At 43.2% G+C, this 115,000-nt stretch overlaps 1 protein-coding gene across 1 annotated transcript; it reads right to left on the bottom strand.

Annotated features, from left to right (window-relative positions):
* Positions 1-6,308: 6,308 nt before the first annotated feature.
* LOC139572664 (mucin-2-like) lies at positions 6,309-50,353 on the bottom strand. The gene is made up of 2 exons (XM_071395342.1): positions 49,786-50,353; positions 6,309-8,731 (listed from the first exon to the last, which is right to left on the bottom strand). Exons 1-2 carry the CDS (start codon positions 50,351-50,353, stop codon positions 6,309-6,311), a joined length of 2,991 nt encoding a protein of 996 aa, XP_071251443.1.
* Between the last annotated feature and the right edge of the window lie 64,647 nt (positions 50,354-115,000).

Here is a 115,000-nt window from a genome sequence, read left to right as displayed (position 1 = left end):
GAGGGGGCAGCATCAGCTAAGGTGACCTGGGAGAAGAGTGAGAGTCTGATAGTCTTCCTGGAGGGTTACAGTGGGTCAGAGCAGGATCTCCTAGTCTTCCTGGGGGGGTTACAGTGGGTCAGAGCAGGATCTCCTAGTCTTCCTGGGGGGGTTACAGTGGGTCAGAGCAGGATCTCCTAGTCTTCCTGGGGGGTTACAGTGAGTCAGAGCAGGATCTCCTAGTCTTCCAGGGGGGGTTACAGTGAGTCAGAGCAGGATCTCCTAGTCTTCCTGGGGGGGTTACAGTGGGTCAGAGCAGGATCTCCTAGTCTTCCTGTGGGGTTACAGTGGGTCAGAGCAGGATCTCCTAGTCTTCCTGGGGGGTTACAGTGGCGCAGAGCAGGATCTCCTAGTCTTCCTGGGGGGGTTACAGTGGGCCAGAGCAGGATCTCCTAGTCTTCCTGGGGGGTTACAGTGGGCCAGAGCAGGATCTCCTAGTCTTCCTGGGGGGGTTACAGTGGGCCAGAGCAGGATCTCCTAGTCTTCCTGGGGGGGTTACAGTGGGCCAGAGCAGGATCTCCTAGTCTTCCTGGGGGGGTTACAGTGGGCCAGAGCAGGATCTCCTAGTCTTCCTGGGGGGTTACAGGACCCGTGTTCCATCCTGGTGATCACGTCTGGCTTTCCACCAAGAACCTCCTGCCCTGCCGGAAACTGAGCCCCTGGGTTTGTGGGGCCATTCAAAGTTCTCTGGAAGGTCAATGAGGTAACATACCGATTACAGGTCCTCACTAACTATCAGATCTTACCCTCTTTTCATGTTTCCCTCCTCAGGCAGGTTGGTTCCTGGTCCCCTGGTTGATGTTGTCCCCCACGCCACCCCCCTGCCTCCCTTGGATATCGAGGGGAGTCCTGCCTATGCCGTCAGATCACTCCTGGACTCCCAACATCGTGGGCTCCAGTACCTCAAAATCAAATCAAATCAAATCAAATTTTATTAGTCACATACACATGGTTAGCAGATGTTAATGCGAGTGTAGCGAAATGCTTGTGCTTCTAGTTCCGACAATGCAGTAATAACCAACAAGTAATCTAACCTAACAATTCCACAACTACTACCTTATACACACACAAGTGTAAAGGGATAAAGAATATGTACATAAAGATATATGAATGAGTGGTGGTACAGAACGGCATAGGCAAGATGCAGTAGATGGTATAGAGTACGGTATATACATATGAGATGAGTACTGTAGGGTATGTAAACATAAAGTGGCATAGTTTAAAGTGGCTAGTGGTACATGTATTACATAAAGATGGCAAGATGCAGTAGATGATATAGAGTACAGTATATACATATGAGATGGGTAATGTAGGGTATGTAAACATTATATTAAGTGGCATTGTTTAAAGTGGCTAGTGGTACATTTTTACATAATTTCCATCAATTCCCATTTTTAAAGTGGCTGGAGTTGAGTCAGTATGTTGGCAGCGGCCGCTAAATGTTAGTGGTGGCTGTTTAACAGTCTGATGGCCTTGAGATAGAAGCTGTTTTTCAGTCTCTCGGTCCCTGCTTTGATGCACCTGTACTGACCTCGCCTTCTGGATGATAGCGGGGTGAACAGGCAGTGGCTTGGGTGGTTGTTGTCCTTGATGATCTTTATGGCCTTCCTGTGACATCGGGTGGTGTAGGTGTCCTGGAGGGCAGGTAGTTTGCCCCCGGTGATGCGTTCTGCAGACCTCACTACCCTCCGGAGAGCCTTACGGTTGTGGGCGGAGCAGTTGCCGTACCAGGCGGTGATACAGCCCGACAGGATGCTCTCGATTGTGCATCTGTAGAAGTTTGTGAGTGCTTTTGGTGACAAGCCGAATTTCTTCAGCCTCCTGAGGTTGAAGAGGCGCTGCTGCGCCTTCTTCACGACGCTGTCTGTGTGGGTGGACCAATTCAGTTTGTCCGTGATGTGTACACCGAGGAACTTAAAACTTTCCACCTTCTCCACTACTGACCCGTCGATGTGGATAGGGGGGTGCTCCCTCTGCTGTTTCCTGAAGTCCACAATCATCTCCTTTGTTTTGTTGACGTTGAGTGTGAGGTTATTTTCCTGACACCACACTCCGAGGGCCCTCACCTCCTCCCTGTAGGCCGTCTCGTCGTTGTTGGTAATCAAGCCTACCACTGTAGTGTCATCCGCAAACTTGATGATTGAGTTGGAGGCGTGCATGGCCACGCAGTCGTGGGTGAACAGGGAGTACAGGAGAGGGCTCAGAACGCACCCTTGTGGGGCCCCAGTGTTGAGGATCAGCGGGGTGGAGATGTTGTTACCTACCCTCACCACCTGGGGGCGGCCCGTCAGGAAGTCCAGGACCCAGTTGCACAGGGCGGGGTCGAGACCCAGGGTCTCGAGCTTGATGACGAGTTTGGAGGGTACTATGGTGTTAAATGCTGAGCTGTAATCGATGAACAGCATTCTCACATGGGTATTCCTCTTGTCCAGATGGGTTAGGGCAGTGTGCAGTGTGGTTGCGATTGCGTCGTCTGTGGACCTATTGGGTCGGTAAGCAAATTGGAGTGGGTCTAGGGTGTCCGGTAGGGTGGAGGTGATATGGTCCTTGACTAGTCTCTCAAAGCACTTCATGATGACGGAAGTGAGTGCTACGGGGCGGTAGTCGTTTAGCTCAGTTACCTTAGCTTTCTTGGGAACAGGAACAATGGTGGCCCTCTTGAAGCATGTGGGAACAGCAGACTGGGATAAGGATTGATTGAATATGTCCGTAAACACACCAGCCAGCTGGTCTGCGCATGCTCTGAGGACGCGGCTGGGAATGCCGTCTGGGCCTGCAGCCTTGCGAGGGTTAACACGTTTAAATGTTTTACTCACCTCGGCTGCAGTGAAGGAGAGCCCGCAGGTTTTGGTAGGGGGCCGTGTCAGTGGCACTGTATTGTCCTCAAAGCGGGCAAAAAAGTTGTTTAGCCTGTCTGGGAGCAAGACATCCTGGTCCGCGACGGGGCTGGTTTTCTTTTTGTAATCCGTGATTGACTGTAGACCCTGCCACATACCTCTTGTGTCTGAGCTGTTGAATTGCGACTCGATTTTGTCTCTGTACTGGGACTTAGCCTGTTTGATTGCCTTGCGGAGAGAATAGCTACACTGTTTGTATTCGGTCATGCTTCCTGTCACCTTGCCCTGGTTAAAAGCAGTGGTTCGCGCTTTCAGTTTCACGCGAATGCTGCCGTCAATCCACGGTTTCTGGTTTGGGAATGTTTTAATCGTTGCTGTGGGTACGACATCGTCAATGCACTTCCTAATGAACTCGCTCACCGAATCAGCATATTCGTCAATATTGTTGTTGGACGCAATGCGGAACATATTCCAATCCGCGTGATCGAAGCAGTCTTGAAGCGTGGAATCAGATTGGTCGGACCAGCGTTGAACAGACCTGAGCGCGGGAGCTTGTTGTTTTAGTTTCTGTTTGTAGGCTGGAATCAACAAAATGGAGTCGTGGTCAGCTTTTCCGAAAGGGGGGCGGGGGAGGGCCTTATATGCGTCGCGGAAATTAGTATAACAATGATCTAGGGTTTTTCCAGCCCTGGTAGCACAATCGATATGCTGATAGAATTTAGGGAGTTTTGTTTTTAGATTAGCCTTGTTAAAATCCCCAGCTACGATGAATGCAGCCTCAGGGTGTGTGGTTTCCAGTTTACAAAGAGTCAGATAAAGTTCGTTCAGGGCCATCGATGTATCTGCTTGGGGGGGAATATATACGGCTGTGATTATGATCGAAGAGAATTCCCTTGGTAGATAATGCGGTCGACATTTGATTGTGAGGAGTTCTAGATCAGGTGAACAGAATGACTTGAGTTCCTGTGTGTTGTTATGATGATCCCACTACGTCTCGTTAATCATAAGGCATACCCCCCCGCCCCTCTTCTTACCAGAAAGATGTTTGTTTCTGTCGGCGCGATGCATGAAGAAACCAGCTGGCTGCACCGACTCCGTTAGCGTCTCTTGAGTTAGCCATGTTTCCGTGAAGCAGAGCACGTTGCAATCCCTGATGTCTCTCTGGAATGCTACCCGTGCTCGGATTTCATCAACCTTATTGTCAAGAGACTGGACATTGGCGAGTAGTATGCTAGGGAGTGGAGCGCGATGTGCCCGTCTCCGAAGCCTGACCAGGAGACCGCCTCGTTTGCCCCTTTTACGGCGTCGCACAGGGTCGCCGGCTGGGATCAGATCCATTGTATTGGGTGGAAGGCAAAACACTGGATCCGTTTCGGGAAAGTCATATTCCTGGTAGGAACGATGATGAGTTGACGTTAATCGTATATTCAGTAGTTCCTCCCGACTGTATGTAATGAAACCTAAGATTACCTGGGGTACCGATGTAAGAAATAACACATAAAAAAACAAAATACTGCATATTTTCCAAGGAACGCGAAGCGAGGCGGCCATCTCGTTTCGGCGCCGGACGTGAGGTGCCCTCCCAGTCCACCTGGTGGACTGGGAGGGATACGGTCCAGAGGAGAGGTGCTGGGTTCCGGTGGATGACATTCTAGATCTTATCATCATCCGAGAATTCCACCTTCCCCGTCTGGTCCGGCCCGCTCCACGCCCTTGGGGCCGACCTCCTGGCCAGTGTCGTCCTGCGGCTGGACCCGCATGTCCGAGGGGGGGGGGGGGTACTGTCATGTCTGCTCCCGCTCTCCCTCTCCGGTGCTCGACGTCGCCAGTCTGCTAACCAACCCATCATTACACACACCTGCACCTCATCAGACACACCTGGACTTCCTGACTTCCCTGATTACTCCCTCTTTATCTAGCACTCTGTTGTATTCACCCCCTCACTCAGTATGGGTTCTGTTTCCTTGTCAGACGTTTCTCTTGCTTTTGTATCGTGCTATGTTCGTTCATTTTTAAACTCACTAACTGCACGTGCTTTGTGACTCCCCGAGTCGACGTTACACTATGCCTGCACACAAACGCCATGATAATCCATGCCAACGCTTAATTGTCAAGGTAATTTTTTCCCCCCCCCCTCCCAGATTATCCCCCGTCTCGGCAAACTTTTTTCCCCAGCACCTTCCAATTTAGAAATTAAGCACTGGTGAAAAGGCGTAAGGACTGTATAGGGAATTACATGTCGGGGCTTGCAAAAATGAAAAGTGTGGAAGACTAGGAAGCGTCAGATGAGTGGGTTGGGGTATAGGGTCCCCAGAGCTGTGATGTTAGGGCTGGTACGGCCTCGTCTGACACAGGATGTGTGGAGTGGATGAGGAGGGGGGTTTGGTTTCAACGTTTTTGGTCCGGTAACAGAAAGTGGGGATTGGGGCTGTAAAGATGTGAATATTCGGCCAAAAAAATGTATTTTGTTATCAATATCTCTCTCTCTCCTTGGGAGATAATAGGGAACGAGTAGAAACACTCTGCTTCTATACGGAAACAGACGGAAACAGACGGAAACAGACAAAACAGACGGAAACAGACGAAACAGACAAAACAGACAAAACAGACGGAAACAGACGAAACAGACGGAAACAGACGAAACAGACGGAAACAGACGGAAACAGACGAAACAGACGAAACAGACGGAAACAGACGAAACAGACGGAAACAGACGGAAACAGAACGTGGTAGGACTGTGGTAGGGGTGTGGTAGGGCTGTGGTAGGGCTGTGGTAGGGCTGTGGTAGAGATGTGGTAGGGATGTGGTAGGACTGTGGTAGGGCTGTGGTAGAACTGTGGTAGGGCTGTAGTAGGGCTGTGGTAGAGATGTGGTAGGGCTGTGGTAGGGCTGTGGTAGGACTGTGGTAGGGCTGTGGTAGGGCTGTGGTAGGAATGTGGTAGGGCTGTGGTAGGGCTGTGGTAGGGCTGTGGTAGAGATGTGGTAGGGCTGTGGTAGGGCTGTGGTAGGGCTGTGGTAGTACTGTAGTAGGGCTGTGGTAGGGCTGTGGTATGACTGTGGTAGGACTGTAGTAGGACTGTGGTAGGACTGTGGTAGGGCTGTGGTAGGGATGTGGTAGGGCTGTTGATGGCTGTGGTAGGGCTGTGGTAGGGCTGTTGATGGCTGTGGTAGGGCTGTTGATGGCTGTGGTAAGGCTGTGGTAGAGATGTGGTAGGGCTGTTGATGGCTGTGGTAGGGCTGTTGATGGCTGTGGTAGGGCTGTGGTAGGGCTGTGGTAGGGCTGTGGTAGGGCTGTTGATGGCTGTGGTAGGGCTGTTGATGGCTGTGGTAAGGCTGTTGATGGCTGTGGTAAGGCTGTTGATGGCTGTGGTAAGGCTGTTGATGGCTGTGGTAGCGCTGTTGATGGCTGTGGTAAGGCTGTTGAGGGCTGTGTTAAGGCTGTTGAGGGCTGTGGTAGGGCTGTTGAGGGCTGTGGTAGGGCTGTTTAGGGCTGTTGAGGGCTGTGGTAAGGCTGTCGATGGCTGTGGTAGGGCTGTTGATGGCTGTGGTAAGGCTGTTGAGGGTTGTGGTAGGGCTGTTGATGGCTGTGGTAGGGCTGTTGAGGGCTGTGGTAGGGCTGTTGAAGTCTGTGGTAAGGTTGTTGATGGCTGTGGTAGGGCTGTTGAGGGATGTGGTAGGGCTGTTGAGGGATGTGGTAAGGCTGTTGATGGCTGTGGTAGGGCTGTTGATGTCTGTGGTAAGGCTGTTGATGGCTGTGGTAGGGCTGTTGAGGGATGTGGTAGGGCTGTTGATGTCTGTGGTAAGGCTGTTGATGTCTGTGGTAAGGCTGTTGATGGCTGTGGTAAGGCTGTTGAGGGCTGTGGTAGGGCTGTTGAGGGATGTGGTAAGGCTGTTGAGGGCTTTGGTAGGGCTGTTGAGGGCTGTGGTAGGGCTGTTGAGGGCTGTGGTAGGGCTGTTGATGTCTGTGGTAAGGCTGTTGATGGCTGTGGTAGGGCTGTCGATGGCTGTGGTAAGGCTGTTGAGGGCTGTGGTAGGGCTGTTGATGGCTGTGGTAGGGCTGTTGAGGGCTGTGGTAGGGCTGTTGATGTCTGTGGTAGGGCTGTTGAGGGATGTGGTAGGGCTGTTGAGGGCTGTGGTAGGGCTGTTGATGGCTGTGGTAGGACTGTTGAGGGATGTGGTAGGGCTGTTGAGGGATGTGGTAGGGCTGTTGATGGCTGTGGTAGAGCTGTTGATGGCTGTGGTAGGGCTGTTGATTTCTGTGGTAAGGCTGTTGATGGCTGTGGTAGGGCTGTTGAGGTCTGTGGTAGGGCTGTTGGGGGATGTGGTAGGGCTGTTGAGGGATGTGGTAAGGCTGTTGAGGGCTGTGGTAGGGCTGTTGATGGCTGTGGTAAGGCTGTTAATGGCTGTGGTAGGGCTGTTGAGGGATGTGGTAGGGCTGTTGATTGATGTGGTAGGGCTGTTGAGGTCTGTGGTAGGGCTGTTGATGGCAGTGGTAGGGCTGTGGTAGGGCTGTGGTAGGGCTGTTGATGGCTGTGGTAGGGCTGTTGATGGCTGTGGTAAGGCTGTGGTAGAGATGTGGTAGGGCTGTTGATGGCTGTGGTAGGGCTGTTGATGGCTGTTGTAGGGCTGTGGTAGGGCTGTGGTAGGGCTGTGGTAGGGCTGTTGATGGCGGTGGTAAGGGTGTTGAGGGCTGTGGTAAGGCTGTCGATGGCTGTGGTAGGGCTGTCGATGGCTGTGGTAAGGCTGTTGAGGGCTGTGGTAGGGCTGTCGATGGCTGTGGTAGGGCTGTTGAGGGCTGTGGTAGTGCTGTTGAGGGCTGTGGTAGGGCTGTTGATGGCTGTGGTAGGGCTGTTTAGGGCTGTTGATGGATGTGATAGGGCTGTTGATGTCTGTGGTAAGGCTGTTGATGGCTGTGGTAGGGCTGTTGAGGGCTGTGGTAGGGCTGTTGAGGGATGTGGTAGGGCTGTTGAGGGATGTGGTAGGGCTGTTGATGGCTCTGGTAGGGGTGTTGACGGCTGTGGAAGGGCTGTTGAGGGATGTGGTAGGGCTGTTGAGGGATGTGGTAGGGCTGTTGATGGCTGTGGTAGGGCTGTTGATGGCTGTGGTAAGGCTGTTAATGGCTGTGGTAGGGCTGTTGGTGGCTGTGGTAGGGCTGTTGAGGGATGTGGTAGGGCTATTGAGGGATGTGGTAGGGCTGTTGATGGCTGTGGTAGTGCTGTTGATGGCTGTGGTAGGGCTGTTGATTGCTGTGGTAGGGCTGTTGAGGTCTGTGGTAGGGCTGTTGAGGGATGTGGTAGGGCTGTTGAGGGATGTAGTAGGGCTGTTGATGGCTGTGGTAGGGCTGTTGATGGCTGTGGTAGGGCTGTTGATGGCTGTGGTAGGGCTGTTGATGGCTGTGGTAGGGCTGTTGAGGTCTGTGGTAGGGCTGTTGAGGGATGTGGTAGGGCTGTTGAGGTCTGTGGTAGGGCTGTTGAGGGATGTTTTAGGGCTGTTGATGTCTGTGGTAGGGCTGTTGAGGTCTGTGGTAGGGCTGTTGAGGGATGTTTTAGGGCTGTTGATGTCTGTGGTAAGGCTGTTGAGGGATGTGGTAGGGCTGTTGAGGGATGTGGTAGGGCTGTTGAGGGCTGTGGTAGGGCTGTTGAGGTCTGTGGTAGGGCTGTTGAGGTCTGTGGTAGGGCTGTTGAGGTCTGTGGTAGGGCTGTTGAGGGATGTGGTAGGGCTGTTGAGGGATGTGGTAGGGCTGTTGAGGGCTGTGGTAGGGCTGTTGAGGGCTGTGGTAGGGCTGTTGAGGTCTGTGGTAGGGCTGTTGAGGGATGTGGTAGGGCTGTTGAGGTCTGTGGTAGGGCTGTTGAGGTCTGTGGTAGGGCTGTTGAGGGATGGCTCTGGAGGAAAGGAGATGTTGTTCTCTGCTGCTTCCTCTCCTCTCTGCCTGCCTTTTTCTCCTCCTCTCCTATTCTTCCTCCTCTCCTATTCTTCTTCTCTCCTCCTCTCCTCCTCCTCTCCTATTCTCCTGTTCTTCTTCTCTCCTCCTCTGCTTTTCTTCGTCTCTCCTCCTCTCCTCCTCTCCTCCTCTTCTCCTATTCTCCTGTTCTTCTTCTCTCCTCCTCTCCTATTCTTCGTCTCTCCTCCTCCCCTCCTCTCTTCCTCCTCTCCTATTCTCCTGTTCTTATTCTCTCCTCCTTTCCTCCTCCTCTCCTATTCTTCTTCTCTCCTCCTCCCCTCCTCTCTTCCTCCTCTCCTATTCTCCTGTTCTTATTCTCTCCTCCTTTCCTCCTCCTCTCCTATTCTTCTTCTCTCCTCCTCCACTCCTCTCTTCCTCCTCTCCTATTCTCCTATTCTCCTGTTCTTCTTCTCTCCTCCTCTCCTATTATTTTTCTCTCCTCCTCTTTTTCACCTCTCCTTTGTAAGCAGTGCCAGGTGCACCGCAGTGAGATAATAGAAAGAAACATTTTGTGTGTGTGTGTGTGTGTGTGTGTGTGTGTGTGTGTGTGTGTGTGTGTGTGTGTGTGTGTGTGTGTGTGTGTGTGTGTGTGTGTGTGTGTGTGTGTGTGTGTGTGTGTGTGTGTGTGTGTGTGTGCGAATGATGTGTGTGTGTGTGTGCTTATCTCCGCGGACCACAGGACTTTGGTTTGATTGACTTTGCTTTATTCTCTTTTGGCCCCTGATGGTAGTGGAGGGAGGGGCTGTGCTGGGGGAGACAGGAACACAGTGGTAGTGGGGGGAGGGGCTGTGGGAGACAGGAACACAGTGGTAGTGGGGGGAGGGGCTGTGGGAGACAGGAACACAGTGGTAGTGGGGGGAGGGGCTGTGCTGGGGGAGACAGGAACACAGTGGTAGTGGAGGGAGGGGCTGGGGGAGACAGGAACACAGTGGTAGTGGGGGGAGGTGCTGGGGGAGACAGGAACACAGTGGTAGTGGAGGGAGGGGCTGGGGGAGACAGGAACACAGTGGTAGTGGAGGGAGGGGCTGGGGGAGACAGGAACACAGTGGTAGTGGAGGGAGGGGCTGGGGGAGACAGGAACACAGTGGTAGTGGAGGGAGGGGCTGGGGGAGACAGGAACACAGTGGTAGTGGAGGGAGGTGCTGGGGGAGACAGGAACACAGTGGTAGTGGAGGGAGGGGCTGGGGGAGACAGGAACACAGTGATAGTGGAGGGATGGGCTGGGGGAGGGGCTGGGGGAGACAGGAACACAGTGGTAGTGGAGGGAGGGGCTGGGGGAGACAGGGACACAGTGGTAGTGGAGGGAGGGGCTGGGGGAGACAGGGACACAGTGGTAGTGGAGGGGGGGCTGTGGGAGACAGGAACACAGTGGTAGTGGAGGGGGGGGGCTGGGGGAGGGGCTGGGGGAGACAGGAACACAGGACAGGATGTTTGTGGATCAAATGTTAGCCTCCTGGCACCTTAGTTCTTTTGTTATGTCTTTGTTTTAGTTGGTCAGGACGTGAGTTGGGTGGGTTATCTATGTTCGTGTTTCTATGTTGGTTTTTGGTTTGGCCTTGTATGGTTCTCAATCAGAGGCAGGTTAGTTGTCTCATACTTAGGTAGCCTGTTTTCCACCTGTGTTTCGTGGTTTATTTTCTGTGTCGGTGTGTTCCACACGGAACTGTTTCGGTTGGTTATTTCATGTGTCGTTTATTGTTTTGTTTCAGTGTTCGATTGTTTTAATAAAGAGCAGGAACACGTACCACGCTGCGCATTGGTCCTCCGATCCTTACTACTCCTCCTCGTCTGAGGAAGACAGCCGCTACTCCTCCTCTCTCTATACTGCATTAAGTTTGGGCCCTCAGGCTCTCTGTAGGGAACAAGGTGTCATTTGGACTTAACACTATGTTTGTAGATTGTCCTGTTGCAGCATGTTGATAGTGAATAAAGTCTAGAGGTGAAATCAAGGTCAGATTGACTGATCATGTGATAAAGGAGACGGAACTGTGAGGTCAATGAAGACACGGCATCGATTCCTTTAAAAAAAGAGACGACGAGACAAGAGGCAGAAGTCACTCCAGACGTGAGATATGGAAACTGAATCGTCAGTCCACGTGGTAACAGTCTTGACACAGACGAACCTAGAGCAGAGATCAACTCTATTCTCTCTCTCTCTCTTCTCTCTTGCAGCGAGCGCTCTAGCCGGTCAATGAATCAAGCTCACAGAATGAAAGGATCAAGCTCACAGAATGAAAGGATTCTGTAGCCTATTATTGTGTCTGAGATGTTTGGAAAACGGCACTGAGTGATTAACCTACAGACAGAAACCATTAGTCACTGGGATAGCACACCATACAAAGTGTTGTTTTAGCCTAAACATCTATACATTATAACAAATTAACCTGAACATCTATACATTATAACGAATTAACCTAAACATCTATACATTTTAACAAATTAACCTAAACATCTGTACATTATAACAAATTATCCTAAACATCTATACATTGTTATTTTTTTAATCCTAAACATCTATACATTAAAACATGTTGTATTATCCTAATCATACGATAGGAGGAGGAGAGAAGGAGATGGGGAGGACACAGAGCACACACACACAGAGAGGACACACACACACACGGAGAGCACTAGTACATCTTTCTCTCATTAAAGGGATGACAGATCGTATCAGCAGCATATCTACACAACAACATCCTCAAATCATAACGCTTCAGGTCTCTCTCTCTCTCTCTCTCTCTCTCTCTCTCTCTCTCTCCGTCTCCATCTCTCTCTCTCTCTCTCTCTCTCTCTCTCTCTCTCTCTCTCTCTCTCTCTCTCTCTCTCTCTCTCTCCGTCTCCATCTCTCTCTCTCTGTCTCTCTCTCTCCGTCTCCATCTCTCTCTCCCTCTGTCTCTCTCTCTCCGTCTCTGTCTCTGTCTCTGTCTCTCTTTCCGTCTCCGTGTCTCTCTCCGTCTCTGTCTCTCTCCGTCTCTGTCAATTCAATTCAATTCAATTCAAGGGGCTTTATTGGCATGGGAAACATGTGTTAACATTGCCAAAGCAAGTGAGGTAGATAATACACAAAAGTGAAATAAACAATACAAATTAACAGTAAACATTACACATACAGAAGTTTCAAAACAAGAAAGACATTACAAATGTCATATTATATATATACAGTGTTGTAACAATGTACAAATGGTTAAAGCACACAAGTTAAAATAAATAAGCATAAATATGGGTTGTATTTACAACTGTCTCTCTCTGTCTCTCTCTCTCTGTCTCTCTCTCTCTGTCTCTCGTCTCTGTCTCTGTCTCTCTCTGTCTCTCTCTCTCTCTCTCTGTCTCTCTCTGTCTCTCTCTCTCTCTCTCTCTCTCTGTCTCTCTCTCTCTCTCTCTCTCTCTGTCTGTCTCTGTCTCTCTCTGTCTCTCTCTCTCTCTCTCTGTCTCTCTCTGTCTCTCTCTGTCTCTCTCTCTCTCTCTCTCTGTCTCTCTCTCTCTCACAATTCAATTCAATTCAAGGGGCTTTATTGGCATGGGAAACATGTGTTAACATTGCCAAAGCAAGTGAGGTAGGTAATATACAAAAGTCAAATAAACAATAAAAATGAACAGTAAACATTACACATACAGAAGTTTCAAAACAATAAAGACATTACAAATGTCATATTATATATATGCAGTGTTGTAACAATGTACAAATGGTTAAAGCACACAAGTTAAAATAAATAAACATAAATATGGGTTGTATTTACAGTGGTGTTTGTTCTTCACTGGTTGCCCTTTTCTTGTGGCAACAGGTCACAAATCTTGCTGCTGTGATGGCACACTGTGGAATTTCACCCAGTAGATATGGGAGTTTATCAAAATTGGATTTGTTTTCGAATTCTTTGTGGATCTGTGTAATCTGAGGGAAATATGTCTCTCTAATATGGTCATACATTGGGCAGGAGGTTAGGAAGTGCAGCTCAGTTTCCACCTCATTTTGTGGGCAGTGTGCACATAGCCTGTCTTCTCTTGAGAGCCATGTCTGCCTACGACGGCCTTTCTCAATAGCAAGGCTATGCTCACTGAGTCTGTACATAGTCAAAGCTTTCCTTAAGTTTGGGTCAGTCACAGTGGTCAGGTATTCTGCCACTGTGTACTCTCTGTTTAGGGCCAAATAGCATTCTAGTTTGCTCTGTTTTTTTGTTAATTCTTTCCAATGTGTCAAGTAATTATCTTTTTGTTTTCTCATGATTTGGTTGGGTCTAATTGTGCTGTTGTCCTGGGGCTCTGTGGGGTGTGTTTGTGTTTGTGAACAGAGCCCTAGGACCAGCTTGCTTAGGGGACTCTTCTCCAGGTTCATCTCTCTGTAGGTGATGGCTTTGTTATGGAAGGTTTGGGAATCGCTTCCTTTTAGGTGGTTGTAGAATTTAACGGCTCTTTTCTGGATTTTGATAATTAGTGGGTATCGGCCTAATTCTGCTCTGCATGCATTATTTGGTGTTCTACGTTGTACACGGAGGATATTTTTGCAGAATTCTGCATGCAGAGTCTCAATTTGGTGTTTGTCCCATTTTGTGAAATCTTGGTTGGTGAGCGGACCCCAGACCTCACAACCATAAAGGGCAATGGGCTCTATGACTGATTCAAGTATTTTTAGCCAGATCCTAATTGGTATGTTGAAATTTATGTTCCTTTTGATGGCATAGAAGGCCCTTCTTGCCTTGTCTCTCAGATCGTTCACAGCTTTGTGGAAGTTACCTGTGGTGCTGATGTTTAGGCCGAGGTATGTATAGTTTTTTGTGTGCTCTAGGGCAACGGTGTCTAGATGGAATTTGTGGTCCTGGTGACTGGACCTTTTTTGGAACACCATTATTTTGGTCTTACTGAGATTTACTGTCAGGGCCCAGGTCTGACAGAATCTGTGCAGAAGATCTAGGTGCTGCTGTAGGCCCTCCTTGGTTGGTGACAGAAGCACCAGATCATCAGCAAACAGTAGACATTTGACTTCGGATTCTAGTAGGGTGAGACCGGGTGCTGCAGACTGTTCTAGTGCCCGCGCCAATTCGTTGATATATATGTTGAAGAGGGTGGGGCTTAAGCTGCATCCCTGTCTCACCCCACGACCCTGTGTGAAGAAATGTGTGTGTTTTTTGCCAATTTTAACCGCACACTTGTTGTTTGTGTACATGGATTTTATAATGTCGTATGTTTTACCCCCAACACCACTTTCCATCAATTTGTATAGCAGACCCTCATGCCAAATTGAGTCGAAGGCTTTTTTGAAATCTCTCTCTGTCTCTCTCTCTCTGTCTCTCTCTCTCTCTCTGTCTCTGTCTCTCTCTCTCTGTCTCTCTCTCTCTCTCTGTCTCTGTCTCTGTCTCTGTCTCTCTCTGTCTCTCTCTCTCTCTCTCTGTCTCTCTCTGTCTCTCTCTCTCTCTCTCTCTCTCTCTGTCTCTCTCTCTCTCTCTCTCTCTCTCTCTCTCTCTCTGTCTCTGTCTCTGTCTCTCTCTGTCTCTCTCTCTCTCTCTCTGTCTCTCTCTGTCTCTCTCTCTCTCTCTCTCTCTCTCTCTGTCTCTCTCTCTCTCTCTCTGTCTCTCTCTCTCTCTCTCTGTCTCTCTCTGTCTCTCTCTGTCTCTCTCTCTCTCTCTGTCTCTCTCTCTGTCTCTCTCTCTACATTTCGAAATCCATGTATTTTCTCTCCACATCGCCTCAACTGGATGGCTTCTTTTTAATTGAAATGAAACCAAAAGTGTGTTAGAGTCTGAGACCGGCATAACTTGCTCAGAACACCACACCATCACAATTGATCTGTCACTTTATTAAACAAGACAAACTGTGAAAAGATGCAGTCATCGCCAACATCGCCATGGTTCCTCTTAGAGAACATCAAAGCCTCTGTTTCCCTCAGGACATGATAGCGTGTGGCACACCTGTTTTCATCTCAGAACTGCTGCCCTGATGCTTTCTGAGGCACGTCTCCCGCTGACACACACACACTTCAAATTATTATATTTCAATGCTTCCCCCTTCCTCCCCTCCCCCTCTCACTGCCTCCCCTTCTGTCCACACACACACACACAGAGCACACACATACAAACACTCAGAGCACACACACACACTCTGCTCTCTGTGTGTGTGTGTGCTGTGTGTGTGTGTGTGTGTGTGTGTGTGTGTGTGCTCTGTGTGTGTGCTCTGTGTGTATGTGTGTGTGTGTGTGTGTTCTGTGTGTTCTGTGTGTGTGTGTGTGTGTGTGTGTGTGTGCTCTGTGTGTATGTGTGTGTGTGTGTGTGTGTGCTCTGTGTGTATGTGTGTGTGTGTGTGTGTGTGTGTGCTCTGTGTGTATGTGTGTGTATGTGCTCTGTGTGTGTATATGTGTGTGTGTGTGTGGTCTGTGTGTATGTGTGTGTGTGTGTGTGCTCTGTGTGTATGTGTGTGTGTGTGTGCTCTGTGTGTATGTGTGTGTGTGTGTGCTCTGTGTGTGTGTGTGTGTGTGTGTGTGTTGTGTGTGTGTGTGTGTGTGTGTGTGTGTGTGTGTGTGTGTGTGTGTGTGTGTGTGTGTGTGTGTGTGTGTGTGTGTGTGTGTGTGTGTGTGTGTGTGTGTGTGTGTGTGTGTGCTCTGTGTGTGTGTGTGCTCTGTGTGTGTGTACGTGTGCTCTGTGTGTGTGTGTGTGTGTGTGTGTGTGTGTGTGTGCTCTGTGTGTATGTGTGTGTGTGTATGTGCTCTGTATGTATGTGTGTGTGTGTATGTGCTCTGTGTGTATGTGTGTGTGTGTGTGTGCTCTGTGTGTAATGTGTGTATGTGTGTGTGTGTGCTCTGTGTGTTTGTGTGTGTGTCTGTGTGTGTGTGTGTGTGTGTGTGTGTGTGTTCTGTGTGTGTGTGTGTGTGTGTGTGTGTGTGTGTGTGTGTGTGTGTTTGCTCTGTGTGTGTGTGTGTGTGTGTTTGCTCTGTGTGTGTGTGTGTGTGTGTGTGTGGGTGTGTGTGTGTGTGTGCTCTGTGTGTGTATGTGTGTGTGTGTGTTTGCTCTGTGTGTGTGTGTGTGTGTGTGTGCGAGCTGAATTCTGTCAAACTGTCAGGAGGTATGGACTCTCATTTTATTCTCCAGAGATACAATTTATTCCCCAGCGCCAGTCCTCATCTTCTCATCCTCATCATCCTCACATAACAGCTTTCAACTTCCACTCCCCCAGCAGAAATAAATAGCCACACACACACATGCAGACATCAGTAACCTGTTCAGTCCAGATATCAGTAACCTGTTCAGTCCAGACATCAGTAACCTGTTCAGTCCAGACATCAGTAACCTGTTCAGTCCAGACATCAGTAACCTGTTCAGTCCAGACATCAGTAACCTGTCCAGTCCAGACATCAGTAACCTGTACAGTCCAGATATCAGTAACCTGTTCAGTCCAGACCTCAGTAACCTGTACAGTCCAGACATCAGTCCAGACATCAGTAACCTGTTCAGTCCAGACATCAGTAACCTGTTCAGTCCAGACATCAGTAACCTGTTCAGTCCAGACATCAGTAACCTGTACAGTCCAGACATCAGTAACCTGTACAGTCCAGACATCAGTAACCTGTACAGTCCAGACATCAGTAACCTGTTCAGTCCAGACATCAGTAACCTGTTCAGTCCAGATATCAGTAACCTGTTCAGTCCAGACATCAGTAACCTGTACAGTCCAGACATCAGTAACCTGTACAGTCCAGACATCAGTAACCTGTTCAGTCCAGACATCAGTAACCTGTTCAGTCCAGACATCAGTAACCTGTTCAGTCCAGACATCAGTAACCTGTTCAGTCCAGACATCAGTAACCTGTTCAGTCCAGACATCAGTAACCTGTACAGTCCAGACATCAGTAACCTGTACAGTCCAGACATCAGTAACCTGTACAGTCCAGACATCAGTCCAGACATCAGTAACCTGTCCAGTCCAGACATCAGTAACCTGTACAGTCCAGACATCAGTAACCTGTACAGTCCAGACATCAGTCCAGACATCAGTAACCTGTACAGTCCAGACATCAGTAACCTGTTCAGTCCAGACATCAGTAACCTGTTCAGTCCAGACATCAGTAACCTGTTCAGTCCAGACATCAGTAACCTGTTCAGTCCAGAGCTCAGTAACCTGTACAGTCCAGACCTCAGTAACCTGTACAGTCCAGACCTCAGTAACCTGTACAGTCCAGACATCAGTAACCTGTACAGTCCAGACCTCAGTAACCTGTACAGTCCAGACCTCAGTAACCTGTACAGTCCAGACATCAGTAACCTGTACAGTCCAGACCTCAGTAACCTGTACAGTCCAGACCTCAGTAACCTGTACAGTCCAGACCTCAGTAACCTGTACAGTCCAGACCTCAGTAACCTGTACAGTCCAGACCTCAGTAACCTGTACAGTCCAGACCTCAGTAACCTGTTCAGTCCAGACATCAGTAACCTGTACAGTCCAGACATCAGAAACCTGTCCAGTCCAGACATCAGTAACCTGTTCAGTCCAGACATCAGTAACCTGTTCAGTCCAGACATCAGTAACCTGTTCAGTGCAGACATCAGTAACCTGTTCAGTCCAGACATCAGTAACCTGTACAGTCCAGACATCAGTAACCTGTTCAGTCCAGACATCAGTAACCTGTACAGTCCAGACATCAGTAACCTGTCCAGTCCAGACATCAGTAACCTGTTCAGTCCAGACATCAGTAACCTGTTCAGTCCAGACCTCAGTAACCTGTACAGTCCAGACATCAGTAACCTGTTCAGTCCAGACATCAGTAACCTGTTCAGTCCAGACATCAGTAACCTGTACAGTCCAGACATCAGTAACCTGTCCTGTCCAGACATCAGTAACCTGTTCAGTCCAGACATCAGTAATCTGTTCAGTCCAGACATCAGAAACCTGTTCAGTCCAGACATCAGTAACCTGTTCAGTCCAGACATCAGTAACCTGTTCAGTCCAGACATCAGTAACCTGTTCAGTCCAGACATCAGTAACCTGTTCAGTCCAGACATCAGTAACCTGTTCAGTCCAGACATCAGTAACCTGTCCAGTCCAGACATCAGTAACCTGTACAGTCCAGATATCAGTAACCTGTTCAGTCCAGACCTCAGTAACCTGTACAGTCCAGACATCAGTCCAGACATCAGTAACCTGTTCAGTCCAGACATCAGTAACCTGTTCAGTCCAGACATCAGTAACCTGTTCAGTCCAGACATCAGTAACCTGTTCAGTCCAGACATCAGTAACCTGTACAGTCCAGACATCAGTAACCTGTACAGTCCAGACATCAGTAACCTGTTCAGTCCAGACATCAGTAACCTGTTCAGTCCAGATATCAGTAACCTGTTCAGTCCAGACATCAGTAACCTGTACAGTCCAGACATCAGTAACCTGTACAGTCCAGACATCAGTAACCTGTTCAGTCCAGACATCAGTAACCTGTTCAGTCCAGACATCAGTAACCTGTTCAGTCCAGACATCAGTAACCTGTTCAGTCCAGACATCAGTAACCTGTTCAGTCCAGACATCAGTAACCTGTACAGTCCAGACATCAGTAACCTGTACAGTCCAGACATCAGTAACCTGTACAGTCCAGACATCAGTCCAGACATCAGTAACCTGTCCAGTCCAGACATCAGTAACCTGTACAGTCCAGACATCAGTAACCTGTACAGTCCAGACATCAGTCCAGACATCAGTAACCTGTACAGTCCAGACATCAGTAACCTGTTCAGTCCAGACATCAGTAACCTGTTCAGTCCAGACATCAGTAACCTGTTCAGTCCAGACATCAGTAACCTGTTCAGTCCAGAGCTCAGTAACCTGTACAGTCCAGACCTCAGTAACCTGTACAGTCCAGACCTCAGTAACCTGTACAGTCCAGACATCAGTAACCTGTACAGTCCAGACCTCAGTAACCTGTACAGTCCAGACCTCAGTAACCTGTACAGTCCAGACATCAGTAACCTGTACAGTCCAGACCTCAGTAACCTGTACAGTCCAGACCTCAGTAACCTGTACAGTCCAGACCTCAGTAACCTGTACAGTCCAGACCTCAGTAACCTGTACAGTCCAGACCTCAGTAACCTGTACAGTCCAGACCTCAGTAACCTGTTCAGTCCAGACATCAGTAACCTGTACAGTCCAGACATCAGAAACCTGTCCAGTCCAGACATCAGTAACCTGTTCAGTCCAGACATCAGTAACCTGTTCAGTCCAGACATCAGTAACCTGTTCAGTCCAGACATCAGTAACCTGTTCAGTCCAGAGCTCAGTAACCTGTACAGTCCAGACCTCAGTAACCTGTACAGTCCAGACATCAGTAACCTGTACAGTCCAGACCTCAGTAACCTGTACAGTCCAGACCTCAGTAACCTGTACAGTCCAGACATCAGTAACCTGTACAGTCCAGACCTCAGTAACCTGTACAGTCCAGACCTCAGTAACCTGTACAGTCCAGACCTCAGTAACCTGTACAGTCCAGACCTCAGTAACCTGTACAGTCCAGACCTCAGTAACCTGTACAGTCCAGACCTCGGTAACCTGTTCAGTCCAGACATCAGTAACCTGTACAGTCCAGACATCAGAAACCTGTCCAGTCCAGACATCAGTAACCTGTTCAGTCCAGACATCAGTAACCTGTTCAGTCCAGACATCAGTAACCTGTTCAGTGCAGACATCAGTAACCTGTTCAGTCCAGACATCAGTAACCTGTACAGTCCAGACATCAGTAACCTGTTCAGTCCAGACATCAGTAACCTGTACAGTCCAGACATCAGTAACCTGTCCAGTCCAGACATCAGTAACCTGTTCAGTCCAGACATCAGTAACCTGTTCAGTCCAGACCTCAGTAACCTGTACAGTCCAGACATCAGTAACCTGTTCAGTCCAGACATCAGTAACCTGTTCAGTCCAGACATCAGTAACCTGTACAGTCCAGACATCAGTAACCTGTCCTGTCCAGACATCAGTAACCTGTTCAGTCTAGACATCAGTAATCTGTTCAGTCCAGACATCAGAAACCTGTTCAGTCCAGACATCAGTAACCTGTTCAGTCCAGACATCAGTAACCTGTTCAGTCCAGACATCAGTAACCTGTCAAGTGCAGACATCAGTAACCTGTTCAGTCCAGACATCAGTAACCTGTACAGTCCAGACATCAGTAACCTGTTCAGTCCAGACATCAGTAACCTGTACAGTCCAGACATCAGTAACCTGTCCAGTCCAGACATCAGTAACCTGTTCAGTCCAGACATCAGTAACCTGTTCAGTCCAGACCTCAGTAACCTGTACAGTCCAGACATCAGTAACCTGTTCAGTCCAGACATCAGTAACCTGTACAGTCCAGACATCAGTAACCTGTCCAGTCCAGACATCAGTAACCTGTTCAGTCCAGACATCAGTAACCTGTTCAGTCCAGACATCAGAAACCTGTTCAGTCCAGACATCAGTAACCTGTTCAGTCCAGACCTCAGTAACCTGTTCAGTCCAGACATCAGTAACCTGTTCAGTCCAGACATCAGTAACCTGTTCAGTCCAGACATCAGTAACCTGTTCAGTCCAGACATCAGTAACCTGTTCAGTCCAGACATCAGTAACCTGTCCAGTCCAGACATCAGTAACCTGTACAGTCCAGATATCAGTAACCTGTTCAGTCCAGACCTCAGTAACCTGTACAGTCCAGACATCAGTCCAGACATCAGTAACCTGTTCAGTCCAGACATCAGTAACCTGTTCAGTCCAGACATCAGTAACCTGTTCAGTCCAGACATCAGTAACCTGTTCAGTCCAGACATCAGTAACCTGTACAGTCCAGACATCAGTAACCTGTACAGTCCAGACATCAGTAACCTGTTCAGTCCAGACATCAGTAACCTGTTCAGTCCAGATATCAGTAACCTGTTCAGTCCAGACATCAGTAACCTGTACAGTCCAGACATCAGTAACCTGTACAGTCCAGACATCAGTAACCTGTTCAGTCCAGACATCAGTAACCTGTTCAGTCCAGACATCAGTAACCTGTTCAGTCCAGACATCAGTAACCTGTTCAGTCCAGACATCAGTAACCTGTTCAGTCCAGACATCAGTAACCTGTACAGTCCAGACATCAGTAACCTGTACAGTCCAGACATCAGTAACCTGTACAGTCCAGACATCAGTCCAGACATCAGTAACCTGTCCAGTCCAGACATCAGTAACCTGTACAGTCCAGACATCAGTAACCTGTACAGTCCAGACATCAGTCCAGACATCAGTAACCTGTACAGTCCAGACATCAGTAACCTGTTCAGTCCAGACATCAGTAACCTGTTCAGTCCAGACATCAGTAACCTGTTCAGTCCAGACATCAGTAACCTGTTCAGTCCAGAGCTCAGTAACCTGTACAGTCCAGACCTCAGTAACCTGTACAGTCCAGACCTCAGTAACCTGTACAGTCCAGACATCAGTAACCTGTACAGTCCAGACCTCAGTAACCTGTACAGTCCAGACCTCAGTAACCTGTACAGTCCAGACATCAGTAACCTGTACAGTCCAGACCTCAGTAACCTGTACAGTCCAGACCTCAGTAACCTGTACAGTCCAGACCTCAGTAACCTGTACAGTCCAGACCTCAGTAACCTGTACAGTCCAGACCTCAGTAACCTGTACAGTCCAGACCTCAGTAACCTGTTCAGTCCAGACATCAGTAACCTGTACAGTCCAGACATCAGAAACCTGTCCAGTCCAGACATCAGTAACCTGTTCAGTCCAGACATCAGTAACCTGTTCAGTCCAGACATCAGTAACCTGTTCAGTGCAGACATCAGTAACCTGTTCAGTCCAGACATCAGTAACCTGTTCAGTCCAGACATCAGTAACCTGTTCAGTCCAGACATCAGTAACCTGTTCAGTCCAGAGCTCAGTAACCTGTACAGTCCAGACCTCAGTAACCTGTACAGTCCAGACATCAGTAACCTGTACAGTCCAGACCTCAGTAACCTGTACAGTCCAGACCTCAGTAACCTGTACAGTCCAGACATCAGTAACCTGTACAGTCCAGACCTCAGTAACCTGTACAGTCCAGACCTCAGTAACCTGTACAGTCCAGACCTCAGTAACCTGTACAGTCCAGACCTCAGTAACCTGTACAGTCCAGACCTCAGTAACCTGTACAGTCCAGACCTCAGTAACCTGTTCAGTCCAGACATCAGTAACCTGTACAGTCCAGACATCAGAAACCTGTCCAGTCCAGACATCAGTAACCTGTTCAGTCCAGACATCAGTAACCTGTTCAGTCCAGACATCAGTAACCTGTTCAGTGCAGACATCAGTAACCTGTTCAGTCCAGACATCAGTAACCTGTACAGTCCAGACATCAGTAACCTGTTCAGTCCAGACATCAGTAACCTGTACAGTCCAGACATCAGTAACCTGTCCAGTCCAGACATCAGTAACCTGTTCAGTCCAGACATCAGTAACCTGTTCAGTCCAGACCTCAGTAACCTGTACAGTCCAGACATCAGTAACCTGTTCAGTCCAGACATCAGTAACCTGTTCAGTCCAGACATCAGTAACCTGTACAGTCCAGACATCAGTAACCTGTCCTGTCCAGACATCAGTAACCTGTTCAGTCCAGACATCAGTAATCTGTTCAGTCCAGACATCAGAAACCTGTTCAGTCCAGACATCGGTAACCTGTTCAGTCCAGACATCAGTAACCTGTTCAGTCCAGACATCAGTAACCTGTCAAGTGCAGACATCAGTAACCTGTTCAGTCCAGACATCAGTAACCTGTACAGTCCAGACATCAGTAACCTGTTCAGTCCAGACATCAGTAACCTGTACAGTCCAGACATCAGTAACCTGTCCAGTCCAGACATCAGTAACCTGTTCAGTCCAGACATCAGTAACCTGTTCAGTCCAGACATCAGTAACCTGTTCAGTGCAGACATCAGTAACCTGTTCAGTCCAGACATCAGTAACCTGTACAGTCCAGACATCAGTAACCTGTTCAGTCCAGACATCAGTAACCTGTACAGTCCAGACATCAGTAACCTGTCCAGTCCAGACATCAGTAACCTGTTCAGTCCAGACATCAGTAACCTGTTCAGTCCAGACCTCAGTAACCTGTACAGTCCAGACATCAGTAACCTGTTCAGTCCAGACATCAGTAACCTGTTCAGTCCAGACATCAGTAACCTGTACAGTCCAGACATCAGTAACCTGTCCTGTCCAGACATCAGTAACCTGTTCAGTCCAGACATCAGTAATCTGTTCAGTCCAGACATCAGAAACCTGTTCAGTCCAGACATCAGTAACCTGTTCAGTCCAGACATCAGTAACCTGTTCAGTCCAGACATCAGTAACCTGTCAAGTGCAGACATCAGTAACCTGTTCAGTCCAGACATCAGTAACCTGTACAGTCCAGACATCAGTAACCTGTTCAGTCCAGACATCAGTAACCTGTACAGTCCAGACATCAGTAACCTGTCCAGTCCAGACATCAGTAACCTGTTCAGTCCAGACATCAGTAACCTGTTCAGTCCAGACCTCAGTAACCTGTACAGTCCAGACATCAGTAACCTGTTCAGTCCAGACATCAGTAACCTGTACAGTCCAGACATCAGTAACCTGTCCAGTCCAGACATCAGTAACCTGTTCAGTCCAGACATCAGTAACCTGTTCAGTCCAGACATCAGAAACCTGTTCAGTCCAGACATCAGTAACCTGTTCAGTCCAGACCTCAGTAACCTGTTCAGTCCAGACATCAGTAACCTGTTCAGTCCAGACATCAGTAACCTGTTCAGTCCAGACATCAGTAACCTGTTCAGTCCAGACATCAGTAACCTGTTCAGTCCAGACATCAGTAACCTGTCCAGTCCAGACATCAGTAACCTGTACAGTCCAGATATCAGTAACCTGTTCAGTCCAGACCTCAGTAACCTGTACAGTCCAGACATCAGTCCAGACATCAGTAACCTGTTCAGTCCAGACATCAGTAACCTGTTCAGTCCAGACATCAGTAACCTGTTCAGTCCAGACATCAGTAACCTGTTCAGTCCAGACATCAGTAACCTGTACAGTCCAGACATCAGTAACCTGTACAGTCCAGACATCAGTAACCTGTTCAGTCCAGACATCAGTAACCTGTTCATTCCAGATATCAGTAACCTGTTCAGTCCAGACATCAGTAACCTGTACAGTCCAGACATCAGTAACCTGTACAGTCCAGACATCAGTAACCTGTTCAGTCCAGACATCAGTAACCTGTTCAGTCCAGACATCAGTAACCTGTTCAGTCCAGACATCAGTAACCTGTTCAGTCCAGACATCAGTAACCTGTTCAGTCCAGACATCAGTAACCTGTACAGTCCAGACATCAGTAACCTGTACAGTCCAGACATCAGTAACCTGTACAGTCCAGACATCAGTCCAGACATCAGTAACCTGTCCAGTCCAGACATCAGTAACCTGTACAGTCCAGACATCAGTAACCTGTACAGTCCAGACATCAGTCCAGACATCAGTAACCTCTACAGTCCAGACATCAGTAACCTGTTCAGTCCAGACATCAGTAACCTGTTCAGTCCAGACATCAGTAACCTGTTCAGTCCAGACATCAGTAACCTGTTCAGTCCAGAGCTCAGTAACCTGTACAGTCCAGACCTCAGTAACCTGTACAGTCCAGACCTCAGTAACCTGTACAGTCCAGACATCAGTAACCTGTACAGTCCAGACCTCAGTAACCTGTACAGTCCAGACCTCAGTAACCTGTACAGTCCAGACATCAGTAACCTGTACAGTCCAGACCTCAGTAACCTGTACAGTCCAGACCTCAGTAACCTGTACAGTCCAGACCTCAGTAACCTGTACAGTCCAGACCTCAGTAACCTGTACAGTCCAGACCTCAGTAACCTGTACAGTCCAGACCTCAGTAACCTGTTCAGTCCAGACATCAGTAACCTGTACAGTCCAGACATCAGAAACCTGTCCAGTCCAGACATCAGTAACCTGTTCAGTCCAGACATCAGTAACCTGTTCAGTCCAGACATCAGTAACCTGTTCAGTGCAGACATCAGTAACCTGTTCAGTCCAGACATCAGTAACCTGTTCAGTCCAGACATCAGTAACCTGTTCAGTCCAGACATCAGTAACCTGTTCAGTCCAGACATCAGTAACCTGTTCAGTCCAGAGCTCAGTAACCTGTACAGTCCAGACCTCAGTAACCTGTACAGTCCAGACATCAGTAACCTGTACAGTCCAGACCTCAGTAACCTGTACAGTCCAGACCTCAGTAACCTGTACAGTCCAGACATCAGTAACCTGTACAGTCCAGACCTCAGTAACCTGTACAGTCCAGACCTCAGTAACCTGTACAGTCCAGACCTCAGTAACCTGTACAGTCCAGACCTCAGTAACCTGTACAGTCCAGACCTCAGTAACCTGTACAGTCCAGACCTCAGTAACCTGTTCAGTCCAGACATCAGTAACCTGTACAGTCCAGACATCAGAAACCTGTCCAGTCCAGACATCAGTAACCTGTTCAGTCCAGACATCAGTAACCTGTTCAGTCCAGACATCAGTAACCTGTTCAGTGCAGACATCAGTAACCTGTTCAGTCCAGACATCAGTAACCTGTACAGTCCAGACATCAGTAACCTGTTCAGTCCAGACATCAGTAACCTGTACAGTCCAGACATCAGTAACCTGTCCAGTCCAGACATCAGTAACCTGTTCAGTCCAGACATCAGTAACCTGTTCAGTCCAGACCTCAGTAACCTGTACAGTCCAGACATCAGTAACCTGTTCAGTCCAGACATCAGTAACCTGTTCAGTCCAGACATCAGTAACCTGTACAGTCCAGACATCAGTAACCTGTCCTGTCCAGACATCAGTAACCTGTTCAGTCCAGACATCAGTAATCTGTTCAGTCCAGACATCAGAAACCTGTTCAGTCCAGACATCAGTAACCTGTTCAGTCCAGACATCAGTAACCTGTTCAGTCCAGACATCAGTAACCTGTCAAGTGCAGACATCAGTAACCTGTTCAGTCCAGACATCAGTAACCTGTACAGTCCAGACATCAGTAACCTGTTCAGTCCAGACATCAGTAACCTGTACAGTCCAGACATCAGTAACCTGTCCAGTCCAGACATCAGTAACCTGTTCAGTCCAGACATCAGTAACCTGTTCAGTCCAGACCTCAGTAACCTGTACAGTCCAGACATCAGTAACCTGTTCAGTCCAGACATCAGTAACCTGTACAGTCCAGACATCAGTAACCTGTCCAGTCCAGACATCAGTAACCTGTTCAGTCCAGACATCAGTAACCTGTTCAGTCCAGACATCAGAAACCTGTTCAGTCCAGACATCAGTAACCTGTTCAGTCCAGACCTCAGTAACCTGTTCAGTCCAGACATCAGTAACCTGTTCAGTCCAGACATCAGTAACCTGTTCAGTCCAGACATCAGTAACCTGTACAGTCCAGACATCAGTAACCTGTACAGTCCAGACATCAGTAACCTGTACAGTCCAGACATCAGTCCAGACATCAGTAACCTGTCCAGTCCAGACATCAGTAACCTGTACAGTCCAGACATCAGTAACCTGTACAGTCCAGACATCAGTCCAGACATCAGTAACCTGTACAGTCCAGACATCAGTAACCTGTTCAGTCCAGACATCAGTAACCTGTTCAGTCCAGACATCAGTAACCTGTTCAGTCCAGACATCAGTAACCTGTTCAGTCCAGAGCTCAGTAACCTGTACAGTCCAGACCTCAGTAACCTGTACAGTCCAGACCTCAGTAACCTGTACAGTCCAGACCTCAGTAACCTGTACAGTCCAGACCTCAGTAACCTGTATAGTCCAGACCTCAGTAACCTGTACAGTCCAGACCTCAGTAACCTGTACAGTCCAGACCTCAGTAACCTGTTCAGTCCAGACATCAGTAACCTGTACAGTCCAGACATCAGAAACCTGTCCAGTCCAGACATCAGTAACCTGTCCAGTCCAGACATCAGTAACCTGTTCAGTCCAGACATCAGTAACCTGTACAGTCCAGACATCAGTAACCTGTCCAGTCCAGACATCAGTAACCTGTCCAGTCCAGACATCAGTAACCTGTTCAGTCCAGACATCAGTAACCTGTTCAGTCCAGACATCAGTAACCTGTTCAGTCCAGACCTCAGTAACCTGTACAGTCCAGACATCAGTAACCTGTTCAGTCCAGACATCAGTAACCAGTTCAGTCCAGACATCAGTAACCTGTTCAGTCCAGACATCAGTAACCTTTCCAGTCCAGACATCAGTAACCAGTTCAGTCCAGACATCAGTAACCTGTACAGTCCAGACATCAGTAACCTGTCCAGTCCAGACATCAGTAACCTGTTCAGTCCAGACATCAGTAACCTGTTCAGTCCAGACATCAGAAACCTGTTCAGTCCAGACATCAGTAACCTGTACAGTCCAGACATCAGTAACCTGTTCAGTCCAGACATCAGTAACCTGTTCAGTCCAGACATCAGTAACCTGTACAGTCCAGACATCAGTAACCTGTCCAGTCCAGACATCAGTAACCTGTTCAGTCCAGACATCAGTAACCTGTTCAGTCCAGACATCAGAAACCTGTTCAGTCCAGACATCAGTAACCTGTTCAGTCCAGACATCAGTTACCTGTTCAGTCCAGACATCAGTTACCTGTTCAGTCCAGACATCAGTAACCTGTTCAGTCCAGACATCAGTAACCTGTTCAGTCCAGACATCAGTAACCTGTACAGTCCAGACATCAGTAACCTGTTCAGTCCAGACATCAGTAACCTGTACAGTCCAGACATCAGTAACCTGTTCAGTCCAGACATCAGTAACCTGTCCAGTCCAGACATCAGTAACCTGTCCAGTCCAGACATCAGTAACCTGTTCAGTCCAGACATCAGTCCAGACATCAGTAACCTGTACAGTCCAGACATCAGTAACCTGTTCAGTCCAGACATCAGTAACCTGTTCAGTCCAGACATCAGTAACCTGTACAGTCCAGACATCAGTAACCTGTTCAGTCCAGACATCAGTAACCTGTCCAGTCCAGACATCAGTAACCTGTCCAGTCCAGACATCAGTAACCTGTACAGTCCAGACATCAGTAACCTGTTCAGTCCAGACATCAGTAACCTGTACAGTCCAGACATCAGTAACCTGTTCAGTCCAGACATCAGTCCAGACATCAGTAACCTGTACAGTCCAGACATCAGTAACCTGTTCAGTCCAGACATCAGTAACCTGTTCAGTCCAGACATCAGTAACCTGTTCAGTCCAGACATCAGTAACCTGTCCAGTCCAGACATCAGTAACCTGTCCAGTCCAGACATCAGTAACCTGTCCAGTCCAGACATCAGTAACCTGTACAGTCCAGACATCAGTAACCTGTTCAGTCCAGACATCAGTAACCTGTACAGTCCAGACATCAGTTACCTGTTCAGTCCAGACATCAGTTACCTGTTCAGTCCAGACATCAGTAACCTGTTCAGTCCAGACATCAGTAACCTGTTCAGTCCAGACATCAGTAACCTGTACAGTCCAGACATCAGTAACCTGTTCAGTCCAGATATCAGTAACCTGTCCAGTCCAGACATCAGTAACCTGTCCAGTCCAGACATCAGTAACCTGTACAGTCCAGACATCAGTAACCTGTTCAGTCCAGACATCAGTAACCTGTTCAGTCCAGACATCAGTAACCTGTTCAGTCCAGACATCAGTAACCTGTCCAGTCCAGACATCAGTAACCTGTCCAGTCCAGACATCAGTAACCTGTACAGTCCAGACATCAGTAACCTGTTCAGTCCAGACATCAGTAACCTGTACAGTCCAGACATCAGTAACCTGTTCAGTCCAGACATCAGTCCAGACATCAGTAACCTCTTCAGTCCAGACATCAGTAACCTGTCCAGTCCAGACATCAGTAACCTGTTCAGTCCAGACATCAGTAACCTGTCCAGTCCAGACATCAGTAACCTGTACAGTCCAGACATCAGTAACCTGTTCAGTCCAGACATCAGTAACCTGTTCAGTCCAGACATCAGTAACCTGTTCAGTCCAGACATCAGTAACCTTTCCAGTCCAGACATCAGTAACCTGTCCAGTCCAGACATCAGTAACCTGTACAGTCCAGACATCAGTAACCTGTTCAGTCCAGACATCAGTAACCTGTACAGTCCAGACATCAGTAACCTGTTCAGTCCAGACATCAGTCCAGACATCAGTAACCTGTTCAGTCCAGACATCAGTAACCTGTCCAGTCCAGACATCAGTAACCTGTTCAGTCCAGACATCAGTAACCTGTCCAGTTCAGACATCAGTAACCTGTCCAGTCCAGACATCAGTAACCTGTTCAGTCCAGACATCAGTAACCTGTCCAGTCCAGACATCAGTAACCTGTTCAGTCCAGACATCAGTAACCTGTTCAGTCCAGACATCAGTAACCTGTACAGTCCAGACCTCAGTAACCTGTTCAGTCCAGACATCAGTAACCTGTACAGTCCAGACCTCAGTAACCTGTACAGTCCAGACCTCAGTAACCTGTACAGTCCAGACCTCAGTAACCTGTACAGTCCAGACCTCAGTAACCTGTACAGTCCAGACCTCAGTAACCTGTACAGTCCAGACATCAGTAACCTGTACAGTCCAGACATCAGTAACCTGTCCAGTCCAGACATCAGTAACCTGTTCAGTCCAGACATCAGTAACCTGTTCAGTCCAGACATCAGTAACCTGTTCAGTCCAGACATCAGTAACCTGTTCAGTCCAGACATCAGTAACCTGTCCAGTCCAGACATCAGTAACCTGTCCAGTCCAGACATCAGTAACCTGTACAGTCCAGACATCAGTAACCTGTTCAGTCCAGACATCAGTAACCTGTACAGTCCAGACATCAGTAACCTGTTCAGTCCAGACATCAGTCCAGACATCAGTAACCTGTTCAGTCCAGACATCAGTAACCTGTCCAGTCCAGACATCAGTAACCTGTTCAGTCCAGACATCAGTAACCTGTCCAGTCCAGACATCAGTAACCTGTCCAGTCCAGACATCAGTAACCTGTTCAGTCCAGACATCAGTAACCTGTTCAGTCCAGACATCAGTAACCTGTTCAGTCCAGACATCAGTAACCTGTCCAGTCCAGACATCAGTAACCTGTCCAGTCCAGACATCAGTAACCTGTCCAATCCAGACATCAGTAACCTGTTCAGTCCAGACATCAGTAACCTGTACAGTCCAGAGATCAGTAACCTGTTCAGTCCAGACATCAGTAACCTGTTCAGTCCAGACATCAGTAACCTGTACAGTCCAGACATCAGTAACCTGTTCAGTCCAGATATCAGTAACCTGTCCAGTCCAGACATCAGTAACCTGTCCAGTCCAGACATCAGTAACCTGTACAGTCCAGACATCAGTAACCTGTTCAGTCCAGACATCAGTAACCTGTTCAGTCCAGACATCAGTAACCTGTTCAGTCCAGACATCAGTAACCTGTCCAGTCCAGACATCAGTAACCTGTCCAGTCCAGACATCAGTAACCTGTACAGTCCAGACATCAGTAACCTGTTCAGTCCAGACATCAGTAACCTGTACAGTCCAGACATCAGTAACCTGTTCAGTCCAGACATCAGTCCAGACATCAGTAACCTCTTCAGTCCAGACATCAGTAACCTGTCCAGTCCAGACATCAGTAACCTGTTCAGTCCAGACATCAGTAACCTGTCCAGTCCAGACATCAGTAACCTGTACAGTCCAGACATCAGTAACCTGTTCAGTCCAGACATCAGTAACCTGTTCAGTCCAGACATCAGTAACCTGTTCAGTCCAGACATCAGTAACCTTTCCAGTCCAGACATCAGTAACCTGTCCAGTCCAGACATCAGTAACCTGTACAGTCCAGACATCAGTAACCTGTTCAGTCCAGACATCAGTAACCTGTACAGTCCAGACATCAGTAACCTGTTCAGTCCAGACATCAGTCCAGACATCAGTAACCTGTTCAGTCCAGACATCAGTAACCTGTCCAGTCCAGACATCAGTAACCTGTTCAGTCCAGACATCAGTAACCTGTCCAGTTCAGACATCAGTAACCTGTCCAGTCCAGACATCAGTAACCTGTTCAGTCCAGACATCAGTAACCTGTCCAGTCCAGACATCAGTAACCTGTTCAGTCCAGACATCAGTAACCTGTTCAGTCCAGACATCAGTAACCTGTACAGTCCAGACCTCAGTAACCTGTTCAGTCCAGACATCAGTAACCTGTACAGTCCAGACCTCAGTAACCTGTACAGTCCAGACCTCAGTAACCTGTACAGTCCAGACCTCAGTAACCTGTACAGTCCAGACCTCAGTAACCTGTACAGTCCAGACCTCAGTAACCTGTACAGTCCAGACATCAGTAACCTGTACAGTCCAGACATCAGTAACCTGTCCAGTCCAGACATCAGTAACCTGTTCAGTCCAGACATCAGTAACCTGTTCAGTCCAGACATCAGTAACCTGTTCAGTCCAGACATCAGTAACCTGTTCAGTCCAGACATCAGTAACCTGTCCAGTCCAGACATCAGTAACCTGTCCAGTCCAGACATCAGTAACCTGTACAGTCCAGACATCAGTAACCTGTTCAGTCCAGACATCAGTAACCTGTACAGTCCAGACATCAGTAACCTGTTCAGTCCAGACATCAGTCCAGACATCAGTAACCTGTTCAGTCCAGACATCAGTAACCTGTCCAGTCCAGACATCAGTAACCTGTTCAGTCCAGACATCAGTAACCTGTCCAGTCCAGACATCAGTAACCTGTCCAGTCCAGACATCAGTAACCTGTTCAGTCCAGACATCAGTAACCTGTTCAGTCCAGACATCAGTAACCTGTTCAGTCCAGACATCAGTAACCTGTCCAGTCCAGACATCAGTAACCTGTCCAGTCCAGACATCAGTAACCTGTCCAATCCAGACATCAGTAACCTGTTCAGTCCAGACATCAGTAACCTGTACAGTCCAGAGATCAGTAACCTGTTCAGTCCAGACATCAGTAACCTGTTCAGTCCAGACATCAGTAACCTGTTCAGTCCAGACATCAGTAACCTGTCCAGTCCAGACATCAGTAACCTGTTCAGTCCAGACATCAGTAACCTGTCCAGTCCAGACATCAGTAACCTGTTCAGTCCACACATCAGTAACCTGTTCAGTCCAGACATCAGTAACCTGTCCAGTCCAGACATCAGTTACCTGTTCAGTCCAGACATCAGTTACCTGTTCAGTCCAGACATCAGTAACCTGTTCAGTCCAGACATCAGTAACCTGTTCAGTCCAGACATCAGTAACCTGTTCAGTGCAGACATCAGTAACCTGTTCAGTCCAGACATCAGTAACCTGTACAGTCCAGACATCAGTAACCTGTACAGTCCAGACATCAGTAACCTGTCCAGTCCAGACATCAGTAACCTGTCCAGTCCAGACATCAGTAACCTGTTCAGTCCAGACATCAGTAACCTGTTCAGTCCAGACCTCAGTAACCTGTACAGTCCAGACATCAGTAACCTGTTCAGTCCAGACATCAGTAACCTGTTCAGTCCAGACATCAGTAACCTGTACAGTCCAGACATCAGTAACCTGTCCTGTCCAGACATCAGTAACCTGTTCAGTCCAGACATCAGTAATCTGTTCAGTCCAGACATCAGAAACCTGTTCAGTCCAGACATCAGTAACCTGTTCAGTCCAGACATCAGTAACCTGTTCAGTCCAGACATCAGTAACCTGTCAAGTGCAGACATCAGTAACCTGTTCAGTCCAGACATCAGTAACCTGTTCAGTCCAGACATCAGTAACCTGTACAGTCCAGACATCAGTAACCTGTCCAGTCCAGACATCAGTAACCTGTTCAGTCCAGACATCAGTAACCTGTTCAGTCCAGACCTCAGTAACCTGTACAGTCCAGACATCAGTAACCTGTTCAGTCCAGACATCAGTAACCTGTACAGTCCAGACATCAGTAACCTGTCCAGTCCAGACATCAGTAACCTGTTCAGTCCAGACATCAGTAACCTGTTCAGTCCAGACATCAGAAACCTGTTCAGTCCAGACATCAGTAACCTGTTCAGTCCAGACATCAGTAACCTGTTCAGTCCAGACATCAGTTACCTGTTCAGTCCAGACATCAGTTACCTGTTCAGTCCAGACATCAGTAACCTGTTCAGTCCAGACATCAGTAACCTGTTCAGTCCAGACATCAGTAACCTGTACAGTCCAGACATCAGTAACCTGTTCAGTCCAGACATCAGTCCAGACATCAGTAACCTGTACAGTCCAGACATCAGTAACCTGTTCAGTCCAGACATCAGTAACCTGTTCAGTCCAGACATCAGTAACCTGTTCAGTGCAGACATCAGTAACCTGTTCAGTCCAGACATCAGTAACCTGTTCAGTCCAGACATCAGTAACCTGTTCAGTCCAGACATCAGTAACCTGTACAGTCCAGACAACAGTAACCTGTTCAGTCCAGACATCAGAAACCTGTTCAGTCCAGACATCAGTAACCTGTTCAGTCCAGACATCAGTAACCTGTTCAGTCCAGACATCAGTTACCTGTTCAGTCCAGACATCAGTTACCTGTTCAGTCCAGACATCAGTAACCTGTTCAGTCCAGACATCAGTAACCTGTTCAGTCCAGACATCAGTAACCTGTACAGTCCAGACATCAGTAACCTGTCCAGTCCAGACATCAGTAACCTGTCCAGTCCAGACATCAGTAACCTGTACAGTCCAGACATCAGTAACCTGTTCAGTCCAGACATCAGTAACCTGTTCAGTCCAGACATCAGTAACCTGTTCAGTCCAGACATCAGTAACCTGTCCAGTCCAGACATCAGTAACCTGTTCAGTCCAGACATCAGTAACCTGTCCAGTCCAGACATCAGTAACCTGTTCAGTCCAGACATCAGTAACCTGTACAGTCCAGACATCAGTAACCTGTCCAGTCCAGACATCAGTAACCTGTTCAGTCCAGACATCAGTAACCTGTTCAGTCCAGACATCAGTAACCTGTTCAGTCCAGACATCAGTAACCTGTTCAGTCCAGACCTCAGTAACCTGTACAGTCCAGACATCAGTAACCTGTTCAGTCCAGACATCAGTAACCTGTTCAGTCCAGACATCAGTAACCTGTACAGTCCAGACATCAGTAACCTGTACAGTCCAGACCTCAGTAACCTGTCCAGTCCAGACATCAGTAACCTGTTCAGTCCAGACATCAGTGTCCTGTACAGTCCAGACAACAGTAACCTGTTCAGTCCAGACATCAGAAACCTGTTCAGTCCAGACATCAGTAACCTGTTCAGTCCAGACATCAGTAACCTGTTCAGTCCAGACATCAGTTACCTGTTCAGTCCAGACATCAGTTACCTGTTCAGTCCAGACATCAGTAACCTGTTCAGTCCAGACATCAGTAACCTGTTCAGTCCAGACATCAGTAACCTGTACAGTCCAGACATCAGTAACCTGTCCAGTCCAGACATCAGTAACCTGTCCAGTCCAGACATCAGTAACCTGTACAGTCCAGACATCAGTAACCTGTTCAGTCCAGACATCAGTAACCTGTTCAGTCCAGACATCAGTAACCTGTTCAGTCCAGACATCAGTAACCTGTCCAGTCCAGACATCAGTAACCTGTTCAGTCCAGACATCAGTAACCTGTCCAGTCCAGACATCAGTAACCTGTTCAGTCCAGACATCAGTAACCTGTACAGTCCAGACATCAGTAACCTGTCCAGTCCAGACATCAGTAACCTGTCCAGTCCAGACATCAGTAACCTGTTCAGTCCAGACATCAGTAACCTGTTCAGTCCAGACATCAGTAACCTGTTCAGTCCAGACCTCAGTAACCTGTACAGTCCAGACATCAGTAACCTGTTCAGTCCAGATCAGAAACCTGTTCAGTCCAGACATCAGTAACCTGTACAGTCCAGACATCAGTAACCTGTTCAGTCCAGACATCAGTAACCTGTTCAGTCCAGATATCAGTAACCTGTCCAGTCCAGACATCAGTAACCTGTACAGTCCAGACATCAGTAACCTGTTCAGTCCAGACATCAGTAACCTGTTCAGTCCAGACATCAGTAACCTGTTCAGTCCAGACATCAGTAACCTGTCCAGTCCAGACATCAGTAACCTGTTCAGTCCAGACATCAGTAACCTGTACAGTCCAGACATCAGTAACCTGTCCAGTCCAGACATCAGTAACCTGTCCAGTCCAGACATCAGTAACCTGTTCAGTCCAGACATCAGTAACCTGTTCAGTCCAGACATCAGTAACCTGTTCAGTCCAGACCTCAGTAACCTGTACAGTCCAGACATCAGTAACCTGTTCAGTCCAGACATCAGTAACCTGTTCAGTCCAGACATCAGTAACCTGTACAGTCCAGACATCAGTAACCTGTACAGTCCAGACCTCAGTAACCTGTCCAGTCCAGACATCAGTAACCTGTTCAGTCCAGACATCAGTAACCTGTTCAGTCCAGATCAGAAACCTGTTCAGTCCAGACATCAGTAACCTGTACAGTCCAGACATCAGTAACCTGTTCAGTCCAGACATCAGTAACCTGTTCAGTCCAGATATCAGTAACCTGTCCAGTCCAGACATCAGTAACCTGTTCAGTCCAGACATCAGTAACCTGTTCAGTCCAGACATCAGAAACCTGTTCAGTCCAGACATCAGTAACCTGTACAGTCCAGACATCAGTAACCTGTTCAGTCCAGACATCAGTAACCTGTTCAGTCCAGACATCAGTAACCTGTACAGTCCAGACATCAGTAACCTGTCCAGTCCAGACATCAGTAACCTGTTCAGTCCAGACATCAGTAACCTGTTCAGTCCAGACATCAGTAACCTGTTCAGTCCAGACATCAGAAACCTGTTCAGTCCAGACATCAGTAACCTGTTCAGTCCAGACATCAGTAACCTGTTCAGTCCAGACATCAGTAACCTGTCCAGTCCAGACATCAGTAACCTGTCCAGTCCAGACATCAGTAACCTGTACAGTCCAGACATCAGTAACCTGTTCAGTCCAGACATCAGTAACCTGTACAGTCCAGACATCAGTAACCTGTTCAGTCCAGACATCAGTCCAGACATCAGTAACCTCTTCAGTCCAGACATCAGTAACCTGTCCAGTCCAGACATCAGTAACCTGTTCAGTCCAGACATCAGTAACCTGTCCAGTCCAGACATCAGTAACCTGTACAGTCCAGACATCAGTAACCTGTTCAGTCCAGACATCAGTAACCTGTTCAGTCCAGACATCAGTAACCTGTTCAGTCCAGACATCAGTAACCTTTCCAGTCCAGACATCAGTAACCTGTCCAGTCCAGACATCAGTAACCTGTACAGTCCAGACATCAGTAACCTGTTCAGTCCAGACATCAGTAACCTGTACAGTCCAGACATCAGTAACCTGTTCAGTCCAGACATCAGTCCAGACATCAGTAACCTGTTCAGTCCAGACATCAGTAACCTGTCCAGTCCAGACATCAGTAACCTGTTCAGTCCAGACATCAGTAACCTGTCCAGTTCAGACATCAGTAACCTGTCCAGTCCAGACATCAGTAACCTGTTCAGTCCAGACATCAGTAACCTGTCCAGTCCAGACATCAGTAACCTGTTCAGTCCAGACATCAGTAACCTGTTCAGTCCAGACATCAGTAACCTGTACAGTCCAGACCTCAGTAACCTGTTCAGTCCAGACATCAGTAACCTGTACAGTCCAGACCTCAGTAACCTGTACAGTCCAGACCTCAGTAACCTGTACAGTCCAGACCTCAGTAACCTGTACAGTCCAGACCTCAGTAACCTGTACAGTCCAGACCTCAGTAACCTGTACAGTCCAGACATCAGTAACCTGTACAGTCCAGACATCAGTAACCTGTCCAGTCCAGACATCAGTAACCTGTTCAGTCCAGACATCAGTAACCTGTTCAGTCCAGACATCAGTAACCTGTTCAGTCCAGACATCAGTAACCTGTTCAGTCCAGACATCAGTAACCTGTCCAGTCCAGACATCAGTAACCTGTCCAGTCCAGACATCAGTAACCTGTACAGTCCAGACATCAGTAACCTGTTCAGTCCAGACATCAGTAACCTGTACAGTCCAGACATCAGTAACCTGTTCAGTCCAGACATCAGTCCAGACATCAGTAACCTGTTCAGTCCAGACATCAGTAACCTGTCCAGTCCAGACATCAGTAACCTGTTCAGTCCAGACATCAGTAACCTGTCCAGTCCAGACATCAGTAACCTGTCCAGTCCAGACATCAGTAACCTGTTCAGTCCAGACATCAGTAACCTGTTCAGTCCAGACATCAGTAACCTGTTCAGTCCAGACATCAGTAACCTGTCCAGTCCAGACATCAGTAACCTGTCCAGTCCAGACATCAGTAACCTGTCCAATCCAGACATCAGTAACCTGTTCAGTCCAGACATCAGTAACCTGTACAGTCCAGAGATCAGTAACCTGTTCAGTCCAGACATCAGTAACCTGTTCAGTCCAGACATCAGTAACCTGTTCAGTCCAGACATCAGTAACCTGTCCAGTCCAGACATCAGTAACCTGTTCAGTCCAGACATCAGTAACCTGTCCAGTCCAGACATCAGTAACCTGTTCAGTCCACACATCAGTAACCTGTTCAGTCCAGACATCAGTAACCTGTCCAGTCCAGACATCAGTTACCTGTTCAGTCCAGACATCAGTTACCTGTTCAGTCCAGACATCAGTAACCTGTTCAGTCCAGACATCAGTAACCTGTTCAGTCCAGACATCAGTAACCTGTTCAGTGCAGACATCAGTAACCTGTTCAGTCCAGACATCAGTAACCTGTACAGTCCAGACATCAGTAACCTGTACAGTCCAGACATCAGTAACCTGTCCAGTCCAGACATCAGTAACCTGTCCAGTCCAGACATCAGTAACCTGTTCAGTCCAGACATCAGTAACCTGTTCAGTCCAGACCTCAGTAACCTGTACAGTCCAGACATCAGTAACCTGTTCAGTCCAGACATCAGTAACCTGTTCAGTCCAGACATCAGTAACCTGTACAGTCCAGACATCAGTAACCTGTCCTGTCCAGACATCAGTAACCTGTTCAGTCCAGACATCAGTAATCTGTTCAGTCCAGACATCAGAAACCTGTTCAGTCCAGACATCAGTAACCTGTTCAGTCCAGACATCAGTAACCTGTTCAGTCCAGACATCAGTAACCTGTCAAGTGCAGACATCAGTAACCTGTTCAGTCCAGACATCAGTAACCTGTACAGTCCAGACATCAGTAACCTGTTCAGTCCAGACATCAGTAACCTGTACAGTCCAGACATCAGTAACCTGTCCAGTCCAGACATCAGTAACCTGTTCAGTCCAGACATCAGTAACCTGTTCAGTCCAGACCTCAGTAACCTGTACAGTCCAGACATCAGTAACCTGTTCAGTCCAGACATCAGTAACCTGTACAGTCCAGACATCAGTAACCTGTCCAGTCCAGACATCAGTAACCTGTTCAGTCCAGACATCAGTAACCTGTTCAGTCCAGACATCAGAAACCTGTTCAGTCCAGACATCAGTAACCTGTTCAGTCCAGACATCAGTAACCTGTTCAGTCCAGACATCAGTTACCTGTTCAGTCCAGACATCAGTTACCTGTTCAGTCCAGACATCAGTAACCTGTTCAGTCCAGACATCAGTAACCTGTTCAGTCCAGACATCAGTAACCTGTACAGTCCAGACATCAGTAACCTGTTCAGTCCAGACATCAGTCCAGACATCAGTAACCTGTACAGTCCAGACATCAGTAACCTGTTCAGTCCAGACATCAGTAACCTGTTCAGTCCAGACATCAGTAACCTGTTCAGTGCAGACATCAGTAACCTGTTCAGTCCAGACATCAGTAACCTGTTCAGTCCAGACATCAGTAACCTGTTCAGTCCAGACATCAGTAACCTGTACAGTCCAGACAACAGTAACCTGTTCAGTCCAGACATCAGAAACCTGTTCAGTCCAGACATCAGTAACCTGTTCAGTCCAGACATCAGTAACCTGTTCAGTCCAGACATCAGTTACCTGTTCAGTCCAGACATCAGTTACCTGTTCAGTCCAGACATCAGTAACCTGTTCAGTCCAGACATCAGTAACCTGTTCAGTCCAGACATCAGTAACCTGTACAGTCCAGACATCAGTAACCTGTCCAGTCCAGACATCAGTAACCTGTCCAGTCCAGACATCAGTAACCTGTACAGTCCAGACATCAGTAACCTGTTCAGTCCAGACATCAGTAACCTGTTCAGTCCAGACATCAGTAACCTGTTCAGTCCAGACATCAGTAACCTGTCCAGTCCAGACATCAGTAACCTGTTCAGTCCAGACATCAGTAACCTGTCCAGTCCAGACATCAGTAACCTGTTCAGTCCAGACATCAGTAACCTGTACAGTCCAGACATCAGTAACCTGTCCAGTCCAGACATCAGTAACCTGTTCAGTCCAGACATCAGTAACCTGTTCAGTCCAGACATCAGTAACCTGTTCAGTCCAGACATCAGTAACCTGTTCAGTCCAGACCTCAGTAACCTGTACAGTCCAGACATCAGTAACCTGTTCAGTCCAGACATCAGTAACCTGTTCAGTCCAGACATCAGTAACCTGTACAGTCCAGACATCAGTAACCTGTACAGTCCAGACCTCAGTAACCTGTCCAGTCCAGACATCAGTAACCTGTTCAGTCCAGACATCAGTGTCCTGTACAGTCCAGACAACAGTAACCTGTTCAGTCCAGACATCAGAAACCTGTTCAGTCCAGACATCAGTAACCTGTTCAGTCCAGACATCAGTAACCTGTTCAGTCCAGACATCAGTTACCTGTTCAGTCCAGACATCAGTTACCTGTTCAGTCCAGACATCAGTAACCTGTTCAGTCCAGACATCAGTAACCTGTTCAGTCCAGACATCAGTAACCTGTACAGTCCAGACATCAGTAACCTGTCCAGTCCAGACATCAGTAACCTGTCCAGTCCAGACATCAGTAACCTGTACAGTCCAGACATCAGTAACCTGTTCAGTCCAGACATCAGTAACCTGTTCAGTCCAGACATCAGTAACCTGTTCAGTCCAGACATCAGTAACCTGTCCAGTCCAGACATCAGTAACCTGTTCAGTCCAGACATCAGTAACCTGTCCAGTCCAGACATCAGTAACCTGTTCAGTCCAGACATCAGTAACCTGTACAGTCCAGACATCAGTAACCTGTCCAGTCCAGACATCAGTAACCTGTCCAGTCCAGACATCAGTAACCTGTTCAGTCCAGACATCAGTAACCTGTTCAGTCCAGACATCAGTAACCTGTTCAGTCCAGACCTCAGTAACCTGTACAGTCCAGACATCAGTAACCTGTTCAGTCCAGATCAGAAACCTGTTCAGTCCAGACATCAGTAACCTGTTCAGTCCAGACATCAGTAACCTGTTCAGTCCAGACATCAGTAACCTGTTCAGTCCAGATATCAGTAACCTGTCCAGTCCAGACATCAGTAACCTGTACAGTCCAGACATCAGTAACCTGTTCAGTCCAGACATCAGTAACCTGTTCAGTCCAGACATCAGTAACCTGTTCAGTCCAGACATCAGTAACCTGTCCAGTCCAGACATCAGTAACCTGTTCAGTCCAGACATCAGTAACCTGTACAGTCCAGACATCAGTAACCTGTCCAGTCCAGACATCAGTAACCTGTCCAGTCCAGACATCAGTAACCTGTTCAGTCCAGACATCAGTAACCTGTTCAGTCCAGACATCAGTAACCTGTTCAGTCCAGACCTCAGTAACCTGTACAGTCCAGACATCAGTAACCTGTTCAGTCCAGACATCAGTAACCTGTTCAGTCCAGACATCAGTAACCTGTACAGTCCAGACATCAGTAACCTGTACAGTCCAGACCTCAGTAACCTGTCCAGTCCAGACATCAGTAACCTGTTCAGTCCAGACATCAGTAACCTGTTCAGTCCAGATCAGAAACCTGTTCAGTCCAGACATCAGTAACCTGTACAGTCCAGACATCAGTAACCTGTTCAGTCCAGACATCAGTAACCTGTTCAGTCCAGATATCAGTAACCTGTCCAGTCCAGACATCAGTAACCTGTTCAGTCCAGACATCAGTAACCTGTTCAGTCCAGACATCAGAAACCTGTTCAGTCCAGACATCAGTAACCTGTACAGTCCAGACATCAGTAACCTGTTCAGTCCAGACATCAGTAACCTGTTCAGTCCAGACATCAGTAACCTGTACAGTCCAGACATCAGTAACCTGTCCAGTCCAGACATCAGTAACCTGTTCAGTCCAGACATCAGTAACCTGTTCAGTCCAGACATCAGTAACCTGTTCAGTCCAGACATCAGAAACCTGTTCAGTCCAGACATCAGTAACCTGTTCAGTCCAGACATCAGTAACCTGTTCAGTCCAGACATCAGTTACCTGTACAGTCCAGACATCAGTTACCTGTTCAGTCCAGACATCAGTAACCTGTTCAGTCCAGACATCAGTAACCTGTTCAGTCCAGACATCAGTAACCTGTACAGTCCAGACATCAGTAACATGTTCAGTCCAGACATCAGTAACCTGTTCAGTCCAGACATCAGTAACCTGTTCAGTCCAGACATCAGTAACCTGTCCAGTCCAGACATCAGTAACCTGTCCAGTCCAGACATCAGTAACCTGTTCAGTCCAGACATCAGTAACCTGTCCAGTCCAGACATCAGTAACCTGTTCAGTCCAGACATCAGTAACCTGTACAGTCCAGACATCAGTAACCTGTTCGGTCCAGACATCAGTAACCTGTACAGTCCAGACATCAGTAACCTGTACAGTCCAGACATCAGTAACCTGTACAGTCCAGACATCAGTAACCTGTACAGTCCAGACATCAGTAACCTGTACAGTCCAGACATCAGTAACCTGTTCGGTCCAGACATCAGTAACCTGTACAGTCCAGACATCAGTAACCTGTCCAGTCCAGACATCAGTAACCTGTCCGGTCCAGACATCAGTAACCTGTCCAGTCCAGACATCAGTAACCTGTCCAGTCCAGACATCAGTAACCTGTCCAGTCCAGACATCAGTAACCTGTCCAGTCCAGACATCAGTAACCTGTCCAGTCCAGACATCAGTAACCTGTTCGGTCCAGACATCAGTAACCTGTACAGTCCAGACATCAGTAACCTGTTCAGTCCAGACATCAGTCCAGACATCAGTAACCTGTACAGTCCAGACATCAGTAACCTGTTCAGTCCAGACATCAGTAACCTGTCCAGTCCAGACATCAGTAACCTGTCCAGTCCAGACATCAGTAACCTGTACAGTCCAGACATCAGTAACCTGTACAGTCCAGACCTCAGTAACCTGTACAGTCCAGTACTCAGTAACCTGTACAGTCCAGACCTCAGTAACCTGTACAGTCCAGACCTCAGTAACCTGTACAGTCCAGACCTCAGTAACCTGTACAGTCCAGACATCAGTAACCTGTCCAGTCCAGACATCAGTAACCTGTCCAGTCCAGACATCAGTAACCTGTTCAGTCCAGACATCAGTAACCTGTTCAGTCCAGACATCAGTAACCTGTTCAGTCCAGACATCAGTTACCTGTTCAGTCCAGACATCAGTTACCTGTTCAGTCCAGACATCAGTAACCTGTACAGTCCAGACATCAGTAACCTGTACAATCCAGACATCAGTAACCTGTTCAGTCCAGACATCAGTAACCTGTCCAGTCCAGACATCAGTAACCTTTCCAGTCCAGACATCAGTAACCTGTAAAGTCCAGACATCAGTAACCTGTTCAGTCCAGACATCAGTAACCTGTACAGTCCAGACATCAGTAACCTGTTCAGTCCAGACATCAGTCCAGACATCAGTAACCTGTTCAGTCCAGACATCAGTAACCTGTTCAGTCCAGACATCAGTAACCTGTTCAGTCCAGACATCAGTAACCTGTCCAGTCCAGACATCAGTAACCTGTCCAGTCCAGACATCAGTAACCTGTACAGTCCAGACATCAGTTACCTGTACAGTCCAGACATCAGTAACCAATACAGTCCAGACCTCAGTAACCTGTACAGTCCAGACCTCAGTAACCTGTACAGTCCAGACCTCAGTAACCTGTACAGTCCAGACCTCAGTAACCTGTACAGTCCAGACATCAGTAACCTGTCCAGTCCAGACATCAGTAACCTGTCCAGTCCAGACATCAGTAACCTGTACAGTCCAGACATCAGTTACCTGTACAGTCCAGACATCAGTAACCAATACAGTCCAGACCTCAGTAACCTGTACAGTCCAGACCTCAGTAACCTGTACAGTCCAGACCTCAGTAACCTGTACAGTCCAGACCTCAGTAACCTGTACAGTCCAGACATCAGTAACCTGTCCAGTCCAGACATCAGTAACCTGTCCAGTCCAGACATCAGTAACCTGTTCAGTCCAGACATCAGTAACCTGTTCAGTCCAGACATCAGTAACCTGTTCAGTGCAGACATCAGTAACCTGTTCAGTCCAGACATCAGTAACCTGTACAGTCCAGACATCAGTAACCTGTTCAGTCCAGACATCAGTAACCTGTACAGTCCAGACATCAGTAACCTGTCCAGTCCAGACATCAGTAACCTGTTCAGTCCAGACATCAGTAACCTGTTCAGTCCAGACATCAGTAACCTGTTCAGTCCAGACATCAGTTACCTGTTCAGTCCAGACATCAGTTACCTGTTCAGTCCAGACATCAGTAACCTGTACAGTCCAGACATCAGTAACCTGTTCAGTCCAGACATCAGTAACCTGTACAGTCCAGACATCAGTAACCTGTCCAGTCCAGACATCAGTAACCTGTCCAGTCCAGACATCAGTAACCTGTACAGTCCAGACATCAGTAACCTGTTCAGTCCAGACATCAGTAACCTGTACAGTCCAGACATCAGTAACCTGTTCAGTCCAGACATCAGTCCAGACATCAGTAACCTGTTCAGTCCAGACATCAGTAACCTGTTCAGTCCAGACATCAGTAACCTGTTCAGTCCAGACATCAGTAACCTGTTCAGTCCAGACATCAGTAACCTGTCCAGTCCAGACATCAGTAACCTGTTCAGTCCAGACATCAGTAACCTGTACAGTCCAGACATCAGTAACCTGTCCAGTCCAGACATCAGTAACCTGTCCAGTCCAGACATCAGTAACCTGTCCAGTCCAGACATCAGTAACCTGTTCAGTCCAGACATCAGTAACCTGTACAGTCCAGACATCAGTAACCTGTACAGTCCAGACCTCAGTAACCTGTCCAGTCCAGACATCAGTAACCTGTTCAGTCCAGACATCAGTAACCTGTTCAGTCCAGACATCAGTAACCTGTACAGTCCAGACATCAGTAACCTGTCCAGTCCAGACATCAGTAACCTGTCCAGTCCAGACATCAGTAACCTGTTCAGTCCAGACATCAGTAACCTGTTCAGTCCAGACATCAGTAACCTGTACAGTCCAGACATCAGTAACCTGTACAGTCCAGACATCAGTAACCTGTCCAGTCCAGACATCAGTAACCTGTCCAGTCCAGACATCAGTAACCTGTACAGTCCAGACATCAGTTACCTGTACAGTCCAGACATCAGTAACCAATACAGTCCAGACCTCAGTAACCTGTACAGTCCAGACCTCAGTAACCTGTACAGTCCAGACATCAGTAACCTGTACAGTCCAGACATCAGTAACCTGTACAGTCCAGACATCAGTAACCTGTACAGTCCAGACATCAGTAACCTGTCCAGTCCAGACATCAGTAACCTGTACAGTCCAGACATCAGTAACCAATACAGTCCAGACCTCAGTAACCTGTCCAGTCCAGACATCAGTAACCTGTACAGTCCAGACATCAGTAACCTGTCCAGTCCAGACATCAGTCCAGACATCAGTAACCTGTTCAGTCCAGACATCAGTAACCTGTCCACTCCAGACATCAGTAACCTGTACAGTCCAGACATCAGTAACCTGTACAGTCCAGACATCAGTAACCTGTACAGTCCAGACATCAGTAACCTGTACAGTCCAGACATCAGTAACCTGTACAGTCCAGACATCAGTAACAGTAATGTCTGAGACCAGTAGAGCCCTACTCCTCCCGTTACGTTACAGTAACGTCTGAGACCACTAGAGTCCTACTCCTCTCGTTACGTTACAGTAACGTCTGAGACCACTAGAGCCCTACTCCTCCTGTTACGTTACAGTAACGTCTGAGACCACTAGAGCCCTACTCCTCCCGTTACGTTACAGTAACGTCTGAGACCAGTAGAGCCCTACTCCTCCCGTTACGTTACAGTAACGTCTGAGACCAGTAGAGCCCTACTCCTCCCGTTACGTTACAGTAACGTCTGAGACCAGTAGAGCCCTACTCCTCCTGTTACGTTACAGTAACGTCTGAGACCACTAGAGCCCTACTCCTCCCGTTACGTTACAGTAACGTCTGAGACCAGTAGATCCCTACTCCTCCTGTTACGTTACAGTAACGTCTGAGACCAGTAGAGCCCTACTCCTCCTGTACCGTTACAGTAACGTCTGAGACCAGTAGAGCCATACTCCTCCCGTTACGTTACAGTAACGTCTGAGACCAGTAGAGCCCTACTCCTCCTGTACCGTTACAGTAACGTCTGAGACCAGTAGATCCCTACTCCTCCTGTTACGTTACAGTAACGTCTGAGACCAGTAGATCCCTACTCCTCCCGTTACGTTACAGTAACGTCTGAGACCAGTAGAGCCCTACTCCTCCCGTTACGTTACAGTAACGTCTGAGACCAGTAGAGCCCTACTCCTCCCGTTACGTTACAGTAACGTCTGAGACCAGTCGAGCCCTACTCCTCCCGTTACGTTACAGTAACGTCTGAGACCAGTAGAGCCCTACTCCTCCCGTTACGTTACAGTAACGTCTGAGAACACTAGAGCCCTTCTCCTCCCGTTACGTTACGGTAACGTAGAACGAAACTCAGCAGTGTTGTCTTCTTTCTGTCTAGTCATGTAATTACAGGCATATATCCCTGGATGGTGATTTATTTTAGGCTCCTTTAATTCCCAAACGGCACCCTATTCTTTATAGTTCAGTACCTTTGATCAGGGCCCATACGGCTCTGGTAAAAAGTAGTGCACTGCATAGGTTAATGGGCTGTAATTTAGGCTGCACCCTAAAAAGTCTGGGTGTAGTGGACTCAAGGTTACCTTGCCAGGCTGCGTGTCAATGGAGGCAGTGTCCTGGTAGGACAAAAGCAATTCAGAATGTTATTACCATTCAAATTAGAACATATAGGAGGGCCCCGCCTCTCTGATTGGTGAAATAATGGTAGTCATTTGTCTAGCTCTCAGAGACCTTTCATATCCCATTCATGTCTTATTAGCCCCACATGCATCATCACACTGTCATTAAAAATATAAAAAAATCTAATTGATTCTGAGAAGAAAAAAGCAATGGCCCAGGTAGACGTAGTGATGAGTGGAGGGTGGTGGTGTAGGTTCACTACACAGGTAGGGTGCGTCTGAAATTGCACCTAATTCACTAGTTAGTGAACTACTTTTGACTAAAAGAAATGGGTAATATATATATAGGGAATGGGGAGCCATTTTGAACACATCCTAAACTCATTTACCAGAACTCTGAGTAGACCGGTCTTTTGTGATGTTGACTATTCTTTTGTTATTGGGGCTTACTGTGTAGACAGACATACGGAGGCCCGGGAGGGACACACATCCTTATCAGACACTTCAGCGCTAACAGCAGCTAACAGATGCTAACGGCTAGGACTTGCTGCATAACAATGACTAAAGCGTATTACAGCACCTTTGATTAATGCCCGGTGAGTCTGGGGGAGAAATGTTCTCTCTGTTTGATGGTTAATATTCAAAACACAGCCAGTGTTGCTAGTTGATTTTCAGGTGGTCCGAGGTGGAAGACAGATGACGATGGTAATTTATTATTATTTCTGTAGAAATGCTAACTTTGGCAATGTTGATCGATTATGTTTTTGCAACGTACTACTTTAAATTACATTTAGGATAATGATGGTTGCGAATCGAAATGGCGCTGGATGTAATTCTCAGAAGCTCTACTTTGATAAATGTGCTAGTCTTCCCCAGCAGCCTCAATGTCACGAATCCCACCGAAGGCGGTTCCTCTTCCTGTTCGGGCGGTGCTCGGCGGTCGTCGTCACCGGTCTACTAGATCCCTTTTTCCCTGTTCGGTTGGTTGAGTCTTATTGTTTTCACCTGTTCCTTATTTGGTGGTGATTAGGGCTATTTAAGCTGGCAATGTCCGCTTGCTGTTGTGCAGGCTTGTTCCTTCTGTTAGGTTGTGGTGGCTTGTTCCTTCTGTTAGGTTGTGGTGGCTTGTTCCTTCTGTTAGGTTGTGGTGGATTGTTCCTTCTGTTAGGTTGTGGTGCATTGTTCCTTCTGTTAGGTTGTGGTGGATTGTTCCTTCTGTTAGGTTGTGGTGGATTGTTCCTTCTGTTAGGTTGTGGTGGATTGTATTTTGTGGTATTTACGCCGTACTGTCGTGGGTCCTGGTTTGGGCCGATCTGGGTTTTTATGCGCCTAGTGTGTTGGCGTGACCGTGTCAGTACCAGTATTAAATACGTTTGTCCTAACCTTCTGCTCTCTGCACCTGATTCCTGCACCCACGCGTTACACTGACAGACAGACTCATCATTTATCAGTAACACAGGACCCAACATCTGTAAATGAACAACTCAATGTGCCATTGAAATCCAGTGTAATTCAATGTTACAAATCCCCAAACAACATTTAGTAGATGCCAAACCAGACAACCTCCCTTTGGCTCGCTTTTCCTCCTTGCAGCACTCTGAAGTCGGAACAATCCAGACTGTAAACCCCGAAACAGGTCCTGTAACTATTAAATATCCAGACTGTAAACCCCGAGACAGGTCCTGTAACTATTAAATATCCAGACTGTAAACCCCGAGACAGGTCCTGTAACTATTAAATATGCAGACTGTAAACCCCGAGACAGGTCCTGTAACTATTAAATATCCAGACTGTAAACCCGAGACAGGTCCTGTAACTATTAAATATCCAGCCATAGAAATGGAGAGGTACCACCGGTCCCTGTAATCTTAGTTGTTACAATCTAAAAGGCCAAACTGGTTCTAGATCAGCACTCCTATTATGAGAGGGTTCATGACTACGGGCCAAGGAGTCCAGTACAGTGGTGTCCAGTACAGTGGTGTCCAGTACAGTGGTGTCCAGTGTAGTGGTGTCCAGTACAGTAGTGTCCAGTACAGTGGTGTCCAGTACAGTGGTGTCCAGTACAGTGGTGTCCAGTACAGTGGTGTCCAGTACAGTAGTGTCCAGTACAGTAGTGTCCAGTACAGTGGTGTCCATTACAGCGGTGTCCAGTACAGTGGTGTCCAGTACAGTGGTGTCCAGTACAGTAGTGTCCAGTACAGTGGTGTCCAGTACAGTGGTGTCCAGTACAGTGGTGTCCAGTACAGTGGTGTCCAGTACAGTAGTGTCCAGTACAGTAGTGTCCATTACAGTGGTGTCCAGTACAGTAGTGTCCATTACAGTGGTGTCCAGTACAGTGGTGTCCAGTACAGTGGTGTCCAGTACAGTGGTGTCCAGTACAGTAGTGTCCATTACAGTGGTGTCCAGTACAGTGGTGTCCAGTACAGTGGTGTCCAGTACAGTGGTGTCCAGTACAGTAGTGTCCAGTACAGTAGTGTCCAGTACAGTGGTGTCCAGTACAGTAGTGTCCATTACAGTGGTGTCCAGTACAGTAGTGTCCAGTACAGTGGTGTCCAGTACAGTGGTGTCCAGTACAGTAGTGTCCAGTACAGTGGTGTCCAGTACAGTAGTGTCCATTACAGTGGTGTCCAGTACAGTGGTGTCCAGTACAGTGGTGTCCAGTACAGTAGTGTCCAGTACAGTAGTGTCCAGTACAGTGGTGTCCAGTACAGTAGTGTCCATTACAGTGGTGTCCAGTACAGTGGTGTCCAGTACAGTGGTGTCCAGTACAGTGGTGTCCAGTACAGTGGTGTCCAGTACAGTGGTGTCCAGTACAGCGGTGTCCATTACAGTAGTGTCCATTACAGTGGTGTCCAGTACAGTGGTGTCCAGTACAGTGGTGTCCAGTACAGCGGTGTCCATTACAGTGGTGTCCAGTACAGTGGTGTCCAGTACAGTGGTGTCCAGTACAGCGGTTGTCCAGTACAGTGGTGTCCAGTACAGTGGTGTCCAGTACAGTGGTGTCCAGTACAGTGGTGTCCAGTACAGCGGTTGTCCAGTACAGTGGTGTCCAGTACAGTAGTGTCCATTACAGTGGTGTCCAGTACAGTGGTGTCCAGTACAGTGGTGTCCATTACAGTGGTGTCCAGTACAGTGGTGTCCAGTACAGTGGTGTCCATTACAGTAGTGTCCAGTACAGTAGTGTCCAGTACAGTAGTGTCCATTACAGCGGTGTCCAGTACAGCGGTGTCCAGTACAGTGGTGTCCAGTACATTGGTGTCCATTACAGTGGTGTCCAGTACAGTGGTGTCCAGTACAGTGGTGTCCATTACAGTAGTGTCCAGTACAGTAGTGTCCAGTACAGTAGTGTCCATTACAGCGGTGTCCATTACAGCGGTGTCCATTACAGCGGTGTCCAGTACAGCGGTGTCCAGTACAGCGGTGTCCAGTACAGCGGTGTCCAGTACAGCGGTGTCCATTACAGCGGTGTCCAGTACAGCAGTGTCCAGTACAGCAGTGTCCAGTACAGCGGTGTCCAGTACAGCAGTGTCCAGTACAGCAGTGTCCAGTACAGTAGTGTCCATTACAGCGGTGTCCATTACAGCGGTGTCCAGTACAGCGGTGTCCAGTACAGTGGTGTCCAGTACAGTAGTGTCCAGTACAGTAGTGTCCAGTACAGTAGTGTCCAGTACAGTGGTGTCCAGTACAGCGGTTGTCCAGTACAGCGGTGTCCATTACAGCGGTGTCCAGTACAGTGGTGTCCAGTACAGTAGTGTCCAGTACAGTAGTGTCCAGTACAGTGGTGTCCAGTACAGCGGTGTCCATTACAGCGGTGTCCATTACAGCGGTGTCCAGTACAGCGGTGTCCAGTACAGCGGTGTCCATTACAGCAGTGTCCAGTACAGTGGTGTCCAGTACAGTAGTGTCCAGTACAGTAGTGTCCAGTACAGTAGTGTCCAGTACAGTGGTGTCCAGTACAGCTGTGTCCATTACAGCGGTGTCCATTACAGCGGTGTCCAGTACAGCGGTGTCCAGTACAGCGGTGTCCATTACAGCGGTGTCCATTACAGCGGTGTCCAGTACAGCAGTGTCCAGTACAGCGGTGTCCAGTACAGTGGTGTCCAGTACAGTGGTGTCCAGTACAGTGGTGTCCAGTACAGTGGTGTCCAGTACAGTGGTGTCCAGTACAGTAGTGTCCAGTACAGTGGTGTCCAGTACAGTGGTGTCCAGTACAGTAGTGTCCAGTACAGCGGTGTCCATTACAGTGGTGTCCATTACAGCGGTGTCCAGTACAGCAGTGTCCAGTACAGTGGTGTCCAGTACAGTGGTGTCCAGTACAGTAGTGTCCAGTACAGCGGTGTCCATTACAGTGGTGTCCAGTACAGTGGTGTCCAGTACAGTAGTGTCCAGTACAGTAGTGTCCAGTACAGCGGTTGTCCAGTACAGCAGTGTCCAGTACAGTAGTGTCCAGTACAGCAGTGTCCAGTACAGTGGTGTCCAGTACAGTAGTGTCCAGTACAGTGGTGTCCAGTACAGCGGTGTCCAGTACAGTAGTGTCCATTACAGTGGTGTCCAGTACAGTGGTGTCCAGTACAGTGGTGTCCAGTACAGTGGTGTCCAGTACAGCGGTGTCCAGTACAGTGGTGTCCAGTACAGCGGTGTCCAGTACAGCGGTGTCCAGTACAGCGGTGTCCAGTACAGCGGTGTCCAGTACAGTAGTGTCCAGTACAGTAGTGTCCAGTACAGTGGTGTCCAGTACAGTAGTGTCCAGTACAGTAGTGTCCAGTACAGCGGTGTCCAGTACAGTGGTGTCCAGTACAGTAGTGTCCAGTACAGTAGTGTCCAGTACAGTAGTGTCCAGTACAGTAGTGTCCAGTACAGTGGTGTCCAGTACAGTGGTGTCCAGTACAGCGGTGTCCAGTACAGCGGTGTCCAGTACAGTGGTGTCCAGTACAGCGGTGTCCATTACAGTGGTGTCCAGTACAGTGGTGTCCAGTACAGCGGTGTCCATTACAGTGGTGTCCAGTACAGTAGTGTCCAGTACAGTGGTGTCCATTACAGTGGTGTCCAGTACAGTAGTGTCCATTACAGTGGTGTCCAGTACAGTAGTGTCCAGTACAGTAGTGTCCAGTACAGCGGTGTCCAGTACAGTGGTGTCCAGTACAGTAGTGTCCAGTACAGTAGTGTCCAGTACAGTAGTGTCCAGTACAGTAGTGTCCAGTACAGTGGTGTCCAGTACAGTGGTGTCCAGTACAGCGGTGTCCAGTACAGCGGTGTCCAGTACAGTGGTGTCCAGTACAGCGGTGTCCAGTACAGCGGTGTCCAGTACAGCGGTGTCCAGTACAGCGGTGTCCAGTACAGTAGTGTCCAGTACAGCAGTGTCCAGTACAGTAGTGTCCATTACAGCGGTGTCCATTACAGCGGTGTCCAGTGTAGTGGTGTCCAGTACAGCGGTGTCCAGTACAGTGGTGTCCAGTACAGTGGTGTCCAGTACAGTAGTGTCCAGTACAGTAGTGTCCAGTACAGTAGTGTCCAGTACAGTGGTGTCCAGTACAGCGGTTGTCCAGTACAGCGGTGTCCATTACAGCGGTGTCCAGTACAGTGGTGTCCAGTACAGTAGTGTCCAGTACAGTAGTGTCCAGTACAGTAGTGTCCAGTACAGTGGTGTCCAGTACAGCGGTGTCCATTACAGCGGTGTCCATTACAGCGGTGTCCAGTACAGCGGTGTCCAGTACAGCGGTGTCCATTACAGCAGTGTCCAGTACAGTGGTGTCCAGTACAGTAGTGTCCAGTACAGTAGTGTCCAGTACAGTAGTGTCCAGTACAGTGGTGTCCAGTACAGTAGTGTCCAGTACAGTAGTGTCCAGTACAGTAGTGTCCAGTACAGTGGTGTCCAGTACAGCTGTGTCCAGTACAGCGGTGTCCAGTACAGCGGTGTCCAGTACAGCGGTGTCCAGTACAGTAGTGTCCAGTACAGCGGTGTCCAGTACAGTGGTGTCCAGTACAGCAGTGTCCAGTACAGTAGTGTCCAGTACAGTAGTGTCCAGTACAGTGGTGTCCAGTACAGTAGTGTCCAGTACAGTGGTGTCCAGTACAGTAGTGTCCAGTACAGTAGTGTCCAGTACAGTAGTGTCCAGTACAGTGGTGTCCAGTACAGTGGTGTCCAGTACAGTAGTGTCCAGTACAGTAGTGTCCAGTACAGTGGTGTCCAGTACAGTGGTGTCCAGTACAGTAGTGTCCAGTACAGCGGTGTCCAGTACAGTGGTGTCCAGTACAGTAGTGTCCAGTACAGTAGTGTCCAGTACAGTATTGTCCAGTACAGTAGTGTCCAGTACAGTGGTGTCCATTACAGTGGTGTCCAGTACAGCAGTGTCCAGTACAGTGGTGTCCAGTACAGTGGTGTCCAGTGTAGTGGTGTCCAGTACAGTGGTGTCCAGTACAGTGGTGTCCAGTACAGTGGTGTCCAGTACAGTAGTGTCCAGTACAGTGGTGTCCAGTGTAGTGGTGTCCAGTACAGTAGTGTCCAGTACAGTAGTGTCCAGTACAGTAGTGTCCAGTACAGTGGTGTCCAGTACAGTGGTGTCCAGTACAGTAGTGTCCAGTACAGTGGTGTCCAGTGTAGTGGTGTCCAGTACAGTAGTGTCCAGTACAGTGGTGTCCAGTACAGTAGTGTCCAGTACAGTGGTGTCCAGTACAGCGGTGTCCAGTACAGTAGTGTCCAGTACAGTGGTGTCCAGTACAGTGGTGTCCAGTACAGTAGTGTCCAGTACAGTAGTGTCCAGTACAGTGGTGTCCAGTACAGCGGTGTCCAGTACAGTGGTGTCCAGTACAGCGGTGTCCATTACAGCGGTGTCCAGTACAGTGGTGTCCAGTACAGCGGTGTCCATTACAGTGGTGTCCAGTACAGTGGTGTCCAGTACAGTGGTGTCCAGTACAGTGGTGTCCAGTACAGCGGTGTCCATTACAGTGGTGTCCAGTACAGTAGTGTCCAGTACAGTGGTGTCCATTACAGTGGTGTCCAGTACAGTAGTGTCCATTACAGTGGTGTCCAGTACAGTAGTGTCCAGTACAGTAGTGTCCAGTACAGTGGTGTCCATTACAGTGGTGTCCAGTACAGTGGTGTCCAGTACAGTAGTGTCCAGTACAGTGGTGTCCAGTACAGTAGTGTCCAGTACAGTAGTGTCCAGTATAGTAGTGTCCAGTAACGTGATCTGAGTGACCTGGTGCCTGAAACGCATTGAATCAGCGTTCTTCATCACGTGGTGAAAATGAATTCCCCCTGAAAGGGAACCCAGTCATACCTCAGTGACTGCCGCACTAATAAAAATCATGGATCACAGAGGGGCCGGAGACGATTGGAGACAATTGAATTCCAGCGACATTATGCAATTGAAACGGTGCTTGGAGAACACGAGTGTCCCTCCCTTCCTCCTCCTCCTCTTCTGTGCCTCCTCCTCCCCTTTCTTTGTCATCCGCTCTACTCTTCCTCTCTTCTCATCCTCTTCTTTTCTCTCCTCCTACCTGCCTCCTCTCTCCTCCTCCTCCTCTCTGACCATCAGTCCTGACAGGTATGGAACACCCACTGGTCTCCCCACCATCACGATCCGAAGGGGCTCCCCACCATCACGATCCGAAGGGGCTCCCCACCATCACGATCCGAAGGGGCTTCCTACCATCACAATCTGAAGGGGCTTCCCACCATCACGATCCGAAGGGGCTTCCTACCATCACAATCCGAAGGGGCTCCCCACCATCACGATCCGAAGGGGCTTCCCACCATCACGATCCGAAGGGGCTCCCCACCATCACGATCCGAAGGGGCTTCCCACCATCACGATCCGAAGGGGCTCCCCACCATCACGATCCGAAGGGGCTCCCCACCATCACGATCCGAAGGGGCTTCCTACCATCACGATCCGAAGGGGCTCCCCACCATCACGATCCGAAGGGGCTTCCCACCATCACGATCCGAAGGGGCTCCCCACCATCACGATCCGAAGGGGCTCCCCACCATCACGATCCGAAGGGGCTTCCCACCATCACGATCCGAAGGGGCTTCCCACCATCACGATCCGAAGGGGCTTCCCACCATTAATGGGTCTTCCAGGATGTCTTTCCTGTGTTGGATTCGAGCTTGAAATCTACTTATTTATGTTACCATACTATAACTTATTGATTACTTTACACGTATAAAGAATGTATACGTTGTTGTCAATGATGGGGTGGATAAGAACTAGGTGTTACTGAGTGAGACAAAGAGGGGAAGAAGGAAGTTTAGATACTGTTAAATCTCATGGATCCTATGGAGGGGAGGCAAAGAACAACAGTCTGGTTCCAGTCACTGATAAGGTAGGAACAGCCGTAGATTAGGTTGGAGTGAGGAATTCGGGCCGAGGTCAAGTCAGAGAAGGAAGATTCCTATTATACACACGTGTATTACACACCCACGGAGGTTCGAGCATGAGCCACCGCCTTGCCTACACCAGTGAGAGGAACCAATAAAGTTCCTGACTAGCAAAAGACATGCATTGGCTGTCTAGATGTGCAAGGAGTTGACTCCTCCTAGCAGGAGGTTATAAATATATGTGTTTGTGTAATCATGATTCGTCTTTGCAGCTGTTTGACCCAGTGAGTGAATAAACTTGGTTTGAGCTTTTCCTAGTTGTCCTCTTGAGTTTTTAACTTCTAATGGCTAGGATCCCGTCAACGGGATCGATATGACAACAGCCAGTGAAAGTGCAGGGCCACAAATTCAAAACAACAGAAATCTCAATTAAAATTCCTTAGACATACAAGTATTTTACACCATTTTAAAGATAAACTTGTGTTAATCCCACCACAGTGTCCGATTTCAAAAAGGCTTTACGATGAAAGCACACCAAACGATGATGTTAGGGCAGCACCTATTCACAGTAAAACACAGACATTTTTCCAGCCGAAGAGAGGAGTCACAAAAAGCAGAAATAGAGATAAAATGAATCACTAACCTTTGATGATCTTCATCAGATGACACTCATAGGACTTCATGTTACACAATACATGTATGTTTTGTTCGATAAGGTTCATATTTATATCCAAAAATCTCAGTTTACATTGGCGCATTACGTTCAGTAATGTTTTGCATCCAAAACATCCGGTAATTTTGCAGAGAGCCACATCAATTTACGGAAATACTCATAATAAACATTGATAAAAGATACAAGTATTATACATGGAACTTTAGATAAACCTCTCCATAATGCAACCGCTGTGTCAGATTTCAAAAAAACTTTACGGAAAAAGCACACCATGCAATAATCTGAGTACAGCGCTCAGAGCCCAAACAAGCCATGAGATATCCGTCATGTTGTGGAGTCAACAGATGTCAGAATAGCATTATACATATTCACTTACCTTTGTTGATCTTCAACAGAATGCACTCCCAGGAATCCCAGTTCCACAATAAATGTTTGATTTGTTCTATAAAGTCATAAAATCATTTATGTCCAAATACCTCCTTTTTGTTTGCGCGTTCGGTACACAATCCATACTCACGACGCGCGGGCAAGTCCATGCGAAAGTTCAGACGAAAAGTCAGTTCGTAGAAACATGTCAAACGAAGTATATAATCAATCTTTAGGATGTTTTTAACATGAATCTTGAATAATGTTCCAACCGGAGAATTCCTTTGTCTTCAGAAATGCAATGGAACGCAAGCTAACTCTCTCACGTGAACACGCCTGGTCAGCTCATGGCACTCTGCCAGACCCATGACTCAAAGAGCCCTCATTCCCCCCTCCTCGACAGTAGAAGCATCAAACAAGGTTCTAAAGACTGTTGAAGCCGAGTGGAAGCCTTAGGAAGTGCAATATGACCAATATCTTACTGTATATTCGATAGGCGATGACTTGAAAAACTACAAACCTCAGATTTCCCACTTCCTGGTTGGATTTTTTCTCCGGTTTTTGCCTGCCATATGAGTTCTGTTATACTCACAGACATCATTCAAACAGTTTTAGAAACTTCAGAGTGTTTTCTATCCAAATCTACTAATTATATGCAAATATTAGCAACTGGGCAGTTGAGTAGCAGGCAGTTTACTCTGGGCACCTTATTCATCCAAGCTACTCAATACTGCCCCCCAGCCATAAGAAGTTTTAAATCGGTTTGTTCATAAATTAACTATAGCAATTCTTTATTTATACTATTTATTATTTATTACTTTATTTATTCTTTACTTTAACTGGTGTATACAGAGAAAGTAGAATTTTAAAAGAACATTTTCATACATGAAAGGATGCCACCTGTCCAACAAGTCAGTTCGTCAAATGACTGCCCTGATAGAGCTACCCCGGTCAACTGTAAGTGCTGTTATTGATGTGGAAATGTCTAGGAGCAACAACGGCTCAGCTGCAAATTGGTAGGCCACACAAGCTCACAGATCGGGACTGCCGAGTGCTGAAGTGCGTAGCGGGTAAAACTCATATGTTCTCGGTTGCAACACTCACTACCAAGTTCCAAACTGCCTCTGGAATCAACGTCAGCACAAGAACTGTTAGTCGGGAAATGGTAATTCAAATGGTTTCCATGGCCAAGCAGCTGCACACAAACCTAGGATCACCATTCGCAACGCCAAGCGTTTTCTGGAGTGATGAATCATGCTTCACCATCTGGCAGTCCGACGAATCTGGGTTTGGAAAATGCAAAGTGAACGCAACCTACCCGTGAATGTAAAATGCATTTTTCCAGCTGTAAAGTTTGGTGGAGGAGGAATAATGGTCTGGGGCTGTTTTTCATGCTTTATGGCAACAGTTTGGGGAAAGCCCTTTCTTGTTTCAGCATGACAATGCCCCCGTGCACAAAGTGAGGTCCATACAGAAATTGTTTGTCGAGATCGGTGTGAAAGAACTTGACTGGCCGGCACAGAGCCCTGACCTCAACCCCATCAAACACCCTTGGGATGAATTGGAATGCCGACTGCGAGCCAGGCCTAATCGCCCAACATCAGGTGCCGAACTCAATAATGCTCTTGTGGCTTAATGGAAGCAAGTCCCCGCATTAATGTTTCAACATGTATTGGAAAGCCTTCCCAGAAGAGTGGAGGCTGTTATAGCAGCAAAGGGGGGGAACCAACTCCATATTAATGCCCATGATTTTGGAATGAGATGTTTGACGAATAGATGTCCACATACTTTTATCATGTAGTGTGTTTTACATAAATAAACTCTACATTACATAAACTATACTGCACAAAAATATAAACGCAACATATAAAGTGGTTGTCCCATGTTTCTAGAGCTGAAATAAAAATCTCAGCAATGTTCCATATACACAAAAAGTTTATTTCTTTCAAATGTTGTGCTCACATTTGTTTCCATCCCTGTTACTGAGCATTTCACCTTTTGCCTAGATAATCCATCCACCTGACAGGTGTGGCATATCAAAAAGCTGATTAAACATCACAATCATTACACAGGTGCACCTTGTGCTGGGGGACAATAAAAGGTCACTCTAAAATGTGCAGTTTTGTCACAAAACACAACGCCGCAGATTTACTCAGGTTTTTGAGAGAGCGTGCAATTGGCATGCTGACTGCAGGAATGTCCACTAGAGCTGTTTACAGAGAATTGAATGTTAATTTCTCTATCATAAACCGCCTGCAACGTCGTTTCAGAGAATTTGGCAGCACGTCCAACCTGCCTCACAACCCCAGACCACGTGTAACCACGCCAGTCCAGGACCTCCACATGCGGCTTCTTCACCTGCAGGATTGTCTGAGACCAGCCACCCAGACAGCTGATGAAACTTTGGGTTTGCACAACGGAAGACTTTCTGCACAAACTGTCTCAGGGAAGCTCATCTGCCCGCTTGTTGTCCTCACCAGGGTCTTGACCTGACTGCGGTTCGGCATTGTAACCGACCTTAGTGGGCAAATGCTCACCTTCGATGGCCACTGGAGAAGTGTGCTCTTCACAGATGAATCCCGATATCAACTGTACCGGGCAGATGGTAGACAGCGTGGATGGAGTCATGTGGACGAGTGGGACAACAGTACACAGGCCACAATGAAGAGCCTCATTACCTCTATGTGAAGGAGATGTGACATTTACTCCTGAGGTGCTGACTTGCTGCACCCTCGATAACTACTGTGATTATTATTATTTGACCATGCTGGTCATTTATGAACATTTGAACATCTTGGCCATGTTCTGTTCTAATCTCCACCCGGCAGAGCCAGAAGAGGACTGGCCACCCCTCATAGCCTGGTTCCTCTCTAGGTTTCTTCCTAGGTTTTGGCCTTTCTAGGGAGTTTTTCCTAGCCACCGTGCTTCTACACCTGCATTGCTTGCTGTTTGGGGTTTTAGGCTGGGTTTCTGTACAGCACTTTGAGATATCAGCTGATGTACGAAGGGCTATATAAATAAATTTGATTTGATTTGATTTGATTTGAGATACTGACTGGTTTTCTGATCCAGTGCACGACTTGTGACCAGTAGTGGTGTAGTGAAAAGTAGTGCACTGCTTGTAACCATTGGTACTGTCGTATATATTGAATTGGGTACCATTTGATGTGTAACCAATGCCTGTGTTGTAGTTAAGTACAGTTATAGCTCTGCTTTCTTCTACACTGTTCAAAGGACGGAGACCAAACATGACTAGCTACAGTATATAATCAGGCTATCAGTTAGGCCAACAGGTCTACAAGTGGTGATTAACATGTTATAACTCTGCTCTCTTTTATATTGTAAAAAAGGACGGAGACAATAGCAGCTATAATTAGGCTATAGAATCCATACATTTTAACGGTGTGTTTTCAGTGGCGTAGTTTAGTAGGTCTACGGTAGTGAGTGATATAGCTCTGCTCTCTTATGCCGTGGTAAAGTAACGAATTTAATCATTTACAGTGTTTATGATTACACAGTCCACACATGTCCACACATGCAGTCTTCAAATAAAATAATCATCCCTAATCAGCTTTCAGTTGTTTTGCCTTAACGACATCAAGGTGTATTGATTGAATAGCTTAGAGGAGTTTACAGGCAAGCCTCATAGCTTTGGACAACAGATTGGAATCACCAAAGCAAAGCCCCAAAAAACGTTCACTCAGTGAACGTATCGTGCTTTAGTTATTCAATGAACCCCAACGTCTGACCCCAGTAGGACTAGCTGTCTCCATTGGCGTCCGCTAATGGGGATCCTAATCAAATACAACACATTATACCACAGTATTGTTGAATGCGTGTTTCTGATTCGCTAGAAAGGCATTCTAGAATGCACATTAAAACCAGATAATGGGACAGTTGGAAAAAAAATATCTGACAGTTGGAAAAGATATATCTGACAGTTGGAAAAGATATATCTGACAGTTGGAAAATATATATCTGACAGTTGGAAAATATATATCTGACAGTTGGAAAATATATATCTGACATTTGGAAAAGATATATCTGACATTTGGAGAAAAAAATATCTGACATTTGGAAAAAAAATATCTGAGAGTTGAAAAATATATATCTGACAGTTGGAAAAAATGTATCTGACAGTTGAACAAATTTATCTGGCAGTTGGAAAAAATATATCTGACAGTTTGAAAAAATATTTCTGACAGTTGGAAAAAATATCTGAGAGTTGGAAAAAAAATATCTGACAGTTGGAAAAAAAATATCTGACAGTTGGAAAATATATATCTGACAGTTGGAAAAAGAATATCTGACAGTTGGAAAAAATATATCTGACAGTTGGAAAATATATATCTGACAGTTGGAAAAGATATATCTGACAGTTGGAAAAGATATATCTGACAGTTGGAAAATATATATCTGACAGTAGGAAAAGATATATCTGACAGTTGGAAAAAAAATATCTGACAGTTGGAAAAAATATATCTGACAGTTGGAAAAAATATATCTGACAGTTGGAAAAGATATATCTAACAGTTAGAAAAGATATATCTGACATTTGGAGAAAATAAATATCTGACATTTGGAAAAAAAATATCTGACAGTTGGAAAATATATATCTGACAGTTGGAAAATATATATCTGACAGTTGGAAAATATATATCTGACAGTTGGAAAATATATATCTGACAGTTGGAAAATATATATCTGACATTTGGGAAAAAAATATCTGACAGATGGAAAAAATATATCTGACAGATGGAAAAAATATATCTGACAGTTTGAAAATATATTTCTGACAGTTGGAAAAAATATCTGACAGTTGTAAAAAAAATATCTGACAGTTGGAAAAGATATATCTGACAGTTGGAAAATATATATCTGACAGTTGGAAAAGATGTATCTGACAGTTGGAAAAGATATATCTGACAGTTGGAAAAGATATATCTGACAGTTGGAAAAAAAATATCTGACAGTTGGAAAATATATATCTGACAGTTGGAAAAGATATATCTGACAGTTGGAAAAGATATATCTGACAGTTGGAAAATAAATATCTGACAGTTGGAAAATAAATATCTGACAGTTGGAAAAGATATATCTGACAGTTGGAAAAGATATATCTGACAGTTGGAAAAGATATATCTGACAGTTGGAAAATATATATCTGACAGTTGGAAAATATATATCTGACATTTGGAGAAAAAAATATCTGACATTTGGAAAAAAAATATCTGAGAGTTGAAAAATATATATCTGACAGTTGGAAAAAATGTATCTGACAGTTGAACAAATTTATCTGACAGTTGGAAAAAATATCTGACAGTTGGAAAAAAAATATCTGCCAGTTGGAAAATATATATCTGACAGTTGGAAAATATATATCTGACAGTTGGAAAATATATATCTGACAGTTGGAAAAAATATATCTGACAGTTGGAAAATATATATCTGACAGTTGGAAAAGATATATCTGACAGTTGGAAAATATATATCTGACAGTTGGAAAATATATATCTGACAGTTGGAAAATATATATCTGACAGTTGGAAAAAATATATCTGACAGTTGGAAAAGATATATCTGACAGTTGGAAAAGATATATCTGACAGTTGGAAAAAATATATCTGACAGTTGGAAAAAATATATCTGACAGTTGGAAAATATATATCTGACAGTTGGAAAAAATATATCTGACAGTTGGAAAAAATATATCTGACAGTTGGAAAAAATATATCTGAAAGTTGGAAAAAATATATCTGACAGTTGGAAAAAATATATCTGACAGTTGGAAAAAATATATCTGACAGTTGGAAAAGATATATCTAACAGTTGGAAAAGATATATCTGACATTTGGAGCAAAAAAATATCTGACATTTGGAAAAAAAATATCTGACAGTTGGAAAATATATATCTGACAGTTGGAAAATATATATCTGACAGTTGGAAAAAATATATCTGACAGTTGGAAAATATATACAGTGGGGAGAACAAGTATTTGATACACTGCCGATTTTGCAGGTTTTCCTACTTACAAAGCATGTAGAGGTCTGTCATTTTTATCATAGGTACACTTCAACTGTGAGAGACGGAATCTAAAACAAAAATCCAGAAAATCACATTGTATGATTTTTAAGTAATTAATTTGCATTTTATTGCATGACATAAGTATTTGATCACCTACCAACCAGTAAGAATTCCGGCTCTCACAGACCTGTTAGTTTTTCTTTAAGAAGCCCTCCTGTTCTCCACTCATTACCTGTATTAACTGCACCTGTTTGAACTCGTTACCTGTATAAAAGACACCTGTCCACACACTCAATCAAACAGACTCCAACCTCTCCACAATGGCCAAGACCAGAGAGCTGTGTAAGGACATCAGGGATAAATTGTAGACCTGTACAAGGCTGGGATGGGCTACAGGACAATAGCCAAGCAGCTTGGTGAGAAGGCAACAACTGTTGGCACAATTATTAGAAAATGGAAGAAGTTCAAGATGACGGTCAATCACCCTCGGTCTGGGGCTCCATGCAAGATCTCACCTCGTGGGGCATCAATGATCATGAGGAATGTGAGGGATCAGCCCAGAACTACACGGCAGGACCTGGTCAATGACCTGAAGAGAGCTGGGACCACAGTCTCAAAGAAAACCATTAGTAACACACTACGCCGTCATGGATTAAAATCCTGCAGCGCACGCAAGGTCCCCCTGCTCAAGCCAGCGCATGTCCAGGCCCGTCTGAAGTTTGCCAATGACCATCTGGATGATCCAGAGGAGGAATGGGAGAAGGTCATGTGGTCTGATGAGACAAAAATAGAGCTTTTTGCTCTAAACTCCACTCGCCGTGTTTGGAGGAATAGAAGGATGAGTACAACCCCAAGAACACCATCCCAACCGTGAAGCATGGAGGTGGAAACATCATTCTTTGGGGATGCTTTTCTGCAAAGGGGACAGGACGACTGCACCGTATTGAGGGGAGGATGGATGGGGCCATGTATCGCGAGATCTTGACCAACAACCTCCTTCCCTCAGTAAGAGCATTGAAGATGGGTCGTGGCTGGGTCTTCCAGCATGACAACGACCTGAAACACACAGCCAGGGCAACTAAGGAGTGGCTCCGTAAGAAGCATCTCAAGGTCCTGGAGTGGCCTAGCCAGTCTCCAGACCTGAACCCTATAGAAAATCTTTGGAGGGAGCCGAAAGTCCGTATTGCCCAGCGACAGCCCCGTAAACCTGAAGGATCTGGAGAAGGTCTGTATGGAGGAGTGGGCCAAAATCCCTGCTGCAGTGTGTGCAAACCTGGTCAAGAACTACAGGAAACGTATGATCTCTGTAATTGCAAACAAAGGTTTCTGTACCAAATATTCAGTTCTGCTTTTCTGATGTATCAAATACTTATGTCATGCAATAAAATGCAAATTAATTACTTAAAAATCATACAATGTGATTTTCTGGATTTTTGTTTTAGATTCCTTCTCTCACAGTTGAAGTGTACCTATGATAAAAATGACAGACCTCTACATGCTTTGTAAGTAGGAAAACCTGCAAAATTGTCAGTGTATCAAATACTTGTTCTCCCCACTGTATCTGACAGTTGGAAAAGATATATCTGACAGTTGGAAAATAAATATCTGACAGTTGGAAAAGATATATCTGACAGTTGGAAAAGATATATCTGACAGTTGGAAAAGATATATCTGACAGTTGGAAAAGATATATCTGACAGTTGGAAAAGATATATCTGACAGTTGGAAAATATATATCTGACAGTTGGAAAAGATATATCTGACATTTGGAGAAAAAAATATCTGACAGTTGGAAAAGATATATCTGACAGTTGGAAAAGATATATCTGACAGTTGGAAAAAATATCTGACAGTTGGAAAAAAAAATATCTGACAGTTGGAAAAGATATATCTAACATTTGGAAAAGATATATCTGACATTTGGAGAAAAAAAATATCTGACATTTGGAAAAAAAATATCTGACAGTTGGAAAATATATATCTGACAGTTGGAAAATATATATCTGACAGTTGGAAAATATATATCTGACAGTTGGAAAAAATATATCTGACAGTTGGAAAATATATATCTGACAGTTGGAAAATATATATCTGACAGTTGGAAAATATATATCTGACAGTTGGAAAATATATATCTGACAGTTGGAAAATATATATCTGACAGTTGGAAAAAATATATCTGACAGTTGGAAAAGATATATCTGACAGTTGGAAAATAAATATCTGACAGTTGGAAAAGATATATCTGACAGTTGGAAAAGATATATCTGACAGTTGGAAAATATATATCTGACAGTTGGAAAATATATATCTGACAGTTGGAAAAAATATATCTGACAGTTGGAAAAGATATATCTGACAGTTGGAAAAGATATATCTGACAGTTGGAAAAAATATATCTGACAGTTGGAAAAAATATATCTGACAGTTGGAAAAAATATATCTGACAGTTGGAAAAAATATATCTGACAGTTGGAAAAAATATATCTGACATTTGGAGAAAAAAAATATCTAACAGTTGGAAAAGATATATCTGACATTTGGAGAAAAAAAATATCTGACATTTGGAAAATATATATCTGACAGTTGGAAAATATATATCTGACAGTTGGAAAATAAATATCTGACAGTTGGAAAAGATATATCTGACAGTTGGAAAAAATATATCTGACAGTTGGAAAAAATATATCTGACAGTTGGAAAAAATATATCTGACATTTGGAGAAAAAAAATATCTAACAGTTGGAAAAGATATATCTGACATTTGGAGAAAAAAAATATCTGACATTTGGAAAATATATATCTGACAGTTGGAAAATATATATCTGACAGTTGGAAAATAAATATCTGACAGTTGGAAAAGATATATCTGACAGTTGGAAAATATATCTCTGACAGTTGGAAAAGATATATCTGACAGTTGGAAAAGATATATCTGACAGTTGGAAAAGATATATCTGACAGTTGGAAAATATATATCTGACAGTTGGAAAAGATATATATCTGACATTTGGAGAAAAAAATATCTGACATTTGGAAAAGATATATCTGACAGTTGGAAAAGATATATCTGACAGTTGGAAAAAATATCTGACAGTTGGAAAAAAAAATATCTGACAGTTGGAAAAGATATATCTAACATTTGGAAAAGATATATCTGACATTTGGAGAAAAAAAATATCTGACATTTGGAAAAAAAATATCTGACAGTTGGAAAATATATATCTGACAGTTGGAAAATATATATCTGACAGTTGGAAAATATATATCTGACAGTTGGAAAAAATATATCTGACAGTTGGAAAATATATATCTGACAGTTGGAAAATATATATCTGACAGTTGGAAAATATATATCTGACAGTTGGAAAATATATATCTGACAGTTGGAAAATATATATCTGACAGTTGGAAAATAAATATCTGACAGTTGGAAAAGATATATCTGACAGTTGGAAAAGATATATCTGACAGTTGGAAAATATATATCTGACAGTTGGAAAATATATATCTGACAGTTGGAAAAAATATATCTGACAGTTGGAAAAGATATATCTGACAGTTGGAAAAAATATATCTGACAGTTGGAAAAAATATATCTGACAGTTGGAAAAAATATATCTGACAGTTGGAAAAAATATATCTGACAGTTGGAAAAAATATATCTGACATTTGGAGAAAAAAAATATCTAACAGTTGGAAAAGATATATCTGACATTTGGAGAAAAAAAATATCTGACATTTGGAAAATATATATCTGACAGTTGGAAAATATATATCTGACAGTTGGAAAAGATGTATCTGACAGTTGGAAAAGATATATCTGACAGTTGGAAAAGATATATCTGACAGTTGGAAAAAAAATATCTGACAGTTGGAAAAAAAAAGTATCTGACAGTTGGAAAAAAAATATCTGACAGTTGGAAAAAATATATCTGACAGTTGGAAAAAATATATCTGACAGTTGGAAAAAATATATCTGACAGTTGGAAAAAATATATCTGACAGTTGGAAAAGATATATCTAACAGTTGGAAAAGATATATCTGACATTTGGAGAAAAAAAATATCTGACATTTGGAAAAAAAATATCTGACAGTTGGAAAATATATATCTGACAGTTGGAAAATATATATCTGACAGTTGGAAAATATATATCTGACAGTTGGAAAAAATATATCTGACAGTTGGAAAAGATATATCTGACAGTTGGAAAAGATATATCTGACAGTTGGAAAATAAATATCTGACAGTTGGAAAAGATATATCTGACAGTTGGAAAAGATATATCTGACAGTTGGAAAAGATATATCTGACAGTTGGAAAAGATATATCTGACAGTTGGAAAAGATATATCTGACAGTTGGAAAATATATATCTGACAGTTGGAAAAGATATATCTGACATTTGGAGAAAAAAATATCTGACATTTGGAAAAAAAATATCTGAGAGTTGAAAAATATATATCTGACAGTTGGAAAAAATGTATCTGACAGTTGAAAAAATGTATCTGACAGTTGGAAAAAATATCTGACATTTGGAAAAAAAATATCTGACAGTTGGAAAAGATATATCTGACAGTTGGAAAAGATATATCTGACAGTTGGAAAAAATATCTGACAGTTGGAAAAAAAAATATCTGACAGTTGGAAAAGATATATCTAACATTTGGAAAAGATATATCTGACAGTTGGAAAAAATATATCTGACAGTTGGAAAAGATATATCTGACAGTTGGAAAATAAATATCTGACAGTTGGAAAAGATATATCTGACAGTTGGAAAATATATATCTGACAGTTGGAAAAGATATATCTGACATTTGGAGAAAAAAATATCTGACATTTGGAAAAAAAATATCTGAGAGTTGAAAAATATATATCTGACAGTTGGAAAAAATGTATCTGACAGTTGAAAAAATGTATCTGACAGTTGGAAAAAAAATCTGACAGTTGGAAAAGATATATCTGACAGTTGGAAAAGATATATCTGACATTTGGAAAAAAAATCTGACATTTGGAAAAAAAATATCTGACAGTTGGAAAAGATATATCTGACAGTTGGAAAAAAAATATCTGACAGTTGGAAAAAAAATATCTGACAGTTGGAAAAAATATATCTGACAGTTGGAAAAAATATATCTGACAGTTGGAAAAGATATATCTAACAGTTGGAAAAGATATATCTGACATTTGGAAAAAAAAATCTGACATTTGGAAAAAAAATATCTGAGAGTTGGAAAATATATATCTGACAGTTGGAAAATATATATCTGACAGTTGGAAAAAATGTATCTGACAGTATAAAAAAATATATCTGACAGTTGGAAAATATATATCTGACAGTTGGAAAAAATATATCTGACAGTTGGAAAAGATATATCTGACAGTTGGAAAAAATATATCTGACAGTATAAAAAAATATATCTTACAGTTGGAAAATATATATCTGACAGTTGGAAAAAATATATCTGACAGTTGGAAAAAAAATATCTGACAGTTGGAAAAAAAATATCTGACAGTTGGAAAAAATATATCTGACAGTTGGAAAATATATATCTGACAGTTGGAAAAAATATATCTAACAGTTGGAAAAAAAATATCTGACAGTTGGAAAATATATATCTGACAGTTGGAAAAAATATATCTAACAGTTGGAAAAAAAATATCTGACAGTTGGAAAAGATATATCTGACATTTGGAGAAAAAAAATATCTGACATTTGGAAAAAAAATATCTGACAGTTGGAAAATATATATCTGACAGTTGGAAAAGATATATCTGACAGTTGGAAAAGATATATCTGACAGTTGGAAAAGATATATCTGACAGTTGGAAAAGATATATCTGACAGTTGGAAAAGATATATCTGACAGTTGGAAAATATATATCTGACATTTGGAGAAAAAAAATCTGACATTTGGAAAAAAAATATCTGACAGTTGGAAAATATATATCTGACAGTTGGAAAATATATATCTGACAGTTGGAAAAGATATATCTGACATTTGGAGAAAAAAAATATCTGACATTTGGAAAAAAAATATCTGACAGTTGGAAAAAATATATCTGACAGTTGGAAAAGATATATCTGACAGTATAAAAAAATATATCTTACAGTTGGAAAAAATATATCTGACAGTTGGAAAAAACATATCTGACAGTTGGAAAAAAAATATCTGACAGTTGGAAAAGATATATCTGACAGTTGGAAAAGATATATCTGACAGTTGGAAAAAATATATCTGACAGTTGGAAAAAAAATATCTGACAGTTGGAAAAAATATATCTGACAGTTGGAAAAAATATATCTGACAGTTGGAAAAGATATATCTAACAGTTGGAAAAGATATATCTGACATTTGGAGAAAAAAAATCTGACATTTGGAAAAAAAATATCTGACAGTTGGAAAATATATATCTGACAGTTGGAAAATATATATCTGACAGTTGGAAAAGATATATCTGACAGTTGGAAAAAAAATATCTGACAGTTGGAAAATATATATCTGACAGTTGGAAAAAATATATCTAACAGTTGGAAAAAAAATATCTGACAGTTGGAAAAGATATATCTGACATTTGGAGAAAAAAAATATCTGACATTTGGAAAAAAAATATCTGACAGTTGGAAAATATATATCTGACAGTTGGAAAAGATATATCTGACAGTTGGAAAATATATATCTGACAGTTGGAAAAAATGTATCTGACAGTATAAAAAAATATATCTGACAGTTGGAAAATATATATCTGACAGTTGGAAAAAATATATCTGACAGTTGGAAAAGATATATCTGACAGTTGGAAAAAATATATCTGACAGTATAAAAAAATATATCTTACAGTTGGAAAATATATATCTGACAGTTGGAAAAAATATATCTGACAGTTGGAAAAAAAATATCTGACAGTTGGAAAAAAAATATCTGACAGTTGGAAAAAATATATCTGACAGTTGGAAAATATATATCTGACAGTTGGAAAAAATATATCTAACAGTTGGAAAAAAAATATCTGACAGTTGGAAAATATATATCTGACAGTTGGAAAAAATATATCTAACAGTTGGAAAAAAAATATCTGACAGTTGGAAAAGATATATCTGACATTTGGAGAAAAAAAATATCTGACATTTGGAAAAAAAATATCTGACAGTTGGAAAATATATATCTGACAGTTGGAAAAGATATATCTGACAGTTGGAAAAGATATATCTGACAGTTGGAAAAGATATATCTGACAGTTGGAAAAGATATATCTGACAGTTGGAAAAGATATATCTGACAGTTGGAAAATATATATCTGACATTTGGAGAAAAAAAATCTGACATTTGGAAAAAAAATATCTGACAGTTGGAAAATATATATCTGACAGTTGGAAAATATATATCTGACAGTTGGAAAAGATATATCTGACATTTGGAGAAAAAAAATATCTGACATTTGGAAAAAAAATATCTGACAGTTGGAAAAAATATATCTGACAGTTGGAAAAGATATATCTGACAGTATAAAAAAATATATCTTACAGTTGGAAAAAATATATCTGACAGTTGGAAAAAACATATCTGACAGTTGGAAAAAAAATATCTGACAGTTGGAAAAGATATATCTGACAGTTGGAAAAGATATATCTGACAGTTGGAAAAAATATATCTGACAGTTGGAAAAAAAATATCTGACAGTTGGAAAAAATATATCTGACAGTTGGAAAAAATATATCTGACAGTTGGAAAAGATATATCTAACAGTTGGAAAAGATATATCTGACATTTGGAGAAAAAAAATCTGACATTTGGAAAAAAAATATCTGACAGTTGGAAAATATATATCTGACAGTTGGAAAATATATATCTGACAGTTGGAAAAGATATATCTGACATTTGGAGAAAAAAAATATCTGACATTTGGAAAAAGAATATCTGACAGTTGGAAAAAATATATCTGACAGTTGGAAAAGATATATCTGACAGTATAAAAAAATATATCTTACAGTTGGAAAAAATATATCTGACAGTTGGAAAAAACATATCTGACAGTTGGAAAATAAATATCTGACAGTTGGAAAAGATATATCTGACAGTTGGAAAAAAAATATCTGACAGTTGGAAAATATATCTGACAGTTGGAAAAAATATATCTGACAGTTGGAAAAAAAATATCTGACAGTTGGAAAAAATATATCTGACAGTTGGAAAAAATATATCTGACAGTTGGAAAAGATATATCTAACAGTTGGAAAAGATATATCTGACATTTGGAAAAAAAAATCTGACATTTGGAAAAAAAATATCTGAGAGTTGGAAAATATATATCTGACAGTTGGAAAAAATATATCTAACAGTTGGAAAAAAAATATCTGACAGTTGGAAAAAATATATCTGACAGTTGGAAAAGATATATCTGACAGTATAAAAAAATATATCTTACAGTTGGAAAAAATATATCTGACAGTTGGAAAAAACATATCTGACAGTATAAAAAAATATATCTTACAGTTGGAAAAAATATATCTGACAGTTGGAAAAAACATATCTGACAGTTGGAAAAAACATATCTGACAGTTGGAAAAAAAATATCTGACAGTTGGAAAAGATATATCTGACAGTTGGAAAAAAAATATCTGACAGTTGGAAAATATATCTGACAGTTGGAAAAAATATATCTGACAGTTGGAAAATATATATCTGACAGTTGGAAAAAATATATCTGACAGTTGGAAAAGATATATCTGACAGTTGGAAAAAATATATCTGACAGTATAAAAAAATATATCTTACAGTTGGAAAATATATATCTGACAGTTGGAAAAAATATATCTGACAGTTGGAAAAAAAATATCTGACAGTTGGAAAAAAAATATCTGACAGTTGGAAAAAATATATCTGACAGTTGGAAAATATATATCTGACAGTTGGAAAAAATATATCTAACAGTTGGAAAAAAAATATCTGACAGTTGGAAAATATATATCTGACAGTTGGAAAAAATATATCTAACAGTTGGAAAAAAAATATCTGACAGTTGGAAAAGATATATCTGACATTTGGAGAAAAAAAATATCTGACATTTGGAAAAAAAATATCTGACAGTTGGAAAATATATATCTGACAGTTGGAAAAGATATATCTGACAGTTGGAAAAGATATATCTGACAGTTGGAAAAGATATATCTGACAGTTGGAAAAGATATATCTGACAGTTGGAAAATATATATCTGACATTTGGAGAAAAAAAATCTGACATTTGGAAAAAAAATATCTGACAGTTGGAAAATATATATCTGACAGTTGGAAAATATATATCTGACAGTTGGAAAAGATATATCTGACATTTGGAGAAAAAAAATATCTGACATTTGGAAAAAAAATATCTGACAGTTGGAAAAAATATATCTGACAGTTGGAAAAGATATATCTGACAGTATAAAAAAATATATCTTACAGTTGGAAAAAATATATCTGACAGTTGGAAAAAACATATCTGACAGTTGGAAAAAAAATATCTGACAGTTGGAAAAGATATATCTGACAGTTGGAAAAGATATATCTGACAGTTGGAAAAAATATATCTGACAGTTGGAAAAAAAATATCTGACAGTTGGAAAAAAAATATCTGACAGTTGGAAAAAATATATCTGACAGTTGGAAAAGATATATCTAACAGTTGGAAAAGATATATCTGACATTTGGAGAAAAAAATTATCTGACATTTGGAAAAAAATATCTGACAGTTGGAAAATATATATCTGACAGTTGGAAAATATATATCTGACAGTTGGAAAATATATATCTGACAGTTGGAAAATATATATCTGACAGTTGGAAAATATATATCTGACAGTTGGAAAAAATATATCTGACAGTTGGAAAAAATATATCTGACAGTTGGAAAAGATATATCTGACAGTTGGAAAAGATATATCTGACATTTGGAAAAAAAATATCTGACAGTTGAAAAATATATATCTGACAGTTGGAAAAAATTATCTGACAGTTGAAAAAATGTATCTGACAGTTGGAAAAAAAATATCTGACAGTTGGAAAAGATATATCTGACAGTTGGAAAAAAAATATCTGACAGTTGGAAAATATATCTGACAGTTGGAAAAAATATATCTGACAGTTGGAAAAAAAATATCTGACAGTTGGAAAAAATATATCTGACAGTTGGAAAAAATATATCTGACAGTTGGAAAAGATATATCTGACAGTTGGAAAAGATATATCTGACAGTTGGAAAATTAATATCTGACAGTTGGAAAAGATATATCTGACAGTTGGAAAAGATATATCTGACAGTTGGAAAAGATATATCTGACATTTGGAAAAAAAATATCTGACATTTGGAAAAAAAATATCTGACAGTTGAAAAATATATATCTGACAGTTGGAAAAAAATTATCTGACAGTTGAAAAAATGTATCTGACAGTTGGAAAAAATATCTGACAGTTGGAAAAAAAATATCTGCCAGTTGGAAAATATATATCTGACTGTTGGAAAATATATATCTGACAGTTGGAAAATATATATCTCACAGTTGGAAAATATATATCTGACAGTTGGAAAATATATATCTGACAGTTGGAAAAGATATATCTGACAGTTGGAAAAAAAATATCTGACAGTTGGAAAAAATATATCTGACAGTTGGAAAAAATATATCTGACAGTTGGAAAAGATATATCTAACAGTTGGAAAAGATATATCTGACATTTGGAGAAAAAAATTATCTGACATTTGGAAAAAAAATATCTGACAGTTGGAAAATATATATCTGACAGTTGGAAAATATATATCTGACAGTTGGAAAATATATATCTGACAGTTGGAAAATATATATCTGACAGTTGGAAAATATATATCTGACAGTTGGAAAAAATATATCTGACAGTTGGAAAAAATATATCTGACAGTTGGAAAAGATATATCTGACAGTTGGAAAAGATATATCTGACATTTGGAAAAAAAATATCTGACATTTGGAAAAAAAATATCTGACAGTTGAAAAATATATATCTGACAGTTGGAAAAAATTATCTGACAGTTGAAAAAATGTATCTGACAGTTGGAAAAAAAATATCTGACAGTTGGAAAAGATATATCTGACAGTTGGAAAAAAAATATCTGACAGTTGGAAAATATATCTGACAGTTGGAAAAAATATATCTGACAGTTGGAAAAAATATATCTGACAGTTGGAAAAGATATATCTGACAGTTGAAAAAATGTATCTGACAGTTGGAAAAAAAATATCTGACAGTTGGAAAAGATATATCTGACAGTTGGAAAAAAAATATCTGACAGTTGGAAAATATATCTGACAGTTGGAAAAAATATATCTGACAGTTGGAAAAAAAATATCTGACAGTTGGAAAAAATATATCTGACAGTTGGAAAAAATATATCTGACAGTTGGAAAAGATATATCTGACAGTTGGAAAAGATATATCTGACAGTTGGAAAATTAATATCTGACAGTTGGAAAAGATATATCTGACAGTTGGAAAAGATATATCTGACAGTTGGAAAAGATATATCTGACATTTGGAAAAAAAATATCTGACATTTGGAAAAAAAATATCTGACAGTTGAAAAATATATATCTGACAGTTGGAAAAAAATTATCTGACAGTTGAAAAAATGTATCTGACAGTTGGAAAAAATATCTGACAGTTGGAAAAAAAATATCTGCCAGTTGGAAAATATATATCTGACTGTTGGAAAATATATATCTGACAGTTGGAAAATATATATCTCACAGTTGGAAAATATATATCTGACAGTTGGAAAATATATATCTGACAGTTGGAAAAGATATATCTGACAGTTGGAAAATATATATATGACATTTGGAAAAAAAAATCTGACATTTGGAAAAAAAATATCTGAGAGTTGGAAAATATATATCTGACAGTTGGAAAATATATATCTGACAGTTGGAAAAAATGTATCTGACAGTTGGAAAAAAAATATCTGACAGTTGGAAAAAAAATATCTGACAGTTGGAAAATATATATCCGACAGTTGGAAAATATATATCTGACAGTTGGAAAAAATATCTGATAGTTGGTAAAAAATATGTGATAGTTGGAAAATATATATCTGACAGTTGGAAAATACATATCTGACAGTTGGAAAAAAAATATCTGACAGTTGGAAAAGATATATCTGACAGTTGGAAAATATATATCCGACAGTTGGAAAATATATATCTGACAGTTGGAAAAAATATCTGATAGTTGGAAAAAAATATCTGATAGTTGGAAAATATATATATGACAGTTGGAAAATATATATCTGACAGTTGGAAAATATATATCTGACAGTTGGAAAAGATATATCTGACAGTTGGAAAAGATATATCTGACAGTTGGAAAAGATATATCTGACAGTTGGAAAATACATATCTGACAGTTGGAAAAAAAATATCTGACAGTTGGAAAAGATATCTGACAGTTGGAAAATATATATCCGACAGTTGGAAAATATATATCTGACAGTTGGAAAAAATATCTGATAGTTGGAAAAAAATATCTGCCAGTTGGAAAATATATATCTGACAGTTGGAAAATATATATCTGACAGTTGGAAAATATATATCTGACAGTTGGAAAAGATATATCTGACAGTTGGAAAAGATATATCTGACAGTTGAAAAAAAATATCTGACAGTTGGAAAATATATATCTGACAGTTGGAAAAGATATATCTGACAGTTGGAAAAGATATATCTGACAGTTGGAAAAGATATATCTGACAGTTGGAAAAGATATATCTGACAGTTGGAAAAGATATATCTGACATTTGGAAAAAAAATATCTGACATTTGGAAAAAAAATATCTGACAGTTGAAAAAGATATATCTGACAGTTGGAAAAAATGTATCTGACAGTTGAAAAAATTCATCTGACAATTGGAAAATAAATATCTGACAGTTGGAAAAAATATATCTGACAGTTGGAAAAGATATATCTGACAGTTGGAAAAACTATCTGACAGTTGGAAAAAAAATATCTACCAGTTGGAAAAGATATATCTGCCAGTTGGAAAAGATATATCTGACAGTTGGAAAAGATATATCTGACAGTTAGAAAAACTATCTGACAGTTGTAAAAAATATATCTGACAGTTGGAAATTATATATCTGACAGTTGGAAAAAATATATCTGACAGTTGGAAAAGATATCTGACAGTGTAACGGCTGTTGGAAGGAGAGGACCAAGGTGCAGCGTGGTACGTGTCCATATTTAATGAACACTGAAATAACAAATTTAACCTCTACTGCCTCAGAAACCCGGATCCGGGAGCACCCCCCACCCCCCACACACTGATTAGCATAGCTAGCATAGCTTCACAAGTAAATAGTAGCATCTAAATATCATTAAATCACAAGTCCAAGACACCAGATGAAAGATACAGATCTTGTGAATAAAGCCACCATTTCAGATTTTTAAAATGTTTTACAGGGAAGACAAAATATGTAAATCTATTAGCTAAACACGTTAGCAAAATACACCACTTTTCTAACTCCATCAGTTTCTTACTCCTTCAGGTGCTATCACCAATTCGGCTAAACTAAGATATTGATAGCCACTAACCAAGAAAAAAACTCATCAGATGACAGTCTGATAACATATTTATGGTATAGGATAGGTGTTGTTAGAAAAAAGTGCATATTTCAGGTAGAAATCACAGTTTACAATTGCACCGACCATCACAAATCGACTAGAATTACTAGATAGAGCAACGTGTATGACCAATTTACTCATCATAAAACATTTCATAAAAATAGACAAAGCATAGCAATGGAAAGCCTCAGTTCTTGTGATTTCAGACCATATTTCAGATTTTCTAAGCGTTTTTCAGCGAAAACACAATAAATCGATAAGTTAGCATACCACATGTGCAAACGTTACCAGAGCATCGATTCCAGCCAAAGAGCGCTATAACGTAATCACCGCCAAAATATATTAATTTTTTCACTAACCTTCTCAGAATTCTTCCGATGACACTCCTGTAACATCATTTTACAACATACATATACAGTTTGTTCGAAAAGGTGCATATTTAGCCATACAAAACCGTGGTTATACAATGGAAATAGTCACAACTCAAGCCTCAAAATGAGGAACGTCAGCTTTCAGAGTGATCTAGTTTAATCGAAAGCTAATCATATACTTGACTAAAAAATACAGGGTTGACAGGAATCGAAAGACAAATTAGTTCTTAACCTGTTGGGGATGGGGGCGCTGTTTAGACTATTTATGCTAACTTGGCTAATTTTTGAAACGGCTTCCCACAAAATCCTTGATCGTACAATATGCATATTATTATTATTATTGGATAGAAAACAGTCTATAGTTTCTATAGGAGTTGAAATTTTGTCTCTAAGTGGAACAGAGCCCATTCTACAGCAATTTCCCTGACATGGAGTCAGATTTGAGAAATGTTGGCCACTCTTCTGAACTCAGTTAAAAGGGCACTGTCGTTGCTATGACTATACGGACACTTCTTACGTCTTCCCCTGGATGCCTTTACGTGATGACGATTCCAACGGGGTCGATTGCACGTTCACAGGACCTACAAATGAAAAAACCCTGTAGCTAGCAAGTCTTTCCTTGCTGCGTAACGCGCGTGCTGGACACCGACCCGCTCCTGTTCCAAGCGTTAGTTTAGCCTGTTATATTTCTCCGGTCATCTTTTCACTCGTTATAGGAGTTAAAAACATCATAAGGTAGTTAATTTAAAGCGTTTTATAGCAATTTATATCCGTTTAGTGCGATTTTGGGACATTTATTTTTGCAACGATGTGAAAAGTTGGGCACGCTTTTCAGTTCATCCCGAACGCAGTTGACATTTCCACATGGCAAGAGGACAGCTTTCCACCAAAAGATGATTTCTCCCAAGAAAGGATCCTTTGCCCAAGATACTGATGGAAGAACAGCTCAAGGTAGGACATTTTTATTATGATAAATCGTGTTTCTGTCGAAACATTTTAGTGGCTTCGGACGCCATGTTTTTTGACGTAGCATCGCTTGGCGCAAGCTGTATTGAAAAGTAAGGATAATTTAAAAAATGTAATTCCGCGATTGTATTAAGAATTAAATTGTCTATCAATCCCTGTCCACCCTATATTTTTTAGTCACGTTTATGAGTATTTATGTATAAGAGTAGATCACTGTCTAAGTGGCGCACAGACTTTTTCTGACCAGCTGAGCTACATTCCACATTGTCTAACCATGATTTTGGTGGCTAAATATAAACATTTTCGATCAAACTCTATATGGATTGTGTAATATGATGTTACAGGAGTGTCATCTGAAGAATTCTGAGAAGGTTAGTGAAAAAATTAATATCTTTTGGCGATGTTGACTTTTATCGCTCACTTTGGCTAGAATCAATGCTGGGCTGCTAATTGCTATGTGCTAAGCTAATATAACGATTTATTGTGTTTTCGCTGTAAGACACTTAGAAAATCTGAAATATTGTCTGTATTCACAGGATCTGTGTCTTTCGATTCGTGTATGCTGTGTATTTTTACGAAATGTTTGATGATTAGTAGTTAGGTAAACACGTTGCTCATTGTAATTATTCTAGTCCATTTGTGACGGTGGGTGCAATTGTAAACTATGCCATCTACCTGAAATATGCACTTTTTTCTAACAAAACCTATCCCATACCATAAATATGTTATCAGACTGTCATCTAATGAGTTTTTTTGTTGGTTAGGGGCTATAAATATCTTAGTTTAGCCGAATTGGTGATGGCTACTGGTGTTGGTGGACAAATAAAAGATGGTGGATTATGCTAATGTGTTTTTAGGTAATAGATGTACATCTTTACATATTGTGTCTTCCCTGTAAAACATTTTAAAAATCGGAAATGTTGACTGGATTCACAAGATCTGTGTCTTTCATTAGCTGTATTGGACTTTAATGTGTGAAAGTTAAATATTTTAAAAAAATATTTTTTTTGAATTTCGCGGCACTGGTTTTTCAGTGGGGGGGGGGGAGGGGTGCCGCTAGCGCCACGCTGATCCTAGACAGGTTAATGCAACCGCTGATTTACATTTTTAAAATTATCCTTACTTTTCAATACAGGGTTCGCCAAGTGAAGCTATACCAAACAAAATGGCGAAATATGCGTTTAAAATATTTCGACAGAACAACGATTTATCATATTAAATATTGTTTACTTTGAGCTGTTCTTCCATCAGATTCTTGGGCAATGTATCCTTTCTATGTTATAAACGTCTTTTGGTCGATAGATGTCCTCTGTCCTTCGAAATGTCCACCACCAACGACCGACACCCCGAAACGTTTCCAAAGCTAAAAAGTGCACGACAAAGAAATTCCTCAAAATCGCACTAAACGGATATAAATTGCTATAAAACGGTTCAAATTAACTACATTATGATTTTTTTAACAACTATAACGACTGAAAACATGACCGGAGAAATATAACTAGTTAACTTCTTGCAACTATAGGGGGTGCTGTTCCGCATTAGCATATTTGGGTCTCCAAATTAAACTGCCTCGTGCTAAATTCTTGATCGTACAATATGCATATTATTGTTATTATTGGATAGAAAACAGTCTATAGTTTCTATAGGAGTTGAAATTTTGTCTCTGAGTGGTACAGAACAATTTTTACAGCACTTTTCATGACAGGGTTCAGATTTCAGAAATTTTTACCTCTGGTCTGGGGTCTGTTTATAAGGCCACAGTGAATGCTATGAAGAAACCGACACTGCCTACGTCTTCCTCTGGGTGTCTGTACGTCATCACGTTTTCAATGAAATCGATGGGACGTTCACAGCCATTATAAATGACCAAAATGTACAGAGACGGCCCTTTCTCAACGTGCGCCTCAAGCGTGAAGGCCATCGGACCTGCCTCGTTCCAAATCGTTTTCTAACCAGCTATATTTCTCCGGTCATGTTTTCAGTCGTTATAGTTGTTAAAAACATCATAATGTAGTTAATTTTAATCGTTTTATAGCAATTTATATCCGTTTAGTGCGATTCTGAGGAATTTATTTGTCGTGCACTTTCTAGCTTTGGGAACGTTTCGCGGTCTCGGTCGTTGTTAGTGGACATTTCGAAGGACAGAGGACATCTATCGACCAAAAGACGTTTATAACATAGAAAGGATACATTGCCCAAGAATATGATGGAAGATCAGCTCAAAGTAAGCAATATTTAATATGATAAACCGTGTTTCTGTCGAAATATTTTAAACGCATACATCGCCATTTTGTTTGGTGTAGCTTCACTTGGCCAACCCTGTATTGAAAAGTAAGGATAATTTTAAAAATGTAAATCAGCGGTTGCATTAAGAACTAATTTGTCTTTCGATTCCTGTCAACCCTGTATTTTTTAGTCAAGTATATGATTAGCTTTTAATTAAACTAGATCACTCTGATAGATGACGTCAGACATATTGAGGCTTGATTTCCTAGTATTTTTATTGTGTAACCACGGTTTTGTATGGCTAAATATGCACCTTTTCGAACAAACTGTATATGTATGTTGTAAAATGATGTTACAGGAGTGTCATCGGAAGAATTCTGAGAAGGTTAGTGAAAAAATTAATATCTTTTGGCGGTGATTACGTTATAGCGCTCTTTGGCTGGAATCGATGCTCTGGTAACGTTTTCACATGTAGTATGCTAACTTATCGATTTATTGTGTTTTCGCTGTAAAACGCTTAGAAAATCTGAAATATTGTCTGGAATCACAAGATCTGGGTCTTTCCATTGCTATGCTTTGTCTATTCTTATGAAATGTTTTATGATGAGTAAATTGGTCATACACGTTGCTCTATCTAGTAATTCTAGTGGATTTGTGATGGTCGGTGCAATTGTAAACTGTGATTTCTACCTGAAATATGCACTTTTTTCTAACAAAAACTATCCTATACCATGAATATGTTATCAGACTGTCATCTGATGGTTTTTTTTATAGGTTATTGGCTATCAATATCTTAGTTGAGCCGAATTGGTGATAGCACCTGAAGGAGTAAGAAACTGATGGAGTTAGAATAGTGGTGTATTTTGCTAACGTGTTTAGCTAATAGATTTACATATTTTGTCTTCCCTGTAAAACATTTTAAAAATCTGAAATGGTGGCTTTATTCACAAGATCTGTATCTTTCATCTGGTGTCTTGGACTTGTGATTTAATGATATTTAGATGCTACTATCTACTTCTGAAGCTATGCTATCTATGCTAATCAGTGTGTGGGGGGTGGGGGGTGATCCCGGATCCGGGGTTGAGGTTCTAGAAAGGTTAAACAACGATTTGGAATGAGGCAGGTCCGATGTCCATCTTGCTTGTGGCGCGCGGAGAAGAGAGAGAGGTCTTCCCACGTTTTGTGGTTTTATATGGGCTGGGATTGTGCAATAGACTCCATTCAAAACGTGATGACGTACAGACACCCAGAGGAAGACGTAGGCAGTGTCGGTTTCTTCATAGCATTCACTGTCGCCTTAAAAACAGACTCCAGATGTCGTGGAAAATCATTTTCAAATACAACGCTTACCAGAACTTTTAAAATCAAACATGCTCTTTATTACAACTGTACAGCCCACTGGCATGTCCCCGCGGAACACACCCCGCGGAACACACACCGCTTCCCAACCCCGGTTCCAACATTTATACATAAATAGCATATGGGTCCACCCCATATGCAAATAAGCATACTTCCCCTAATTCTTCCTGCCATCATTATCTTTTTAGTTCAGGCTTCCTGCTTGTTCACGCCTACTAACGCCCATTATCTGCTTTCAGTTAAATTATAATAGTGGCCAGACCCATGCTTGTCTTAAAAATAATATATGTCCCTCTATACTCTAGGCCTATGACTCAACCCTGTATTTAATTCAATGCCCCAGCATGTTCTCTGGTATGTCCTTATTGGAATTGGCAGACTCTATGTCTCTTCTTATCATTAGTGTCCAGTTGCCTTAGGCATATTTCTCTGGTATGTGTGCTTTTAGTGGAATGTGTAGACTATAAGTCTAGTGTGTCCAATTGTTTTAGGTGCCCATGTGTCTGGTCAGTCTGTCAGCACAATGGAGAAAATAAGAGGGCCAGAACGTCTCTTAGTATATCTCCATTACCACAGTCTCATGATCAACGTGAACATGTGGTTCTTTACTTTAATGTTCAGCTGTCTTATGTCTTTATATGTTATCCATGTGTCTTATGTTACTACTACAATCCCCCCTCTGGGGCTATTTAGCCACATAAATGATACAAATAAGACTTTGGGATAGTAAATGAAAATACCTATGATAAACAAGAAAATACAAAAAATAAAAACAAAGTGAAGCATATAAACCAACTAGACCAAACATCTCCAATGTGAAATAGGAGTAAAAGATCCAATCAGAAACATTAAAGAAAACCAACTAGACCAAACATCTCCAATATTCATAAGAGTAAAAGATCAAATTTGGTATAAAAATATAATTAATCCATTCTAAGTTCATATTTGGTGTTATCCACAAAAATATAGATTCAAATCCTGATTTAACCTCATCTCTGGCCTTGAAATCCCTAGGTAGACCTCTAAGCAGTCCAATTGCATTAAGGTATACCTCAGGATCCTTATCATAAGCCATTTTAACTCTAGGTTTAACATAGTCATCATGGAGTGATTCAATAATAGTAACCTAGTTAATTGCTCTAACTAAGGCACAAGGACCAATCCATCCATCAGGCAATACATTCAACAGTTAGTTTTTTTCCACACATCCAGAAACTATCAGCAATACCTCTGTCTTGATTTTTCAACATAGTAAGAGATGGCGCAACCTGAGTTATGTAACTACACAACCCTTTTCTATTCATAATCAATCCTTTATCATTACTTTTACGAACTCCCGCATTCTCTAGCACCCAAATAGTATCACATTCTACAGTGGTGTTTCCTACATCAATTCCTTCAGTGTGGTGTCTGTAAAAACATTCATATTTTCCTTTAACCACAGTACTTCTGTCTAACTGGGGTCCATTTAATTCAGTTCTAATTTCATAGGCAGCACAATCATTGTCTCCCAACTTAGTCTCGTTTAACATGGCTCTGCCTCTAGTGCTCCCTTGAGCAATCCTACATTCAATGTCACACAAGGAAATAGAATACTTTCTATTGGTACAATGGTCATTTTTCCAACTTACACAGTTTTTAAATGATGCTGGTTCAGAGACTATTAAAAGATCAGACAAAGGTGATTTTCTACACAAAATACAATTGTCCATTCTGTGTTTGTTTGCCATAGACTTAACCCATTTGTACCACTCGTTCTTCACTACTTCTTCTCGTGTGCTGTCCTTGAGTGGTTCTAATATATCTAATTCTGTCGCTTTTTCAATGTTCTTATCTTGAGGTAGATCATTAGAGTTTATCAGAAAGTTCCAAATGTCAGTAAAAAACTCTCCTGACTGATGTCTCAGGTTGCTTTGTTGGCACGGTGGTCTGCTTGGTAAGGGCAGTCGATGTCATCTAGTGGTAGCTACTGTGGTCGTCACAGCAGCCGCCACCCTTGTTGTTGTCACAGGTTCTTCCTGTTCAGGTGCAGGGGTAGGTCTTCACCTTCCACTGGTTCAATCTTGTTCATGATGAGCACCTACTCGTCTTTTTCTTTGATTCATGTCAGGTCACATCCTTTCGGGTCCCAAACGACTTCTCCCTTTGTTTGGTGATGTGTCCATCCACAGAGTGCAATCTCCGATAAGGGTTTGATCCTTATGATTGAGATAGACTTCAGTTCTCCTGCTTCTGTTATACATTGAGGTGGAACATAGATTCTAACCTTGTCAGTCTTTTTGGATTGTTCGGCTGATTCCATTCTTCTCTTCCTGCTCCCACCATACATCTTGATTGTGCATTAGTCTGTTGTTTCTATACTAGCATTCACTGTTGCTTCTGTTATGTCAATGTCATTATTCTTTTGTTGTTCTAACATCAATTGTCTGTAAAGGAGGCCATTCAAAAGTTTAAAAGTCAATTGTGGGGTAATCCCCATTTTCTTCAGCTTGCGGGACTTTTCCTCCTCTTTCTTCACCTGAAGCTCCCTCCTCAGGCCGGACTTAGCTTCCATCTGGAAGGGTTTCAATTTTAGGAAAGAAACGTTCTTATTCTGTTCCTTGTGAGGCCTCTCCTCCTCTTCTGGGTGCATTAGTCGGTGCACGTGTCATATTTTGGCTTTCACTTGATTTACTGTTTTCTTGGCTCCTCCCTGGCATCTCAATCGTTTCCGCTGCTCCTGCTCCCTCCAGGCTCCCTCCTGGTGAATCAGCATCCTCAGTGTCCTCATCTCTATGTGGTTGTATCCTTCTCTGTTGGGACTCAGCTGCAGTGGTTCAGATGGTACCACGTCTGGCTTCTTTTCACTTGGACGGCCGTTCTTGTTGCTTTGGCCACCTCATAGGGTCCATCTCTCCTCGGTTGATCCCACTTCCTCCGGATCCCTCCAACATGGACTAGATCTCCTGGTACCACTGAGAGAGGTCCTTCTGGTCCCCTTTGGATCATCAGACGCAGAACCTCTCATCCTGGTTCAGGTTTCTGCCTACTTTCTGTGAAGCATTCATACTTAGAGACTTATGGCCTCTGTTCTAAGATTGCACCATACATCCTCTTACTTCCATCACTCATCACACAACAAACAGACATTCCAGCTGAAGCTGGCGAACCCCTCTCCTTCTGGTTTCCTAAACATAAGACTTGGAAAACAACAGACAAAACATAACAGCATTGACAATGTTATGTGTTATGCATAAATATATTCATGCAAACTGAAATCTGAGACCATGACAATTCCCACTCTCTCTTTACCTGACTCTATGCCTCCAGGATACTTTTCTGCTGGACTCCACAAAAATAAAAGCCCTAAAAAGCTTCCTCATGCTTCCACCCAGTCTTCCCCTTTCGGCCACAGGTTCTGAGAGGTGTTCCCAAATCATGTCATTTTTACTTAGTTTCCCATCTACTCCATTTCAACTGATAATCATGTGCATAACCTACAATTAACATTCTCTCTTCTTGAATTAATTCAACACTGTATATGCTTTCATATCAATCCCTTTAACATGTTTGTTTAGAGTATAATATCCTATTATCCATTCTCTTTCACATGATGTATTAAAAATAAAACAAGTAGCCTCCAAACTCAACCCAGTATGTCTATAGTGGAATCTAATCTCTCTCTCTTTCTCTCTCTGATTCCACATCCTCTGTCATGGTGTTTTCAAGCTCACCCATTATTCAGCTGGACCTTACTTCTCGTGAGACTTATACACCCACCAAAGAGAGACATAAAGAACTTTACCACTGCAGTGTTGTAAGAAGTATACCACCAGCCTGGTGTATCTTGATGTACACTCAGTCTCCAGAATGCAGCCCAAGCCCTTCCATTTCTGGCTGTTTTTTCCTGAGGACATACACACTAACACATGGGTTATTTCCTGACAACATTAGCAAGATCACTAAATCTTAATTTTTAATAACAGCCCTATGTAACCATTCTGCCTCAAATACCTGGCCTCCTGCCACAGAAATATTCAATGATAGTCAAATGATGTTCCCTACATCAACTGCTGTACAATAACATGTAATCAGTCAAATGTCTTCCAGTTGGATTAATATCCAATCCTATCAAAACTAAGTAATAAGTTTCTTAAACTTTTGTTCTAGTGTTCAAAATGCCACCACTTATTCTTTTTACCATATCTTTAGATATGTGAATTGTTCTATTTACTTTTAGAATTGTCCCTATATTTTACACAGCCAGCTATCTTTCCTTTTCTGTGAATTATCTCTATTTTTATACATATTTCTAGAAATAACACCCCTTTACTACCATTACCTTCATTTATAAGTCCCCTAACCCATAACTGCCATTGTTTGATACATACTTAAAACATCCTTAAGTCAATTTATATATCATTTATATCAGTCCCTCCTCAGGAACATATGCACAACCTTATGTTCCTCAAAACAAAAATAAATTGACCAAACGAGAAAAAGAGAAATTAAAATAAAAATAAAAAAATAAAAATATAATAATAATAATAATTGCACATTTGCAATATTACCACTATTTGTAATGTAATGGAAAACGTCCATCCGTTTCATTCTATGCCAATGTTATTGTTGGTCTCTTTCTTCTTCATTCATGGGTATCTTCGCACAACAGACTACCTATTTATTCAATTGAACATTACATTTTATCATCCCAATTCCAATGACATTATAAAACGAAAGAAACAAAAAACCTTTAATCTAAAATTCTGTAAGTTCTGTCAACCTCCTTGTCTCAGGATTAGTTTCCAGAGCTTCCCTAAGCCTATTAACGTTAAACAGTTCTATATCCAAATAACTAAACAGTTATATTTTTTATTTTATATATTTTCCAACCCAATATTCATGATAACAATCCTTAGTGTTTACTTTAACTCAAATTTGACCTTATCTATTCAATACACAACATCCCTTTAATAATTAACATTTATACTAAACACTTTAAATACCAGTACTATCTATTTTCCCAATAGCCCTTTTGTCTCAGTTTCTCTCATGAGTGGCCTGATAATATTATACAGTTTGAATAGAGTCTAGTGTCTTAAACATTTTATAAGTATATCCCACCTGTTCCAACAATTTCTAGTAAAAGGTGATCAGTCTTTCACAAGAAATTCCTAGGATTCAGGGCATTTTGAGACCATTAATATGTTTCCACTCCCCCTTTCTTTAGGAGCAACTTAAATACATTTTTCAAAAACATGTTCATCCTTTTGCATACCCAATTTGAAACTGAATTGGAAAAAACCCTTCCAATATATCTACTAATGCATATTCATTCCCAGTACATGGTGTACTCACTAGTGAATCATAAGCCAATAATCGCAAAGGGACTGGACTCACTCATCCAGAACTCCATGTTTTAGCCTTATCCAGATATTTTTATTTTTAAAGCGGCTGACTTTAATTAACTGCTTTCCACAGTAATGCAGTCTCCAATGACATTGTTGACCAGAGAAGATTAAAAAACCCATTTTTTCCCTTATTCTTTCTGGAAAAGAAAGTGTACATATTGTTAATATTACATTTACGTTACATTTAAGTCATTTAGCAGATGCTCTTATCCAGAGCGACTTACAAATTGGAAAGTTCATACATATTCATCCTGGTCCCCCCGTGGGAATTGAACACTCAACCCAGGCGTTTGTAAGCACCATGCTCTACCAACTGAGCCACACAGGTCCACTGCCCGTTCCATTAAGATCTCTATCTAACGTCTTACTTTTACCTTTAGTTATTTATTTTGTCTATACTTTATTTTGATACCTTTTTAGTAATTTTACTATGGTCGCTTACTACTTTATCACATCAGTGTTTTTATCCTTGCTTATAACTTATTTTACTTCGATGTTTCTTAACTTCTTTCCCTCTGCCTAATAGCAGTTAACCTTTCACGGCTACTAACCCCGGATCCGGGAGCACCCCCCACCCCCCACACACTGATTAGCATAGATAGCATAGCTTCACAAGTAGATAGTAGCATCTAAATATCATTAAATCACAAGTCCAAGACACCAGATGAAAGATACAGATCTTGTGAATAAAGCCACCATTTCAGATTTTTAAAATGTTTTACAGGGAAGACAAAATATGTAAATCTATTAGCTAAACACGTTAGCAAAATACACCACTATTCTAACTCCATCAGTTTCTTACTCCTTCAGGTGCTATCACCAATTCGGCTCAACTAAGATATTGATAGCCAATAACCTATAAAAAAAACCATCAGATGACAGTCTGATAACATATTCATGGTATAGGATAGTTTTTGTTAGAAAAAAGTGCATATTTCAGGTAGAAATCACAGTTTACAATTGCACCGACCATCACAAATCCACTAGAATTACTAGATAGAGCAACGTGTATGACCAATTTACTCATCATAAAACATTTCATAAAAATAGACAAAGCATAGCAATGGAAAGACCCAGTTCTTGTGATTTCAGACCATATTTCAGATTTTCTAAGCGTTTTTCAGCGAAAACACAATAAATCGATAAGTTAGCATACTACATGTTCCAACGTTACCAGAGCATCGATTCCAGCCAAAGAGCGCTATAACGTAACCACCGCCAAAAGATATTAATTTTTTCACTAACCTTCTCAGAATTCTTCCGATGACACTCCTGTAACATCATTTTACAACATACATATACAGTTTGTTCGAAAAGGTGCATATTTAGCCATACAAAACCGTGGTTACACAATGAAAATACTAGGAAATCAAGCCTCAATATGTCTGACGTCATCTATCAGAGTGATCTAGTTTAATTAAAAGCTAATCATATACTTGACTAAAAAATACAGGGTTGACAGGAATCGAAAGACAAATTAGTTCTTAATGCAACCGCTGATTTACATTTTTAAAATTATCCTTACTTTTCAATACAGGGTTGGCCAAGTGAAGCTATACCAAACAAAATGGCGATATATGCGTTTAAAATATTTCGACAGAAACACGGTTTATCATATTAAATATTGCTTACTTTGAGCTGATCTTCCATCATATTCTTGGGCAATGTATCCTTTCTATGTTATAAACGTCTTTTGGTCGATAGATGTCCTCTGTCCTTCGAAATGTCCATCACCAACGACCGACACCCTAAAACGTGTCCAAACTTTCAGAGTGCACGACAAAGAAATTCCTCAAAATCGCACTAAACGGATATAAATTGATATAAAACGGTTAAAATTCACTACATTATGATGTTTTTAACAACTATAACGACTGAAAACATGACCGGAGAAATACTGCTGGTTAGAAAACGATTTGGAACGAGGCAGGTCCGATGGCCTTCACGCTTGAGGCGCACGTTGAGAAAGGGGGGTCTCTGTACATTTTTGTCATTTATAATGGCTGTGAACGTCCCATCGACTTCATTGAAAACGTGATGACGTACAGACACCCAGAGGAAGACGTAGGCAGTGTCGGTTTCTTCATAGCATTCACTGTGGCCTTATAAACAGACCCCAGATCAGAGGTAAAAATTTCTGAAATCTGAACCCTGTCATGAAAAGTGCTGTAGAAATTGTTCTGTACCACTCAGAGACAAAATTTCAACTCCTATAGAAACTATAGACTGTTTTCTATCCAATAATAACAATAATATGCATATTGTACGATCAAGAATTTAGCACGAGGCAGTTTAATTTGGAGACACAAATATGCTAATGCGGAACAGCACCCCCTATAGTTCCAAGAAGTTAACGACACCCTTCATCAACTCTACTCTGTCACAGGAGAGCTGCGCGCTCCCTCTCCTGGACGTTCTGCCTACATACACACACAACTTGTCTTTCCTTATTGACTTAATTCACTTCCACCTACATAAGCCTAGACTTCTACAATATGACGAGACTACTGTCTAATCGGATCAGCTTGTCTTCATATTCTATTCAACCCCCAATACTTATCTTTTCTTCTATTATTAGAGTAGTATTATGGCGTGACCTACTGAATTACCAAACCCTGGTAGCTAGACAGAGCGGTTTTTTATTCGCAGGATTTCTTTTGCATTTGAACGCCGCACAATCGGGCCAACGTTTTTCCTGCACCTACTACTTCACTCATACAGTCCTCCTTTCAGAGCGGAAACTATGAATATTTATTTAACTACTGATTTATGTTTTGACCGTATAAGTTACTTTTGCAGTTGAACGCCGCACAATCGGGCCAACGTTTTCCTACAACCTACTAATTTATGCTTTGACCGTATAAGTTACTTTTGCAGTTGAACGCCGCACAATCGGGCTAACGTTTTCCTACAACCTACTGTTTTATGCTTTGACTGTATAAGCTACTTTTGCAGTTGAACGCCGCACAATCGGGCTAACGTTTTCCTACAACCTACTGTTTTATGCTTTGACTGTATAAGCTACTTTTGCAGTTGAACGCCGCACAATCGGGCTAACGTTTTCCTACAACCTACTGTTTTATGCTTTGACTGTATAAGCTACTTTTGCAGTTGAACGCCGCACAATCGGGCTAACGTTCTTCCTGCCTTCTAAATATTTCATCCGTTCAGTCCTTCTTTCAAAGCGGTAACCATGAAATATTAATTTAACTACTAAATATTCACCAACAGACCCTTCTGCCGCGCTGTGAATATCCCACCCAAGCAGACCTTTTCAAAAATGTTAACCAGCCATCTCAGCCAGATGCGCAAACAACCGCATCATTTAAGCTACACATTCGAACGGTCTGATCTGAACGAGCGCATGCATGCTCACTCTACATCTAACACAAGCAAAGTTCACAGCACCTATTCACTCAGTCTCTATACATGCGCATACATTTACATTTAATACCATTCCCCAAATTACACATACATGCAAATTCATTGAATTTAAAAGTTCTTTTGTATTTACTGGTTTCATTTTAGGAAATTTGAAAGAGAGACTTACGTGGCGCTCCTCTCGCTGAGACAGTATCTCTGGAGCAATCTTACACAAACATTTCAACTATTGTAAGAACTTGCTTACCGTCTAGTTGGGCGGCCACCTCTGTTTGTTTAGATTGTCCAAAGAACCCATCATCAGCCAAGAACGTCCCAGTCCCTATCAGCTCCTGGCAAGCTCGCCAATTATGTCGTGGAAAATCATTTTCAAATACAACGCTTACCAGAACTTTTAAAATCAAACATGCTCTTTATTACAACTGTACAGCCCACTGGCATGTCCCCGCGGAACACACCCCGCGGAACACACACCGCTTCCCAACCCCGGTTCCAACATTTATACATAAATAGCATATGGGTCCACCCCATATGCAAATAAGCATACTTCCCCTAATTCTTCCTGCCATCATTATCTTTTTAGTTCAGGCTTCCTGCTTGTTCACGCCTACTAACGCCCATTATCTGCTTTCAGTTAAATTATAATAGTGGCCAGACCCATGCTTGTCTTAAAAATAATATATGTCCCTCTATACTCTAGGCCTATGACTCAACCCTGTATTTAATTCAATGCCCCAGCATGTTCTCTGGTATGTCCTTATTGGAATTGGCAGACTCTATGTCTCTTCTTATCATTAGTGTCCAGTTGCCTTAGGCATATTTCTCTGGTATGTGTGCTTTTAGTGGAATGTGTAGACTATAAGTCTAGTGTGTCCAATTGTTTTAGGTGCCCATGTGTCTGGTCAGTCTGTCAGCACAATGGAGAAAATAAGAGGGCCAGAACGTCTCTTAGTATATCTCCATTACCACAGTCTCATGATCAACGTGAACATGTGGTTCGTTACTTTAATGTTCAGCTGTCTTATGTCTTTATATGTTATCCATGTGTCTTATGTTACTACTACACAGATCAGGGGTAAAAATTTCTGAAATCTGACCCCTGTCATGAAAAGTGCTGTAGATATTGTTCTGTACCACTCAGAGACAAAATTCCAACTTCTATAGAAACTAGAAAGTGTTTTCTATCCAATAATAACAATAATATGCATATTGTACGATCAAGAATTTAGCACGAGGCAGTTTAATTTGGAGACCCAAATATGCTAATGCGGAACAGCACCCCCTATAGTCCCAAGAAGATAACAAAGAGAACGACCGAAACAGTTCTGGCTGGTGCAGACACACAACAGAAAACAACTACCCAGAATACACAGGTGGGAATGAGGCTACCTAAGTATGGTTCTCAATCAGAGACAACGATAGACAGCTGCCTCTGATTTAGAACCACACTCGGACAAACACATAGAAATATAAAACATAGAACAAAAACATAGAATGCTCACCCCAACTCACGCTCAACTCACGGAACTAAGGTCAGGGCGTGACAGACAGCTGGAAAAAATATCGGGACACCATGCAATCATGACAAGATATACGCCTACAAATGCAGACTGTACTTGCTACAAAGTTACAGAAAGCTAAACCAACAACCACACAAACTGAAATTGGATGCATTGTAAACGGAGGTCTAACGAGGAAAAAAAACGTAGCCTAGCTAGCTAGCATTGATTTGTTTTTGCAGAGACATATTTTATTTGAGTATCTGATGACCTAACTTGGTGAGTGTTGAACATTATATGTTTGAATTCGGTATTGACAGGTTTGATAGCAACACAATGTTTAGTTAGCTTGTAGCCGAGTGGTTGCTATGCAACTTATTATAAATGTTTTACCTTTATTTAACTAGGCAAGTCAGTTAAGAACAAATTTTTCATTTACAATGACGGCCTAACCCGGCCAAAGCTGGGCCAATTGTGCGTCGCCCTACGGGACTCACAATCACGGCCGGATGTGATACAGCCTGGATTCAAACCAGGGACTGTAGCGATGCCTTAGACCGCTGCACCGCTCGGGAGCCCCATACATCCATGCAATGTGATCTCGTTGTAATGAACAGTCAGTGTTGACGAGATTCCTGACGAGAAGGCACATATTTTCTGGCAAAATCTGGGCATTATGAGCTCCTTGTTATGGATGTATCCAAATGAATGGCAATAGAAAACAGCTACTTTGCTGTTATTCTGGCTGCAGAGGTCGTGACTGTGTTAGCCGTAGCTAGCTAGCAAGCAAGGGATAAGAACGTTGCCAACGAGCATGACAACGGAACACAAAGAATGAACTACTGGATCGCGTAACTATCGAACTAAACTCGTCTCCAGCCCACCCCTCCCCCCACAATTAAAACAAAAAATATTTTATATATACAGTATATTAAAATATCAACACATTTTTATTTTACATTTCTACCATTAAATGTAATGCTTTCATATTGTTTACTTTGGCAACTGTGTTATAAGCGAGAACCTCCTCCGTTCTATACATAACCTTGGAAAAAATGAACTGCTCACTGTCTGCCAATATTTCCAAAGTAATGAACAGAATCAGCATTTATCCCTTCCATATCTCAAGCCTGAATTTGCATGCATTTGAAGGTCATTTTTTTAAACGTATGTGTGCGTGTGTGTGTGTTTGCGTACGTGCACATGTGCATGCATGCGTGTGTGTGTGACAGGACAGGGTAGCGTGTGTGTCTGGGTTTTCTGCCGTAACTGATGACTGTGGAGAGATAGAGATTGGGAGATTGGTGTCACTAACTGATTGCACACAGCTGTTCTTGGTATAATTTCTAAAACAATGACAATCAGTGACCCTCATCATAGAGGATAGCGTTCCATCCGTGTTCCAAAATTTAACCCTATTCCCTATATAGTGCACTACTTTAGACCAGAGCCCTATTCCCTATATAGTGCACTACTTTAGACCAGGACCATATTCCCTATATAGTGCACTACTTTTGACCAGGGCCCTATTCCCTAAATAGTGCACTACTTTAGACCAGGGCCCATTGGGAATATGGTGCCATTTGGGACACAAACCTCAGACATCTCAATATATTTAATAGATTGTAAAAAATCCTCTAGTTTCCCCAACTCACTACACCTCCTCCAGGTCAGTCTCAGGCTCCTCCTGGTGGGTTGATGTTCCATTGTGGGTTGGGTTTGAAGTGGTGTTCCAGTCAGTATGATCCTGGTCTCTGGTTGGGTTTGAAGGAATGATCCTGGTCTCTGGTTGGGTTTGAAGGTTTGATCCTGGTCTCTGGTTGGGTTTGAAGTGGTATTCCAGTCAGTATGATCCTGGTCTCTGGTTGGGTTTGAAGGTATGATCCTGGTCTCTGGTTGGGTTTGAAGGTTTGATCCTGGTCTCTGGTTGGGTTTGAAGTGGTGTTCCAGTCAGTATGATCCTGGTCTCTGGTTGGGTTTGAAAGTATGATCCTGGTCTCTGGTTGGGTTTGAAAGTATGATCCTGGTCTCTGGTTGGGTTTGAAGTGTTATTCCAGTCAGTATGATCCTGGTCTCTGGTTGGGTTTGAAGGAATGATCCTGGTCTCTGGTTAGGTTTGAAGTGGTATTCCAGTCAGTATGATCCTGTTCTCTGGTTGGGTTTGAAGGTATGATCCTGGTCTCTGGTTGGGTTCGAAAGTATGATCCTGGTCTCTGGTTGGGTTTGAAGTGATATTCCAGTCAGTATGATCCTGGTCTCTGGTTGGGTTTGAAGTGGTATTCCAGTCAGTATGATCCTGGTCTCTGGTTTGGTTTGAAAGTATGATCCTGGTCTCTGGTTGTGTTTGAAGTGGTATTCCAGTCAGTATGATCCTGGTCTCTGGTTGGGTTTGAAGTGGTGTTCCAGTCAGTATGATCCTGGTCTTTGGTTTGGTTTGAAGGTATGATCCTTGTCTCTGGTTGGGTTTGAAAGTATGATCCTGGCTTCTGGTTGGGTTTGAAGGTATGGTCCTGGTCTCTGGTTGGTTTTGAAAGTATGATCCTTGTCTCTGGTTGGGTTTGAAGTGGTATTTCAGTCAGTATCATCCTGGTCTCTGGTTGGGTTTGAAGTGGTGTTCCAGTCAGTATGATCCTGGTCTCTGGTTGGGTTTGAGATTATGATCCTGGTCTCTCGTTTGGGTTTGAAGTGGTATTCCAGTCAGTATGATCCTGGTCTCTGGTTGGGTTTGAAGGTATGATCCTGGTCTCTGGTTGGGTTTGAAAGTATGATCCTGGTCTCTGGTTGGGTTTGAAGGTATGGTCCTGGTCTCTGGTTGGGTTTGAAAGTATGATCCTGGTCTCTGGTTGGGTTTGAAAGTATGATCCTGGTATCTGGTTGGGTTTGAAATTATCATCCTGGTCTCTGGGTTGGGTTTGAAAGTATGATCCTGGTCTCTGCTTGGGTTTGAAGTGATATTCCAGTCAGTATGATGCTGGTCTCTGGTTGGGTTTGAAGGTATGATCCTTGTCTCTGGTTGTGTTTGAAAGTAAGATCCTGGTTTCTGGTTGGGTTTGAAGGTATGGTCCTGGTCTCTGGTTGGGTTTGAAGGTATGATCCTTGTCTCTGGTTGGGTTTGAAGTGGTATTTCAGTCAGTATCATCCTGGTCTCTCGTTGGGTTTGAAAGTATGATCCTGGTCTCTGGTTAGGTTTGAAGTGGTGTTCCAGTCAGTATGATCCTGGTCTCTGGTTGGGTTTGAAAGTATGATCCTGGTCTCTGGGTTGGGTTTGAAGTGGTATTCCAGTCAGTATGATCCTGGTCTCTGGTTGGGATTGAAGGTATGATCCTGGTCTCTGGTTGGGTTTGAAAGTATGATCCTGGTCTCTGGTTGGGTTTGAAGAAATGGTCCTGGTCTCTGGTTGGGTTTGAAAGTATGATCCTGGTCTCTGGTTGGGTTTGAAAGTATGATCCTGGTATCTGGTTGGGTTTGAAATTATCATCCTGGTCTCTGGGTTGGGTTTGAAGTGGTCTTCCAGTCAGTATGATCCTGGTCTCTGGTTGGGTTTGAAGGTATGATCCTGGTCTCTGGTTGGGTTTGAAAGTATGATCCTGGTCTCTGGTTGGGTTTGAAGGTATGGTCCTGGTCTCTGGTTGGGTTTGAAAGTATGATCCTGGTCTCTGGTTGCGTTTGAAGTGGTACTTCAGTCAGTATGATCCTGGTCTCTGGTTGGGTTTGAAGTGGTGTTCCAGTCAGTATGATCCTGGTCTCTGGTTGGGTTTGAAATTATCATCCTGGTCTCTGGGTTGGGTTTGAAGTGGTATTCCAGTCAGTATGATCCTGGTTTCTGGTTGGGTTTGAAGTGGAATTTCAGTCTGTATGATCCTGGTCTCTGGTTGGGTTTGAAGTGGAATTCCAGTCAGTATGATCCTGGTCTCTGGTTGGGTTTGAAGTGGTATTCCAGTTAGTATGATCCTGGTCTCTGGTTGGGTTTGAAGGTATGATCCTGGTCTCTGGTTGGGTTTGAAAGTATGATCCTGGTCTCTGGTTGGGTTTGAAGGTATGGTCCTGGTCTCTGGTTGGGTTTGAAAGTATGATCCTGGTCTCTGGTTGGGTTTGAAAGTATGATCCTGGTATCTGGTTGGGTTTGAATTTATCATCCTGGTCTCTGGGTTGGGTTTGAAGTGGTATTCCAGTCAGTATGATCCTGGTCTCTGGTTGGGTTTGAAGGTATGATACTGGTCTCTGGTTGGGTTTGAATGTATGATCCTGGTCTCTGGTTGGGTTTGAAGTGGTACTTCAGTCAGTATGATCCTGGTCTCTGGTTGGGTTTGAAGTGGTATTCCAGTCAGTATGATCCTGGTGTCTGGGTTGAGTTTGAAGTGGTATTCCCTTTTAAAATATGATTTAAAAACAGACATTCACAATGTTGCAACACACTGAAAAACTTTGAAATTCCATTCTTAAGTTTCTTCGAGTAGTACTGAAGACTCCTCGGGCACTTTAGTATGTGATACCTTCTGTCTTGGTTCACTGTGTGTGTGTGTGTGTGTGTGTGTGTGTGTGTGTGTGTGTGTGTGTGTGTGTGTGTGTGTGTGTGTGTGTGTGTGTGTGTGTGTGTGTGTGCGTGTGCGTGTGCGTGTGCGTGTGCGTGTGCGTGTGTGTGTGTGTGCGCGCTGTCTATTATGAATTGTGTATTGCTGTGTCTCTGCTTTGATGAGATGTAATGTTTATATCAGCCCTGGTTCAAAGGGATCTGTCTCGAGAGACAATCTCAATACGATCTAACAGGAACATGAAAAAGATCCAGCATCAATGTTTGTAAAGATAAACATAAGCTATAGCATGCCGAATTAGCCCTCGAATGGTGTGTGGAAGCAAGAAGATGACATATGGGAAGAAACGGTCAGGAGGAAACAAACCTATCTCAAAGACTATGACAGTGGTCTTCAAACTTTAACAGCAGGGACTGATTTTGGAGTGAGAGGTTTGACGAGTAGGTGTCCACATACTTTTGGTCTTGTAGTGTGTTTTACTTAAATAAACTCTACATAATATAAACTATACTGAACAAAAATATAGAGTCAACATGTAAAAGTGTTTGTCCCATATTTCATGAGCTCAAGATAAAAAATCCCAGAAACGTTCCATACGCACAAAAAGTTTGTTGCTCTCAAATGTCTTGCACATATGTGTTTCCATCCCTGTTTCTCCTTTGCCAAGATAATCCATCCGCCTGACAGGTGTGGCATATCAAGAAGCTGATTAAACAGCATGATCATTACAGAGGTGCACCTTGTGCTGGGGACAATAAAAGGCCACTCTAAAATGTGCAGTTTAGTCACACAACACAATGCTGCAGATGTCTCAAGTTGAGGGAGCGTGCAATTGGCATGCTGACTGCAGGAATGTCCAACAGAGCTGTTTACAGAGAATTTAATGTCAATTTCACAACCGCAGACCAGGTAACCATGCCAGCCCAGGACCTCCATATCCGGCCAGATAAGAACGCTGAGCTGTAGTCAATGAATAGCATTTATAGGTGCATCACATAGGTGTTCCTTTTGTCCAGGTGGGAAAGGGAAGTGTGGAGTGCAATAGAGATTGCATCATCTGTGGATCTGTTGGGGTAGTATGCAAAATGGATTGGGTCTAGGGTTTCTGGGATGATGGTGTTGATGTGAGCCATGACCAGCCTTTCAAAGCACTTAATGGCTACAGACCTGAGTGCTATGGGTCAGTAGTCATTTAGGCAGGTTACCTTGGTGTTCATGGGCACAGGGACTATAATGGTCTGCTTGAAACATGTTGGTATTACAGACTCAGTCAGAGAGAGTTTGACAATGTCAGTGAAGACACTTGCCAGTTGGTCAGCGCATGCTCGGAATACATGTCCTGGTAATCTGTCTGGCCCTGAGGCCTTGTGAATGTTGACCTGTTTAACTTCTTTGGGACTGGGGGGCAGTATTGAGTAGCTTGGATAAAAAGGTGCCCAGAGAAAACTGCCTGCTACTCAGTCCTAAAAGCTAGCATATGCATATGCGTAGTAGATTTGGATAGAAAACACTCTGAAGTTTCTAAAACTGTTTGAATGATGTCTGTGAGTATAACAGAACTCATATGGCAGGCAAAAACCTGAGAAACAATCCAACCAGGAAGTGGGCAATCTGAGGTTTGTAGTTTTTCATGTCATTGCCTATCGAATATACTAGATGTCAACAGTCTTTAGAACCTTGTTTGATGCTTCTACTGTGAAGGAGGGGGGGGGGTGAGAGCTGTTTGAGTCAGCGGTCTGGCAGAGTGCCACGAGCTCAGTCTCACGCGCTACCATGAGAGTTAACTGCGTTCCATTGCATTTCTACAGACAAAAGGAATTCTCCGGTTGAAACATTATTGACGATTTATGAAAAAAACATCCTAAAGATCGATTCTATACTTCGTTAGACATGTTTCTACGAACTGTAATATGACTTTTTGTCTGAACCTTCGCCTGGACTTGCACGTGCCTCCTGAGTTTGGATTTGTGTACTAAACGTGCAAACAAAAAGGAGGTATTTGGACATAAATGATGGACTTTATAGAACAAAACAAACATTTATTGTGGAACTGGGATTCCTGGGAGTGCAATCTGATGAAGATCAAAGGTAAGTGAAAATGTATAATGCTATTTCTGACTTCTGTTCACTCCACAACATGGCGGGTATCTGTATGGCTTGTTTTTGTGTCTTAGCGCCATACTCAGATTATTGCATGTTGTGCTTTTTCCCAAAAGTTTTTTTGAAATCTGAAACAGCGGGTGCATTAAGGAGAAGTTTATCTATAATTCCATGTATAATACTTGTACCTTTTATCAATGTTTATTACGAGTATTTCTGTAAATTGATGTGGCTCTCTGCAAAATCACCAGATGTTTTGGAACTACTGAACTTAACGCGCCAATGTAAACTGAGATTTTTGGATATAAAAATAAACTTTATCGAACAAAACATACATGTATTGTGTAACATGAAGTCCTATGAGTGTTATCTGATGAAGATCATCAAAGGTTAGTGATTCATTTTATCTCTATTTCTGCTTTTTGTGACTCCTCCCTTTGACTGGAAAAATGGCTGTGTTTTTCTGTGACTAGTTGCTGACCTAACATAATCGTTTGGTGTGCTTTCGTCGTAAAGCCTTTTTGAAATCGGACACTGTGGATGGATTTACAACAAGTGTATCTTTAAAATGGTGTAAAATACTTGCATGTTTGAAGAATTTTAATTATGGGATTTCTGTTGTTTTGAGTTTGGCACCCTGCACTTTCACTGGCTGTTGGCGAGGTGGGACGCTACCGTCTCAAATCAAATCAAATCAAATCAAATCAAATCAAATTTTATTAGTCACATACACATGGTTAGCAGATGTTAATGCGAGTGTAGCGAAATGCTTGTGCTTCTAGTTCCGACAATGCAGTAATAACCAACAAGTAATCTAACCTAACAATTCCACAACTACTACCTTATACACACACAAGTGTAAAGGGATAAAGAATATGTACATAAAGATATATGAATGAGTGGTGGTACAGAACGGCATAGGCAAGATGCAGTAGATGGTATAGAGTACGGTATATACATATGAGATGAGTACTGTAGGGTATGTAAACATAAAGTGGCATAGTTTAAAGTGGCTAGTGGTACATGTATTACATAAAGATGGCAAGATGCAGTAGATGATATAGAGTACAGTATATACATATGAGATGGGTAATGTAGGGTATGTAAACATTATATTAAGTGGCATTGTTTAAAGTGGCTAGTGGTACATTTTTACATAATTTCCATCAATTCCCATTTTTAAAGTGGCTGGAGTTGAGTCAGTATGTTGGCAGCGGCCGCTAAATGTTAGTGGTGGCTGTTTAACAGTCTGATGGCCTTGAGATAGAAGCTGTTTTTCAGTCTCTCGGTCCCTGCTTTGATGCACCTGTACTGACCTCGCCTTCTGGATGATAGCGGGGTGAACAGGCAGTGGCTTGGGTGGTTGTTGTCCTTGATGATCTTTATGGCCTTCCTGTGACATCGGGTGGTGTAGGTGTCCTGGAGGGCAGGTAGTTTGCCCCCGGTGATGCGTTCTGCAGACCTCACTACCCTCCGGAGAGCCTTACGGTTGTGGGCGGAGCAGTTGCCGTACCAGGCGGTGATACAGCCCGACAGGATGCTCTCGATTGTGCATCTGTAGAAGTTTGTGAGTGCTTTTGGTGACAAGCCGAATTTCTTCAGCCTCCTGAGGTTGAAGAGGCGCTGCTGCGCCTTCTTCACGACGCTGTCTGTGTGGGTGGACCAATTCAGTTTGTCCGTGATGTGTACACCGAGGAACTTAAAACTTTCCACCTTCTCCACTACTGACCCGTCGATGTGGATAGGGGGGTGCTCCCTCTGCTGTTTCCTGAAGTCCACAATCATCTCCTTTGTTTTGTTGACGTTGAGTGTGAGGTGTACCCTAGAGAGGTTAAAGGTCTTGCTCACATCGGCTACGGAGAGCGTGATCACACAGTCGTGCATGTTTCAGTGGTACTTGACTTGAAGCGAGCATAGAAGTAATTTAGCTCATCTGGTAGGCTCGTGTCACTAGGCAGTTCTCTTGCCTGTGCTTCCCTTTGTAGTCTGTAATAGTTTTCAACCCCTGCCACGTCCGACGAGCATCGGAGCCGGTGTAGTCCTTTATTTACTCTTTGCCTGTTTGATGGTTCGTCGGAGGGCATAGTTGGATTTCTTATAAGCTTCCGAGTTAGAGTCCCGCTCCTTGAAAGCGGCAGCTCTAGCCTTTAGCTCAGTGCGGATGTTGCCTGTAATCCATGACTTCTGGTTGGGGTACGTACGTACAGTCACTGTGGGGACTACGTCATCGATGCACTTTTTGATGGAGCCAATGAATGATGCAGTGTACTCCTCAATGCCATCGGAAGAATCCCGGAACATATTCCAGTCTGTGTTAGCAAAACAGCCCTGCAGCTTAGCATCTGCTACATCTGACCACTTTTTTATTTACGAGTCACTGGTGCTTCCTGTTTTAGTTTTTCTTATGGGCAGGAATCAGGAAGATAGAATTATGGTCAGATTTGCCAAATGTAGAGTGAGGGAGACCTTTGTACGCATGTCTGTGTGTGGAGTAAAGGTGGTCTAGTTTCCCCCCCCCTCTGTTTGCACATTTAACATGCTGGTAGAAATTAAGTCAAACGGATTTCAGTTTCCCTGCATTAAAGTCTCTGGCCACTAGGAGCGCCGCTTCTGGATGAGCGTTTTCCTGTTTGCTTATGGCCATATACAGCTCATTGAGTGCGGTCTTACTGCCAGCATCGGTTTGTGGTGGTGAATAGACAGCTACGAAGAATATAGATGAAAACTCTCTTGGTAGATAGTGTTGTCTACAGCTTATCATGAGATACTCTACCTCAGGCGAGCAAAACCTTGAGACTTCCTTAGATATCGTGCACCAGCTGTTGGTTACATATATGCATAGTCCGCCACCCCTTGACTTACCAGAGTCTGCTGTTCTATCCTGCCGATTCAGTGTATAACTCGTCAGCTGTATGTTCTTATTGTCGTCGTTCAGCCACGACTCGGTGAAACATAAGATTTTACAGTTTTTAATGTCCCGTTGGTAGGATATACGTGGTTGTAGTAAAAATGTAAAGCATCATGTGATAATATCGGTCAACATCTAAAGCAACATGTGATAACATCCGTCAACATGCAAAGCAACATGTGATAACATCTGTCAACATGCAAAGCAACATGTGATAACATCTGTAAAACTGTAAAGCAACATGTGATGAACATCTGTAAAACTGTAAAGCAACATGTCATAATATCTGTAAAACTGTAAAGCAACATGTGATGACATCTGTAAAACTGTAAAGCAACATGTCATAATATCTGTAAAACTGTAAAGCAACATGTGATGAACATCTGTAAAACTGTAAAGCAACATGTCATAATATCTGTAAAACTGTAAAGCAACATGTGATGACATCTGTAAAACTGTAAAGCAACATGTGATGAACATCTGTAAAACTGTAAAGCAACATGTCATAATATCTGTAAAACTGTAAAGCAACATGTGATGACATCTGTAAAACTGTAAAGCAACATGTCATAATATCTGTAAAACTGTAAAGCAACATGTGATGAACATCTGTAAAACTGTAAAGCAACATGTCATAATATCTGTAAAACTGTAAAGCAACATGTGATGACATCTGTAAAACTGTAAAGCAACATGTGATGAACATCTGTAAAACTGTAAAGCAACATGTCATAATATCTGTAAAACTGTAAAGCAACATGTGATAACATCTGTAAAACTGTAAAGCAACATGTGATGACATCTGTAAAACTGTAAAGCATCATGTGATAATATCTGTAAAACTGTAAAGCATCATGTGATAACATCTGTAAAACTGTAAAGCATCATGTGATAACATCTGTAAAACTGTAAAGCATCATGTGATAACATCTGTAAAACTGTAAAGCATCATGTGATAATATCTGTAAAACTGTAAAGCATCATGTGATAACATCTGTAAAACTGTAAAGCATCATGTGATAACATCTGTAAAACTGTAAAGCAACATGTGATAATATCTGTAAAACTGTAAAGCATCATGTGATAATATCTGTAAAACTGTAAAGCATCATGTGATAACATCTGTAAAACTGTAAAGCATCATGTGATAATATCTGTAAAACTGTAAAGCATCATGTGATAACATCTGTAAAACTGTAAAGCATCATGTGATAATATCTGTAAAACTGTAAAGCATCATGTGATAACATCTGTAAAACTGTAAAGCATCATGTGATAACATCTGTAAAACTGTAAAGCAACATGTGATAATATCTGTAAAACTGTAAAGCATCATGTGATAACATCTGTAAAACTGTAAAGCATCATGTGATAACATCTGTAAAACTGTAAAGCAACATGTGATAATATCTGTAAAACTGTAAAGCAACATGTGATAACATCTGTAAAACTGTAAAGCATCATGTGATGAACATCTGTAAAACTGTAAAGCAACATGTGATAACATCTGTAAAACTGTAAAGCATCATGTGATAACATCTGTAAAACTGTAAAGCAACATGTGATAATATCTGTAAAACTGTAAAGCAACATGTGATAATATCTGTAAAACTGTAAAGCAACATGTGATAATATCTGTAAAACTGTAAAGCAACATGTGATAATATCTGTAAAACTGTAAAGCAACATGTGATAACATCTGTAAAACTGTAAAGCAACATGTGATAATATCGGCCTCCCGGGTGGCGCAGTGGTCTAGAGCACTGCATCGCAGTGCTATGCTGCGCCACCAGAGTCTGGGTTCGCGCCCAGGCTCTGTCGCAGCCGGCCGCGACCGGGAGGTCCGTGGGGCGACGCACAATTGGCTTAGCGTCGTCCGGGTTAGGGAGGGTTTGGCCGGTAGGGATATCCTTGTCTCATCGCGCTCCAGCGACTCCTGTGGCGGGCCGGGCGCAGTGCGCGCTAACTGAGGGGGGCGGGTGCACGGTGTTTCCTCCGACACATTGGTGCCGCTGGCTTCCGGGTTGGAGGCGCGCTGTGTTAAGAAGCAGTGCGGCTTGGTTGGGTTGTGCTTCGGAGGACGCATGACTTTCGACCTTCGTCTCTCCCGAGCCCGTACGGGAGTTGTAGCGATGAGACAAGATAGTAATTACTAGCGATTGGATACCACGAAAATTGGGGAGAAAAGGGAAAAAAAAAAAAATAATAAAAAAAAATAAAAAAAAATAACATGTGATAATATCTGTAAAACTGTAAAGCAACATGTGATAACATCTGTAAAACTGTAAAGCAACATGTGATAATATCTGTAAAACTGAAACTACACATTTGAAACGGTGTTCCAAAAACACGTTTTCACATCATGTGTTTTTTTCTGTGAGGGCAGAATAAGACTCACAATATTTATTGGGAAGGAGCATCAATCACTGTGGACTTTCACCACCCTGTGAAGTTCATCATAACTTGTTTAATCTGTAGCTTAAAAGGCTAATAAATAGCACGCTTTCCCGAGTCGTAGTGGGAGGACCACACAACATATCATCACGTGACTCCAAGTTTACATTTACATTTTATAGATGTTAGTCATTTAGCAGATGCTCTTATCCAGAGCAACTTACAGTTAAGTGCCTTCCTCTTATTAAGATAGCCAGGCATAGTAAGTTCACTTTTCCTCAATAAACTACTTATTAGCAAAGTCAGAGCCAGAAAGTTGGGAGGGATCGAACGAAAAAGTTTGTTATAGTAGCTTTGAAGAGTTAGGGTTTCATGTGCTTTTGGAAGATGGCCATGGACTCTGCTGCTCTAGCTTCAGGGGAAAGCTGGCTCCACCATTGGGGTGTCAGGACAGAGGAGAGCTTGGGCTGGGCTGAGCGGGAGCTGCCCTCTGTTGATACCATGGTTATTATATCAATATTTGCATATACATACGCTACTTTTCTAAACTTCCCACCTACCTACTGAGACACTGTTCAATAATAAAATGTCTGACTTTATATTTATTTGACTTATTTGTTGTTTTTTCCCCTGTCAGAGGTTTCTTGAGGTAATATTGCAGAAGGAAGGAGCCAGTGAATTAAAGACAGTCTGTGTCCCAAAGGGCACCGTATTCCCTACATAGCGCACTACTTTTGACCAGGTGCCCATAGTGCACTATGTAAGAAATAGGGGTCCGTTTGTGACTCAGCCGGTGGGTTGTATTTGAGGTCACTCCATTATCATCGCTAATGCGCTGTGAGATTGGGAGCTAATTGATAATGCATGCTAATTGATATTAGCGCCCCCTTCGTCACCGTATCGAAGAAAACATACAATCCACTAACACAGTGTACGCTGTGGGCTAAAACTCCTTTAGCATAATCTTCCTCTCGCTCCACGCTTCCGCCTCGTTGATTTGCTGGCCGATTCTTTGCGCTTCACCCCAGGACAATCAAGCATCCTACTCATAAAGACAAATCCCGGAGGGGAAGGATGACAGACGGCGCATGAGGGAGAGAGATAGGTGTGTCTAACCAAGGATGAAAATACCTAATCAGAGGTGTTGTTGTGCTTAAACATAAGGAGCCAGATAACATACTCATAAAGTCTACAGTATTAGGGATGGGTCGTAATGCTATAGTGTTAGCCAGTTAGCATACCCATAAAGTCTACAGTATTAGGGATGGGTTGTAATGCTATAGTGTTAGCCAGTTAGCATACCCATAAAGTCTACAGTATTAAGGATGCATCAGAATGATATAGTGTTAGCCAGTTAGCATACCCATAAAGTCTACAGTATTAGGGATGGGTTGTAATGCTATAGTGTTAGCCAGTTAGCATACCCATAAAGTCTACAGTATTAGGGATGGGTTGTAATGCTATAGTGTTAGCCAGTTAGCATACCCATAAAGTCTACAGTATTAAGGATGCATCAGAATGATATAGTGTTAGCCAGTTAGCATACCCATAAAGTCTACAGTATTAGGGATGGGTTGTAATGCTATAGTGTTAGCCAGTTAGCATATCCATAAAGTCTACAGTATTAAGGATGGGTTGTAATGCTATAGTGTTAGCCAGTTAGCATACCCATAAAGTCTACATTATTAAGGATGCATCAGAATGATATAGTGTTAGCCAGTTAGCATACCCATAAAGTCTACAGTATTAAGGAAGGGTTGTAATGCTATGGTGTTAGCAGGGAAGAGCGTTATTCAGTTTGCAGTGGTAACACAACAATATATAACCAGGGAGACACCCACTTCAACATCTAGTTTTAATTTACATTTGTCAACTCATGTGAATTCAACATGCAATCAACAAAAATGTAAACCATGTCATTGGATTAAGAGGCAGTAGAGGGAATGATGAGGTGGAGTTTAGAGGCAGTGTCCTGTCTGTTTGCTAGTGATGAGGTGGAGTTTAGAGGCAGTGTCCTGTCTGTTTGCTAGTGATGAGGTGGAGTTTAGAGGCAGTGTCCTGTCTGTTTGCTAGTGATGAGGTGGAGATTAGAGACAGTGTCCTGTCTGTTTGCTAGTGATGAGGTGGAGATTAGAGGCAGTGTCCTGTCTGTTTGCTAGTGATGAGGTGGAGTTTAGAGGCAGTGTCCTGTCTGTTTGCTAGTGATGAGGTGGTGTTTAGAGGCAGTGTCCTGTCTGTTTGCTAGTGATGAGGTGGTGTTTAGAGGCAGTGTCCTGTCTGTTTGCTAGTGATGAGGTGGAGTTTAGAGGCAGTGTCCTGTCTGGTTGCTAGTGATGAGGTGGAGATTAGAGACAGTGTCCTGTTTGTTGTTAGTGATAAGGTGGAGTTTAGAGGCAGTGTCCTCTCGGTTGCTAGTGATGAGGTGGAGATTAGAGACAGTGTCCTCTCTGTTTGCTAGTGATGAGGTGGTGGTTAGAGGCAGTGTCCTGTCTGTTTGCTAGTGATGAGGTGGTGGTTAGAGGCAGTGTCCTGTCTGTTTGTTGTTAGTGATAAGGTGGAGTTTAGAGGCAGTGTCCTGTCTGTTTGTTGTTAGTGATAAGGTGGAGTTTAGAGGCAGTGTCCTGTCTGTTTGCTAGTGATGAGGTGGAGTTTAGAGGCAGTGTCCTGTCTGTTTTTACTATTACTATTATTACAGATAGTTATTACTATCTGGAGAGGGATCAATCTAACAGAGCAACACCACTGGGGAGAGGGATCAATCTAACAGAGCAACACCACTGGGGAGAGGGATCAATCTAACAGAGCAACACCACTGGGGAGAGGGATCAATCTAACAGAGCATAACCACTGGGGAGAGGGATCAATCTGACAGAGCATCACCACTGGGGAGAGGGATCAATCTAACAGAGCAACACCACTGGGGAGAGGGATCAATCTAACAGAGCATCACCACTGGGGACAGGGATCAATCTGACAGAGCATCACCACTGGGGAGAGGGATCAATCTAACAGAGCAGCACCACTGGGGAGAGGGATCAATCTAACAGAGCATCACCACTGGGGAGAGGGATCAATCTAACAGATTAGCACCACTGGGGAGAGGGATCAATCTAACAGACAGAGCAACACCACTGGGGAGAGGGATCAATCTAACAGACAGAGCAACACCACTGGGGAGAGGGATCAATCTAACAGATTAGCACCACTGGGGAGAGGGATCAATCTGACAGAGCATCACCACTGGGGAGAGGGATCAATCTAACAGATTAGCACCACTGGGGAGAGGGATCAATCTAACAGACAGAGCAGCACCACTGGGGAGAGGGATCAATCTGACAGAGCATCACCACTGGGGAGAGGGATCAATCTGACAGAGCATCACCACTGGGGAGAGGGATCAATCTAACAGAGCAGCACCACTGGGGAGAGGGATCAATCTAACAGACAGAGCAGCACCACTGGGGAGAGGGATCAATCTGACAGAGCATCACCACTGGGGAGAGGGATCAATCTAACAGAGCAGCACCACTGGGGAGAGGGATCAATCTAACAGAGCAGCACCACTGGGGAGAGGGATCAATCTGACAGACAGAGCATCACCACTGGGGAGAGGGATCAATCTGACAGAGCATCACCACTGGGGAGAGGGATCAATCTAACAGAGCAGCACCACTGGGGAGAGGGATCAATCTGACAGACAGAGCAACACCACTGGGGAGAGGGATCAATCTAACAGAGCATCACCACTGGGGAGAGGGATCAATCTGACAGACAGAGCAACACCACTGGGGAGAGGGATCAATCTAACAGAGCATCACCACTGGGGAGAGGGATCAATCTAACAGAGCAGCACCACTGGGGAGAGGGATCAATCTAACAGAGCATCACCACTGGGGAGAGGGATCAATCTAACAGAGCATCACCACTGGGGAGAGGGATCAATCTAACAGAGCATCACCACTGGGGAGAGGGATCAATCTAACAGAGCAGCACCACTGGGGAGAGGGATCAATCTAACAGAGCATCACCACTGGGGAGAGGGATCAATCTAACAGAGCATCACCACTGGGGAGATGGATCAATCTAACAGACAGAGCAACACCACTGGGGAGAGGGATCAATCTAACAGACAGAGCAGCACCACTGGGGAGAGGGATCAATCTAACAGACAGAGCAACACCACTGGGGAGAGGGATCAATCTGACAGACAGAGCAACACCACTGGGGAGAGGGATCAATCTAACAGACAGAGCAACACCACTGGGGAGAGGGATCAATCTAACAGACAGAGCAACACCACTGGGGAGAGGGATCAATCTAACAGAGCAGCACCACTGGGGAGAGGGATCAATCTAACAGAGCATCACCACTGGGGAGAGGGATCAATCTAACAGAGCAGCACCACTGGGGAGAGGGATCAATCTAACAGAGCAGCACCACTGGGGAGAGGGATCAATCTAACAGAGCATCACCACTGGGGAGAGGGATCAATCTGACAGACAGAGCAACACCACTGGGGAGAGGGATCAATCTAACAGAGCATCACCACTGGGGAGAGGGATCAATCTGACAGACAGAGCAACACCACTGGGGAGAGGGATCAATCTAACAGAGCATCACCACTGGGGAGAGGGATCAATCTGACAGACAGAGCAACACCACTGGGGAGAGGGATCAATCTAACAGAGCAGCACCACTGGGGAGAGGGATCAATCTAACAGAGCATCACCACTGGGGAGAGGGATCAATCTGACAGACAGAGCAACACCACTGGGGAGAGGGATCAATCTAACAGAGCATCACCACTGGGGAGAGGGATCAATCTGACAGACAGAGCAACACCACTGGGGAGAGGGATCAATCTAACAGAGCATCACCACTGGGGAGAGGGATCAATCTGACAGACAGAGCAACACCACTGGGGAGAGGGATCAATCTAACAGAGCATCACCACTGGGGAGAGGGATCAATCTAACAGAGCATCACCACTGGGGAGAGGGATCAATCTGACAGACAGAGCAACACCACTGGGGAGAGGGATCAATCTAACAGAGCATCACCACTGGGGAGAGGGATCAATCTAACAGACAGAGCAGCACCACTGGGGAGAGGGATCAATCTAACAGAGCATCACCACTGGGGAGAGGGATCAATCTAACAGAGCATCACCACTGGGGAGAGGGATCAATCTAACAGAGCATCACCACAGGGGAGAGGGATCAATCTAACAGAGCATCACCACAGGGGAGAGGGATCAATCTAACAGAGCATCACCACAGGGGAGAGGGATCGGTCAACAGAACTCACAACCCTGGGAGAGATTCCCCTGGGGGAAAACGATGTCTAGGCAAAACAGGTAGAGAATGAGGACGAGTCTGAAAGAGAAGGGGACAGGGGAGGTGGAGACGAGAAGTGGAGGAGATGAGGGGAGTGGAGTGGGGGGGAAGGGGGTAGGACGGGAGGAGACTAGGAGAGAGGAAAAGGATGGAAATGCTTCCCCAATTATCACAGTATGAAGGGTTTTAGGATGGCAAGAGAAAGAGAGAGACAGAGTGTAGTACTTAGGGTATGGGGTACTGCTCCAGAGAGGAGACTCTATTTACACAGTCAGTTTATAGTCACCGCATAATCTGATTGAACCATCTGGTTTGAGTATGGGAACAACTGGTGCTGCCCACTCAGAAAACTTGACAGGTCCAATTATATCCTCTGCTAAGAGTCTGTCAATTTCCACATCCACTTTAGGCTTCATGGCATATGGAACTGATCTTGGCCCATGGAATCTGGGAGTAGCATCAGCAGCAACATGAATGGTAGCTTGGACCCCTATTAATGTCCCTAGCTGTTCTTTGAAAACACCCTCATGCTTTGAAAGTACCTGCTGCAGTGTCAATGTCTCTGTGGTGACATGTTGGATTTCATCCCAGTTCAATTTTATTTCCTCCAACCACCCTCTCCCTAGTAAGCTGGGTCCAGTACCTTCCACTACTAAGAGAGGCAGATTTTTCTTTTGTCCATGATACTCCACTTGAACATCAGCAACTCCAATCACAGTGATCTTCTCCCCTGTGTACGTTTTGAGTTTAAATGGGGGTGTCTCTCAGTTTAGGCACTTCAACGGTTTTCCACTTCCTATAGAATTGGGACCTGTTCATCAGAGTGACACTACATCCTGTGTCTAGTTCAAACGGTACCTTAAATCCATTTATTCCCCATTTCCACAACGAAAGGCTTCACCTTCTTGATATTCGCCCCCTGTACACTGTACATTGAGAATGCTTGCTCTGCGTCTGCGCACTCACTTTCACTTTCTATCACTTGATTAGAGCGGCAGCTAGAGCGTCTTGAGGTATTCGGTTTTATATCCTTTCTCTTTTCTGCAGTCCGTGTTTTTTTTTTTTTTGCGATACGCCCTCGCCATGTGGCCCATTATCCCACATGCATAACACTTTTCGTGTTTGAATTTACAGTCAAACGCTGCGTGTTTGCCTTTGCAACGATAACAGTCTCTATTGGCTGCTGCACCACGGCTTTCCGTTCTTTGAAATTCTACGCGCTCAGCGCTGCTCTCTTTTCCTGTGTGACACGCAGTTGCGCCCCTTGCCTGCAAATCCAGTGCATTTCTGTTCGCGGACTCCATGGCCTGGGCCAGTTTGAGTGCATTCTCAAACGCGAGATTAGGCTCTGATAACAAGCGTATTTGTATCCTGTCATCATTAATCCCACACACCAGCCGATCGCGTAGCATTTGCCATAATGTGTTCTCATAGTTACAGTCCAATGCTAGTTCTCAACTCAGTCACATATTCCCCCACTGATTCGTTAGGTTTTCTCATGCGCGAATCAAACTTGAATCTTTGTACTATCTCACTGGGTTTGGGGTTGAAGTGATTTTTTAATAGTTCGACTAAATCTATCAATGACTTTTATCCTGGTTTATCTGGGCTCAACAGGTTTCTCATTAAACCTGTAATTTCCTTAGCAGCAAAGAAATGTTCCATTATTTCACAGTACTCCTCCCATTCCTGATTTTTAGGATCAAATGGTGGTAGCGAGCCTATTGTTGCCAAAGCCATCTTTTCCGATTCTCTCTCCCCTCACACAGTCAATAATTTGTCCTACCCGTATCCAGGGAATCAATCCTTCAGAATCTTCCACCGGTCACTTGAGTCTCACCTCCCGCGTCGCAAGCCAAACACTCCGTTAACTTCGTGGCAAAAAAATCCAACGCAGTTCTCCATAGTTATCCTCATCGCCAAATATGTAGTATCCTTAAAGGCTTCTTAGAGTTATGACTCATGAGACTTAAGTACGGTTTAGTATTTAATTGTAACTTAGATTTACCTTATCTAATGCACCTGGCTTAAACTACCTGAAGCTTTCTTAATCATGGTTATATAGGCAGACATAGGAAATAGCTACGGATAGCGGGAAGCAAACCCCCGTCTTGAGTCAATACTGCCAGAGAGAGAGAGAGACAGACAGACAGACAGAGAGAGAGACAGATAAAGAGAGAGACAGAGAGACAGAGAAAGAGAGAGAGACAGAGAGAGACAGAGAAAGAGAGAGAGACAGAGAGAAAGAGAGAGAGAGAGAGACACAGAGAGGGGGAGAGAGAGAGAGAGGGAAAGAGACACACAGAGAGAGAAAGAGAGAGACACAGAGAGGGGGAGAGAGAGGGAGAGAGAGAGAGAGAGAGACACACAGAGAGGGGGAGAGAGAGAGAGAGGGAAAGAGACACACACAGAGAGAAAGAGAGAGACACATAGAGATGGAGAGAGAGAGAGAGAGAGAGAGAGAGAGAGAGAGAGAGAGAGAGAGAGAGAGAGAGAGAGAGAGAGAGAGAGAGAGAGAGAGAGAGAGAGAGAGAGAGAGAGAGAGAGAGAGAGAGATCTGTTCAGTCGGGGGTCAGTGTACAGATCAGTAAGTGTTAGTTGGGATACCTGCTTCTGAGTGAGTCACACATCACACCAAGGCCTTTACATGGAACTGACTCAGGAGAGGCCGCATCCCAAACGGCATCCTATTTCTCCATAGGGTTCAGGTGAAAAGTAGTGCACTATGTAGGGAATAGGGTGCCATTTGGATACAACACCGAAACGTTGACTGTGATAGACATTGACAATGGTCTAGTGGATGTAACTACTGCCTTCTCTATATCACCTCAAACCTGTATATCAAAGTATTTACGTGGAAACCTACCTGGTCCAATTCAGTGGATCGGGATTGTACACAAACGCTTTGCCAAATACGTCTTCAGCAGTGTGTAGGAAGGTGCACCCTGTCTGCTCCGAGCGTTATGGGGCTGTACCACGAGACACCGTTGACGATACTAATTCACCTCCCACCAATAACAACAAGAACACTGTAGCAACACGTACAAAAAACAAATCATGATTGAAGACTCAGACTACATTACATTAAGGGAGTTTGTTCTGACTACATTACATTCAGGGAGTTTGTTCAGACTACATTACATTCAGGGAGTTTTTTCAGACTACATTACATTCAGGGAGTTTGTTCTGACTACATTACATTCAGGGAGTTTGTTCTGACTACATTACATTCAGGGAGTTTGTTCTGACTACATTACATTCAGGGAGTTTGTTCTGACTACATTACATTCAGGGAGTTTGTTCTGACTACATTACATTAAGGGAGTTTGTTCTGACTACATTACATTAAGGGAGTTTGTTCTGACTACATTACATTCAGGGAGTTTGTTCTGACTACATTACATTCAGGGAGTTTGTTCTGACTACATTACATTAAGGGAGTTTGTTCTGACTACATTACATTAAGGGAGTTTGTTCTGACTACATTACATTCAGGGAGTTTGTTCTGACTACATTACATTCAGGGAGTTTGTTCTGACTACATTACATTCAGGGAGTTTGTTCTGACTACATTACATTCAGGGAGTTTGTTCTGACTACATTACATTCAGGGAGTTTGTTCTGACTACATTACATTCAGGGAGTTTGTTCTGACTACATTACATTCAGGGAGTTTGTTCTGACTACATTACATTCAGGGAGTTTGTTCTGACTACATTACATTCAGGGAGTTTGTTCTGACTACATTACATTCAGGGAGTTTGTTCTGACTACATTACATTCAGGGAGTTTGTTCTGACTACATTACATTCAGGGAGTTTGTTCTGACTACATTACATTCAGGGAGTTTGTTCTGACTACATTACATTCAGGGAGTTTGTTCAGACTACATTACATTCAGGGAGTTTGTTCAGACTACATTACATTCAGGGAGTTTGTTCTGACTACATTACATTCAGGGAGTTTGTTCAGACTACATTACATTAAGGGAGTTTGTTCTGACTACATTACATTCAGGGAGTTTGTTCTGACTACATTACATTAAGGGAGTTTGTTCTGACTACATTACATTCAGGGAGTTTGTTCTGACTACATTACATTAAGGGAGTTTGTTCTGACTACATTACATTCAGGGAGTTTGTTCTGACTACATTACATTAAGGGAGTTTGTTCTGACTACATTACATTCAGGGAGTTTGATCTGACTACATTACATTAAGGGAGTTTGTTCTGACTACATTACATTAAGGGAGTTTGTTCAGACTACATTACATTCAGGGAGTTTGTTCTGACTACATTACATTAAGGGAGTTTGTTCTGACTACATTACATTCAGGGAGTTTGTTCTGACTACATTACATTAAGGGAGTTTGTTCTGACTACATTACATTCAGGGAGTTTGTTCTGACTACATTACATTCAGGGAGTTTGTTCTGACTACATTACATTCAGGGAGTTTGTTCTGACTACATTACATTAAGGGAGTTTGTTCTGACTACATTACATTCAGGGAGTTTGTTCAGACTACATTACATTCAGGGAGTTTGTTCTGACTACATTACATTCAGGGAGTTTGTTCTGACTACATTACATTCAGGGAGTTTGTTCTGACTACATTACATTCAGGGAGTTTGTTCTGACTACATTACATTAAGGGAGTTTGTTCTGACTACATTACATTCAGGGAGTTTGTTCTGACTACATTACATTCAGGGAGTTTATTCTGACTACATTACATTAAGGGCGTTTGTTCTGACTACATTACATTCAGGGAGTTTGTTCTGACTACATTACATTAAGGGAGTTTGTTCTGACTACATTACATTAAGGGAGTTTGTTCTGACTACATTACATTAAGGGAGTTTGTTCTGACTACATTACATTCAGGGAGTTTGTTCTGACTACATTACATTCAGGTAGTTTGTTCTGACTACATTACATTCAGGGAGTTTGTTCTGACTACATTACATTCAGGGAGTTTGTTCTGACTACATTACATTCAGGGAGTTTGTTCTGACTACATTACATTAAGGGAGTTTGTTCTGACTACATTACATTCAGGGAGTTTGTTCTGACTACATTACATTAAGGGAGTTTGTTCTGACTACATTACATTAAGGGAGTTTGTTCTGACTACATTACATTCAGGGAGTTTGTTCAGACTACATTACATTCAGGGAGTTTGTTCTGACTACATTACATTAAGGGAGTTTTTTCAGACTACATTACATTCAGGGAGTTTGATCTGAGCATATTATATTAAGGGGAGTTTGATCTGAGTATATTATATTAAGGGGAGTTTGATCTGAGTACTGTCGTGTCTTTGCTATCATTAAATTGAAGACTTATAGTTTTTATCAAAGATTCCTGTAATTAGGGATTACGTGATCAACTGAGTAATAACGTAACTAATTAACTATGAATTCGAGGGCACCAGGGAAAGTTATTAGATTACAAAGTTATAATTTCCCAATATAACCTTTCAGATATTTTCATATCTGATCAATAGTCTTCTGATTAATGATTTATTTACTTTACCTCACGTTAGTCTCATTCCAAACGTCGTAAATTGTTGGTTATCTGCACGAACCCAGTCTTCACTATGAGTCATCCATACATTAATTGTCTTAAATCATTTATTTATTACTAACTAATTAATTCACAGAAATGCATAAACAAACATACAAACTTAAAAATGGTTACATTAAATGATGGGAGAAATATGCCCTAGTGGGCTGAACCGGCATGGCGGCTTGTTAGGCAAAGGGAAAATGGGAGGTCGATTCAGAAGTCACTACAGAGTATACTCTTTATAACAATTGACATGCTAATCCTTACACATGAACGCTCACTCATTCGGGAACAATTGCAATCAATATATATATAGTTACGCTCGGTGTGCGTCGTCTTGATCGTTGGAGAGAAGTTTAGTTTTTGTTGGAGTTCCTTCTGTCGTGGTTATTGTGGATAGTTCAGAGTGACATTCGTTATAGAATGGATGTTTCGGCGGTTGTGTTTCTTCGCGTTCAATGATACCGAATTCCTAGCTGCAGACTAGTAGTCAATATCAAAGACTTGTTCTTATTCGTCTCAGAGTTTAACCACATGGTATGGTTAAAGATTCAGCAATGGTACTTAACCTTCGTTCTCCTCCTATGGAGAAAACATGGTCTGCTGATAATTTCTCAGAGTTGGGTTTTATTCCGATAGCAGGAAGGGGCTGTCCTTGGATGTCTGATTCTATCTGGGCTCGGGGGCGGTCCTTGGATGTCTGATTCTATCTGGGCTCAGGGGCTGTCCTTGGATGTCTGATTCTATCTGGGCTCAGGGGCTGTCCTTGGATGTCTGATTCTATCTGGGCTCAGGGGCGGTCCTTGGATGTCTGATTCTATCTGGGCTCAGGGGCGGTCCTTGGATGTCTGATTCTATCTGGGCTCAGGGGCGGTCCTTGGATGTCTGATTCTATCTGGGCTCAGGGGCGGTCCTTGGATGTCTGATTCTATCTGGGCTCAGGGGCGGTCCTTGGATGTCTGATTCTATCTGGGCTCAGGGGCGGTCCTTGGATGTCTGATTCTATCTGGGCTCAGGGGCGGTCCTTGGATGTCTGATTCTATCTGGGCTCAGGGGCTGTCCTTGGATGTCTGACCCTAACTGGGCTCAGGGGCGGTCCTTGGATGTCTGATTCTATCTGGGCTCAGGGGCGGTCCTTGGATGTCTGATTCTATCTGGGCTCAGGGGCGGTCCTTGGATGTCTGATTCTATCTGGGCTCAGGGGCGGTCCTTGGATGTCTGATTCTATCTGGGCTCAGGGGCGGTCCTTGGATGTCTGATTCTATCTGGGCTCAGGGGCGGTCCTTGGATGTCTGATTCTATCTGGGCTCAGGGGCGGTCCTTGGATGTCTGATTCTATCTGGGCTCAGGGGCTGTCCTTGGATGTCTGACCCTAACTGGGCTCAGGGGCGGTCCTTGGATGTCTGATTCTATCTGGGCTCAGGGGCGGTCCTTGGATGTCTGATTCTATCTGGGCTCAGGGGCGGTCCTTGGATGTCTGATTCTATCTGGGCTCAGGGGCGGTCCTTGGATTTAGTTCAAATACAAAAGGGATTTGTATTTTTCTTCATTAAACAGTCCAAAATCATATTACACAATTATACAAACAGTATCATACTCACTCATTCATTTTATACAACAAACAGATGTACACCTCATATCTGAGGTTATTATATGAACAGCGGTATGGTAATGTAGTCCCACAGTCTCTCATGAGTTTCCCACGTGGTGACAAACGGGCATGTTAATAGCTGGGATCTTCACCGATCTTTAATACTTTTTCCGGAACAAGAAATCTGTTCGTACCTCAAGTTCTGTGAGGTGGGAGAAACCTCTTTGTCCTGAAAGTTTACCCTCTCTCTAATACTGT

This window comes from Salvelinus alpinus, chromosome 4, assembly GCF_045679555.1.
Source record: "Salvelinus alpinus chromosome 4, SLU_Salpinus.1, whole genome shotgun sequence".
Classification (NCBI taxonomy): domain Eukaryota; kingdom Metazoa; phylum Chordata; class Actinopteri; order Salmoniformes; family Salmonidae; genus Salvelinus; species Salvelinus alpinus.
The sequence above is the reverse complement of the archived record's forward strand: the minus strand, read 5'-3'. Positions and strand labels throughout refer to the sequence as shown.

Excerpts from the sequence above, each read along its gene's own strand:
- LOC139572664 (XM_071395342.1), bottom strand. The coding sequence starts at position 50,353 with ATGGACACCACTGTAATGGACACCGCTGTACTGGACACTACTGTACTG. Across the intron at positions 8,732-49,785 it reads CGCTGTACTGGACAACCGCT|ACCTCAACAGCCCTACCACA; the intron begins GTACTGGACACC and ends GCCCTACCACAG.